General features: G+C 38.9%; 1 protein-coding gene and 2 long non-coding RNA genes across 13 annotated transcripts in view; 2 read left to right on the top strand and 1 right to left on the bottom strand.

Annotated features, from left to right (window-relative positions):
• The window catches only part of SALL1 (spalt like transcription factor 1), a 34,519-nt gene extending 10,768 nt beyond the window's left edge, over positions 1–23,751 (bottom strand). The window contains exons 1-16 of one of the 9 annotated variants that reach the window (XM_085551013.1): positions 23,616–23,751; positions 22,868–22,983; positions 22,666–22,728; positions 22,121–22,245; positions 21,659–21,834; positions 18,637–18,749; positions 16,735–16,816; positions 11,398–11,550; positions 10,303–10,528; positions 9,192–9,323; positions 8,879–9,057; positions 8,019–8,110; positions 6,546–7,018; positions 6,019–6,068; positions 3,482–3,574; positions 2,835–3,203 (exon numbers count right to left, since the gene is read on the bottom strand). In XM_085551013.1, coding sequence (XP_085407139.1) covers positions 2,835–3,203; positions 3,482–3,557 — 445 coding nt within the window. In that variant the 5' untranslated portion in view covers positions 3,558–3,574; positions 6,019–6,068; positions 6,546–7,018; ... (10 more) ...; positions 22,868–22,983; positions 23,616–23,751. Of the gene's footprint in view, positions 2,764–2,834; positions 3,204–3,481; positions 3,575–4,399; positions 4,537–5,012; positions 5,123–6,018; positions 6,069–6,545; positions 9,911–10,302; positions 10,529–11,397; positions 11,551–16,734; positions 16,817–18,636; positions 18,750–21,658; positions 21,835–22,120; positions 22,246–22,665; positions 22,729–22,867; positions 22,984–23,615 lie in introns of those variants that run through there. The other 8 variants (XM_085551017.1, XM_085551012.1, XM_085551011.1 and 5 more) reach the window with 8 other exon arrangements.
• Positions 3,203–25,475, top strand: LOC146760540 (uncharacterized). Of its 2 annotated transcripts, none has more exons than XR_014947483.1 (3): positions 3,203–3,418; positions 22,331–22,469; positions 23,682–25,475. It is a non-coding gene; the product is annotated as an uncharacterized LOC146760540 (long non-coding RNA). The 2 variants fall into 2 exon arrangements; XR_014947482.1 differs by lacking the exon at positions 23,682–25,475 and adding an exon at positions 22,657–23,599.
• A 13,170-nt stretch (positions 25,476–38,645) lies between these two features.
• LOC107319032 (uncharacterized) lies at positions 38,646–102,521 on the top strand. 2 transcript variants are annotated; one of them, XR_001557624.3, is made up of 3 exons: positions 38,646–38,753; positions 93,361–93,451; positions 94,747–102,521. It is a non-coding gene; the product is annotated as an uncharacterized LOC107319032 (long non-coding RNA). The 2 variants fall into 2 exon arrangements; XR_014947481.1 differs by lacking the exon at positions 38,646–38,753 and adding an exon at positions 58,493–67,361.
• Positions 102,522–139,446: the final 36,925 nt, after the last annotated feature.

Here is a 139,446-nt window from a genome sequence, read left to right as displayed (position 1 = left end):
CAATGAGAGCCGGTACAGCTAAATATACAGCAGGGCTTGTCCTCGCAGAGCCAGATGCTACTTAGCATCTAAAAGATAAATAAGGTACAAAGTAAAACGTAAATATTTTGCAGCGAGACAAAGCTGCGGGTTATGTGGGGGAAAGGCACACAGAACGGGTCGGAGCTAACAGCGGGTTCGGGAGACTCCCACCATATGGGTTTTGGTAATTATTTCTGAATCGCATCTGCATAAGTGATATTTCAAAGGGCCCTCTGAGCTCCGGGCTCACCTTTGGAAAGCACATCCGTGCAGTTGCGAGGCGATCCGCTGTGGTTATCTCACCAAAAGGCCTCGTTACGTAACTAACTAAAAGCAGCCCAACTGAGCCATTATTTCTCCTGAGCGCCCTGCCCTTCAGATCGCACTAAAGAAAGCCATCATAATTTCTCTCATTTCATGGGCCCAGTAACAATTACGCGGGTGATCATAAAGCTGTAGCAGGAATTTACCAAAATCCATTACCGACATGAAAAGCCAGCGGTTCTGACAAGGCTTTTTATGGAAGGGAGGCAAAGATTTTCCTACCCCGAAAGCCTGGCTGGCTTCTTTCTCTGACATAACTTGTGCCCTGGGAAACTGTGCTCCAAGAACGCTCTACAATTAGCAGCACAATTCCAAGCAGCTCCGAGACGATTCTGAAAGCTCATGGAAGTAGCCGGGGTTATTAACAAAAGGAAATAATCCCGCAGCCTCCAGCCCACTTCCTACCAGTAATTAGTTACTTGTTGAACACAATTTATGCTGCAAGTAATTTCTACTATTAATCTGATACCCGTTCCACTTAATCCAACGTGAACTTTATTAAAAGTGCACATTTGCGGGGTGAAGGCAAAAGGTAAATTTACTTCTGCACCGATCGCACCAGAAATACATTTTAAGAGCAGATTTCCCTGTAAGGGTGAACTCCGTGAGCTTTGAACTGTAACAAAAGGGACCGGTAGGAAAATAAATACACTCTGCTGCAGCCCGCTGAACTTTTTGCTATCGATCTTTAGCCACGGAGCCGCAACAGAAACTCGAACAAAGCAGAACTCAATCAGGTGCAAGCAGTGCTCGCGGGGCCACCCTGCCCGTTCCCAGCTGTGCTCACTGCGAGCGCCTCAAGGACGCGATCCGCTACGTTTGCCCGATCCCCGCGCTAGATGTAGAAGAATGAGCCAATCTGAAGTCGCGGTACGAAAGGAAAATAAAGGAGCGCTCGGAATCCCGAGTTTTCACTCCGCGACCGCGAGGCACTAAACGCACAGCCGCCCCTCCGCAGCGCGTCCTGCCCTGCCCCGTTCGGATGCGGCTGCCGCGGGGCCGCGCCGTGCCGGGATTACTGCAAATCCCAGTCCAAGGGGAAGCGGCCCGCGGGCAGCCCGCTGAGAGCGCAGCGCCCGGGCACGCCGACAGCCGTAAGGCGAGCCTGCAGCTCCGGCCGGGAGGGGGGAAAAGCTCCAAGAGATGTGAGAGTAAAGCACGTTTCTTGCCAGGCTATCGGCCGCAGGCTTTAAACGGGAGCTTTGTCGTTGACTCGTTTAACTTCCGATAGCCACGCGCACCGCACGCAGCTCCGCTTCCGCGCCACCGCTTCGGGCAAAGCCCAACTTAGCGCACGTACATCGCTCAGCAACAGGCGGAGGGGCCGCTCGGCTGGCACGCCCGTCTCACGCTCGCAAGGTCTCGTTTATGAAAAGGACGCACAAAATCAGATCCGAAGGCTAAAACCAGGGAAAATATGGCTACTTTGTAAAACGATGGGTGGGAGCGATTGGCTCCGCTCCGTCTTGTAGCAACAAAACGGAGAGCGAGCGTCAGGAGGGGCAATTAAACAAAGTGAAGATGTGGAAAAATCCCCCTCCGCTTTACCAAGAAGATGATTCCCATCTCAGTTTTCCCCTTCCCCGCTCACTTTTAAAAGTTCCAAACTCTTTCCCGGGAGGCCAAAGAAAGGCAAACAAAAACTGGACGCTTCCCCAATTCCTGCTCGAAACTTCAAGAGGAAGTAGGAATAACATCGGAAGAAAAATAAATACGTTTGCTGAGATGAGGAAGGGGACGAAGCTGAGTGAATGGCAAAACCCGAACGCACTCGGAGCGCCCAGAAGCCGCCGGCCACGAACCAAATGACTTTCAAGAACCGTTTTGGCAGAGCTGTACGAACCGAACGTCCCCGCGTTCGCTGCTTTCCGAAGCGTCGGGCCCGGGCTTCGGGGCGCTCTTACACGGGCGGGACGGCATCCCACTAACTTTGCGAGCCGACTATTCGCGCCGCGGTGGGACCCTCCCCGCACTCGGCGTGCAGCGCTTTGCTCTGCTCGGCTCCCGCTCCCCGGAGTGCTGCGGGTGCCGGACCAGGCAGCTCCGGGCGGCGGCAGCGCCGGGAGCCCACAGGCGGCCCGGGGAGCGGAGGGCCCGCAACGCCGCTTCCTGGGGAAGTTGCCGGGGGAGCCCGAGGTGTTTCCTCCGACGGGGCCGGGCGGGGAAGCGGCACCGCCGCGCCCCGTTCCTCCCTTACCTGCCCTCCCGGAGCGCTTCTGGCCCCCGGCTCCCTCCGCCCCGCCGCTCGCCCGCCGCATGGCCGATGGGTACCTGCCCCAGCCCCGCGGCCACTTGTCGCCCCGCGGCCCGGCGCAGGTACGGACAGGGCACGGCCCCGCGGCGAAACTCCTCCGAAAGCCCCTCACCGGGAGGGGGAGGAACGAGGGGGGGGAAGGAAAAAAAAAAAAAAGAAAAAAAAAAAAGGATGATTCCACACGCTGCCTCTCCAAAGCCTGCGGACACAAAGCCGCTGTTTATTCCTCACTCACCGACTCGGAGAGGGAAGGCGAAGAAGAAAAATAAAAAACCAACCGGAGGGAGAACGAGCGGATCCCCGCGCTCCCGGAGCTTCAGGCTGGCGGCCCGGGGCAGCTCCAGGCGCGGGGCGATCCCTCCCGGCCCGGCGGCAACTTTTCCGTCTGCGGGAAGTGCTCGGAGCCGGAGCGCGGTGGTCGGGGCGGGGGGGGCGCGAAGCGGGTGCCCGGGGGGAGCTTTCCGCCGGCGGGGCGGTGTGGGTGGCCGGGCCGGGGCATCCGCGGTGCGGGTGCGGGCTCGGGGGCCCCGTCGCAGCCCCGCTTTGTGCCTCCGCTCCGCGGGGCGCGGGTCCGTCCCCTGCGGGCTCGGGAGGGCAGCCCGCCCTGCGGGGGGAGGGCGGAGGGAAAGCGGCGGGGAACGGAAAGAGTTCGGGGGTTCGTTAAGAACAACGAGAAAGCGAACGCCGAGTTGAAAAAAAGAGGGAAAAAAAAAAAAAAAAGAAGAATAAAATCAAAGGCGACAACTCGGGAGCGAAAAGGGAAAAGAAACCACCCCCCCCGGCCGTAACTCCCGGAGAGCGGCGGTCCCGCTCCGCAAGGTAAGCCGCTCTGTTTTGTGCGTTTGTGTGAAAACGCGTGCGAGGGAGAGCAGAGGCACTCACCATTTCGCTGGGATAACGAGGCCAGATCGGGGTCGGATTGGAAATGCTGAGGCTTCGCCTGCTTCCTCCGCGACATGCTGGCTCAAACATCAGCTGGGGCAGAATAAAAAATTACTAAAAAAAAATCTTCTCAAAATTACGGAAATCGAGCCTCCCCCCCCCAGCCTCCCCGGTCCTCCGCGCACCGCGCATGTGTCCTGCTATAATTATGATTATCAATAATGCATTGCGATTAATCATAGAGGGGCTCTTTGAAAGGCGATTGGCACATGGCCAGCTCTATTCAAACCAGCTCGCCTTAATCAATTAGGCGCTGATTTGCTGGAGACCCTTGTCTCTCCGCCGCTCCCACCCAATGAGTCGATCCATGCGGCGGGAGAAGGGGCTGGATTTCCCCAAAGCTGTTTGGATACAGTTTAACCCTCTTAGCAACCAGCTGGGGCCGCGCCGCGCCATCCCGGTTACTATAGGAATGCGGCTCCCCGCGCCTCTCCCCGCAGCCCCGACGGGCGCCCCGCGCTGCCGCCCGCCCTCCGCTCTGCGCCTTTTCTTTTTGGGGGAGAGGAGGGTCCCGGAACCCCCCCAGCCCGGACCGGCGGGGACAGGGCAGGGGGGCGGCAGCGCCCGGGGGAGCCCCGCAGCCGCTGTCCGCAGTGCCGTGCCCCGTACCGCTGCCGCTAAAAGTTTCGGGTTTTTTGTGTTTTGTGGGGTTTTTGGTTTTTTGTCTTTTTTTTCCCTTCCCCCCCCCCCCCTCACTCGGCTTCCCCCGCTTCTGCTTTTCCCCGCATTTGCAAATAAAGCTCCGTTCTCGCCTCCTCCACACCCCCACCTCCCCCACCACCACCCCCCCCCCCCGCTTCCCTTTCCATATATCACGGGCCCGAGGGGTGCTGAAAATAGGAAGGGTTTGGCTTTTACCTCACACATTCCCAGGACAATTAGGGACCGCTGGGAGCAGCGGGCGGACCGGCCGGCCGCCCCGCCCCCGGCCCCGCTCTGCGCCGGTTGGTCGCGCCCGGAGTCACTCCGCCGCCGGCGCCCGGGGAAGGTCGGGGCGGGCGGCGGGGCCCGCGGCGCCGGAGCTGGGGGCGGGCGGCTCGGCTCGGCGGCTCCGCTCCCCCCGGCCTTGCACCGTCACTCCCGGAGCGGGACGAGGGGGCGGTGCCGCGGGCGCCTCTGCTCCCCCTCCCGGCGGCAGCCTCCCGACTTTTGTTTCCTTGTGGGACGCGGGAGCGGTGCGCGGCTGCCTACCCGCGCCGGGCCGCGCGGAGCCTCCGCAGACACGCAGCGGAGCCGCCGAACCGAAGCCGGGTCCCGCGGCCGTGCGCCGCCGGGCTGAGCCGAGCCCGTCCCGCCGCCGGAGGGACCCCGGGCCGCTCTGTGCGGCCGTGCGGCTCCGGGACCGGGCGCCGCGGTGCGCCCGGAGTGAGATGCGTAACGAGCCAAAGTTTGGCTCGCGGGTGTTATTGCCCGAGGAGGAACCTCTGACCAACAAATGTCACGGGCTGGAAAAAAAAAAAAAAAGAAGTACATTTGCAAAGAGGCCGCGGCCGACGCCCGCCGTGTTCCGCGTCTCTCCGTCCCCCAGCGTCCCGGCTGCTCCCGCTCCGCTCTGCCCTGCTGCCTCCTCCGCGCCCCGAAGGAACCGGCCCGGGGGGGCGCGGCTCTCGGCAGCTCCGTCCCGCACCGCCCCGTCCTTCACCGCGCCGCCGGCGCTCCCCCTCCCACCCCCGCCGAATTATTTACTCTGCCGTGGAAACGACTCCTTTTCCCGTATTAATATTAACAAACTCTGTAAAAGCGGGAGGCTGAGCAGCCACAACTCATTTCAATTTCAAATGAGCCGGCAAACCTGGAGAGCGAGCGGGAGGAAAAGGGAGAGAGCGGCGACGTTCCCATTCGAGGAAGCGGCTCGCTCGCGTTTCCTTCTCATTATTAAACGAAAGAGACCGCAAAACGATTGACTCGAAGGGGGAAAAAGCCCACCAGCCGCAAAAGCAAACAAACAAACCCAAACGAACGGACGAAGCCCCCCCGGTGCCGCCCGGTGCTGCCTCGGCGCTGCGGAGCAGCCGCGGCCGCCGCTGCCCGTTTGCGTGCGGGGAGAGCCCCCTCCGCCCGCAGCGTTCGGAACGGCGGAGTTTGAGAAAAAGACAAACGAAGCCATCAGCGGGGGTGATGGTGAAGGATGAAGATAATAACCCCACTATAGGTGCTACTGCACGTGACATTATTTTTCGCTGAATATTTCAAGAGGCGTTTGGGCAGAGATGGATACGCCCGGCGCACGTTGCCCCCTCCTCACCCTCAGCCGGGGCACAACCCCGACCCGGCCGTCTAAGGCCGCCCCGCACCGCACTGCGCACCGTCCGCACTCCGCACCGCGGTTCTTCCTGCGCGGCCGTGGCCGCATCCCGGGCCGCTCCCGTCCCCCGCCACCTCCCGCGGGTCCCCATCGGCCGCTTTCCCCGAATTATTCCCCCTTACGATGCTATTACGCGTTTGTCGATTAAACTTAAGACAAATTCCCCCAGTACCTTCGCTTCGTGGCAGGGAAAAGCCGGCCGGGCTGGTAATTAAAAGGTAACTACAAGGAGAAAAACACAGGTTTAAAGAAAAAGAAGAAGAAATTAACCGGGAGAAATTAAGTTTTGTAACTTTTTTTTTTTTTTTTTTTTTTCTCGTTTCTCTGCTCCCTCGCTAATGCATAAAGCGGCACTTGGCATTTAACGTAGGGCCGCTCGATTATTTATTGTTTGTTTTCCTCTCCTTCGCTGGGGGCCGGGAGGGGTGGGGAGAGGCGGGGGGCAGAGAGCACCGCCGGGGCCGGGGAGAGATCGGTGCTTATTGTTGGTGATAGCGATACATCAATTACGTGTCATTGTCTCCCGCAGAAGTTGTGAGAGTTCACACGCGCAATGCCCGCTCCCTCTCGCAGCCCCGTGACAGTGACGGAGCTTTTCCCTCCCCGCCACACCTTGGGGATTTTTTCTTTCTTTTTTTCTTGTTCTTTCTTTCTTTTTTTTTTTTTTCTTTTTTCTTTTTTTCCTTTTTTTCTTTTTACCTCGGATTATTCTTTTTAATGGAGGTGAGAGGCTTGCTAATGCGCTTCGATGCAAATCAGCCCTGCTGGAAGGCACCCGCGGAGGGGATCGATCTCCAGTTCATTGAGATGAGCACTGAAGGGAGATGGCAAACAGGGGATAATTTGCAGTTCATTCTGCCGAGAGACGCTTTCAATGAGATGCCACGCACCAGCCTGCCTTATTGTTATTAAGGTTTGCGCTCAGCCCCGACACCCTCATCACTCAGGGGTTAAAAGCTCCGCAGTCCGCACCCAGCGGTGACACGCTGTTACCCCGAGCCGGGCGCAGTGCCACCTCCCTTTGCCGCACACCTCCACCCGCAGCCCGGGGCACACAGCAGCCCGGCCCCGCTCCGTGCTGCGATACCTGCTCCTCCGCAGCACCACTTGTCCCTTTCTTCCCTCCTTTGCCTTTTTCTCCTCCTCTCCGTTCTTTCTGCTCTCTTTTTAAACTAAAAGAAAAAAAAAAATAAAAATACACTGCAATAACAGCTTCGAATTTCGCTGCAGTTGACCCCTAAAGCAAACCGCTTTTCAGCTACACCAGGTTACATTTATTTCAACATCGTGTGTAATTAGGGGCTCCCAGATGCTGCCCTCAGCCGGGAACTCCGACGCACCACGAAGTTTGAGGCCGTACCGGGGCGCTGCCCGGGTAACACCGCGGTACCGAGGTTCGGCGCTGCCCGGCGAGGGAACGGCGGCTCGGCCGCTGCCCACCTCTCACCTTGGTTGTTATTGTTATTTCCTAACGATAACTCCTCGGGGAAACAGAAATAGAGGGAGAGGGGAAGAACCAGCGTGGAATCCTTCTCCATTATTAGTGACAACTAATAATTGATTATTGCTCACAAACACGAGCTTTTAGCCGCATAATGGAATCGTAAGCAGTACGGGTTGAACTAAAGGGGAAAAAGGAAAGAAAAAGAAAGACAGGGGGAAAAAAAAGAAAGAGAGAAAGAGCCTCCCCCTCTCTGCCCCAAATCTCACAGAATCGCAGCCACGGGGAACTCCCCCGCCCCCGAGATAAAAGCGGACGTGACTAATGCCATGGGCGGCCAAGGTGGGATTGTTTAATTCCGTTCCCTCTTTGCACGTTCGCTGCCTTTGTCTGACCCGATGGCCGGCACATTTTTACACCTCGCTGTCCCTTCCGAGTTTATTGATGAAGGTGCTTCTGAAATGATTATAGGGAGATTTACGGCCATCACTACCCACCTACGGGAAAAGTAGTAAAATCAATCCCTCAATCAATCGGAGCCCTCTGTGCATATCTTTTTAATCTGCTCTTTGAGCTGTTTTATTACAACAGAAGCATTAAATATGTTTGTTTCAAATTTAACACGAATGCCTCCGAAGGACTCTGTCAATTTAGACATAAATCAGGAGGCAAACGAGCTGGGTGGAAAGTCCTTATACTCGGGCAGGGTGGCTGCAAACCGAGGGCAATACCTGGATGGCCGCATTCCTCTGCCAGCAGCATCCCGCTCCGGCTGTAGGCGACTGCTGTGCTCGTCCAGCCCAGCCCGCGGGGCAGAGAAGACCTACAGAAAGATGAGTACAGCACACTGCTAAAGACTTCCATGCCGTTTAATGTGTCTGCACAGAGAACCTGGAGAGTGCTGGTAATTAGAAATACTATCGCATCCTGAAGCCTGTCATTATTTCCTTATTTATTTATTTATTTACTTACTTACTTTGGTAGCAGAATGTCTTAGTCCCCATGTTAGAAATCGCCTTGGTTTGTTCTGATTATGTAGCATACACTTGACAGAATTCCTTGGTTTCAATAGTGTTATCGATCCCAAGGCATCACACTAACCTTTGTGTACCTTTTCTCAGACTAATGAAAAAATCAGTGGGGATTCCAGGTAGGCTGCTTTGGCCCGAAATTTTCCCTACTGATTTGTTACACAGCGGCCATCAAAGGGCAGACAGAACAAGTCTATTAGTTCTATAAAGGATGAAAAATGAAGAATTTGATTTGATCCCACAGAGGAACTCTTTTTCTTCAAGCCACATTCCTTTACATCCCAGTTGTTTTTTTTTTTTCCCCTACCCCAGCGTGTCACAGATTCATTAAGGCAGAATGTAACCTCTCTGGAAAACCAGAAGTTCAGAAGTGTTAGTTTAGACATGGATTTTTTCAGCCGTAGATAAAAATGTTTTAAAACCCTTCTGAGCTGCAAAGATTTCTTCCAAAGGCACAATGTGGTGTCTCTCATTGCAGAAACATTTCTGGGTAGAACGGTGGGAAAAAATAAAGGCACAGAAATATATCCATGTCAAAAGAAAAGTCATGACAAACCCACACGATATCAGATGATGAGATACACGAGCTATCGGACTGGATTTCCTCCTAACATCTTGCTGTACAAAAAGTGCATTTATATGGTAGGAAAACTTCACAGTCACAGTTGCTCTGCACCTGGGTATATTCACATGGAACTGAAAATCATCACAGCCATCATTTCTTCAATTGGAGCACTATCTGAAACAGTATAAAGTATGGAGGTGGGAACCGTTTACAAGCAAATGAAGAAATAAGACTGAGGGAAGTATCTTGCAGGATATTTAAGGAAAAAAAGTCCCCTCTTGTAAAAAGTTCCCTCAGGATTTACTTACCTTTGAAACACAAATGATGCACAAAGTTCTGTAGTTTCTCTCAATACAAATGCAAGGCCAACATTTCATATGGCAATTGTCTAGTAGCATGCAGACGATTTTCTACGAGGTAATCATCTGATAAAGGAAGACCTGTTGTTGTTGCCACAAACAGATTTCTGCTGTCAAATTAGATTTACCGAGTGTGCATTTTTATTTACATTTTAAAGTTTCATTTTAATTTGGGGAATCTGTGGTGATTACAGGATAAATATGTCTCCGACCTCAGGGGAACTGTTGCCTGCACAGTCCCAAATTTCTCGACAGATGAAATGAGCCTGACAACTCCATTCATTTTCACGGCGTTATATTTGATTCAAATACAGTAGAAGCATTTGTAAGTACATGGATTTTGTTTGCATAATATTGAGGTGCCCTGATTAATGCATAGTGTTTACAACGTGAAAATTGTCATACTCCCTGCATCAACGCAAGGAGCTGGCTTGGCAGCCGCTGGCTGCAATAAAGTAAATGCTTGTGAATAACGTGCTGCTTTCCATGCCTGAACTAAGCAGTGTCCTCACAATCCGCCTTTTGCATCCACTTTGGGCAGTCTGTTAATAGAACTGCTCTGCAATGGCAATGTGTAAAACCTCTCTGAGTGTAAATATGTTCACCCAGACCTGCACGCATTATCTAGAGCTTATGGGGAGCCCATTTCCTCAGGGAGCAATCTGATCTCCCAGCCACATTGTTGCAGTTTTATTTTCTTGCTATTAGTAATCATTTAATGTTCAGGTGGCAACAGCCACCATTGCCTACCTCAAAAAGTAAGCCCAGGACTTTCTCATTAGTGAAATTAAATCTGGAGCTGAAAGAGGGGGGAAGAGTCCAGAACAGAGCAGCTCGTACTGAGCCATCAGCAGTTCAGAGAGAGCCGTAATAAGCACTTCTCCATAAAGCCAAGTTCATAGAGTTACATCTAGAGGATGGAGCCTTCTCCATCCCTAAGCAAAGCTCAAGTCACTAGAATCAGAAGAGCAATCTTCAAGAAGAGATGTCAAAAAGACCCTTCTTCACAAATCCAGAAACCAGATTTGGTTTCAGGAAATTATTTCTGTCCTTCACATACCTTACATGGTGAGCTCGGGCTGTCGGCATGGCTGTACAAACTGTTTCTTGAATCTCACTCCGAGTTACATATTCTGTGTTACAGTCATTCACTGAGCTTCCAATTCCATCTCAGAAGGGGTTTTCTCATCTGTTTGCATGGAGTAATGCAGACTTCTGAGGTCTAGCTGGCTATGCAGTCATGAAGCTACTCTGAGCTTGTTCCTGTCTGCTGGCACCCAGAAGTTCTGTCCAAATAAGAATTTAAAGCTTCAGTCAGTTTTAGATCATCTTAAAAGTAACTGGTGCAAAAGCATATATGCAAAGACAACTAGTCTGTACTGGTTCAGCAATTCAACTGACATTATGTCATACACATACTGCAACAGAGCAAAAAGGGGAGAGTCATGCCTGAGTATGAGGAGATATAATACACTGAAGAATGCCAAATACCAGTGCTTATTCTACATCCATATGTAAAGCTACAGGAGGGATCATAGACTCATTTCTGAGTCCGTGAAAAGCCATTTGTCCTCAGAAATTTGCAAGGCAAGCACCCAGTCCTAAACACATGACAGGTATGATCCAGACTAGTGCAGGAAGCAGAGCATTGACAGGGCAGTACAGGAAGTGTTTTAGTCTAGAATTTGATGATCATGAAGGTCCCTTCCAAGCTAGACAATTCCACCAGCACATTTCTGGCAGGGGCAATCTGGGATGATCAGTTAAGTCATTTCCCACCACCATCTGCCACTGCCCCACACCAGGACAATGCTGTCCCCAAGCTGTCACCAGGCAATCAGTGGGGGAGCACTCCCAGTCTGCACTGCTCTAGAGCTAGCAAAAATGTTTGCATGACATGGACCGCCAGCACGGGATGGAAATCTGCATGGGGCAACAGTGCGTGGTATGGTAAGTTCTTAAGCTGTTCCAGCTGTTTGCAAATAAAATATGCGCCTAAGCCCCCAGTCTATACAAACTGATTTCTGAGAGGAGCTGTATTTGTGTGAGTGTGCCAGATCAGGCCCATTACTAACTTCAGATGAGTGTAAACAACTGCTCCATAGAAAAAAAAGGTCTAGAAAAGTCACCAATTACTAGTGCGTACATAATGTACCTCTTAGTTGGGATGCCTCTTGTTAACAGGTTTAGTTGACAGTTGCATACCTCTGCATTCACCATATATTTTGGGGCTGGAAGTCACTTGCCCTGTCTCTGAAGTTTACTTGCTCTGTCTGCTTTTGCAGTTGAAACAGCTTCCATTTTTATGCTGCATGAGAGCACAAACAAAGCTATCATATTTAAGAATAACAGTTTCAAAGGAAACAGAGCCAAATGCATTATAAATGTACCGAATTAAATGGAATTAAACAAAGGATAAATATGGCTTATTCTCTCCTTCTCCTTCAGCACTGTCCTCTATGACACTGTACATGTAATCTCACAATACAATAACATTACTGCACTCACTCTGTTCAGGCTATGCCATTCACTCTTTGTTTCACTCCTAGAAATTTCTAATAGCAAGTTTCAATTTCACCCAGTGCTGCTCCCTGAGGGCTGCCAGACCCGCTGCTCCTTTGCCCCATTTGTAATGGATCACTCTAAGGTAGGACAGGACCTGACCGTGTTCAGTGATGGGAGTCACACTGAGCAGAACCAATTAGGTAAAATCAGTGCAAAGGTAGAAAAGGAGATGGACATGAGCCTAATGGGTGAGAGATAGGCAAACTGACATGCAGGGCCAGCACTGCTGCCACCAGCCACGCAGAGCAGCAGCTGCCTAGGGCTGCAAAATGTTCTGTAACACTTGCCTGCGCTCATGATGGTGCCTTGTGAGGGGCCTACATTTGATGTTTCGCCTGGAGCAACAAAATCCCGTGGCTGTTGCTGGTTGCTGTATTCAGGAAAGCCTGCAGGAATTTGTTTGCTGGTACTCATATGACTGGGAAAGAACTCCCTGTAAAAGCTCTGGCAATTTAGAAGTAGTTCTTAAACCACCTGTTTAATTGTGTTGTTCACAGGTAACCTTGGGTCTTAAACGGGGTTACTAAAAGAAAACACAAATACTAAATAACCAGAGACAGAAACTGTTCTGGGTAATTTGCATCCATCTTTTGTGATGGCACACTGTTATTTTTGCAGGAGTTGTAAGCAGGAACACACTACAGAAAGTTCTCATGGGATTGAATCTCCTTTCAGAAGTGAACTGGAGAATTTGTTTTGTGTTTCTTATTCTGCTTTCTTATTGTCATTCTCATAAAATCAATCAAAGTGATAACTGGGATGTCTAGAAACAGCTAGAATTTAATCTGGACGAATTATACACAAGTATATCTGGCAGTGTATCTGCTTAAAGGAGCTATGTATCACTACAGAGAATGCACTGTTCTATGCTTGAAGCATTGACATGTATTGCCAGGATTATACTGATTTCAGTGCTTGGAAACATGCCTGCTATAAAATCAAAAATAAACAGAATTTGAAAATAATTTAAATACTTTCACTTTATGACTAACTGTATTCTAGTTGCTCACACGGTTTTCAGTAAATTCTAGTCATGAAACCTCACCTAACCCCAGCTTTTGTTGGGCCTCAGGCTTTGGGAACATCCAGGTGACAGCCCAGGCTCTGTAGCTCAGGCACAACTGCACTGATCTGGCTATTGGTCAGGCAGCACAGAACTGTTAAGTATTTCTACACTTATATTTCACTTTATGACTGGTGTATGAACCCTTTCTATGCGGGATATGTACTCTTTTCTAGGGTAGGAGAGAGAGCAGTTCCCTTCCTTGAAGGATTTTTTTATTCCAAAATGCTAAGAGCATGCTGCAGGAATTGAGATATTGGCTCATCAAGCCAGAAAGGGCACAGGTGAGATCCTGCTTTCTGCAGCACACACAGCAGAGTTACTGACCTCTGAGTGCCAACCCAGCCTCTGTGTAGGCAGGTAAGTCTTTGGCGATGGAGCCACAGCTCTAAGGACTGGGGCCAAACTGCTTGGTGGTACCTCAGTGCTCTGAGCTCCTGTTTGCCCATGGATCCTGCCATTTCAGGTGTCATATGAGAAGAATACAAAGCAAACTGTGTGATGTTTCCTTCAGTGCATTTTTTTCAAGCCATGTGGATGTTACTAGATAAAGATTTAGTCCATCCCAATATAAACAGCTGCACTTTTCAATACATAACACAGAGTAATCAAATGTCTCAACTGCACTGTATTTACAGGTTCCTTGAAAATAACAAGGGAAAACAGTTTTACAGCAGACTTTACTATCTGTATATTTAGTGATTTATGACAAATAATCAGATAATCAGTGTAATTTGGACTCTGCTGTGGAAAGATGGAAGGTGCCTGACTGGTGAATGAACAGCATTAGAATCTTCTCTTTTACTCACAAAATGGAAAAAAAAAAATTGCTTTTTTTTTTTTTTTTTTTCTATACAAAACAGCAGTACTGCAGGCTAAAACTTTTCCTCTTAATGTAAAAACTTTCCTTCTCAATCTCAATTCATTTTAAATTGTTATGCTTTACAAACTTCCAAATGGGATTCTAATTGTTGACAGACATTTTACATTACATGTGTCTATCACTTTGATTTAATATGCATTTTCAATGAAATTTTAAAAAGGCCTCTAAGGTGGCAATTTAACAGCAAGACATGCCGTGAATTTTAGATATAAAAAATATCTTGTCTGCAAAGCTTTTTTTGTACATATGAAAATGGCCTTCAAGGAAAAAAAAAAAAGTTGTCGTCTATGGCTGAATTATCAGAAGCTAAAATCTCTGAGAATCTTACCTACTGCTTTAGTCAATCACAGCCATCAGACGTAAACCAGCTTTTACATTTACACAGCATTTCAGTAGCACACTTCAAAAACTATTAACCATGAAAGAAATAAAATCTGTCTGGAAATTCTACGTCTGGTTTATTACATCTCATGACCTGATTTAATTTTCTTCTACAGAAAACGGGCATTGAAATGTCTCCAAGTAATAGGTACTTCTCATCAAGTTTGGTAGGAGATATTTGAAAGGAATTCCAAGTGTATTCTGAAAGATGAGAGAAAAGCTGGCTTTCCTGTGTCCCTAGGAGTGGAAACCAGACCTGGGACAGCATAGAAGCTAGAGGGGACCTGTTCTGTGTCAAGTCTACTTTTGAAATCGTCAGAATTGTCATTAATTGTAGGCTATGTGCAGTCTTTAGACATCAACAGCTCAGAGGGAGAAGCTCTACAACTTTTACTTCAAGTCTGCAAAACAAAATATTAGCAACTTTAGAATAGTTGCTTTTTTTTTTTTTTTTCATAACTTGAAAACAAACATCTTGGCTTTGGCTTGCTTGATATAAATAGCTTTAGATCTTGTTTTACTGGTCCTGCATGGTGTCCCAAAACTTACATTTGATGGCAAGAATAAACATTAATTAAGCTTCAAAGGCTGCCAAAGACTCTAGTTATTTTGATTTAGGGAAATAATTTAAATTAATCCCTACATTTGTGTAGAAAATATGTAATGTAATCCATTTCTCTGTCCCCAGCTTGAAGTCACTTACTATTGGGAAAAAAAATGTGCTTTACTAATGTTTCCTGTCTTGAAAAAAACAGGAAAAAAAAACACAGTTTATATCCTTTTAAATAATCCTGGCATAGTGACATTGGGAAACAAATATTATAATACACAACTGTGTGCTTATATCTCCACATAACTGCTATTAAAAGTAACACGCAAAACTAAGTTCTCCAGTGGGAGCAGTAAAAGAGATTTTATATAGATACACATACATCCAGATTGTATACACACACACACACACATATATATATTTATATATATATATTAGCAAAAGAGCCAGTTACTTCCTTGAACGGCTTCCTGCCTTAGCACCCCAACTCAGCTGAATGCTGTTGTGGTCCAGAAAACTTACAGTCAGCCTTGTAACACTTTTCTCTTTATGCTGAGCCCCTCTCAAAACTAAGCAGAAATTTTAATAGGATGAAGAGCTTTGATTTTTACTTCAAAATTAATCCACTTCTCAGCTGAAGGAGGTATGTGGAGCACACTGACAGAGCACTGAGGAAAAAAATGAAAGCAGTGAGAACCTCAACGATTGTAAATCACCTTAATGCCACTGAAGCCAATAGGACTACGTCAATTTAGACTAGCTGAGGTTGTGGCCTAATATTTGTGCTGAAATGTTGAGGCTATAGCAATATCCCTGAGCTGTATAAATATTTGTTGAAAGCTGCCTGTTAGTGTGCCTGGGGTGGGTTGCTCGTCAGCAAGCAGTTTGGACTCGTGTCTTTTACCTTTCTTGAGGAAACCCGTTTTGGGGGGGATGGGAATTTAGCCTGAGCAAAGAGTACAGATATGATCCTTCTTACTTTGTACAGTGATTGCACTGTGTACAGTGAAACAGTAAGTTTCATCTGCACTTTTGAAGCTGTACCAGTCTGACCGTCCTACACTGATTCATACAAATTACTGCACATGAATGGCCAGTAATGTTTACAGAATGAATTAGTTTGACTCCAACTCTCTGGCCAGAAAGTAATCAAAATGAAGAGCCAGGCTATTTCTGAAATTCCAGCTTCCTCACAAGAAACTGCATGCTCTGTCTCACTAATCAGCATATTAGTGTAAAATGTACGTGTTTGGTACAGGAGGACAATTAATAACAGCAGTGACTCTGAGCAGTGAGCGCACTAACTGTTCTAAGCCCACACTGCTCTTGTGTGGTGGGCAAATCCAGTTGCAGCGTATGGTATGGAGAAAAAGTGAAAAATGTCTATAAGTAAGTAATTAATCCACAAATTGTGTAGCTGTTTTTTTGTTTTGTTTTGTTTTTCCATATATGAAGTTCCTGGTAACTTTTAATTTCACTTCTTTCAAAACCTATACATCTACTGTGGGCATATAATCAGAAGTCTTACTATGCAAACATTTGTTCTAGGTTTATCTTTCTCATAAAATCTTGAAAGCTCTGGTTTATTTTCTCATCAGCCATCTTAGTGTAGGAATTCAGCAACATCAGCACTACCTGCAGAATTATCCTATAAAACCCACCAGCTTTTGTTAGATCTAACATAAAAATGATTATGAAATAATGTTATTTAACCATTTGAATTAGGATCGTCTGAAACTCAGAAGGGTTCAGTGAACTTTCTCTTAGAAAAGCAGCCTCCTAATCTGAAAAGCAACACTTCATATAAAGCCGGAGATGCCTCAGAGCCAGATTGTTTGCTCCTGTAAATGGTTAGAACTCCACAGAGGGAGAATATGAAATAAAGCTCTGTTGATTTTCCAGCAGAGCATCTGAACCACTTCCCCCGCCCCAGTCAGTTAGAGCAAAATTAAAAGAAAAATAAACCTGGATTTGTATGTGAGCTCTTCATTTGGTGTAGATTAGCACATCTCTACTGGATATCTTACCTAAGTAGAATTACAACACTTACCAACAAGAAGAGCTGGGCCAGGGTATTTTAAAGGTGATTTCATACGTGTGAGTGGAAACCTGATTCTTCCTTCTTATTCAGACTGAAAATGAGAAAGGTACAACAGAGCTATAGATCAGTTGTGACATTGATTTTTTTTTTTCTAATTTGTATTTATTTATTTATTACAAAAGTAGGCTAAAGAGACTCATTTTTTCCAAGATTACCAACCTCTGGTGCAGTAGATCGCTCAGGCCAAATAGCAAGTGACCACAGTGCTACCAAATACCTCTCCATCCACATCAGTGCTGCATCTAGCTCGTCAGCTTTTATTTCCAGGCTAAACATGTGAATCCAGAGGAGCAGTAAAAATGAATAACTCCATCTGAACAGAAGAGCTTGGCAGGATATTTTTAACATTATCTAAATATCAGATGTCAATAAATAGTTAAATTCATATGCAGCTTTTCTTACTAGTTATTATTATTATTATTGTAATTTGTCATCTCAGGTTTTCTACAGGAGCACAGAGAATTTCTTCAATGATCTTTCCACACTCTGTAGCATTATGCCTTTGTGCTATTATCCATCCCTATGGCTATCTAACATGTTATCTATCAGCTGTATGAATATAACTATCAGTCACTTCACCCCAGAGCAAGTATCAATAGGCAGAATGACAGCGGCTAGTTTGCACACTTGAAATGGTTTATTTGTTGCAAACCTGCACAAGATGTTTATCAGTAAGCACCAGACAGCCATGCAGAAGAAGGAGCCTTAATTCTGTCTGAGACAGCCTCTTATTGCTATTGATAGTTAGCATCAGTGTCCAGTCTGAGAAATGGAAGTGCTGCAGGCAACTTCAGTCAAGACACCCTATTGATCTACTGCTTCCTTTGCCTCCCTGAAGCTAGAGAAGAAAAATAAAAAGGGGAGGAAAAGCTTTCTGTACAAGGGGCAATGCAGCACTCTATGGCTTACCATCATTCAAAAGGGGTGTGTACGTGCATGGATATTCCTGATATTCAATGCCTCAGACAACTGTAAATCACACACACTGCCATGATAAATATAAATGTCAATGTGTTGGAAATGTCCTTTATATAAGAGGTGTCACTAGAACTACATTTTTAGCATGAAACATTTTTGCTGCTTTTTATTTTTCATTGACTTATTGTGCTTTTGTTATATCCTGTCTAACACAATCAATCTAAAGCATAATATCTGAGAGTCCTATTCATAAATAATACATATTTGGGTCATTTTCATTTGTATTCTACAATGAAGATTTACAAGCCAGAAACAAAACAAGAAACAATGTGTGGAATGTTCTTATTCAGTGGATAAGAATATATTACCGTGATCAATTAATCTGCTTTTCTCCACATTAAGTGGACATCTTTATGGTACATCCATAAGGGTTTATAACTTAGAAGAGACAGAACCAGCTCTGAGGCTCTAACATAAAATGCCTGTACTCAGAATAGAGAAACTTTTCCGAAGTTTTTTTTTTCCAATGGGAAATGTGTTAATTTTGGCAAACTCAATCATAGCAATACCCCATCTATCAACATACTGTGTCGCTTTGCCCTATATACTTGTCATGCTAAATGAAACAAAAAATGGACTCCATTACACCACAGGTAAAAGTCAAAATAATAATTCCAGCGATTTTTCTAGTGCTGTTCATCCAAGGATATTTACATTCCACTTAGAAACCATGTAAATTCATTCTACAGTAAGGCAAACTGAAACACAGAAAGGTACCAGCTTGTTGTTTTTTTGTTTTTTGTTTTTTTTGTGGGTTTTTGGTGTTTTGTTTTTGGCCTAAAGCTAGCACACCAAAATGAGTTAAAAAAATAATCTGTATGAATATAAATCCCAAGAACAAAGCGCAACAAGAAAGGTGAAAGGAAAACTCACATAAGCATTGTAGTATACCAATCTTTCACATAGGAAGATAGTTGGCGGTAGAGCTGGTATATGATGGGCCATGTTAGAGGAGCAGCAGTAACAGCCCAAGGATTTATAAAATTCTGTTTGTAAAGAAAGAAAAAAAAAGTTAGTTTAAAAAAAAAATCAGTGTTACTTTAAGAAGGAAAGTCGGAGCATGTAAGAATATTTTGGGTAACAGAATGGTGAGGAAAAGGCTGTGTGAGTGGTGGGAGCAAGGACAAAGTAATCCACTGGGGCAGCTCCCCTCTCTACTCCAAGCACTGAGAGATGCAGACTGAGCTGTGTTCATTGCTGTGGACTGTGGGTTACTGTATTCCTTTTTCAGCCCTGGAAATTTACTACAAGTGTATCTCAGATAAAAAAAGTGAAATGAGTTTTGCAACTATGACAAAAAAGCAATTTTACATTTCATAGGCCTTTTAAAACCCCTTTCAATAGAAAATAAAAATAACAGGAAGGGGGAAAAAAAAAAGGTTACATTTCAATTCCCCTTTTTATAGTTTGATGGTGCAGATGTTCCTGGGTCAAAGGTGAATATGTCTTCAGGTGTCAAAAGATGCAATAACCCAAGTCAAAAGTGGTCCAATCCCCAGAACTGTAACTGTGTGCCAGAATCTCCCCACCTTGGAAGCTTGCAATGTGCTCCAGGTGTGTTACGCTGAACAGACCTGGTAGTCATTTTAATATTTTCCATGCTCATGTAAATAGACTTGATGCGTGTTCTTCAAATGTGGGAAAATCCCACAGAATTTTGTACCATCTGTTGATATGTAAAAGGCCTGCTTTGCTGACAATTTAGTGCAAAATCAGAAAATAGAATATAAAAGTAAGCAAGCAGTGGGGTTTGTTCTGCTTTGTTTTTTATAAATTTGAGGCTTAGGGTCATATCAAAAATCTAACAAAGTTCAAAGGTTCATTTTGTTTCGACAGCCCTGTCCTTTACAGATATATGAATATTACCTGAGCCCCATGGAGCTCTTAAATCTGCACCACGTGGCTACCACCTGGCAGCCTTGTGAAACCCTGAGTCTGCACAGGAGTCAGTGACTTCAGCAGGACACAGGAAGGGTGCAAGGACTACATCTGGGAAGTCGGATATCTGCACTGATGCCCTGAACCAGAAGCCTCAGGGAAATATCAGCTGACAGCATGTCAACACTTCTGGTTGGTTGAAGTGCAAAACCCAAACTGAAGCAAAACCTAAGAGAGTCACTGAGAAAAAATATCACATTATTTTATTTAATACCTAATACCAACTTCGGTGTTTTGTTTTGTTTTCCTGTTCTTTTGTTTGTTTGTTTGTTAGAATTACAGCCGTTTAACTCAATTAATACGACAGATGAGAATGTGTCCATCTTAATTGTTTTTGTCTAGTTTGAATAAGACTGTTGTACAAAAGGCAGTTATGTCTGACATCTTGGAAGCAGCTATGAAATTAAAAGAAAGGCTCTGGTCATGCTTTTCAGCATTGGTTGATAGACACCAACCAGTATCATAAGAGGAATTTAAGACCTCTCCTGTCCTTATATTCCATGAGGAACAAGAGCTTACACTTTCATACAGATAACTGATAACCAGATCCAGGAAATTTTTACCTGAATATGATCTAAACACCATCAGAAAATAATATCACAGACTTTTTCAAAAGAATGTTTTCATTATGTTGTATCAGGGCATGAGATCTTGTCTTGGGTGAGAGAAGAGTTAAAAAAAGCTGGCAGAGGAGAAAAACATCAGAAGAAAACAAACTGACAAAGCTAATCAAATCCAGACATATGTAATCTAAAATCTCAAAGGGGATTCAAGGTAAGCTAAAAGGACACTATAGGATCAAATGCTGCTAAAGCATCCAATACAACCCGATGAGAAGACAGAACAAAATCTCTGTAGAGACATGCACCAGATGCTCAGCAGGATAGGCCAGTGTATATCCACTGAGACAGACTCTACTACTTTACACTGGCTTAACCCTGCCCCTAATGGACTAAGAAAAGGTATTTTAACCTTGCCACCAGCATTGTATTGCGTTGTAAAAGTTGAGAAAAAGATTCTGAGTGTGTCTATGGTCAGTTAATTGGGAAAACAACCAGCTTCTTACAGTACAATCTACACCATTTGCCAAAAGAGACAAGTTTTTATATGTTTCAGTCGGAAAAGTGTAACTCCTCCAGTGGTGTGGCTGAGAAATTTACTTTGAAAATCAGGAATCTTATTTCCAAGGTCAATCTGAGGTTTCCTGGGTTCAAACTAAAATATTTTGTGGGGCCAAAGAAATATTTACTGGGTTCTAGGGAGCAGAGAATGGATGTGTAGTCTGAGCATATTTCAAGTCTGCCTGGGAGGTCTCTTTGTTTTTATATCCGTGTCTCCTCAAGCAACCTTTTTTTTTTTTTTTTTTCCCTTTTCTTTCTCTTTTCTTTTTCTTTTTCCTTCCCCGAGAAATCAGAAGTTAAGACAATGATGACTTTTTTGATGAATCAGGGAACCTTAATTATTGGCACCCTTTCCAAAATGCATTTCTTTCCAGCACATCATAAGAAATGATAGAGTCAAATTCTGCCCAAGGGCTGCCATTCTTCCTGTGCTAAACTAGAAGGATTTTTTGTATTAAGCGATGTTTTGTTTTATATGACCTTTGACAGTGGAAGTGTTGGAAGAATGACATTATATGTTGTAGGGATAGTTCTAGGCGGAGGTTGATAGGCAGTTGTAAATTAAGTGGCAACATATTACAAATGAGTTCCAGAATGAGTAGGCGATTGGAAGATGTGCTACTGCATGCTGGAGATTAACATCCAAACAGAGAAACTATCACCTACCCCAGCAATTGCAGTAAAAGGTTAAAAGAAATATTCAATATTATCAATCATATAAAAAAAAGGAGAGAACTTACAGCTGCCAAAGTACCTTGGGGGAATCAATGTGTTTGTGTCAAAAAGACTGAGAACAAGTGAAATAGGACTACACTGATTGCCAGAATCTTACTTGCCTGGAGAGATAACATTGGACATCCAGTTTAACTAGGCAGGTGCCAAGAATCCTCTTATGAATGCTATGGAGCTGTTTTCAAACACAACAATGTCCAACAACTTCCATTCTCCAGTTCTCTCTGTGGTTTCAGAGCTGCTCATTAAAGCAGGGAAGCCTCCAGTGAGGTGTGATGACCTGAAAATAGACAGGAGCTAAAGAATCAATGTTTTAAGTAAAACAGCAATTATTAAAAGATCTACAGCTCTTTCCATGTAATCAGGTAAATTACCAGGAGTAGCATAAAGCACCTAAATTGGAGAAAGAGTGGTGAAAGGGGGAGTGAGGGGAAAAGAAGGTCCCTTGGGTGATACCTGATAGGATGCTTAGTCTGTGTAGAGGTCAAGAGGTTAAGTGAAAATGAGATGAAGGAATGATCAGATATAGTCAGATCAGAGACAGTTAAATAAAGGAACGTGCTAACCTAAGATGAATGTGAGGAAGTACGCCTGTGTGAGGGCGTCGGTGTAGCTGTTCTTCAGCAGTCCAGGAATCAGATAGGAAAGATACCTCGCTCCCAATCCATACCAGTCCTAGCAGAAGCTCTTCCTAGCAAAGAAGAAGGGATAAGGACACAGTTTAAGGCTCCTTTTTGCTGCTCAAGAGGATACTAAAGTTCTAATCACATCTACAGATTTTTCAGGTCTTTTTCAGCTGCTGAAGGGGTGTAAATCATCCTTAGTGAAGAGAAAGAAAATGAGGCCTGTGCCATCTGTGGTTTGGACAATGAGAAAGATGCTGTTTAAACAAGATGAAAACAGAAACATTGAAAAGTAAGTGAAAACTGCAAACTTTGTTGGCTAGCTAACATTTTCATGGGTCACATGGCTCTCGTTACAATGGGTTGCCATAACAACAAACAGCATTTGGTTGAAAGAGGTGCATAATGTAGCAAATAAATGCTTGGGACACAGTCTGTATAAAACTTCATCAAATATTCTCATAAATCTCTGTTCTCAGCCTACTCACCAGAAATGGCCTGTAATGACAGTCGACAGCAGAAAGCTCAGGAAACATTCGTACTGAGAAAATCTGGAAATGACCACAAGAATTCTGTTCAAAAATCTTTGGTAGCTTACAGCCTCCAAATGCTTCTAAGAACAGCCTTACGGGTGTCAACCCCAAGGTGAATGTTCAATTTTTTTTAGACAGATAACTTAGAGGTTAGTACCTTTTGTGTTTCCTCAGAAGCCTGATTAACATGTACAACTGGACCTGGCAATTAGCAGTTGGAGCTTTAACTTGTCTATTACATCTTAATACCTGGGGAATGCCCAAAGTGGTTTTCTGAAAATAAACAAAGAAACAAATTTTGGTGTTCTCAATAATCACAGTCTTACAACTCTAGGGGAGAAATTGTGTGTTTTTCACAAAGAGTTTGATTAGTTGCAGAATTCACTAAATCTAGCTGAGCTTCCTATCTTTAAGACTAACACACATCCCACATATATTTATGTCAACCCTCAAGCTACGGTGAAAGAAGCGTGAGTCTATAAATGAGGAGTTTCAAATGAAAGAGGTAGTTGAAGCATTTTGACCCTATTCAATCAAGGTCAGTTTTCCTCTGAATTATACCTGTTTCCTTGTCTAGCATTTTAGATACCTTCCAAGAGTCTAGTGACAGAGTTTATAAGTGGCATTCAACAATAAAGAAGAAAGAAAGCTGCTCACAAAACTCCCTTTCCCCACATGATAAAAAGCAGCGTTCCAGAGGAAGAGACAAAAGAATGTGTAGATCCCATGTATGTGCCTATGGGAAAGGCGTGGTGAAAAGAGGCCAGCAGCTCCAGGAAAAAGGGACAGGAGGAAAGAGCACAAATCAGCTTTATGAGCCAGCAAATGATAGATGGCTAAATGCCAATTAAATGCAACACATACAATTGGGTTTGCATTGTAGAGATTATTAAAGGTTATCTTACCCTTAATTTTTTGTGGTAGGTGTTCTTACTCCCTCCTCACAGAAACCTTTGATTTTAACTTGCTAGGTACTTCGATGCACTTGTCATACCCAAAAGGGGATTTCAGCTCTTGGATGCCAAAAACCTTTCTGCTGATCAAAACACAGCTGCAAGGGCTTGCCTGATCTATTAATGGCTGCCACAACTCTGGGCTATGTCTGTCTATACCTGTGAAAATAGATGTAATTAATATAACAGATATCATATGTATATGCAAATTCAGATGGTAAAAATGACTTAGAGTAAGATAAGGTTTTCATTTGCCAAATCAAATCAAGATATGTGAATCACTTAAACGTATGCAATCTGCTACTGGAGTGCTGCTTCTGCAGTGACATTAGCACACCCTTGATCTATTTTACTTTATATTAAGCTTGTTTTTTTAATGAAAGATCTTAAAACACAATTTCAAAAACGTACTTTAATTAGCTTTTTTTCCCAAGCTATCACCTCTCTGTGGCCTTTAAAAAGCTCTTTCCATTATTTCCCACAAGATGCTTGGACATATGATGACAGATCACGGGGCCGCATAAATTGCCATTCAGTGGACAAGGATCTAAGGTTTTAAAACAATGAATGAGCAAATTTATATTCATTTTACATAAAATTATTTCTGTTTAAGACAAGAAACAGAATATTTTCTGATAGATAACTTTTTCTAACCATTACAGAAATGCTTCAGCTTTACTAACAAATGACAAAGAAATATCTTCAGTCTGTTTTGTGATACTAATATATTCTGCATTACAGTTTTATCTTAACTTTTACATTTATTTCACCTTTATTGGGTCCAAATCCCTAGCCAAGAGCTCTTGTCTTTAAGAATATACTTAACAGTAGTATATGAAGGCTAATAGGCTTAATTTAGATGCTTAAAGTTACAGATCTGTTTGAGATCTTCATCAAACAAGACCCAAGCCCCTTGATTTTAAAAAATAGACTGAAATGGAAATTTTCACTTTAGTGACACCAGGAAAACATTAATGCTGCTTTATCACCATCACCATACAAACACTGAGATTATGGTTTTGCTCTTAACATTTTTATTTGTGATAAATCCTTTTGCTTGTAATAAAATATACTGCGCAAAAACAGATTTTGAAGTTTTGATTTGCAATAGTTGGTCCTTTTTTTTGAACCTTTTGTTTTATTTCTTTTCCTACTGTGATGGCAAAGAAAACTGTAGCTTTCATCATGAGCTCAGGAAGAACATCTAAGGTTAAGTGCATGCAGATGGGTATAACATTAATTATACTTTAGGATAAAACCAACTGCAAGGAAAGTAAAACAAAAAAAGAAGTTTTTGTTTTGTTTTGTTTCATAATCTTGGGTAATTCCAAGGTTCCTCTTAGGAATCTAGATTGAACAATAGTTTATTTCACTGCTTATGGTATTTCTGACTTCTAGACACTTTTCAAACTAGGAGGCTGTGTTTGCTTTCTTGTTTGCATATGTGAGGAAGGGAGAGAAAAAAAAAAGTAAATTCTTTTAAGAGCGAATGCCACAGGAGATAATTCCATCTGCCTGCCTGATCTAGCATTCTCAACTACATTTCTCAGTTTCTCTTGATTAATAATGCAGCTCTTCTCAGTTATGTGCACAGTTTAAGTGCCAAACAGATGCCACACAAATGACGATTACAATTACTGTAAGGGGGTGAACAAATAATGTTAGTTAGTTGATGTGATGAAGTTTACATGACAGTAATCTTCTGTTTGATGAAGCTGTTCATTTTTAAGCCTCAAAGCTTTTCTGGTATCTTTTTAAGTTTACAATGTCACTTGACCACCTCAATAAAGATCTCAATTGTAATAAAGCAGACATCCTTGTAAGTACTTATGAATTAATTACATTGCTTATTTCCTGAGGAAATTTTAAAAGAATTGTCAACTACACTTTTAAAGTACACTTTAAAACTAAACCATTTTAAAACAATTTAAAACTACTTCTTAAAACTTCCAAATTTCCCGTAAAAGTTTAGCGATAGGACAGGAAATAAACTTGGGGACATTTAAACTAAGAAAAGGTAGACTTAGATTAGATACAAGTAAGAAATTCTTTACTCAGAGGGTAGTGAGGGAAGCTGTAGATGCCCCCCACCCCTGGAGGCATTCAGGCCAGGCTGGATGGGACTTTGGGCAATACAGTCTTGCGAAAGAAAAAAAAAAGGCATTGCCTACAGAATGGGGTTAAAATAGAACGACTTTTAAAGTCCCTCCCAACGCAAAACATTCTATGATTCTATGAATCCAAATGTTGGTGTGCACCTGTACTTTGTTACATATTGTCAAATCAAACTGGTTCAGGACAGTACTTTGGCCTGTTGTTAACTCCAGGCTTATCAAATTTCTGTCTCATCAAATGTCATGCCTAAATAAAAATTAAACAGTGTTCAGAACAGAAATGCTTTACTGAACTGAGAGTTAAACTAAGGCATGCCCTTGTTCCACTACAGATGGCAGAGCTACTTGATGAAGGAATATGTAGATGAAAATAGGTCTCCATTACACTAAAATATTTGGTGTCAGAATAGTACTTCTGAACTTGGATATCTCAGTTCTTAATGTTTCAGTGTTAAGATGTTCTCCTCATGATAGTAGTGGATATTACTGTAATACTGAACAGCAGAAAACTGTTCTGATTTGAAAAAAATAAATTCATGTGTTTAAAATCTAAATCATATTACAAAAGTGATGCTGACAGTTTTAAAGACCTTTCGTGCTTCTTGCTCTTTCCATGCTAACATCAACAGATTAGCCAACTAACCATTGGTTTGGCATTTTATCTGCAATTTTGTTCCCTTTGCACCACATCTTGATGAGAAAGAAAATACATGAATAATGGAACAGATCATCAGAAAATCTTGTAAGTTTCACAGAAGCAAAATCCACGGGTCTATAGAAATAAACACCAGCTCTCAACAAACTTAGGACAATTCACACTTACATGCACAATAGTCTATCAGAATTGGCGGTTGCTCTTCATCCACACCAGTACAAAATTCAGTATAAAATCTTGGTTTACTCCCATTCTTACTGCTCTGCTTTCCACTCTGTCAGCTGGCCTGTGATAACCCCTTGACTGCAGACAAGGAGAGGAAGTTGGAGGCAGGAATGATCCAGAAGTCTTTTTCCAGACCTCATGAGCAGCGCTTCCACAGTCAGACCTTCAGTGAGAGAGATTAGTGCTTTGTTAAATTACAGACATAAAACAGGAAAATGACTTGGGAAGTCACAAGTCAAAAGGATGACAACTGTTTTTTTAAAACTCTTCAGTAGGTCACCAAACATAACTACCAAGTGACCAGAGTTCTTTACTGGATATTAGCTGACCAAGATCTTTCTGCACATGCATTTAATGTTTCTTGTAACCCTTGAATTATTTTCTCAAAGCACACCCTTATCAGCTATTAGCACATTGGTCAGAGTTGGTGGTCTGGCTGTAAAGAAAGTGCTTTCACAATGCTGTAAGGTTGTTCCTCCGGTCTGGTGTTTCTCTAACGGGCAGTTCAGTGCAGCTGCTAAAGCTTACAACTTTCTCATTCTCCTGCATAGCGTCTTTGCTAATTTTTAAGCAGTAAGTATATCACTGCTAATGTCAGTCATTATGAAAACAGGAGGAATGTAAACAGACTTAAAATACCCAGATGAAACAAACAACAGCAATGCAAGCGCTCTGATCAGTCTTTAGAAGAAGGCTACAGTAGAACAGAAATGAAGAGGGTGTTACAGCTCCCTGCAATTTGGTGGCTCAGTGGAGTTACCCAACTATTTGTGCTGTATTGGAGTACTGAAAAAGGAATCAGATTGGTAATTTCTGGTGAAGCAGGGAGCATTAGATTACAGAACAGAATCCTCTTTGCACTTCGGAAAGTCAAAAATGTGCCCAATTGTTACATACTGTATAAAATACTGTTTTGTTCTGTTTTGTTTTCAGACTCAAATTTCAAAATATTGGACAAGTACTGAAATGTGCTTGTAAAAATCCCCAAGTCACAAGCCAGCCAGATAAAAATTTGTTCACCGCAAAAAGGGAAGGGGGCAGGGTGGGGAGGGAAAAGTTTGTTGATAAGTTGGCTACACAATTAAAACAGTTAGCCACAGCCTGGAGCACAAATTGACATTTGTTTTAAGTTTTTATTAGAATATATGAAAAATATTCAGCAAGATCACATCTTGTTTTTTGAAAGATATGCACTTCAGTATTTAAGGTGTAAGGTTTGGCCAATTATTTAGGAATGCAGAAATGTGAGCAGATTGGATAAGTATTGGGCCAAAGTGTCTTGAGGAAACGGTCATATTCTAATGAAGCAAAGAACATAGAAGAAAATGGCCTCGGGAGAAATCACAAAGGCAATTAGCGAGACAAATCTAGGACTGCTTTGTTTTGTCTAAATCTATATAAAGAAAAATGGTCTGCAACTCACTCTGAAAGTGATGGGAACCCATGCTTCAAACGCATGTCTTGAAACAACGTCGGAAATCTTGTTCCTCTTTTGGCTGCGGTTACAGATGCTTTCCCCAGACAGTGGGCTCACTAGTTTCAATTGTCTGGAGTACTCAAAAATACATTTTCCCTGGAAGATCTGCATATATAATAAACATTAACTAAATCAAATGACTCGCACTTTGGGATAAATACTTTCAAGAAGTCAGTTAGAGACTCTTATAGTAAATTGCTATTAATTGGTTTTTCCAATCTACTTAGGTTGTACTAATGAACACAATCACTTCTAACATATTTACATACCGAATAAACCCTGCCTCTCCTTATAAGCATGCAAAGGGTCCAAGATAAAATGTTCTGCTGCAAGAACACATGGGAACCACTTTGGGACAAGTGACTGATCCTACTGGTTTTCTGTCTCTGAACTCTGTTAATTCAGGAAGAACCAGGAGAACCTCTCTGCTCTCACTGCTGGATAGCTGCCCTGAGTGGGGCCAATTTTTACAGAATATGTAAGTTACATAACACAGAAACTCTCAGCTCTGCAAAGCCAATGAAACCACATTTTCCTATAACTGCTACTTCCCCTTTTTGCACTTTACTCACTTGTAAGGGCTTGCTCTAAATTCAATGATAGTATCTCTACAGATGGGAACTTTTTTCTTTTGTGTGTGGACATTACCCAACACTGAAACGTCTCCAGCCCTGATGGTCCTTCTCAGGGCATTATTAGGACAGCAATCACACTCACACTGCCCAGCTCCCCTGTGGTAAGCTCAGATATGGGGCAAAAGTAAGAATTAGAATTCTGTCTTTACCACAGCCTGAAAACAATCACGTAATTTCAGCAGTTCGAAGTCGGTTACTGGAAAAGCCCTAAATACAGCACAGCAAAGCTCCTTGTAATTTCCTTCACCAAGCTCTAAACAGAGCCGAAATATAACCTAATTGTTTCTAGAAAACTTCTGCTTTATTTGGTGTTATTTTTCATATCAGCTCTGTGTACCTAAAGAAGCACAGCAGTAGGCTATAGGACCAAGGTCTATCTGAGAAACCTGCACGCCTCACAGAAAGCACATGATTCCACAACTCATTAAGTCTAATTTATGGCATATGTAATTAGGCACCTTTGAATTGAACCCAGGTCTCTAGAGATAATAACACTTAGAACTTATATAGGGCTTTTCATCTTCAAAGTGCTTTACAAACATTAACTAATTAACAACATAATAAGACATGAAAGGCCAATGTACTTACCCCTAGTACTGCATAGCCTCTGTATAATTCAGATTTTAATGATTTTAAATGCAAGATGCAATCTGGGTGCACTGGGAGGATTTACTTGTTGTCCCCTTTCCAATCAGAAAACATGACTTCCATACCAAATATCTGAATATGCAGTGTTATCTGAATATCTGCTATTTATTGCTGAGTCAGACAAGGCAGCTCCAAGCACTGAAGGAAGATAAGGAAACGAGCACCTTGGAGCAGCCTGTGAGGGTGTTTGAATTTCTTGGGCTTTGGAGACACAGTATGGGGTCCTAATAAGGGAATACATTCCCTGAGAAGTCACTGCTCAAGATTTCTGGTACTACCAAACTCAACATCCTTCCCAGAGTAAATCTAGTAATAGTTACACAAAGACTCTAGGGACTGGCTGTCTAGAGACTATTTAGCTTTATTTATACATATATATATTTTAAGCCTGTGTCAGTGATCATTTTCATAAGCTCAGGATGTTGACCATTGCCTGTGCATGTGCTTTGTTTAAACATCACCCATCCAAGAGCTAAAAATACAATGCATATCATGGCAGAATCTCTCTCCAGACCATGTCTGCCTCTGTTCCCCTTGGGGATTTTTCTGTGACCAAAAATTGAGTATTTGAGGACTAGTGGAAAAATATACCAAGCACATGAGAGAGAACTGTATACATGGCCGTCCCTAGCCCTGCACAGATGAATTCTCAGAAACAAACCCGGATTCTTTGGCAGTAGTAACACAGGTGGAGAAGAAAGAGAAATTAAAGAAAATGAGACATATGATGGAGAAGGAAACAATCTGTATATGGGAAGCAGCAGGCTTTTGCTTTTCCCCACAGACAAGCAGTCCAGAACAGATCCTGAAAGGTAACAGTTTCACAATAATAATGCCTACAAGAGAAACTACCATAAACATAAGGTCTAATTAAAAGCATTACAATTTTTAAATGCAAATGTAGAATAGAACTGTCAAAATGTTTTATCCCTAAAGTGCGAATGCTAACCTTCCCATACTTATTATATAGCACTACATTTCAATTTGCCTGGAGCACGGTTGAATAAAGCAAGCATCACAAACACAATCAAATGGATATCTGAAAGTACTGCTCTTCACAATAGCTGTGTGTCTGAGCAGGGCTTCAATTGTTGATCAATTGATTACCAAAATCTAAGAACACATTTCCCAAATGAGCTTCTGCAAAAGCACTCAATGGCACCAGAGGAAAAAAAAAGCAAAAAGCTGCACAGAACAGCAGTGTTCTCTAAAATATTTACAAATGCAACATTTTACTGCTTTCCTGTTTATAGCTTAGATCTGCACAGATCTAGAGTGAGGAATAAAGCACTTCTGATAAATCAATGGCTTGATTCAGTTTAAGTGTGGCAAACTCAGGTAAACAAAGAAGAAAGGAAAAATGACCTAAAGGTATACATTAAATCTTACAGCAAATCACAGTCTCTCTGTTCAAATGACTTTCGAACCTTTAGTAAAACTACGATACAATTTATGATGCATTCTCGAATGGCAAACCACGTGTGAATATTCTTATTTCATAAGGGACAGTTCCCTATTTGTTTTCCTTAGAAATAAGACAGAATGATTTGTGCTTATCTGTCCTTTTGGAATGTTCTCTCCTCCCAATATGACCAGTACTGGATAGTCCTAGTAAGGATGAATGAAGGTGAGGCACTTGGCTTATTTCTGAGCTAGTCTCAAACAGTTACTATTTGCTCAGCAGAGGCCTCTGTTGAGCTAACTACAGTTCACGAGAGCACTCATGGGTATTCTCTAGCTCCTCCCAACACCGGCGCAGCCGTTTTCTGGACTGACTAAGCACCAACTGTAACCATCAGTGTGCCATCCATCTTCCACCTCCAGTCAGTTGGCTCCTACTGCTGTCCTACGCATTTTTCTTGTTTTAATTCTGATAAATGCTAAGGAACTGCTGAGAATAACTACCCACCAAATACATGTGGTTTTCATTTAGCAAATTTAACCTGAAAAAATAAAATGAAAAAAAAGGAAAACCAATTTTCAAGCTGAAATGAAGCTGCTGTTTTCATGAGCTTCCATATATATTTCCTAAGAGAATCCCAGCTCACTTAGTATTTGGAGACACCAAGAGAATTTCTGCCCCAGGAACTTTTTAGGTCTGATAATCAAACAATGATCCACAAGAATCTCACAACAGGTGGTTATGGTATTGTTAATTTCACTTATGGAAAACTGAGGCACAGAGATATTGCTCAGACATCAAACTCTCTTTTCCTGTTCAACTTTTCAATGTTTATTCATTTTCTGATACTTTGCTTTTTGCTATGAAGTATTTGCATAATAAGTAGAACAAATGCTTTAAACAAGTCACTGAAAGCAATTAAATGAAAGTACTGGTACAGAAAATTGCATTTCTACTCCAAGATGATCATCTTTCAGTACAGTGAAGCAAGATGAGGTTCTTCCTGTGCTAGCAGATAGCTGTAACTGTATGCTTAGTGAAGTGCTAATATTGATCATACAAGATGGAACAGGTTACACAGGCAATTGGTCAGGCAAAGCAGTGATGGCAGCACATGGGATATTATGGATGGTCGATGTAGCTGAGGATATCTATCTTTCTGTCTATCTATCTATTTTTCAGGATGTCTATCATCATTGAACTTAGCTATTAAGGAACAATGGCAGCACTTAATCATCGATAGATTAATACTGCATATGCCATTAACTGGGGATTGGGTCAGATTTCTCTTGTTCATACCTTTGCTGCTCTTTTTTTTTCTTCCACAGTTGTGAGACAGTAGCATTTTCTCACAGACTGTATGTGTTGTTTTGGGACTCGTGTCAGTGGCAACAGCACAGCTCTGTGTGTCTGCCAGAGCTTGTTCAATTGAGCTCCTTTCCAGGAAAATAAAACAGCCAACTGATGAGACTTGTTATAAAATTTCAGACCCAGCGTTTTTTCATAATGTCTGGAACACTGTTTGGAAGCAGCAGCAGTGTGACCAGTCTGTGCACCTGACTCTTCTGTTCCAGTCAGAAATAGGTGAAGAACAGTGAGAGATTTTCCCAAGCAATACCTGCTGGAAAAGACACAACTTCTATTGCTGTATTTTCTCAATACTTAGTATTCAGCAAAGTGCCTGCAACAGTGCAGAGCTGTGTGTTTGCTGGTATTTTTCTTGTTCAAAGCTTTTGAGAACCCTTTACTGAAGCATATAATGCTGCCTTGAAATTGGTCTCTAAATCACATTTTGAGAAGAAGAAACACAGACAGTTGGCTGGGTATTTCTGTGCTGTGCTGTGGCTTGCTCAAACAAGAAGAGCACCCTATCTGCTACTTGAAGCTTGATTATTCTGTTTGTGATCATTAGAGTCCTCACCAACATAAAAGCATCTCTCCCCTTTTATTTCTAATTTCTTTATTTCTTTATTTATTTTTACATCACTAGTTACAAACTCTTCAATAGATGTCCTCCTTTCATTTCTGCATTTTAGGCTCTTCCATGGTTTTATACACTTAGGAGAATTAATTTATCGTTATAAAGTCTTACATTAAAACCAGCCTACCAAGGGCAATGTTGGGAGTGATCACTGTGCCTCTTGTTTCTATCTAAAGTATTCGAAAAAAAAAGCTAGATAGTTTAACCTAAGCTATCGAGTTTCTGCCTTGACATTTGGAGGTAAAATTTTGCCTATGTCTCTCAGAAGAGGAGATGGCATTTGGAATAACCCAAAACTCCTGCAGAGTTACATTACTGTGGCAGCCAGACCAGAGTAAATCTAGTCTGAAGATCTATTGGTTCAATTACTGCTTGGGGTCAGGACATGCCATAAATTATTAGATATGCAAATGCAAAAGTGACTGTTGATGAAAGGAAGATGGATGGATTTTTTAAATACTCATAATCACTGCTAAGACTGACTGCAGATTGAGGTATAGTCACTTGCTTGTAAAAGGTTTCTATTTCAATCTTAGGTTTTATTTGTGTGCGCAAAGCAGTGGTGTTTTGTTTTATTTGTATGATATTTTAAAAAATAAGCTTAGGAAGTCAGAAGAAGGTCTGTTTTGAACTGATTCTGCAATATTCCACAGTTTTTAGAAAAAGCTTAAGAGAAAAGTTTGGAAAATGCTAATTCTCATTCTGCTCTCACCACAGCGTAAATCTGAAATACTACACTGTATTGCTTGGAGATACAATGATAATGTTTTTGGGAGAAGAATCAATTCCTTTGTTCTATGGTCGCAATGTGGATGAAAAAAGCCACAAAACAAACTCAGGTTTGCACATTTCTGCAGGGTGGATGAGAACTGGTACACGATAAATATCACCTTACTACAACATGAACTCTGTGGTGTTCAAGAGCAAGCCAGGAGATTTTGTGTGGGTAGAAAAATGAAAAGAAAATTTAATTTAAAAAATAATGTAATACATTTACTTTTCCTGCCCCTTAAATACATTATTTATGGTCTTATTTCTCAGTGGGATTAAAGATAGAAGAATTTGATCCCTACCTCTGTCATGTAAAGTGTCTGCTACATCTATAAAAACTTGCTGAATTTCTCTTGTGGGTTATCTCTTTGGGGAGAGGTTTTACTGCATATAAGACAAAATGATTGTAAGTGTGAGACTAACGTGTGCTATTCAACGCCACCTGCTGCTGCAAGGGGAAATATATTCCCAGATGCACCTTGACTGAGCAGAAACAGATGAGAAACCACAGGAAAGAAAACCTGTTCTAGTTGTAGGTAAGCTTGCTTTGCAGAAATATATCACAACGCATGAAGGGATATGTTTTCCCAATACTGACGCCAACGTATTCCAAACAGTCTACGAAAGCCAACAGTGTCTCTAAAAGATACATAATATTCTTCAACTGCATGGTTGAAGAATCAACTCTAAAGAGTTTTCTAATCGGTTTTCTAAACATGTTTGAAAACTACTACAGGATTTCTCAAATCTTCCATTCACTTCCTAAATATAAATCTCTTGCCAAACGGTGTTGCTATTATCACTGTGACACACACACACGCACAAAGTTTACTTGGTTGGGGATGTCAACTAGATAGTAAACTGAGGGTTACTTGAGAATTCCCTAACTAGAGTTCAGGGATTTGTTCATATATTGCATTTTCTATAAGAGAAAACATACTAGGAAATATATTATTTTACCCAAGCTGTGGCTTATACAAGGGTTAAGTTGAGATGGAAAATAGTACAGAATTAGGTCATGATTACTGAGCAACCAGTTCAACTAGAGATGAGTTAGTACATTTTAAGGTTCCTTACTTTTCTAACATCATCTGTTTGCTCTTCTGCCTAAGCAATTGCTCTATGTGCTTGATATAAAATAAACAAATACAATGCACTCTCTAAACACAGACACCAAAAGATCCTATAAAGGACAGGTACTTTTTGGCAACAACAGAAAGTCTTAGGATTGGTGTACCTTTAGGCACTGAAAAAATCAAAAGCCTGAATCAAATGGAAGCATGAAGAATCCACAAGACCAGAAGGAGGCCTGGTCAGTGCTCCTAGGACAGATTTCCAGTCATATCTCCAAAGTGACATTCCTACCTAAGGATCAATGTACCTGCAAATCCTTGCTGTAGGTTATTGTACTTGCAAGATTCCTATGGAAAAATAACACATTTATAGAGTACTTACAATAATTTGTAGCAAAATGAGCTCTCTGATAAGCCTCCCAGAGCTGCATAAAAATATGGCTTATTGATCTACTGGTTAATATTTTAAAGTTAATTAATCCTGAATGTTTCTTACTCATTTGTATGCAATGGCACAATGGGATCAACCTCTCAACTTTTGTCTCCTTATAGTACAGAGATTTTTTTTTTAGATTACATTCAGAAATGGGAATCTTTTACAGCTTATTCTAAGTACGATTTGTCACCTGCCGCCTCTTAACTCAGTTTGCTTATAGCCAATGACAAAATAGTTATAATATATTGAATGTACTATCACTTATTTTCTTGCTTGTTCTTTTACTGTCCTCTTAGAAAGTTTGTAGTTAAACCATTTTTACAGCTGTAAGGAACTGAAACGAATTCATATTTCTAGAACTTAAGCCACAAGTAACAATATTTGCAGCAGTTGAATTTTCATTGAAATTTATAAAAGATCTCTGCCTTCACTGATTTATTGTTGCATCAGGTAAAACTACACACAGTGTATAAAATACTGTGTTAGTCCACTTGTAGTTTGATCAAACACGTTATCAGTGATTGCAAGTACATTTTATAACCCTAGCAGCTGAATCGAAAAAAAGGTGATACAAGCATCAATCTCCAGGATAAAATCAGAGCACTTTCCACCACAGTTTGACCTTAGTGATGTCTTTGGATAGTCTTACTTGTCTAAGTCCTTGCAACAATTACCAAGGGACAGTTAGAAAATGCAGGTTTAATGGTGAGGGCTGGAATTACCAGCAGCACTGAAGTCTTAAACACTAACCCCAGAGATTTCCAAGCAGAGGAAGAATTTGAGGAAACTCTGCTGGTACTGTTGGAATGAAGTGGAAGAGGGCTGCAGGCACCAGCCACAGATTTTATTTGTGTTCTTTATTGTCTGCATCCCTGAACTCTGCAGTGTTATTAGCAAATACAAAAAGCTATAAAGAAAAAAACAGCCACAGATAACTAGACCTGAAGATACAGTTGACTCCAGCAATAGCTGCCAAATCTTATTTATAGCATGAGACAACACAGTTAATTACAGGCCACAAAAATGTTAATTTCTGTCATAACGCAAGTCACAGCCTAAGAAAGAAAAAGCTTATTTTGGGGCTATGATGGCTTCTCCTAATAGTACCTCTGGTAATTTGAAATCCTGTCTCATGTTAGTAGGCTACAGAATAGGCAAAGAAGAGGGGGGTACACGTGCCTGACTGACTTATGTTTTGGATTGTAATATAATAATATTTAAATAACTTTAAAAAATAAAACCATTTTTTTGAAAGTATAGAAGGTAAAAAAAAAAAAGTAGATGAGAGGATCATAGAGAACTATTTTGAGCAATGCCAGCAGTATCTTCTTATAACTAACATTAAGTAACTTTCTAATTAGTACAGCATTTTAAAAGTGCTCAGTCCTGGTGACCCAGCAAATGAATACAAAACATATCACGTGAACAAACCTCCCCACAGTGAAAGAATCACCAATCATTAAGCCTGTTCCAAAGTACACTGGGTAATAATTAAGATAAACATTAGGCAAAGGATGGAGTTAATTATATTATGTATAATCAGACACTGGTCACTCTACAAATTGTAATTTGTTTTCTCCTAATTTTCACTTATTATCAAAGGTATTCCAAGGACTGCAAAATAACACAAACTGAGCAGTTACAAAGATGATATGCATTTAAGTTCAAAACTATGTTTCAGGCTTTCTGAAATAAATTACATACAATTTCAGGAAATAACACACCATTCTCACACAACCTGTAATTGCTGCTGCAAAAACGGTAAACTCATTTTTGGAAGGGAAACAGCATTCATTTAGCAGATCTCATAGTGACACATGAAGCAGGAAGGTAATTTGCATGGATATTGTAATCTCAGTTTATATAGGGAGGCTACTTGGTTAAAGAGAACATACAACTGCGACTTTATAAGGACAAACGGTCAGACTGGTTTCAATTAATATCCAGCTCCTACTGCAGATCAGAAAATCTCTTCAGTAACACAGGGAGGGTTGCAGCCTTCTACAGCTTGCATTCATCATCACAACCACTATTTTTATTTGATTTTTTAATTATTATTATTATTTTTGCTAGAGGGAGCTGCTTGTGTATTTGAGACTCCTCAGTACAAGCTGTAAATGTATATGCATATGAACATTTCTAAAATTCCAGCATGTAGGTCAGTGCGGAGCTTTCTAAATCCCTAACAAACATCTTTTTGTGTCCCTTCATGTCAGATTTAATTGTCCATGGTGAAAGGAAACCCTAATCAGGATTCAACAGGAGTACTCTACGACATGTATCTTTCCAACCTGGAGTATCCTGTGATCCTGTGAAAGCCTATCAGGAAAAAAGCAAGTTTTCATCCTGTTTGAAACCCCAAACAAATAAAATAATTTAAAATTCTTGCTCTTGACTATTGTTTGGCATTTACACAACAGCTGTACGACAGTGAGGTGCAACGAGACACATTGAGGAAGTGCTCAGGTCACAAAGATCTCATTCCTTTCAGAATCTGACCCTGCAGGACAGCGTCTGAGACACAAAGTTAAAACAGCTTTTAGAGATTGTTTTACAGTATATCAGAAAGAACTGATTTCTGGTCTTGCTTCTACGATTTCCATAGTCACCTGTCAGGAATGATCCTGGGGGCTAAGAAAAAAATAAATCAGGAATACAGAGTTGCTGTACAGTGACTTGCACTGCTTTTTCTAAGTAGGAACCCAACAAGTATAACTCTAGTCTTCCTAGCGTGCTGCACTCCAAGCTCAGATATGTACCCAGCTGAAAGAAGCCTAAAGCAAAGACTAAGACTTGCAGCTGAAAGCTACCTGGCATTACTGAGCCCTACTGGGTAGCTGACACCAGTACAAACCACAGTGGAATCACAGCCCTTACTTGTTTGGAAGCTGACATCTACCCTGGGACAGCTTCCTTCTGGAAACCGTGGTCCATTAGCATCAGTTACCATTAGGTCCAAGCTGTGAACAAGCATCCCTGAATACCTTGTCCTTCACTGATTATTAAAAACCTGGACCCATTAAAGTCAATGAAAGTTTTCCCTGTATTCTTTTTCTCAAAGATGCTCCAACATCACCCATAGGGATAAGCTCTGTGCATGCATCCCTGGTCCACATTTGACCTGCAGAAAACAGACTGTGCAACTTTCGTCACTTTTAATTTGTTTCTGTGTGATCCTATCTAAACAATGCTAACACTAGTCAGACTGAACTATTTGTTAGAAAGCCTTTATCTGTCATAGAAAAAAATGCTAAAAGAAATTTTATTTTGATAGGTGAAACACATTTTCATCTAGAACTACAGATATTTAAGAACATTTCTAGGTTTCAACACAAAATGCATTAGAGTCTTTGAATGAAAAGCTTTATAAAAATGTAAATGCACTCCACAATAATTACAGTGACAATAGATTTTGTTTTCAGCAGCCTTACAAGCACACGGGCTTACAGCACTGCGTTTGGAGCAGGGCTGGTTACACAGCCACGTTGGTTTGAACAGCAGTTTAAAGACAAACAGGAAAGGAAGGTCTTTGACCGGAGAGGCTGACAATTTAAATAAGGCTGACAATCTAACACACAGAGGCAAAAGTGCTGTTCAGTGGGTAGAAAGGGCAACAACACACACGAAGCAATGGGAAGCGATCTTGCGAGAGCATTATTTTGAAGGAATCCAGGTGAGCACACCATTGGTTTGTTTACTTTTTAATTTGAGGAGTGCCAAACTAGGGTGCGACTCCCCAGAGACAGCAGTGAAGCAAAACTTTTGGAACAGAAGACAGCACAGAGAAGGACAGGAGGAGTATCTGATAAAAAATGTATGGAGAGGAAGGTTCTGAAACAACAGCTTTTTCTCCAAGGGTTGGGTGCATTTGCAAAACATCAAAGCATCCTACATAGAAAGTGGTGTTGGGCATATGTTTGCATGAGGGTCAGATATAGTCAGGAATTGGAGCAGTACAAGTGAACTCCTAGCATAATAAAGTCCCATACAATTATTACAACAGCCTTTTTGAGAACTCATAGCTCTTGGACAGCCAGCTTGAGGTGGCTGCTGCTCATGTAGGGAGTCACTGCTATGATTTCCTGTGGGTCTAGGAGTGAAATTATCTACTGCAGTAAATTCACAAGCTTAGCATTTGTTGCCCCTGTGACTAAAGGTTAATGTTTCCTTGCCTGACTGAATCAAGATCACCAGTTGCCCATTACCTATTTTTATGGCCTTACTCATGTTTGATTTCAGCAGATTTTGAGCAATCTCATCCTCTGAATGTTAAATTAAATCCATGTATGTAAAAGGTTAAGTTTTGTTACTGCAGAACAAAGCAATTTCATGACTGTTTTTTTCTTTTCGTGGCATAGTGGGTCAGTGAGGGCTCATTCAGGTGGCACAGGCTGCAAGCACAGCCATCCTTCTCAGCAAGGCCCAGTAAGGAGGGCCTTGTAGCACAGAGACAGTCCCTGGGGTACAGCTCCTTGTGGGGAAGGTGGCTGTGTGCAGTTCAAGGGTGCTCCTGATGTGCGAACACACAGCAAGAGCCTGAAGGCTTTAAGGGAGAGTGGAGAAAGGCTTTTTTAGATGACTTGCTTGTCTGAACCCACCTCCAAAAGTTAGAGTCTTTTGGTAAGTTTTTTTTTTTTAAAGCATTTTCTAATTCAGATGCTCAATAAAGCCCCACAAAGCTTTTCTTTCCCCTAAATACTCCATAGCATTCGAATGAAGGTATATTTTATGCACTTGCCTGAAAACAAGAGTAAAATCCTGAAATTCTTTAAATTGATATGCTATTGTGTGGCTGTGCTCCCACTCAGAGCAACTAATTGCATAATTTAGCCATAAATCTGACATGAACAATGTCCTTCTATTGAAAGTTCACCTTTCTCCCAAGTTGGCAGTGAGTTAACCCTAATGACTCGAACCTGCGTTTGCAAAGTTGTGCCTGAGCCTGGTCATGGAGAGCAGCTGCACAGGACACAGCTGGAAGCATTAACCATGGATGTTCCATTAGAGAGCACAGCTCTGTGTCTTCTATGCTGAACTATCAACTTGCTACACAGATCCCAAAAAGAGAAGCCCTAAACTTTTCTCATGAAAAGACCATGAGGCCACACCAGTTCCAAGCAGGCAAAGACTGAATCAGTGAGGATGAGGAGGTGCAGAGCAGGAGGCAGAAAGAAGCCTGAGAGGCAGAGGCAGCAGGCGATTTCTCTTTGTTATCAAGTGAAATGACTCCACAAATATGACAATAAATCACTGCAGGAATCAATCTGAGTGGAGGCAACTGCTCCATGCTGATAATGCATCAATCAATATTTAATGTTTACACTTTAATTAATCTGCACGTAGGAAGCATTCTTTCAGTGACAAAAAAGTGATGAGAAATAAAACACCTTTTATATCAAACAGCGACGAATGGCTGCCTATCTGTTAGGCTTTGATTGGGCCCTCAATTGATCATTGCAGCCTTTTTCGATTGCGCTGGTGTACAATGTCGCATTTGGGTATAACACAAACACTGGGGCTGTGAAGGAAGGAGGGGGAGCTTCTGAGTCTGCTTTTGAGTGATTACAACTTTATCAGAACAAAGAAGGACTGATAGCAAAGTACAAATTCTTTGAAAACACCGGACAGAAGGCAAACAAAATAAAGGATTCTCAACATCTGCATTGATGACACCTATCTGGACAGATTTTTACCGTGTATTGCAATTATTCATACCTACTAAGGCTTTGGCATAGAAAAACAATTCAGATGTTGACTGGCAAAACTGGCTTCTCTTATCAGAGCTCACAGTGGGAATTAACCATTTTGGTGTTATTCTGTACAGAAACAGAGTGCTAGGTGTGCTATGGACATAGGAGAAGGCACTGCTCCAGCTGCACAGTACTCACCCAGGGCTCTGTTTAACCCTTGTAAACTCTAGTTTCTTCTTTTTAAAGGGCCTGATTCATTGTTCATGGATGTCAATGGAATGACTTCTATTGACTTCAGTGGGCATTGCATTAGTCCATAGATGAACGGTATTGAAAGGCACAGTGACGAAAGACGACTGAAAAGACAGTCAAGTGAGACCAGTAATGCTCAGTGATTTCTTTAAAAAAGGAACCTACAGCAATATATGCTCCATACATAACCAAAAGTTTCCTATGCTTACATTTAAATTCATTGCTTGAAATGTACTGGATATTTGTAGGATAAATACAACATTATCACTTTCAAACATGCACAGAGTCTAGCTTTATAGAGCTAAGCTCAATTTCAATGATTAGAGGTATGAACAAGGATACAGAAAGCAGGGTGGAACCCAGGGAATTCTTGCTGTATTTTATATGCTATTTTTAACTTATTTTGCATGGCCTGTCTTAAAGTTAGGATTGTGTAAAGGACAATAGCAAAGGTAAATCACTTGAAGCTTTTTCAATGAAAAGCATTTTCTGTTTTACTAGTCAATAAATAGGAGGATTCTATATATGAAATAATGATAATAATTTGCCAAAATGCCTACCCAAATTTGCAGCTCCCAGCTTAGAACACTGTGATTGCTGGCTTATCCAGTGTGTGAACAAAAATGGAAATAACACTAAGCTATAAAATCATGTACTAGAAGAAATATGAAAACATCAATCCTCAATACAACATAGTGTTTTTCTGTGGTTCACAGTTTCACAGGCCATTCCAAAAGTCTAAGGCACACAGAAATGCACTCTTAGGACTGGTGACAGTTGAGCTACCAAGACTCTGAGCCAGCAAAGTATTCAAAGCATGAATGACTTTAAAAGCTTTAAAACACAACAGCACCCAAAATTGGGGAAGTGTTCACAGAGGAAATGAAAGAAGATTAATATGATATTTAAAATGCAATAATAGAACAACTCCCCTAAACTAAAGCAAACCCTTTCACTTCTGATGTTTACTTATCATTCCTACTTCGTTGTTTTTTTCCCCACAGAACTTTGTATTTAAAGAAAGAAAAAGCTAAGATTTCATTAACTCCATAAAAATGGAACGAATGCATTCTCCCCCAAATCCATAAATAGCTTTTCAGCAGATTTTAACATGCACACACACATCCACACAAAGAGTTGAGTCTGCAGTTTATCCTTGCCATAAAGACTTCTTCCCCCTTCTGTGCAAATGAGATGAACAAGCTAGAAAAAAGGGCAAAGTCAAAGGAGAGGAATGCCCCATTGTAATGCATGATCAACTGCAAATATTTATAGAAAAGATGCACATCAGGATCACCCTAGGACAGCTTTAACATGCAGAGTTAATGTTTATGGAGCAAAATCAACTTACTGAATGTGAAGTCCTGATTTCCCTCATATGCACCCAAAGTAAATTCACACACATACAAATATAACTTGTTTGATAGAATCTTTAAAGAGCAATGCAATGCTCTCTAAATGTATTTACATTTTCTTAATGCTGTCACTGATAGGAAGAAAAGCTCACAGTTGTATTTTCAGATGATTTTTTTTTTTTTTTTTTTCCAGTCATATACAGTATTTTACTGCACACAAAAGGACTGGTAGTACAACCTGGAAAACCTGTGAGCTCTACTTGCTTTGGAGCTCCAGTGAGCTGCAAGGTTTGGTCTTGAGCAGCAGTCCTAACACAGAGGGAGGTAAGCCCCCCTGCTGTGATCTTAAAGCCTCTTAGTTGACCTGAGTGCAGGACTTCAGAACACTCAGACATTTCAGCTAGCTTAGACCAAGTCACCCAGTCTTTGACACAGTTGGCAGGGCTGCAGTGAGCACCCAGGTCTATCAGCAGCTTGGGCTGCAAAGTCCAAGCCTTAGTGCCCTCTCCCAACACCTCCTGTGGCTGCAGTTGATAACATCAGCCTACAAACTTCCACTCCAGCTGTACAAGGAGCACCAAGTAGGGTCTAGAAGTACTGCTCCCTGCTTGGCACTAGGGCTTAGGCTACTTTTCCACCTCAGCCTCATCACAGCTGTCTTTTGGATTTAAAAAAAAAAAGAAAAAGAAAAGAAAAAAAAGTAGGAGACTGATGTGTACTAAAAAAAACCTGGAAGACTAATAATTCATTAACCTGACAAATGAAATGTAAGTCTTATCGATCAAGAGTAAAACTTCTTGGTTATAAAGGAAGCATATATTATTCTGACAGTGTTTTCACAAGACAAACTGAAGCTACAGGGAAGGCAACCAATTTGATTCAAATAAGTGTCTCTCCTCAGAAACATTCACGATTACAGTCATCAGGTACAGGCTGGTGGGGTAGTGCTTCTACCCCCATCTTTACAGATGGAGAACTACACAACAGCAAGGAAGGGAGACTGAGACACACTTATTTTCTGTGACTGCTGCTTCTATGGAAAATGCTAAGCAAAAATCTGACTCCCGGTTACTGCATCATGCCTCTGCTAAATGCCAACATGGGAAGATGCATGTCACTACACACACAAAAGGCAATCTCCTCTCTCTCCTTCATCGCTATCACTGAAAAGCCAAGGGCTTATTCTGCAGCTAATGAGAATGAATACACTTGCAGCTGGCCTTCTACCACCTGTAGAAAGTAAAAGTCAGCCAAAAACCTGTGAGACTTTCCAGTTGTGATGAATGGATGGAAACCAAGAGTGTGGCTCCAATTCAAGTCCCAGCCTAATAGCAGTACAGCGCCAATAGACCCACTTAAAAGCAGAGGGTTCGGAGGCAGTGTCTGGCATTTCATGATGGTAAAATATACAAGGGCAGGCATCAATTTACCTTGGTTAGTTATGTTTTAGTTATGTTGTATTCTGGTGCCCAAAGGCATGATTTATAATTCTAATAATAAAATGTATTATAAAGTATAAGCCAAGCACATGCAGGTCCTAATTCTATTTCCTCTCAGAGGAAAGAGCTAAGCTGTTAAGCTCCAGGTTCTTTCAACATTTCCTATTTGCAACAAGCACAAAAATCTGAAAGCAATGGCTGCATTACTTTAACGTAGTTCATGGAGGGCAAGTTAAATGACTTACTGTGTACATATATACATATACATGAGGGTTGATCCAAAAGTAATGCCTCCTCTTTCGTTATTTTGGCCCACAAAGTCAGAAGTGCATGTTAGTGGTATAGCAGAAGAGGTTAAACCTTCCCACCAATATTCCATCACATTTTGTTGCTGTGCGTCAGATGGCAGCAGAGAGGCACTCTGACAGAATGGCATCTGACATGGAAGTGTGGGTGAAGCAAAGGTGTGTCAGTGAATTTCTTCATGCAGGAAAAATGGTAACCATTGGCATTCATTAGTGCTTGCTGAATATTAGTGGAAACCAGTCAGCGGATGTCAGAACAGGGAGGTGGTGGGTGGTGCATTTCAGCAGTGGCAGCAGCAACCTAAAAGACAAACCATGTTCTTAATGGCCATGCAGATTTTTATGAGTGCAGCTCACAGTTCATTGCTGGTAAAAATACATAGCTAATGGTAGTGACTGTGTTGAAAAATAGTGTTCTGCAGCTAACAAGTTGCTCTATCAAACAGTGATACTGCACGCTCTGTATCTGTTGTAGTTTCTATGGAAATAATTAGGAGGCATTACTTTCAAAGTGACCCATGTATATACTTAACCCCAGAAAATGTTCCTGGCACCTTCGCATCACAGCTATCACAATACCTGGTGTTCAGGGAAGATGAAGTTGGAGAGAAGCAAACTAACCTAGTTCAGACATCCTTCTCACTTCGGGAAAATTATCAAGCTTAAGCCTGCAGGGCAGCACTTCTGCCTGTCCCTACAGAGAGAGCATCTGGGTCAGCTGAGGGACATCTCCAGTCCGTAGGGATGGAGAAAATCCTGCTGCACTTGGGGGACACACAGCGATGTGAGAAGCACAGCGCTGCCTGATGCTGGAGGGGAGGGCAAGGACTATCACCTCGAGCAAATCCACTGCCATTCTCACCAGATTGCCAAGTCCTTCTCATGCAGAAGGAATTTAAGGTCTCCAGGTATTTACCGTATGTATTTTTAATGACAATAGCTATGCAACAGAGAATTCTTTCAACTGTTTTTGTAAATTCAGTAAAGAACATCCACCCTTAGTCTCTCTTAGACTAGACAAGATGTGCCTGATGTTGCATTTGCTTTGTTTCCCAGACATCTTTTGTTTTCTGGCCTTCGCATTCTTTATTAATTTTAATTGGGTAAATACTAAGCCTTCACAAAGGCACTGGAGACTGGGTGCGGTTTATGTCTTGCCAATTGCCCATCTGCTTTTCGAAAGGTCCTGCAGGCTGGTGACATGAGTAATAATGCCTGTACATGGGAAGGTCTGGGAGGTGGGGAGGATGCTAACCAGAGCAGGAGGAAGTCAGATGGAAAGAATAAAACCAGATAAGACAGGAGGTTTGGATGGCCTCAGTACCCTGTCAGTCTATTTGTTTTTGCTGTGACATACGTCTCATGTAACATGGGAACCTTGTGAGAACAGCAGCACCTAGCTTACATGGACTGACACAAGAAATGGACACTAAGGATGAAAAGAAAGTTAGAGGCAGAGTTTTGCCAGAATAATTAGACACTTACTGTTGCACTGAATTAGACAAACCAGCACAGCTCAGGAATCTAATCTGGCATATTGTGCAAGTCAGATGCAACTCCCTCCATATATAGTTGGATTAGCTAAACTAATGTAATCAGAAGCACAAATAACTCCCTGTAAATCTGCAACTTCTAAGTGTCATACTAAAACTCTAAAGCCAGCTATGTTAATGCCACACTGATAAACAAATATGGTTATAAGTAAGAATTGTATGAGTCATAAGAAGTTTTTCTATTAAATTTTCTTGCAACATTTTTAAGAAACTCAAATAGCAAGGTCTGGACCCATCTCTAATTTAAAATTAAAACAAATAACCAACAATATCAAGGCAATAAACTAGAGCATTTGAGAGGCTCCTGCTCTGCTTTCTGGTTGTAAAACTGAGCAGCCACACTTCTATGTTGCATTACACCCACTCTTGTTTGCAAATAAGAACTGGGGGGAATGCTCTGACTTCCTTCCTTTGCCATTGGAGGATATGGCACTCTGTGCCACCCTGCAAGCTCTCTGGCCCTGCTGCTGAAGACACTTACTGGGACACACTGGGCACAACAAGGAAATTGTCAGTAACTTATTTTTTTTAAATGCAGCATCTAATAGCCTGACCAGCAACTGCATTGTTAATAGACTTCACAACACAATACATAGATACTTACATACATAAGTTAAAATAATAATAATTTAAAAAAGCCTGCAGGCATTGTCACTCTACAATTGACATTGGTAATAACAACGAAGAGATACTGTCCATCTTTTTTGAACTGAATGTTTAATGAAGAAGAGTTAATGAAAATACAGCTACCAAACACACTAATGGTCCTTAATCTTATGAAATTGTTCCTTACTCACATGAGCAGCCAGTGTCACTGATGTCAGTGGCCCAAATTCTGCACTGGTTAATCACATACTGTTACCTCCAGTAGGAGTTGTTCTCAATTTAGGATCAAAGACCGTAGTTCGCTGGGGCCACTCTTTCAAGGGAGGATTGGGCCCAGACTTTTAATAAGGGGTTTGGTGGTTTACAAAGAGGTGATTAAGATCTTCCTTTGAAAATACTCACAAATGTGGAGTTCTTCTTTTGGATTATAACAGCACAGATAGCTATAGCTGGTGGATTTCAGAGCATTAACTGCTAATCCACAAGTGAACTGAAAGAGTTTTGTTTGTTTGTTTTGCTATTACAGTATTTAAACTTGTCAACCTTCAGTTCTCAGCCAGTCATATTTAAGTTTTTTAGCAAAATCTTTATTTAAGGAACCCAATATTTTCTGCAAGTTCTTCTGTTTTTATGTTCTCCTCACTGTCCTGAAAGCCTTTGTGAATACATCCGAGAGTCTGAGATGCCGTGGCTGTATACAAGACCGAGGGTGTTTGTTTCTTTCTTTAGTAATTTTTTGGGGGTGGTGTTGTTTGGCCTTATCTATGGAAAGCTGGGAGGTTTTTTTCTGCAAAGTCAAACCACAAAGTTTTGGAAACTAACCCACAATATAAAAGTTTCTAGTTTCCTTAAGTGACATTCAAGGATTGCTGTTTGTCAGTGACAAAAAGAAAGTACTTAGTGTAATTATTATAGCACCTCAGTAAAAATCAGATTCTAGCCGTAGGTGATTGCAGCTATAAAGTTTCCAGAATAGGAACAATGAGCCCAATGAAACTAATGAAAAAAAATCGCCAACTTCCTCACTCCAAAGTCTGATTTTTACAAGGACTCCATTTCTTCCTGGTTGCCAAGAACGAACAGTTTATTTGAATCTAGCTTAGGTCTCCAGGAAAACAATTTTAATGTAAAATTGAATAATGTTGAACCAATGACAGGATAATTAAGTGGTTTCGGAATGCAACAATATTTAGGTGCATTTACTGTAGCGCGATCCAGCAACGAAAATAAAGAAATCATATTCTAATGATAGCATAGCTAAAGATAATAAATATCCAGACATATCCCTTGCTGTATCACTGAACTGTAATCAAATGAATTAGAAATCTAATGACTACTTTGACACAAACAGGTATTTAATATGCTTCAAATGTACCAGATTTTCCCCCTCAAGCATTAGTAAAATCCCCAAGAAAATTAAAATCTAGGTCATAGCTGAATTCCTTTGAAACTGGGACTTAAATAAAAAAGACTTTAGTCACTGTAAGAATTCTTTGTGCTCTTACATTTTTATAAGGTTAAAGCTAAAAATAAGATCAAAATCGTTTTGGAGTTGCGTTAGAAAATAAACCAGGTGTGTACAGAAAGCCATCACACCACATACGCCTGTTAAACAGATGCTGAACAATAAATTAATTTTAGCTACTCTTCTTCAAATCACAGAAAAGTAAAGAACTGTTAGGGACATTTATGGGATGATATTCTTTTAACTGATGAGTTTTTCATACATACTCTCCATCGTATAAGCGACTGATACTACTGAATCGTTTTCTGAGAGGAAAAAGGAACCACCGTCAGGAAAGCAGAGGAGTTTGTCACCTCTTTCTAGTTTGTCAGATAGGTCCAGAGAGAGGTGGAATGACTATTTATCAGTCATCAGAAGTGACTAAGGAAACAAGGTTTGGACACTGACCTGATGTGATAAATTTCCAGTAATTCCAGGCATAACAACTCAAAAATTCAGAGTTTAGGTGTCAAATATCTTGCTCCCCTTAGTTGGCTATTCTGCACAGTGAGAATTAGCATTTCAACTGATCAAATGAAAATGTACCCTGTGCTGATCCAAAATGTGACTACATGTACAGGATTTCTTAAAAATGAATAGATAAGACTCCAAGGAACAGTCCTTGAAAGGTCTGAGTGACTCCTTGAAACATAAGCTTCTCTAGTCTTTAAGGACAGTCATTTCCATGTTTCTACATTTCATTTCTTTCAATTGCATAAACTTCATTTGCTCATTTGCTCTTTCTGTTGTTTTGTTTTGGTTTTTTTTTTTGAAACCACACAATTGCTGGAAAAAGGATTTAGGTGCGTGGGGTTATTAAACACTGCATTCACCCACTGCTTCCACACAGAAAATGCAGCACTGAAAAAAACTACCAAAGCTGATTAATATGAAAGGCAGCTAACCTAAAAACTGAAACTTGAACTGAGCGGTGTGCGCTAATCTTTCTCAAATACACTTATGAAAGCCCATTGTCATTGCTATGCTGTGAGTGTTCACGTGAAGGATAGCTCCTCAATTCTGAGCACACCAGTAATAAACAAAGAACGTTGTCCCCACTGTTAATTTTCAGATTCTCCTGTCCATCTTCAGCTACTTGAATGGCAAACACTTCACAATCTGGGGTCATTTGTGATAAACTTTGATAAAAGCCGCCATTCATTGCTGGCGATTTCCTTAATCCTCAAGTTGCTTGAAAGGGAAAGATTGAGATTTTGTGTTATTTGCTCTACTTGGTCTACAATCTAAATAATACATTACCCACATTAATAAAATACTTGCCAGATCAAAATCTTAATAGCCAGTTTTAGTCTTGCCATTGTTTATTGATGTGTTTGCCAGCCTATCTAGAGACAAGGGAAATCTTAATAGCTGTGGCCTCTCATTAGCAAAGTACCACGGAGTCTTAATCCCATAAAGATATTAAACTATTTTTCCTTACAAAAGCAACAAATGGATGGAATTCTCATTACTTATTAAGATGTGGTACATTCTTTGCATATTGAGTTTCTTCTTATACTTTGAACTCTTATCCCTCATCATTCTATTTCTGAGGCTAAGATCAAAGTAGATCAGCCTCATAGAGCTACAGATGAGTGGCCGCCTTTCAGAGAATATTAATGCCCTCTTGAAGAGCAAAGCTGGGAAGTAGGTGTAATCCCCTAAAGAGTGAGCCCTGGGAGCCTGGTAATGCTGAACAACTGTAGCATACTCGATGGATCAGCTGTTAGGGAGCGCAGACTCACCGAGGTGGAGCTGCTTCTCCTAGTTTAACAACGCAGCTCCAGCCTTCAAAGAATAGTGAGAGAAAGCCTTTTTGGGAACCAGAGAATTGTGTAAATGTAGATTCTGGCAGACTGGCACAGGCAGGAAAATGTGTGAGCAATTTTGTATTTTGTATTGCAAAATGTTCTGGGTTCTGTGCTTCAGACTTGTGATTTGTCCAGTTCTAGTTTTTGCACTTTGCTCCTTCACCTACTTGGGACAGGTTGCTGTTGATGAGCAGGGCAGGTGGGCACAGGGCAGGACAGTATTCCCTTCAACCTCCCACCTCCAGCAGTGATCCCGCCACACCAGGTTTCCTTTTTGCCTTCAGACTACTTGCAAGCCTTTTAAAGAGGAGTTACTTTAGACCCTCATTAAAGCTAAAGGTAAACATACTAAGTACTAAGACATTCAGTGGGTATCATTATATGAAAAGAAGAAATGTTATATTCATTAAAGAGGAAAATCTAGTAATAAAAAGCATTACCTGTATTTACAGCCTTTGTAACCTAATTTTTGTGACAAAGCAAAGAAGTAAAAACATTCCTTTCTGCCTTTCAGTGACCCCTATAAGAAACCCCCCATGGAGTCATTTAGGATGGTAATTTCACTGAAAAAATACATACAGCATTACTTTTCTTGCTCTTCTTAAATTAATATTCCCTACCAAAGGTAAGTCCAAAAGTTGTTAAAGACATTGGAAAAGCACCCTCAAATTAGTCAGCAATTAAAAGAAATAATAACTTAAAAGACATTTTCTACAACATGAAAACGTGACAGAACATGGAGCTGTGTTGTTCAGATGTTAAAACTGTACATAAAATACCCCTTCAATATATGCTGCCAATAAAAACCACGGCAAAGCAGGTCATTAAAATGTCAGACTTGGGGCAGAGTGGAAAAAATGCTGTGTTTAAAAGTAAACATGTAGACCTCCTATAATTATTTCCCCTTAAAGTTAAATGTTCAAAAAATAAAAAATAAAAAGCAAGGAACACTTGCTCCCAAAGTCTGCATCGTCAGGATGAAAAGTCTAAATCCAGTCCTAACCTTTTCCAAAGTGAACCTGGGGAGACTTCTGGGGTCTTTATGCAGTCTCTGGTTGCAAGCTCCAAGAATTAAATGTCATTTGCCTTTTTCCAGTTTTTCTAAGGTAGGAACAGAGTGGTGTGATCAAGCCATTAGTTTATGTGTCATTTCTGCTTAGGCTGAATATGGACAACAGCATCATTAGAAAAAATTGGGAGCCCTGTGTTCAACAGGGGCAGGTTTGGAAAGATACTGAAAGGCTTGCACTGACCAGCAGAAAGACTTCACAATGCTGGCCTGTTGATATTTGTGTCCAAACGTAGGACTTTATCACTGCTGTCAAGAGCTCAGGCTAGAAAACTGTGCTCAATCCCTTCTCCTCATATGAACTAAAAATGCCCACTGAATCTGGTAGATTATTTGGTTAGCATAAAAGGAGACCCAGTGCTAGTAATGAGAAAGCTAGAAGCCATGCTTAGCTGATTTTATTTGTGCAGATAAATCCAAAGAATAAAAGGGAAATCTGTCTGTATCTTTAGATATGAAGTATACTGCTGTACTGAAAATAAAAAGGTTGTATTCTGTTGTCACTTTTCCTATTTCCAGAGCTTTTAGGGTGACTAACAAAGACTGATGAGTCAGAAGGTTATCAATCTCATTCCAGTTTTGTTTCCCTCCTACTGGAAAAAATGCATCATGGCGCTGAAGAAAAAATGTTCCATTCCATTAATTTTGTGTATTTTAAGCAAAGTGCATGCGTAAGAAGTCGGTATGATATCTGCACTGTGTCTTTTACTGAGCTGAATTCCTAAACTGTGTCTGGAAAGTGGCAGTGCCCTAATAACAATCCTGTCCAGCAGGCACAACTCCACATTAATTGGACAAGAGTATAATTGAACAATACTGTTGATGCACACAATGTTATTCCACATTAACTGTTTTAACAACAACAACAAAAAAGTAGAGAACTCATAAAACTAAGATAAATTTAATGATTAGAAAATAACAAGCTTATAACTTGAATTTCTATGCTAAAATCCATCGCCAGGCAGTTTCTAAGACTCCCACTGAAGTCCATGCAAGCATACAGGTATCTGATTTTGTCCTGTAACATCTCCATATCTCCACTGCCTAAAACTAACAAATACCACCACTGAAAGAACAGGCTGTCAGCTTTACAGTCAGTGATTAAAACCAACATTCCTGTGCTTTCCATCTGATAAGAACAGAGCTTAAACAGGCAGAGACAATGGGGAAACACAAAGGAGCACAGAGAGATTCGACATTTATTTAACTATTCATTTTTGTTTAAACTAGTTTCTGCAATGCAAATATTTTGAAGATAGAAAAGGAGCCTGTAATCACTGCTTAGAATGTATTATAATCAGATCAGGAAAGAATATTCATCTTCATACTTTTGTTTTGTTTGTTTGTTTGATTTTTTCCCCTAGATTTCAGCATAGGATAATCAAATGTGTCAGAAGAAAACAGAACTGGACTAAGTTTTAGTTTCACTGAGCTCCCTCAGCAGAAAAACAAAGACTTGCATCTTTTAGACAGCCGTGGTTCGACAACTGTTAATGTCAGATGTGTTATGATCAATATTTCCTCATTATAGATGGTCTGTATTTTTCAGTCATCAGCCTACAATTGCAACTCCATTATAAAAACAAGAGCAGACAGTACATATATTATTTGCCAAATCTATGGGTTTCATTCTGTGATAAAAAAGAATAATACTTAATAATAAAAAGATGATACCTGATCAGGCATGAATCCTGCAAGTAAAAAGACACTTTTTTTCTTGGAACAAATTCTGAGCCAAGAAGGTGGCCTTTTCTGATTCAGGAACCTAAAGCCAGACTTAATGTGTCAGCAAACCATGGCTTGTGATCTATGGCTTTAATGAGGCCAGCACACCATGCACCTGGAAAGCTGCTACTTAATTGAAATTGGAAGTTTGAACCCCATTTATTTTCCTGTTATCTACAAATATCCAGGATGATGGTTTTGATTCAGTAAGATTTAGCAGTCTTATGGTACCTCTTGTAGTTCCCTTAAAAATATTCAAAAGTGTTATTTGTACCTTTGTTCTTTATACACAGTTATCTGCCAGCAATAATGACAATATCAGAAGCTGGGAAACAGGTTTCATTTTGGGTTCTTCGACATAGATAAAAACAAATGGAATAACTTTCTAAAGTGCTAGTCTACTTGCAGTTTACTGTGAGAATGTCAAAAGCTGGTTCCTCACTGACTTATAATATGACTTCCGTTACTCTCTTCCTTGCTATAACCAGCAGCCAATTCTCCGTGGCCAAACTAAGGAAATAAAGATGTAGCATGAAAATACATTCATTCATATATTATTTCTTAGATTTCAAGATCTTCAAAGACTTATCCTAGATAGTCTGAATTCCTGTGCCATATTCCAAGGAAATCCTTTAGAAAGATGCTACTCATTTGATTGTAAAGGAGTCTATGGAAACATATTTTCAGACCTGAAATAATCTGCAACAACTTAAGATAACAGAGCATCTAAGTGACTGAGTTTCTTTCAATTTTCTTCACTTTGAATTCCCTTGTCTGTTCTATTTGTCCTCTGCTCTCTCTTACCACTATGCAAACACACCAGTACTCCCCTCACCTTCCCCCATTCCCCATTCTCAGTCTCATCTTCTGGAACGTTACACACCCATTCAAGGCCCAAGAAAACCCTGGCATGAACTGTTCTCACTGACCTGCCTGCCATTGGCTCTTAGAACTCACTCTGGTCAACTGGGAAGACATTGGGACTACTTGTTTAATTGATATACATGCAAACTACACTGATACTGGATTAAGGAATCCTATCTAACTTGCCAGCAATTATTTATTCTCCCGGTGTTATCCCCCTACTGTAGAAGAGCAGAGATTTCTACTGCCATGTCATGCAACACTGCATCACATTAATACAATGTTTAAATAAAATAAATTTAAAATTAAAAAAAGTTGTTGCATAGGAAGGCAATGGAAGACACCTGTGCTCCGTAGCCTTTTAATGCAGCACAATAACTCTGGAGTAGTTTGCCCACCCACAGCCACAAGTACTCTGGTTGATTTACCCCAATTACAGAAAGGGAAAGATAAGGGACAATTCAACTGAGCTGATCAGCCAGCAGAAACAGGGGAGTTTCGAGCTTCTATCGATGGATGGTGATAAACCTTCCAGTCAAAAGAGCCGCTTACAGATGTAATGCCCGGCATTACAAAAGGTGGCTTGAAAACAAAAACGCAGATTGCCTGAAGCGTTTTAGAAAACGTGCACATGATCACTTTTGCCAGAGGACACACGGCGTTCTATCTCTACCATCAGTGATATGAACTGTTCGTAGAAACACCTTTAGTTGGCACGGCTGTATCTGGAAAAGTGGGCTACCCACACCTTTCCTTTCCCTTCTGTGTTAACCCAGTCATTGTCTTTCTATGCTGAAACCACAGATGTTGCCACACAGTCCTTTGTCCTGCAAACTGCTCAACAACTTTAAGTGCTGTGCTGAGGTTTAGTCCTATAAATACCTTCCTCTTGTTTCTTGCCCTCAGAAAGATAGCACACTTTATAAGAAACAGAACAACCTGATTTACCTTCTTTTATATTATCATAGTGACACCGAAGCTTGTCAGCATTTTGAGGCAATCGTTAGAAATTCAGCAGCTTTTCTGCATGAGCTATCATCACAATCTGATCGCCAAAGTGATCCAGTTAAAAAATAACTCAGAAGAACAGGAAAAAAAAAAAAAAACAAACACAAAAACAAAACATCTTTCTGTCAGATTAGTTTGAGTCCAGTGCTCTGTGCCTGTGCAAATGCTTCTGTTGGAACAAGGCGAGAGGAGCAGCAGGGGCCGAAGCTGCTGCAGATATGTAAGAGTAGCCACATTCCTTGATATTTGAGCAGATGGACAGCCTGACTTTAAGTAAAATGATTTTAGCTGGATTCAATCCCTTATTTTTATAATCAATTTTTAAATTTATTTTTATTTTTTTTTAATTTTTTTTCATATTCAGAATAGAACTGACCCATGGAAATGGTGTTTTTTCCAGCAGATCTGTTCACACAATACTTTATGTTGGAAGTTCATTTCTCTCTTAGCCATGTTTTTTGGTTTTTCTTTAGCAGATGTTTACAATTACTCCTTCAAATGTTTCCATTTTCTGCGATCATTGAATGGGAATGAGGTGACATTTTTAAAAATAATTGTAGCTTTTTCTGGCCAGGACCCATGTTGTTAGAGTCAAATAGTCTTTGTCTTCTAAACTGTGGTAAAGGTCTCGTATCTATGTAACAGCAGCATCGGCACCAGTCTGCCTATCTATTTTTTTTTTTTTTTTTATTTTTTTATTTTTTTTTGCCTAAGTCAGAGTGCTATTTGTCATTATCTGAATATATCTCGTATCTGGGAATCAGATGTGCAGGTCTTTTTGTTTAACCTTAAATACATCCACTTGAGAATCGCTTGGAGGACTGTGGAACAAATGGTACGAGAGGAGCTCTTTTCTGAAAAGTGAAACAAAGTTTCTTTGCTTTTCTTTCAATCACTTTTTTTCATTTGTTTTTATTGACCACAATGTAGATCAAAGTTCTCACAAATGATGGCCATGTTGCCAACACCTGCAATTACGGTGCAATGTTTCTAATGCTTCAGACTTGCTTCAAGTCCCATCCTAGGAGCCACGTAAATTTTTGAGAGCTCATCTGTTCCTTCCTTTTCGTCTGTTCTGAGAAGTATAGCTCCAGTTGCAGAAGGAAATACTAAAATGCCCTGCTTTAGGCATGAAGGCTCAACTAAAGGGTCACATCTATATTTTAAAAGATTGTTTTTTAAATAAAAGTCTCGTGACTTCTGGAGTGCTGACTCATGAGTTCTGCGTGCTTGACATCAGCAATACCACAACTGAGAGAAAATCTTTGTGACAGATTCCTTGCTAGTTCTCTAGAGACAAAGGAATCCTCCAGGAAAAAAAACAAAACAGAGAAACAACTGTTTCTTATTCATGATAGTTCTCAGTTAAAAACAAGCTGAAAAAACTACTTTAAAGTGAACAATATCTGCCAAACCATTCATGCCTGCTTTCTGCACCATTAAGACTTAAAAAAAAATAAAGGTAAAAACACTCTTTACTCTTCTTTGTTAGGATGCTGTTCAATTCTGTAAGTATGAAAAGTAAAACTCTCTTATAATTCCATATTTTTCAACAAACAGATACAGCAGATCCACCCATCCCTCCTTCTTGCCAAGCGAGAAGTCTGGCACTACAGACACACAATGACTTTTTCATTAATGATTATAAGTTATTTGTAATTATACTGTGACTTTTTTTAAGCTTTCGTAGAAGAAATGGAACAATTTTATTATTATGTTCCTTCTGCTTAATTAAAATATACTTCCTTTAATAGGAATAAAGTGCTCGGTGAGAAACAGGAAAAACTCACTGAAAAAAAGCCAAATAAGCCAGAGCCTTTACTACTGAATGAGAACTTTTCCCCATAAGTTAATGCACTTTTGTTGGAGCACACTTGAAGTTGATCCATGCCCTCAAGCTTGTGCTTGAAAATAGAAATAATAGTAGAAATATTCACAATTCCTGATGATTCATGAGATAATCAATAGCTATCCCTGACACTGCTGACAGCACCAATAGGGGGAATATAGCAGTATATCATACAACATGCATACAACATCACACAACAAGCAAAAATTTGATTCAGGAACTAGCTGGTTTAGTAATCAAAACTAGAATCCTTTATCAGGCAAAGCTTCCAATTAATTTCAAATATGTGGGTTTTTTATTTTGTATTAAAACTCCAGGATAAATTGCTTGTGGGAGGGATAAAAATGATCGGTATGTGCCTGTATTAGAATAAACACTTTTGGCAGAAAGACTTTTAGAGGCAAATCAGGTCAAAGGATGATTTACAAAACTGTCATTGTCATATGGCATTAATTTGATATCTCGTTTCAATTGACATCTGTGAGAAACAGTTGGACGTGCCGCTTTCCTTCCATTAACCAGACTTTCTAATTAATTATACAAAGCTGAAAACAAACAAAATTAGACTGAAAAGTAAAACTATACTCAAGTGAAGGCACACCTTATCCTGAAAAACTCACACTATAGATACATCCAAATCTGTATTTTATTATGACTCACCTTTGAATAGCTGTTTTATATTAACGTGGGACAAATCATTAAATAAACCCCCAAAAACATTAGAATCATCATTCATCAAGTACTGCTCAGCATAAAAAATGAAACCTTCCTCTGCACACACCATGGATCACTCCCTTTTTGCCATCCATTCATTTTACAAACATAAACAAAACTACTACTCATAAATACTCCTAATAGTTCTAATATCATTAGTACCCCAAAAGTTCTATTACTTCACCACCATTAGCCTTTCAGAAGAGGAACTGATATCAGAGAAAATTACAGTAACTTGCTCACAAAATTGGATCTCCTTTTATTTTAGACTACAGAATATGTTATTTGAACTACGCTGTACCAACCCTGTAACATCACATAATTCATGCTGTGTCTCTGAACATCAGTAAACATAAAACCCATTTAAGAATCCCAGAACACTGCACTGTAACAGTTTCTTAATAATATTATCTTGTATTTGTAGTAACTTTTTATTGCCTCATATTTACCAGGAAATTATTATTATTATTTAAACTTGATATCATATTTTCATTCTCAGTAGAAATGTAGAAATATATCTGAATAGAAAATATTCCTTTTTTTTTTTTTGTCTCATCACTTTGCAGGGCATTAGTACAAAACAAGCTTCAAATATGTTATGAAATAAATAAATTGGTGTTTTATAAGAGATATAAATATAATATAAATGAGATGATGCTGTGTGACTTGATCAAGACGAAGAAAATAAATTCCTTATGACACAATGTCTAGATGTGACTTGCTTGTGTGACATCTTTTGGGGCTATTCTGCCCCCAAATCAAAATCCTATTATTCTTCCTAACACAAAAAGAGCCTTCAAAGCTGCTGCTTTGATTGTACAGCGCATCACTCGATTAATGTACAGCTTTTCAGAGAGCAGAGAAATTATTTCTTCTTATATATTGCTTATATATTATAGAAAATTACTCACATGTTTAGTATTGTTTCTGGAAAGGACTCTGTGCCTGAAATCAGGATAATCCTGGAACTCAAGTAACTCAAAGAAAAAAAGAAAGTAATGCGAGTTCTTGGCTATATAGATTGTTGTTGTAGATACGGGGTGGTGTAGACTGAAAGGACTATTTGTTGACTGTTTCCTTCTGACATAGTATATGAATCTCATTCTGAGGTGGTCTGCTGGTTGCCTGCAGTGCAAGAGAAGAAATCGTTTCCCTTTTGATGTATAATTTGGCTTCTGGTTTTTGTTTTGCTTTCCTTAGATCATTGAAGACTGACTATGACTGGAGCTGGTAAAGGATGTCAGACTTTATGTAGTTGCTCGCAGAGTCTACCTAGGGTGTCTTCCTCATGTTAAACCAGCCTTCAGATGCTAAGTTAATTAGCATGTCCCCATCTCAGATCAGTATGAAATACTAGAATATTATTATTATTATTTTATTTATCTCAGGAGGCTTGAATTAGCTAAAATAGTTTGAGAATTTTTGCTCTCCAATGGTAAGTGAATGAGTCTGAGAGCAAAAAGGCTATGAGCCCATCTACAAAGATGAACTAAAAAAGAACTTCTCTCCTCATAAGTACCACATGCAGAGCTAGGTCATGTCATGCCTTTAAGTACAATCAGTGCAAAGTTCCAAAGACTCAATCATGCTCAAATATTGCATATTATCAGAGCTGTCAAAAAAAAACAAAAACAAACAAACAAAAAAAAAAGAACCAAAGGAAATTGTCCGGTATTTGTAATACTAAGATGCTGACCAAGTATCCTCTAAATAAAAGGTCTCTGTAACAGTGCATACATATTGAATTATAATGACCTATAAGAGGAGCAGCTCCAGTACTCCATGGCTGAAATAAATATTTCTCAACTTTTTCCACAGACAAACCTATTTATCTAATGCCCAACCAAAACTCTAAATGTTATGCTTGCTGTTCTTTGCGTCAGACATGGCTTCTGGAGCAACGAGGGGATGGAGAGGAAAGAGTATTGTGTTAAGCAGTTGAACCAGCCTATTCCTGGCTGTCACATGTCAGAGCAAGGAGCTTCTGTATTGCCCAATGATCTGCAAACTGGCCAGTAAGCACGATGACTTCTGCAGTTCCTACATTAAAGTCTGAAGACAAGAAATGCACGTGGTTGTATTTGAACACACTTTGTATTCAATTCTCTCTTGCTTAGACAAGCCCATGACATTCCCTCCTTGGACAGATATCCCAAAGAACCAGATTTTGGACTCAAATCTACATCTCTCTTTCACAATACAGATTACCTTTATCTGTGAAAGATCCAGTTTAAATTAAAAAATTAATTGGATTAGATAACAAAAGGAACCTGAATGTGTTTTTGGTAGGAACACATTATCCATACACATCTGAGAAGGATACAATGGCTGTACAAGGAGCAGGTACCCTTTCACAATCTATTTTTCATTATTAACAACATATGTTGAAATACAGCCCCTCAGAAAAGAAGTGGGAAAATTTCAAATGTGTGCAGGTATCTGTGCTAATAGTAGAAAACACAAATGTATGGGATTTCCTTGGTACATACTGCACCACACTGCAACAGCTTAATTATGTTAGCTGGCAACTAATGTAACTACATAGATTCTCTATCATATGACTTACATTACAATCTAGTCTGGCAAACAGATTTAGACATGTTTATCTTGCAACTTATACAGTGGCTTGTTTTCTGTAATACAATAAACACCCATTTACAGATAAAGACAGCAAACCATGTCAAACCTCTAGTTTTGATTCAATCCAAGTCGTATATCACTGAAATTACTGGGACTCAAAATAAGATTATATTGACAAATCCCTGCCCATCTACTTTATTAGCATTCTTTTACTAGGGATTTAGTAACCAGCTACTATCAACAGACCTTTGCATTGAATTCAGCTACAAGGCGTTTTGGTCTCACAGGATAAACAAACAGCTTGCTGACAAACTGGTATTTCACAGATGATTCTCCCACGTTCTCAAGAAACATTTGTGTTAAATCTCAACAGAAATATTGGCAGATCAGAGCAAAGTGAGTGAATGAGAAGAAACTGTTAACATGTTAGTCAGCACTCGTGCTTTGGAAGTCCAGATATTGCTTTCATCTACCATTAGGAGGACTAAAAGAAAGATCCTATTAATTGAGTAATAACATGTTATTACAGAGGTTTATCAAGAAACTATTTCATATATCTAAAAATACTGATTGAAAAGCTTGAGCAAAGAAGCATCTACATAAGAATGATGTAAATTAATCTCTACTTTCTTTACAGCTCTTTCCATATATTTGACAGATTAGAAAGAAAAAAAGGTCAGGATAAGCACTAAGTACATTTGACAGCTCTGAGACACTCCAAAAGCTTATCTTCTGTAAACTGATGGCAATCTCTTGTGCAAATTCAGGTTTCCTGTTTTGTTCAAATGTTAGCATATCCGCAGAAGGCCCTGTGGCCCAGACTCTGTCACTGCAGAACGCACCCCTTCAGTATCTTCTTAAGAGTTATTTTGTGCTTGCAAGTTATGCCCCTTATTCACTATGCAGGCAGCTCAGCCCTTCAGGACAAAAGTCCACAAAAGTGGAAAAGACATGACACTACTTCTGCTCAAAGAGCTTGTGATGTGCTTTTCAATACTACCTTTGGGGGAGAGGGAGGTCTACAAAAGCCACCATGGTTAAAAGCGTGCTACAGCCTCCAGTGTGGTACAGTTTGCCTCTGGTCAGCTGGATTGGAACATGTGAAAACAACGTGAAGACATTATATCTCCTATTTCCTTCTTCCTCCCTTTCAGCATTGAACTGCAATGTCAAATTAGTGCAGCTTCTGAACTCCCTGAAACTGGAGTCACTACTGTCTTTCTGTATAAGCTCAGAAGAAAACTCATAACTTCTTTTCCACCACATGCAGTCACACAGGAAGGCTAATTCTCATCCAACACGCTTTATTTTATGCTCATCTCTCTTCCTATACCAGGACGCAAACAAAAAATGTATTTGAACTAGACAGAATTGAACACATCTGTGAGAGTTCATCTAGGACTTTGGTTTTTTTCTCTTCATTTTCTTAGCACAAATGTGCTGATTAACAAGGCTGTCTTATGTCTTGGTAAGACCCTACAATCAGGATTCCTGTTTGGCAATTATTTTGACAGTCTGTTTCAACAGACTAGGTGAAAATCCTCTTAAAATTGCTAAAGATTCTCATCTGAGAGGACTTGATTTTGTCAGGGACCTGTGTGTTCCCTTGTAAGGCCATCAATTAATATGAAATAAACTATATACATATATATATTTTTTTTGTTTACTTCAGGTGGCCAACAGCCATATGAAGTCTGCAAGACTCTGCCAGACACTACTTCATGTAACTTTCATGACTGCATTTACTTCTAATTGATTCTGCAGTACTGTGCCCCTTATGGAGTGCTTTAAATCAATGTCAACCATAAAGCGATACTAAACTGTACAAGATCCCTTTTTGGTTGCAGTTACAAATAACTTATTTACAGGGATATGAGTAAAACTAAGTATATGAATGTAAATGTGGCCAAAACTCTCATAACTCTTATTTCATAGCTTGGAGAACACCAGGCATCAAAGCGTGGATCTTACCCATTTTTTATCATGAACAGTACAACAAACCCTTTCTCCTTCACTTACTTTCCCCCCATTCCTTATTAGCTGGATACTGCACTGATTTGTTTATTACATAACAGAACTTCAGCAGACAGTTGGAAGAGAGGCTCTTCCAAAACCTGCAGTTCAGGCTTTCACCCACCATTTCCATGCTACCAAACAAGCTCACTGATAGCAAAGACATGCATGATTCTCACCACAATATACAGGCCTTCTCGGCCCACAAGTCCCAGCATACACATTACTAGCAGCTTCTGAAAGCAACTACTTCAGAAGAGTTATTAGTCAGTATAATTCAGAACCTCATGGAAATTAGACAAGGGTATAGGTCAGTGGGGTAGACATGAGGAATCATAAAGGTCAATATGAAATGAAGATTATGATTCAAACATAAATACAATTAATACTCATGAGCTGTGCTGTAAATGAATGTAAAAGATTACACTGAAACAGAAATTAAAGGAATACAGAGAGAGCCAATCATTTTTCTCATTTATGGATTACACTTTACACTTTCAGATGATTTTTTTCCCTTTTTATTTTTTTCTTCCCAGTCAGAGGGTTAGTGTTATAATTCACCTAAATCTGGAATTTTTCTTCTATCGAAACATTCAGAGTTCCCCACATTAAGCACATGACACATGATTCCACTGGCATAAAACAGTTTGCCTCAGAACAAGGCATACAATCAAGAGCTCAGAGCTAACCTATTCATCACACCAGAGTTTAACGTGAACCTTGTGGGAGATACTGTGTTCACCTGAATCCAATGTCAATTATAGCATCTTTAAAAATCTCCATCCTGTATTTAGCAGTACATCTCCAAGTGCTTGGAGCTTTTGCCACAACTCTTCTCGGGAGGAGAAATGCCACTTATCAGGCAACCTATGAAGAAAAGTTAATGCAAGCACAGTATTTGGCTCTGCAAGGGATGATGCACAGGGAGCCTGCAGTGTATACAGCCAGAAAATCACACTGTGTTTGCAAAAATAACCAGCTACATTTTGAACCAAAGCTGGTTCTTTTTTATCCTGACTTAAAACACAACATAACTTTATAACTTAAAAAAATAAAAAAATAAAAAATTCCACTCAATAGCAAAAGGTTTTGTAAACTACTCAAAAGAATGATACCAGGTTTGGCCCTAACCCAGCAAAGCACATGTTTAACCTTCTGCATGTCACTAGTTTCTGAAATCAATGGGACTCCTAGCAGCCTGAGAGTAAATCATGTGCTTCAGTGCTCCCCCACAATAGGACCTTTACAATTGTTTTCTTCTGTACAGATAATTCTAGGAACTCTCACTGAGTCTCAATGGCTTTCACATATGATGAAGAATCTCTGCTCTAGGTAGGAGGAAACCTTACTAAACACCTCTTTTTACATCTTTATAGCCTTGTGTCCCATTTCTTTGTTAACTTGATACTAGAATTTAAATCGTGTTAGATGCATAGATTAGTTATAAACAGAGGGAGCTAAATGCAAGTACAAAAGGGAGGCCTTCCCTAGCAAAGAGGAGAGACTATGTCACAGGTACATAAATTATAAGTGTAACAAATACAGAGGCTGACTTAGCCCTAATGCTAAAAAAAAAGAGCATTTCTTTTCCTAAAGAAAGACTGGCATATTTGCAAGACTACCTCTGAAAAGAATGTTTGGTGTACAGAACTGCACTCATGAAAACTATACTAAACAGGTTTTCTGCTCTGCAAAACATAAAGCCACAATAAAAATAAGCCCAGAGACCTGGCACTGCTGCCAGCTGGGAGCAGGGTATGGCCTGCCTGCAGAACTGGTTAGTACACTGTGACTAGGAGTTACCATAAGTACCCCCAGATTCCTACAAATTTTACAAAAGAAATATGCATATTATCTCCAGGAGAGTAAGGTGACTGAAACTTAGACAAACTCAGTCTAAAATGTACAAATTTGTAAGGACTTTTTAAACAGGAAAGAAAAATAACATGGGTGATTTTTTCTATCATCCTGACAAAGTTAAGAAAAACAAAAATTATTCCATACCTTATAGCAGACTTGACAGAGCCTCGCAGGAAGAAAACATAAGCAAATTTCTGAACAGCATCGCCTGAATTTATACTTATGCTCTTGTTTTTCAGTCACACCTGCACTCACATATTTGTTACCACATTGCTCTATCATGCTGTGCTTAACACCTATCCCAGTTGGAAGCTCTGACTCCTCATTGCCTACAGTATCATAGCACAGGTGGCAAAATGGAAATTGTTAACAACGATTAACTTAATTAATTTACCTGAATCTGGGTTCAGGGCTGCCACTTCTTTAGCAAGACATAAATACCTCCTGTACCCTTACATTGGCAGCTGGGAAGTAGGTTGCTTTGCTACCAGGCTGGGGAAGGATTTGTGAACAGAATATTGCCTGATGCTGACAAAAAAGAAACCAGTGTTTGGTCTCCTTTTCCTGGCCAATGTTTGATTTGTCAGCCTTGCTCGGCATTCTTTCTCAGACACCAGCATCAGACATTTGTACACATGAACTTCTCTATCTACATATTAAAAAAAAAAAAAAAAAAAAGGCAGAAAGAGGTTGTGAGTTCATATTGAGAGGTAAAAGCTGATTCCGAGGACCCAGACGTACCTCTGAGTTCAGTGATGTATTTCAGCCTCCTGCATCTGACATGCAGTAAAATATCAGCATCTACAGTACCAGATACTAATTAGAAAAAGAAATGTGTTAGATGTCAGGCCTCAAGAAAGCAAACTTAACATTCTGACAGCAGCTGGAGAGTGATAGCCATAATCAAGCATTGTCCCTGCTTAGATCTGTGCCAAACAACCTCACTTACTTCCAGCTAATTCTCCATCAGAGCCGATCTTTCTTTACGATTCCAAAGAAACATGTTGTCAGTTCCCACCTGCTGGCATTGCTAGAAATAAAACCACAGTTGATCGGATGCAATAGGTCAGCAGAATCGCGCATTGAGCTGTTGTTTGTGCTTCCAAGCTGTGTTATGGGGGATTCACTAACGTTTATTAACCCTTTCTCAAGTAATGGGTTTTGTTATGCTTTTATAAAGCAGTAAGATTTCAAGGATGAAAACACAGGAATTCAGGGATTTCAAAGGAAGCAAAATTTGGGCTTGCTGCCAGGCTAAAAGTTCGATATCATTTGAAAAACAGAATACATGAGAGAAGAAAGAAAATGCAGATGTCAGCCTAGTGACACAGAGTAATCTATTTGCTCAGTGCTTGTATTTTCCTACCAATTTTGTATTTTTCAAAAAGGACAATAAAAGAATTGTGCTCACTGCTAATTAATGACAAGCTGGTAAAAGCATCTATCCATTGTTCCATTTATTTCTTCATTTCCAGCAGTTAACAGCCCCATTCTGAAATGAATCAATGTCGTTTACACAATGCTGTCACCCCTATTGTTTCTTTATCATCCTTGCATTTTCATAAATCGGAGGTGTTAATCCCTTAATGGCTTCTCTCAGAGCTCTAAAATGTATGCAAAATGGTAATCCATCCCCTAAACAATTCGCATTTGCACAGGCACCCTCTTAAATATGTTTACTATCAAAATGAATCCTTTGTTTGGATCTAACCCTATCTGTTTGTTTTCTAAACACTGAATCATAGCAGGTATGCAGAATCTCATTTTAATTTGTGACTATCAAGTAACCATGTCCTTTTAGAGATGTGGTTATTTGTCTTCAGAGGTGAACGATTTTTTTCCCTTTCTCATTACAGTCACATTATGTACATATGAAATTGAGTACATGTCTGTCAGGTTTTGAAAGAAAATCAAGAGCTTGATCCAAAGACTGCTAATGTAAGGGAAAGCCATACACTGACTGCCCTTTGTGGTCTGCGGTTTTGCCTAAGCTAAAAGCACGATAACCTCTCTCACAGAGAATGGAAAGGAAAACTGTGAAATTTATCCACAATATGTTAAAACGAGCAGACCAAGCTTGCTAATAAATTCAATACCTTGCTACTCAGAAGTTCAGTTCCATCTCTGCTTAAATCTTTGCAAGACCAAGACAGGAAAGTTTCTGGGACAAACCACACCTTACTGCTAGCGCAGGAATCTGCTTGAAGCCTGGAGCACTGATCTTCTGTAGTCAGACCAACAGAAAACTTCTCGTTTTCTTACTGCGTTTCATAAGTTTTAAAAGTGAACCCTACACAGCTCAGTGTCTTCATCTCTCCTAAATAATGTACTTTCTTCTTTCATTACGGTCTTTAAAAGGTTGTGATAGATTCTAGTGCTTCACATTCACTTCCCCAAGCCTGATTTGAAGTTTGACTTCATTGATATTATATGGTTTTGGGCCAGAATGGATTGCATTGGAACAACTTTCTAGGAATTACAGGAGATAAATATAAGATAATTTTGCTTTTCCAGAATCAAAATGCTTTTTCTTAAGATTTCAAACATTCTATTCTGTTCCACGGAAGGTGCATCTTGATGAGATATTATGCTGGCATTACAATCAGCATAAAAATGAAAAAAAAAGCTGTGAAACTGAAATGTCTGACAAATAGGCAGACAGACATTTCAATAACTTAGAAAATGAATAAGAGCATTGCTGGTAATAAAAGCAGCAGTATGAATAAAAAGCAAAAGCAAAACAATACTTAAACATCACTTGTGTAGTTCTGTTTAATTCACTTTTGTTTCAAGTTGCAGAATGTGTATTGCTTAGAAGTGACACTGAAGTTCTCCAACAATGTATAATTGTGTGATCTATGCTGCTTAAAGGATGGATCCTTGGAGTACTGACACACAGGGAGAAGATCAAGGCTTGGCAGTGACCGTAACATGCTGTTACGCAGCAGGCAAACATTGGAGTTGAGCAGCTGCACCAAGGCGGGTTGTGCTGCCTTTTCCCTTTATGCTCTTGTTTTGACTTGTGTTAATCACCCATTGTTCTAGGTGAGAGAGCCAAATAAAAGGACAGAGTGATAGCACCAAGCTCCCATGCATCTACAAGAAGCAGGTTACTTCAAATTCCACTGCTCTAGGAGGTGATAAGACTAGAAGTACACCTATGCACAACAGCCAGCAGTTAAATTTAACTAAGGCAAAACAAAAATACTTAACAGTCTTCCCATAGGTTCAGCATCTGCCAGCACCAAACACTAGAGAACACCATAATTCTCCCTTTGCCATGAACTTACAGTGCCAGTTTTCAGGGGCAGAAGTATGGCACAACGGGACGAGGTACAGAGATGAATGGGAACAAAACAATTATCTCCTCAAACACTCCTCCAAATGCTGTCTTGGGATAATCTTCAGCACATTCATAACTTACTGCCAAATCTGATGGCTGTTTCATAATTGTGTATAAGGATGTAGTCTGGCCCTATAAAACTTTCAGCCTATCACATATGCTGGGATCTTTCACTTGGTTATACAAGCAAGTGAATTGCCTATCAAATCAAAAGTAGCAAGTTTTGCGAATTTTATGAGAATGACCATTCTTACCATATTTCAAGTCAAATTTCCTTCAGCATTGAGGTCTGACAAGCTTTGCTTGTGAACTGAAAGCATCACGTACTGTGCTTGAGGGTTTGCCAGGCATTCCTCATTATTTGTGAACCTTCCCTAAGCTCTGTGAGATCTGGGGACAGAAGCACGTCTGTCTTCCAGGCAGGCAGTGGGGTTGGAGGACTCGCTTTGGCCCATGAACCCCAAATCATGTGTGCTCCTGAGTTAAATTAGTGGTTATACTTTTCACTGATGCTTATAGACCTTGAATAGAATAGTATGGATTTGAATCCTACCAGGTACCAAGTAATCCCTCTGCTTTGTGTGGAGTGCACCTTTCCTTGATACATATGGAAGAATAAAGAGTTGATATCATATCAGTGCCTGGGTGACTTTCTGTTGATGGGAGGACATCTGACTACATCACTGGGACATTCAACAGGATGTGATCTGAAAACAGAAACCAGGAGTTCTTCGAAGGCAGGTAATGCGATTATTTCAAAGATAAAAGTCTTACTGGTAAATTGGAAGTGTCTCTCTCCAATTATAGGTGGAAATGATGTAGTTATTTGGGCATAACATTGCTCTTGCATACTGCAGTTTTTGAGTCTTTCAGGTTCCCATACTGACTTACCATATTTGTGATACACTGTCCTGGGATGGATAGATGTGTGTGATAGATAGGTGTGAGGACTGAACATTTTTGATTAAAGTAAGATCAGACAAATTATAAGTGCATTAATAAGAAAGGAGAAAAAGCACTTGCAATATTTTCACTTTACAGAAAATATGGCTTTATGTGTCTGCTCTCCTCATTTGCCTTAAGAATCGTTAAGCATCCCATGATAAATATTTTTCAAATGTAGCACCAAGAATTTCATCCTTGAATAAACTTCAACTGTGAGGCCCAGCAAGGTATTCCAAGTCTGGATTTTTAAAATCTAATTCTGTTGCAAACTCAACTACTCTGATTGTTTTGATTTAATCAAAACTGGCTGTTAAATCTCTAATTCTAATGTCTTTTCAATCTTTGCTCAAAGTGACACATATGTACTGTGACTGTGCATTATGAAGTTAACAACTTGTTATTCGGCCTATCAGTTGTTGAATATTCAGCCCGCTGTTGGAATTGTTCAAAATGTAAAACTAGTTCTGCCTTTATTACTCCTGTCTCTCAATTCATTCTTAGAGATCACAGTTTTTCCAGAAATCAATTAAGAAAAATACAGAGATGTTGTATTTTTAACTTCTAAGGCTGAAGGCTTCCAGACTCTCCTTGTAGATAAAGAATGGAAAATAAAATGTACACCTTATTTTCTAGTACTAACCCAATACAGAAATATACCTATTTTTAAAGACTCAGTCAACAACTTAATGTAGAATAAAATGATGCATAATTTATTTTAAAGTAACTACAGGAGATAATCTTTTTTTTTTTTTAATTTTATTTTTATTTTTTTTTCTCATAATTATATGCTTTTCTATGCAAATTGGAAGACCAGGTCCCACATATAATAGTTTATATTTCGGTTGATTATTTTTTTTAGTAGTGATGAAACTCATGGTATGTTTAGGCCTCAGTTTAATCAGCTGAAATGATTTTAGTTGGTTAACATGACTGAGCCCTTAGAAAATACTTATACAATAAGCCAGTTGTGGCTTATAGTCAAAGGAATCTACAATAAATGAATATATACAGATCATAAAAAACACTAGAATTTTCAAGTAAAGCTATCAAATATGAAATCACACCGTTGTAATTACAGCCATCTTAACAGTTTTGTAGAAATTTAAATAAAACCTCACCAGTGCCATCTATGTGCTCAGCCTGAGTTGGGACTTTGTCAGCTGATTATTTCTGTAATCAAACACCTCTTTGATTAAACAAAACAGCACTTGAATATCACTGAATGGAATTAAAGACAGACTATTTATTCAATTGTTCTTAGCTACCAGCACTGTTAGAAACTTTTAAAATCACTCTTGTTCATATTTGTATTTCTTTTTGTTTATCACTGAGAGCAGCTGTTGCACATGGAGAAGAATCAGCACTTCTATATTGCCTGTGTAACGCTCCTGTTGTTTAACAAATCCTTAACCTCTCATGGATGAGTTATCTACAGAACGTAGCCACAGTTTGTTCATGCTAAATCTCATACTCTATCAAGCAAACTGGAAAAATACTCTAAGCCAAGTGATGTGGGTTGTTATGAGCTCAACCTAAATCTTAATGACATTAGGAGAACCTCTTACAGGCTTCAGTAGGCTTTGGATTGAGCTCTAGGTGTACATTAGTTTGAGCGAATCATTTTGCTGTTATTTTTGTTATCTCATACCTATAGGCTTGTTTGCTCCATTGGTGTTAGCAATTTCTGGCTGCTGCTGGTCTATGCCTTCAATGAAAGGATCATGTCTACTCTTATTTAGCTTTGATTAACATCATTAACCTATCATACACTGAAGCAACTTACAGAGCAAATTGGGAAGCCAATTTCAGCAAGCAACATAAAGCAAAGAACAGCTTGGATTGTCAGATAAACATACCCAGAGGTGCAGTTACGATGCTGAAATTATTAGGTGAATGATAGGAAGCCAAAAAATCAGTGAGCCACTTGAGCAGAGAGTATAAACATAAATATCCAAAAGCATGCCACAGTGCATGTGTATTTTATGTTGATGTGCTAATACATTATCTGCTAAGGGTTTAAATAAACCATTTTTGTATTCCCTGCAATTCATTTATCTGCATAAAGAAGAGCCACTAACAGGACAGTCCCTTATGAACAAGCAACCCTGTATGTTTTCCACTGCTGTTTATAATTCTTCATGCTCATATCTATAATTCATGAGCAAACTGGTTCGTGAATGTTTCCATAAAGGTTGAACAAAGTATGGTGCTGTTAACACTCGCACTGTCATGCACAGAATCGAAATGTGCCCACTCTCATTCTATTCATCAAAGCTCAAAGACATTTTGGCAATGATATTATCCAAATATTATTAAAACTTTGAACCCTGTCCCCATAAATTATAGCAAAATGGCTTCAGAGCCATTAGGCAAGGAGGATGTATGGGCTCCAGTTGCTTTGGAGTAATTATGTGCTTAAAAGGAAGCGTGGCTAAGCATTCTACCAGTAAAAAGAGAAAAGCTATGATCATTTGTTACTGCTCCAGTGCTGTACACAGTATTGCTCACACAGGTCAAGCCAACCTTACAGCAGGACAATTATCTGCCTAGAGAGACCAAACATCTGTTATTAAGTACGCAGAGGCACCACTGCAACATGCTAGAAATCTTGTCCACTTCATTGGTTTGGCTTACGGTAATGTACTTCAAACACTTGGCTAACTCTGCACAACATCCCCCCTTTCTTATTGTTACTGCAACAGTTCAGCTTTGAAATATGCAGTACCTTCACTCCCCCATTACTTCCTTTAATATGCGCACAGCTGTTAAAGATGCTGGTGTAACTTTAGATGAGTCGCTCTTTCTCTTCTCTTTTTTCCAACCTCCCCTCCCTGCTTTTTTTCCTTCAAAACGTGTTTTGAGACTCTCTTGTACATTTATAAGTTACCAACTGAGAGTCACTGTGGAGACAAGGACTGGTGCAAAAACACAGGGGCACGATTTTTACATTGCAAAACAAAGGTTAAACAATTTCAAACATACACTGCCAGGATACTGGAGAGAGTCTTTACATGTCTTTACACTGTAAAGTTATGAAATATGTGCTTAAAGCATACAACAGCAATAGAACAGACCACACTCTTCTTTCTCTTTGTTTTCTGAAAATAACTTTATAGCAGAAAGCTGATGGGAGAAAAAATACTAGGAGAGCTGACGTGATTAGTGCCTAAGGACATGGTTAAGTGTATATGTGACTGTAACTGAGACACCATGAGCAGATGCAGCCAGAATCTATTCCAACTGGATATTGTAAATCCATTCTGGAGTTTATTGATCCAAGGCTGATTGTTTTTCTGTGGTGAAAAACGTTACTTAACATAGCCTGCACTCCCTGAAAAACAGGTGGACTGACTCTCCTCTCAGATGGATTATTCACCTGAAGTGCACAGATTCTGTGCTGTACACAATTTGCTCCACTTTTTAATAGCTCTAATGTTAATAGACAACAGTTCTCCCCCTCACCCCCCCAGCCCCAATAGAAGCTGCAGATGTAATGGGAACATTTGCTTTCACAGGGTATAGCAAGAACTCTAAAGAAGAGTAATGAAGGGGTGGCAGAGATGTCAGGGTTAGAAATTAGATCTATCTTATCTGTCTTGGATTTTTCTGAGGCGTCTATCTCAGTGCAGAAATCAAACATCTGAAGGAGATACCAGGTGGGAGAACTACAGAAATTAAAGATTCTAAAAATATTTTTTCCACAAGCTCAGATGAAAAATGCTCAACTTCTGTGTTTGCTTTATACACGTAGTCTGTACAACTGTAAGAGGAACTGATACAACTGAACGAGATTTACACCATCCTAAGATTCTGTCAGTGCCAGCTTTGCTTTAAAGAAAACCAGACTTCCCCATCTAAAAAGCAAATTAAAATAACACTCTGCACTGAAAAATGCCGGACTACTGTGCTTCGTGAGTAGGTAGAAATGAAAAAGAAAAAAAAAAAAAAAAAAAAAAGATTAACAGGACTGCAACAGGAAAAACAATCTACGTTAAAGACAACACTGTTGTGTAATCAGCAGATTTTTCCACCCAGCAGAAAAAAGGCTTCAGAGGAAAAGATATACCTCAGTGCTGTGACGTGTAGCTCACTTCAGCCATCTCCATCTGCATCATGCTCTATTTTCAAGACATATGAGCAGAAGAGCAATTAGGCAGAAACTGGATCAGTGAGGAGGAGCATGTCTTCCTTCTGAACCTCATATTCATTCATGCCTAGTCTTGCAGGAATTACAGCACCAGTTCAAAACGTATCTATAAAGACAGGATATTAGTTAACTTTTCTCAGTTTCAAATTTGCTCTGAAGTCAAGCTCATAAACTCCTCTGCTATGCTCTTCCTCTCACAGCAGAAGCTGTACTTATAATGGTTACATTTGTCAAACAATAGGCAAAGTATATAATACCTAATTCAAGAGGAGGTATTCAGGGCAAGTCTGAAATCAGGTACACTAATTGAGAGATTTGTTTTACTGTTCTAAGATGACACTCTTGGAACAAATTGCAACTAAATGCATACCTTCATTTGAATTGTTGCTGATTTTGACCAGTGATAAGCATTATAACATGTTCTGTACACCCAAAACGATCACCTGAATGGAAGGAAGGGACCGATGTTTTTGAATAAGCCCTGGAACAGGGCTGTTCCATAAAGTTCCTCTATCATTTCCAGAATTCTTTGAGTAAAAAAATATATTGCACAATATATCCAGAAGTGGGGTAGTTAAACAACCATGCTTGATTTAACCAGGTCACACTCCACAAATATCTGGGAATCGTGAAAGTTATCATCTCAAAAGAATCCTGTAATATTAAAGGGTATTCTGCTTCAGTAAAAATAACTTTAACCATGAGAAGGGTAAAGAGGAAGTCACCTGCTGCTCTTCAAAGCATGTAGGACCTCTACCGTGAAGACTGTTGCCTGCATGGAGAAATGACTGCAATTCAGTGCAGTCCCCAGGCCTCCTGGCAGTGGCAGCTGCAGTGTGTTACAAGCCAGAAGGAAGTTTTGGATAAAAGACAAAGATGCCAGAGCATCACAGACAGCCAAAGTAATTTCAGAAACGACCCAGAAGTTGCATTCAGTTGATACTCAATAAGCAAATGCAAGAACACAGCACAGGTGAAGCAAAACGGCACTTCTAAAGATCACAGATAAAGAGGTAGACTGTACTGGGAAAATACAATAAAGTGGAAGTAGATTCCTTCGTGTACAAACATCATCCTAAACGTAGTCAGAACTGATCCAGCTATTCTTATTAAACCATGTTATTGGCAGCAAGAACTTAACATGGTTTTCCTTCCCAATGTACTTATAATAATGTACTTATAACTTTAATATAAGTATATTAAAGATGTATTTTTTTTAAATGCCAAATATCTTTGCCTAGCTAGCAATAGGCAGCTTCAAAATATACATATAAGTTAAAACTACAGGAATCTGTAACAGGATTATGATTTAATATTATATTTAGTATTTTGAAAGTCACGCAGGCAGGGTAAATTTTAAGATGAATTAAGAATAGAAGCATTTTCTATGGAGTATTTATCTGCTTTTCCTATGATCACTTGGTTTCATCACTCAAGTTCCTAAGGACAATTAACAGCCATGATCAGATACAAAACGACAATTTAAAATCTGTGGAAACTCCAAAAAAATCCACGTGGGTTCTGTTTAAAACTCCAGCAGCCTCTGGTTACAAAATAGTTTTCTGTCTCAAGCAGCTGCAGCTGTTAAGAAGTACTGATGATGAAACAGGTGTTTATTTTTAAAATGAGGCCACAAATTCATTGATAAGACTTTTCCAAAAGAACACATTTTTACATGTAGTATATATATTTACCTTTTTACAAAATGGACACTAATATAGCGCAGATGTGTATGTTACAGTTGTACCATGCTCAGGTTTATGGAATACATAGCACCCAGTTAGAGCTCAGAAAACAAGTGTTTTCTAATATCTTTAAGTATCATTATCAACAAAGCAAGACAAAACTATTTTGCTGAATGATACTATATATATGTCTGCAACAAATAGGGGTGCATCAATTTTTGTGTCAGCATAAGAGAATAGGGAATAGATGAACCAGAGCTTGAGGCTGGAAGAAGAGAATGAAATGAGAAAAGAGAAACCAATGTCCTTCAAATGCCAGCACCCTGTGGAAGTCTTCCCTTCAGGTGAACATGTCAAGCAATTGTTTGTTGCCTCAGTTTCTTTATCAGTGAAATCAGATCGATTACACTTACATTACAGGTAATTTTGAACATAATCCTATGGGTTAGCCAGAAGCCATCAACCTAGCAATGCCTCAATTATTAACTGGGAAATGCACAATGTGGAAAGGTAAGGAACTACTCAGCAGGGTTAAGGCATCAAAATATGCCTTATGATGGCAAGATGTGATGAAGGCTATTTCTTTAGAAGGGAAAAGTTCTTTAACTCTAGACAAAACAATATATCTTTTGGGTCTGCACATGTAGGTAGTGAAATTCTGCTTAACTGAAAAAGCCTATCTGTTCAAATGCTATACTCATATATTATTTTTTTCAATTGTTTGAGTCACATTACAACTTTTCATATAGTGACCAAAGATTTTTACCAAAAAATACCTCATTCTTTGTAATGTGAAAGGTCCTGAAGCATAAGAGAAGTCACCGATAGTATTACTGTGTGAAACTCAGATTACACAGAAATAGTGCATCCAGGAACATCCCCATCTTGAGTGCTTTAGCCAAAGCCAATGTCAACAATACACCATGCTCCCGAACATAGCTGGCAGCGTAATGGAACTTATTACATTCCTTATTTTTTTACCTCCATTTCCATATTTCATTTAAATACTGTTTGCCCAAGAGTTATATAACTTCTGAAACAGATTTCAAGCACAGATTTCTTTAACTGAACAAGCCTCTAGGAAAAGACGAAAAACACAATAAAAGAAAGCAGGTTAAAAAGCAGAAGCGTGGGAATGAGCTTGTCAAAGAGGGTTTTTGATCTGTCTCACAAAATATTTGACTGTGTGAGGAGACAAGAACAAGTAGATGAAATTTTCTGTATAAGAAAACTCCTCCACAGTCTAGAGTCAAAACAAAGCAGTACACACATTAATGTCAACCATTCTGCACCATCTGATCAATTTTTGTAATCCTGTTTTAGGTTTCCTCTTTAATTGTCAGTTGTAGTTTCTTAAGAAATCTGCATGTGGCTGCATTTTTAAATGTTCTCTCTACCCAAATGAGCTAATTTCTTGCATTGTATTTGTCAAAAAAGCTCTTCCAATATGTTTTTCCTTCACAAATGCATAATTTTACATTAAAACTCATTTTGTCATGACCTCCTTTTATTGACAGGACATGTTTTGAAATGCAGGCATAATTTTGGACTACTTTTCGCCTACTTGATAACAGTCTTGCCTGTGTTGTTAACCACTTCTTTATGCTGCTGCACTGCAAAACAAATGTTCAATCTGAAGGGGAAAAAAATATTTCCTGTAGGAATGATTACGTTTCCAAACAGATGAGAATGGCACTTTCTACAGACTTATTTTGAAGCTTTCTTATGTTGATACTTTAAAGTTACTGCTCCTGAAGGCAGATGTACTGTACTGATTATAATATACATCCAGGTCCAAACCTCAAGCTGCAACAGTTCCTCCAAATGAGTATGCAAACAAACAAACAACCACTCAACACCAGGCATGAAGTAAACATCAAATGTTCATAACAAATCAGCATATTCTTTCATAAATTCAGTTTTCATAGTAACTACTTTCTCTCACTACTGGATTGTGGAGGAGTTGGAAAATAACCAGTTAACATGCAATGAAAATTCAGTAGCCTATAGGGAAAAATGTTTCAGTCCATTTTCGAAAAGACAAACATCCAACCAAAACATTAACAGCTTCAGTCAGCAATAATCACCCTGGTTAGCAATCTAAGCAGGGATTGTATACACATAGCAGCTAAGATAAAATTTGAATATTGGTATGCTCTCTCCAAGTTTAGTTGGTAGACCGAATAAGGAAAAGTGCCCTGTCTAGACAGTCTCAGCTTTGTAAATATAGGAAAGACCCCATTCCTTGTTTATCCGCTCCTTTTATGTGCTCACCTGAAGACATACACATACACACACATTCACTTCAAGGTTTAAGCAAAGTGAAATATTCCTTCTAGGAAATATATTGTGCACTCGGATTTAAAATTCTAGGGAGCTTTTTCTGGGCCTTCCAGTAATTCTTGCAGTGTTTATATGAGGGTGATTCTGCCACTAAATTATTTGCAAATAATTCCTCTTCTGGGGGGACCTGGAGCCAAATTATAATAAGCAAGAGCAGGTTGACCCAGATTAAAAGATATAATTAATCTGTCTGATTGGTAAACCTAAAAAGTACTACTTACACCGAGTTATTGTTTTTATGACAAAAGAGGACATCCTGGCAGAACAATAAAGCCAGTGCCATGGATAAGAACCTTGCAATTTACTTCAAACAGTACAAAATACTTAGTTTAGAGATACAGCAAATTGAAATGAATAGAACTGAAACATTATCATACTAAAGGTAAATCTTACCATACAACTGCACATGTATATTAGTGTATATGATTGATTCTGGTTCACATTAAAGCTATTTTATGTTACAGTAAGGGTGAAATTTCAATCCTATTAAAATCATGATGAAAATCCCATTGAATTGACAAGACCAGTCTTTTACATAAAACTGCTCTATTCCAGTAAGCATTCAGGCCCAAGCTTACCCCACTTTACAGATCCAGTGAGACCAGATTTAGTATAAATTAAGATGAAAATTAGATCTCCAAGCGTGTACACACATCTACATACGCATACACATCTATATATTTATTTGCTCACATATTAAGTTACAAACAGCTTCCCTTAGGGACCATACCTTAAAGCATTTTTTATTCAGCAAATTTAGCATTCATGACAAGCAACGCACCAATCACTACTTCCTGGAATAGGGGAAGGACTGAACCACAAGCATTTTCTATTCTGCAAACAGCTGTTCTTGATAAACAAATAATACTGTAAAGGTATTTGTAGAGGAGATGTTTTTTTGAATCCAAAGCTTATTTAAAAAATAAATACATAAAGTGTATTATATGCTCTAAAAGACTTTATTGTGATCTGTACCACTTCCATTCAAGTATGTCAAAGCTGGTTGTATACCTCCACCACTCTCATCTCTCCTTAAGGCCTGAAACTTATACTTCTGTGTAAGCTAGTTGTGCTGCATTGGTTGGACACAGCACTGTGAGTAAAGTGAACTGTGCTCATGAAACACAGGCATCCATGATGGACAAGCAAAGGAACCCCAGCAGAAAATCTTCACAATCTGGAAAAGTGTGTGGTTGTTGTGGTCTGAAAAGGTTCTACCCTAATTCAAAGTTGGCAGTTCTATCATTTGATGCTTCTGAGAAGTCAGATGAAGCACATGTAGGCCATTATCACTGGTCCTAACCACTGGATTCTCAAATTGCTTAAGGGCGATTATTAGCAGCCACGTAGCATTTTCCCTCACAACAGGTCTCTGAGTACATCAAGCAAAGGTAGAATATTTTTTTCTGGTATATACTACAAGATCTTTTGATATAAACCATCACTGAGTTTTGAAAGGACGGCAGGTTAGCTTACAGCTCTCTCAAATTGGAAATGAAAATTTTATTCCCATGTTTTTCCCATATAGAAAATCTGCTATTTTTTCCCTTCATTCTGGGAAACAGTTTCCCATCTGCTGACAAGAGCTATGATGCTATAAGTGTGAACATACCCTAAGCAGTTTCAAGATGACAATGAGATGTGCATTTTTAAGACTAAAGGGAGAAGGAAAAGCCTGTTGTCGGGACAGGAAGCTGATGAGTCTTGTAATAGCTGAGTCTGCTGTACACAGACTGTGAGAACAAGAGGGAAACAAAAAGTGCCTTGCAAGAGATAGGAAGAAACCTGGGAAAATATTTGGAGTAGCCAAAGAGGAGAGGTATACAAAAATCTTTTTTGAGCTAATATATTCTTCATTGATTCTGGGATTATTTATGAAGAACACATATGCTGAATAGACACATTCACACATATCTTCATGTATATAGGTAGCTGTGCAAAGAATTGATCCTGCTTCATGTGGCCATCAGATCATACTTCATTTGGGCATGTTACTATTGGGTACATTTAGATTTACAAGGTGCATATATGGATTTTATAGCAAGTGATGTCAGCAGTTACAATGACATGCAAAGTTAACCTCAATATGTTTAAAATAAGTAGTAATAGGTACACTAAATTGGACACTGGTAGCAGAAGAAGTTTTCACTGAGCACAGAGAAGTGACCTTGAAGTTTACAGAAAGGATGAAAATAACAGCTGCTCAAAAATGGGTAAATTCAAGTTCTGCAGCTCTGGTTCTCTCCAGCGTTTTACCCTAATAGCTTCTTTATGAGTGACAGGAAATCTTACTAGAGTTTTCCTTAGAAACATAAGACAAAAAATAGTATTTTGGCAAGATTTTCTTCCCTTAAGCATGCCTACAGATAATAAAAAAACAACAACAACAAAACTTGCATTACAAAATGAATAGAAATCTTTTTTTTTTTTTCTCCCCTTTAAATCCTTAAAATGATCTGGAGTAACTTTCCTTTTGGAGAACTGCAGCGAATACCAGTTCAAAGCTGACATCCTCAATAATAACAGTAGGCAGAAAAGTTGTTCTAATGCTTTTCCTTCTCTGCATCTGTTTCACGTTAATGCACTTGATGTAGCAGTCAGAAGAGTACCAGTGAAGGCTTGTGGGAGTGTAGAAGACCTAGCACTTTGAAACAGGCACCATGTTTATCCATTTGAAGAGAAAATGAAGTGGAAAGAATTGGCTTATCTGCTAAGAGATCATAATTTTGAGCAGTGGAGGTGGAAAACTTTATCACTACAAAGACAAATTCATAGCATATAGAGTCCTCACTGTGCTTGCACTGCATTATAGAAAAATAATTACATAAAAGAATTATCCTGCAGTTCAGATCTCTACTGATCACTGTTTAATGCACTGGCTATAACTTAAGAAGATCCTTCATTGCTGCTGAGATTAAATGCACTAAGTAGCATTTGGGATTCAAGGAGATACAGGTCATCAGTGTGTGGAAAGTGGGAACTTTGCAGTTATTTAAGAGTTGCTTTAGACAAAGTGCAGTGTTGTCTACTATTCTACAGGTACAGATGCTTTCCAAAAATCATATACTAAAATACCAATTGATAAACAAATATATCGTATAAGCTCTCCAAATAACTGAAGGAATCCTACAAGGCTTATTGCACAGACATGATCGAGTTAAAATTACTCTTGAGGACCAAACTCTACTTTGTTTCATACTTAGCAATTTATGCACAGCTACCTACCCCTGCACAACATCCTGGACTGACAACGCACAGCTATTTCCTATTCATAAAGCCTATATGTGGGAATGTTTTCATAAAAAAAGCAAGGATGACAGAAAGATACTGGGACAAATATCACAGCACACAGGTCTTTCTGCTTCTGTCTACTTTCTTGGTACTGACACCGTGATTGAACTCTGTAACCATTCCTGATACACATTTGGAACAGCTACAGAAGATGTCTGAAAATCTGGGCAACGGTCTTGTGGTTGGCTGGGACTGATTTCTGTTCCAAGTCAAATCCTCAGTAATGGAACACAAATACAAGATATCTTTATGGTACTTCTTGAGCTTTAGAACTTTGGCCTTCACTCTCCACAATTCCCTTCACTTTCAGGGCAGTACTCTCAAGGCAGCTGAACAAGTATAACAGTTAACAGTTCAGAAAAGAGTGCTCTCATTTCTTATTTCTCTTCCATCCCAGAAACTGATGCTACCAGCCTGTGGCATAAGCTCAGATACTTAATCAAGCCTCTCAGTGAGATGGTTTGCTTTTCTGCAAGCTGTTAATTTCTGTAATTGGTCCACAAGGCAGAAACAACACCCCTTAGACAGGAACTGGATGTATCAGACTAAATATATGTTTCTCTTTTCAGCAAGTCCACTGAGCACAGTCACAAGTCATCTTTGCAGACTGCATCTAGTAACATACAGAGATCACAAAACCTTCTAAAACAAAAGCATTCTTTATCAAAATTAGTCAGATGCTTTCTGTCATTTAAGGGCAGTCACTGCTGGCAGCCTGAGCAGGACTGCTTCTTCCAGCTCTTTGCAGACAGCAACTCTACCTCAGCCAGATTCTCCTGAACCACAAAACACCATCTTCTCAGCAGATTAGCTCTCAAAATCTACACTCTTCATTTTTTTCTCCCGTATCCGTGGGATTCTTCCCATCCTTGTTCAAACAGCCAAAGGTGAAACAACACCTTCAGAGTAGGTGGAGTTTTCCTAAATGGTACTCAACTGTGTACAGACAAGTTTCTACATAGTTAATTCGTTCTATATTTTTCCCTGCAGTGCCTTTGTTAAGTGAAAGCAATGCATTTTTACAATAAATGTTCCACTAAACACATTCATATATATAATTATTTGATTATTACTGCAGAGCAACTCTGTTTTTCCAAAGCAACTTATCTTAGCCCTCACCCACTATAGAGCACAGAATAAAGCAATCGGTTTGTAAAATGCAAAATGAAAAGAGAAACTCAAACCCTTATCTTCAGCATTCCCTACTGCCTTATTCTTTATGTATTCTACTTTGTTATTGGTGTTTCTCTAATTCCTCGCTAACTTTCTGTACTTTGCCCACCACTGAAACTGAGAAATGGCACAAGCGCTTAACGTGGCACATTTTTCATGAAATACTCTGCAGCAGGAGGAGAAAACCTCCTGTGAAGTGAAACTACAAAGCTCTGGGAGACATGAGAGGAGGCTGGGAAGGTGGAATCAGAATACGCTCAAAACACAGACTGAATAATTGTACAGCAAAATTACTATAGCATATATAATTACAAGTACTTGGGAACTCAGTGTTTTATCTCATCCCCTTTAAAAGCTGCATTGTGACACAAGAGTCAGCATCAACACTAATTGTGTCACCAGTAACAATGACAGTTATTATTACTCTTTATTATATGTAAATTCTCCATTTGTTCCTGCAGATAGTATCTCCCTTAATCTGGTAACAGTGTGGCATAGGTGATTTCTGTTTTCATTGGCAACAACATATTCCACGCTGGGAAAATATGACTAGTCATGCAAAAGGCTTAATCTTGAAATTCAACTATGTTTTGTTTCTTGGTGGCCTCTAATTGCAAGCTTGAGGCAGTGCACAATAATTATCAGTCTGCAAGCATGAAAAGGAGTAAATGCCAGTCAGGCTACATACTTGCTTTGTGCATACGACATCTAAAGCACTCTGCCATGTCAGAGTAGGGCTGGCAGCTTGCTTCTTCAGTGTAATGGCAGCGATTCAGCTGGTAACTAGATGAAAAATTGCAGCAGGTTTCCCTGTTATGATTCTTTCATGCATCTCTGTCAATGGCAGTTTACATTCTGGGATTGAGATCATTTGTTTCCTGTTTGCTTACAGCTTCAGGCTTTTCTTGTTTGCCACCATGGATTTACAGCCCTCCCCCCGCAGCAAACCACATCTAAAGGGTTGAAGAATTATAGGCCTTAATACTTTGCAGCTCAGCACATGTAGCAGAAAGTTAAAACTACTGTAAAAGGAATGATGACTAGATACTCCTGTGAAATAATTACATGTATGTGTGCAGATATGTATATGCCCACAGGGCACTCCATATGGAGATGAGATGCGAGATTGAAAGCTTTATTAGTGGTCTTTCTCTAATAAACTAACAGACAAAATAAAAATAAATACAAATAACCTGTTTTAATGGGTTCCTGTCCCTAACACTACTTGCAAAACAATTGCAGAGTGAAATGTTCACTTCAAAAGCCTTCCAATAGTCAGACTTTTTTTACAGTTTGTTGAAACAAAACATCACTGAACTCGTGCAATTGTTAAACACAAACAAGAGCACAAACACAAGCATAAATGGCCTGATCCAGTTGTTATTTATCATACACACTGAGCAGGAGAGCTGCTAATACCCCATGACATTGGCCTATCTAGCCCAATTGCTTACATATTTTATATACACACTTCACTGCCTTCAACACACGTACAGTCTCAGTGCCCGTCTGAAGGAGAGAATTGCCACTACATACAATAACAAATGTGTGTGTAAAAGCAGACACAGGAATGCTAAGGCCTGCTTTTAACTCCTGCTAAAATTAACTGAAGTTGTTTTCAGCCTTGAAAAATGTGACCCTAAGTACCGAGAATAAAACATGAGGGTAAAGCAGAGAGACTAGAACAAAATGGTGAGTGTGTGATTAAACGGAGACCTGAATAGAAGTTGCCCAATCTACCATCTTACTCAGCTATCCTTTTTCTTTATCTATGAAAGGAAGCACTGTTTGCCTTTATCACTCCTGTCATGGTCAGCAAAACTGGGTGAAAGATAATTTATTTGGTAAATGCCACCTGTTTTTTGTTTTTCTATTCACTAACTGCTCAGAAGCAGTTTTGCTGTTCCTTGAATGTATATTTGTATTCAGAGAATTGTTTGCGGTTGCCAGCTTATTCACAAGCAGCTCATTACAAGCATTCACTCTTTAAGCACTTGGTTAATTTTGATTAGATAAATGGCCATAGGGTATGTTTCTCTCCCTGACTGGATCTCTGAGTGTTCAGTTGCTTGATCAAATACTCATGTTTACAAATTTCCAATTCTCTTTTAAAGACTGCTCTTCAATATTTATTTAATATACACTATTTCAAACATTCCTGCCATAAGAAAATAAGCAGTGTGGCAGCAGTTCAAACACAGACTCTGATGGCTTAAGTTTTAGAATGTACACTACCTGTTTGAATGAGTACAACTGAGGCAGTCTTATTCAAAAATGCAAATATGATGTTGTATTATATTGTTTAGCTGTGAGAAAACTATTCCTTAAAGGACTTCAGGCACATTATATGAGTGTCTCTTGATGTATTAGGCGGCACCTTGCACAAGGCAACAGTTTCTGATCTCACTATAGCATTCAAAAATATACTGACATTATCACGTTGTTGGAAACATTTCAGGATGAAGACTGACCACTAAATCAGATTCACTGGCCTGCCTAGATTCTTTAGCACGATGATGCACTTTTGCATGCACTGGAATATTCAGTGACACAATGCCACTGTAAAATTATCTTCATCAGCCAGTTTATTGCTGCTCATGTCACAAGAATGGCCAAATAAGTCATTCAAAGCTGATCTCAGACATCTAACATGAGGCAAAACGTTGCCATAATAGCCCCTTGTTTCTGTCACATTCACTCACATTGGTTGTAAGAATGGCAGAGATGCCCTTTTGGGGAAACACTATTAAATGATCTCTGGACCAAGTCCTGAATTAGGTTGGACTTCAAATATCTGCTCTTCATGTCAGATGAAGTCAAGGGGAAGGACCTAGAAGAGGCAAAGGTCAACAAAGGGGCTAGCGAAGGTAGCCAAGGAAAACAAATGTCAAGAAAAGAAGCTAACCTCCTTGCAGCTACTGTGTTAAAGCCACTGTTTAAAATCATCACGATGAGCAGATTCTCCTGAAAAGAAAGGCAGGAAAAGGATAACCCACTTCTGCCAACTGAGTCAAGCCACAGTCTCCATGCAAAACTGACACTAAGTATTTTACTCTTTACAAATAGTCTTTATAATTGGGATTTTTAAATAATCCTTCTTAAAAGGGATTGCAGCTGTAATCAATTTGTGGAGGGCTGTTTTAATAAGAAGCTGCTCGAATAGGATTAACTATGAGACCCTAGACCTCTTTCCTCTAGTCCTTAAACTCTTATTTGAAACATTTAGATACCCCATAAATTATTTATTGGTCTTACAAGGTGTCATCAAGCTAAGAAAATGATGCTTGACAAGTTGAAAACCGTAACCATTTCCACCAATTTGTTAACAGCCTCTCCCACATGGCATGTAATGTCTCACTTCAGCCTTGACTTACAGGAACAGTGGTTATATTCACCCGTTGCACCAAAGTGACACGTATAGAGCTAGCAGACCCCTTGTGCATTCTGTTTATTTCAGGAAATGTGTCCCAAAGTAATTTATAGATAGCTTGAAAATAGACCGTCAGAATGGATTTCATTTTCCTTGCAAGGTTCTTAAATAACACAGCAACAGAAAAAAAAAAAAGAAAAACCAACAGTTTTCCACTCCCCCTGCCCGCCACCCTTAAGTACCCTACAACATCTTTATTTCTGAGCTGTACAGATAAATACCTGCATAACCATACTATAAAAAGCAACACAAGGCAAATCTGTGTGAGCTTTTGCCAAGAACTACATCTTACAAATGCTGTGTACATCAGTTCAGGTTGGAAGCAGTCCTATTGAAGTTTTGTTTGTTTGTTTGTTTGCTTTTTGCAAGGCTACTCTGGCCATGCTGGTTAGTTTGTGCATTAAGATCAATAAAAAAAATGGTGGGACAAGCAACAGAACTTTTCTATGATGAATCTAGCTAAAGGATGACTTCAATCATGAGACAATTTGTATTTAGCAATTATTATTTGATGTCAGTATTCATCTCTCTGATTATCTGAGAAGAGTAGGAACTCACTGCACCTGAAAACTGAGTACTGCTCAGTGCTGCTCCTTGCTAGAATATAAGACAAGGTTTCCTGCTTTCTTCTGTGGAGTCTTAACACACTGATTAACAATGCTCCACTGTAAATTGCAGCAGGTCTGGGGGGATTCTTGGCCATATGGACTTTGTCAAAGAGATCTTTTTAAATTATTCTTATTTTTTTCCACAATGAGTATGTGATTATGTATTTGATCCGTGGTGCAACCAATCTTTCTACCATCAAGCAGTCTGTGTTAGTGTATCACATAAAGCAATTAAAGAACCACTTAAACAAAGACTTCAAAGTCCGTGGCCCTAATTTACGACCTGCCGTTTGTTTACTGTATTATCCTACTAATACCAGATCAGTCAGCCTTCACCAGCAATATAATAAAACTGTCCATGGGACCAGAGTTGATGGGGGAGTGAGCTCTGGCTTTATCAAGTGTACAGTTTCCACATAGAGAATATCTGAAACCAAATCCATGTAAAAACTTAGAAGTGGGGAAACCATAGATGCACCCGATGCAGGCTTTGTCTGATCTACTTCCTGATATCATTTCAAGCTCACTGAACTTCTTTGAAGTTTGGACATCTTAAGAGTCAGTGACTGCTGCAAATTTCTCTTCCATTCAATCATGGTGCAGGTGACACAGAGGAGATCAACAACTACCACTGTATATATGAGCTATCATGTTCATCTGAGTTTATCAGACATTTTAAAGCATTTAGGACCAGGTGTGGTCATTTAATAGAAAATTCATCTTTTTCATCAAATGAGAAAAAGTGGCTATGAAGTGACAAAAATGAAGGAGTATTATTACTAGAAATCTATTATTATTTTCCAAAATGTTGAAGCTGCTTGTTTCTGTCTCCTTCTAGACACCACAAGATTATGGATTTGATCCCTTGTACAACCCATCTGTTTACTATGAAGCAGCCCACATTAGTGTATTACGTAAAGCAATTAGAGAAACTGGTTAAACAGACTGCAAAGCATGAAGTCTCTGGTAGTCCTGGCTAAAATACTGAAAACACAATACAGCACACTGGGCCTCTTCCACACAAAGTACTCTAAAAAAAAAATAGATAACCCCCAGTAGATCAGGAACATTAGCGAAGATTTCACTGAAAACATAAGCTTAGATTTAACGTAATAACATTATAATTCTCTATTATCTGTTTTAAATATGATTAAGTTTTAAGCCACTTGAGCACTTGAAAAACAAGTGCTTACACTTCAGATCTGAGAGCACAAACATGATGATTTCCATAAGGTATATGGTGAAAGCAAATAGAGCTTTCCAATTTTTCTTTGAAAAACTTGATCTTGACTGTTAAAGTATAGGAATAGTCAGTGGTGAAGTTAGTGAATCACTAAAGGAAAACACACCTCTTAAAAAGCTGCAGATTACAGGCAAGAAACAATAAGTAAGAAATGTCCAACTATTCAAAAACATCTGTATATCCCTTTTTCATTGTTCCATGTAAATTGGAAAGCTTATATGACAGTACAGCTCTGGTCATTCATGAACAAAGCAATTTTGTGTTTTCAGTTATACACAGGGAAGTAACTGAGTTTAAAAGATGTAGAAAGCAATAAGTTAGCAGGGGAAAAAATGAAGAAATTATTGCCCTGCTATTAGAAAAGCAGCATGTTCGCCTAGGAACCCTTTTTTGTTTATAATTTCATAAATGGAGTCAGTAGCCTGAGACAAGCCTGTCACATCTTTGGCTTTGAACAAGGGTCAGTGATGGATAACTGACCTCCTTTCTCACTTTTATCAACAAATGTCAAAAAAGGCAAACAACAGCAATGACATCCTGCCCAAACAGCCAAGAGTGTTTCATTTTCTTTGCACTTCTGTTTCCTCTGTGCCTTTAATCAGGGCCGGAGGATGTAATTGCTCTGTCTGGGCACAGCTTAAGGCATGCTGTGCAACTAACAATTAGTTTAGAGACTGAGATCTATAAATTTTGAGAAAAGAGTAAGAGGATTTGGTGTGCTTGAGCTATCCTTTCTAATGAAGAAAAATATCACACCGGAAGGGACCCAGAGTGTTATCAAAGCAACTTAATATCATCTGGTAGTGATTTGTAGGCCCTGATAATCTATTGTGATCATGTTGAAGGGGGAGGAAAAAGTCCACGTGTTCCCCTATTTATGAGATTTCCAAAATGATGGCCACCATCTGTGCAAACGCCACTAATTTCAGCCACCGTCTTCGTGGCAAATGGCTCCATGAGATTGTCCGAGGGAAGGGAAGCACTGCAGGAATGCAAGGCTATTTATTGTTTGTAAAAATAAACTAACTGGACTAAGACATATGCAAGGAATTTATATCAAACAGCTGCAAAAGCAAGTTGCCTCAATAGGGAGGGTGCACTGATGATGCAATCAGACCACACTGACAGATTCTCCTATTATTCTTAGGATAGACATGGCATGTTCGAGATACTGACTTGTCCCTATCTCCATCCAAACTCACCTTACACAGATATTCTTAGAATCATTTTTTGAGGGCATTTTACACTGACAAATTTATTGCGTGAATTTATTTACTATGTAAATAAAAGCAAAGTTTAAGACCAGTCTGTCCCCATAAAAGCTTACCTCTCTTAAAAAACATTTCCTCCTTGCTGCTTTAGCTACACAAGCACAATGCAGATGCTAGTATCTGCATCAGCCAACCTCCATTTCACATACATCAGGTTTCTAGAATTTGACAATTCCTCATTTTATGGTCGGCAGTGTAATCCCATTAAAATCCTTTCCTAATTTCTTAAGGAAGGTGACCAAATACATCACAATAAGCAACAACACTCACTGAGAACAAACTGTCAATGAATAACGTGATAACATCAAAGTGATAAATGGTAACACTACAAAACCACAAAGTATAATATTTTAGCATTGGGCCTGCATCACAGCACCAGACAAAGGGGAAAAAAGATCTAAGAAGAGAGACAAGCCTCTTTCCTTCGCAAAGCTGGTTTACCAGCCGTGTCTGACACTGGAGAGAATCTTACTTATTTAACTGTTAATGGGTAGGTATATCTACAGCAACCACTGGGAAATTCTCTTTCTAGGTCTACATACTTGAGAACAGCTATCTTCACTTTTCATTAAAACAACATGCACTTGGAAACACCTGCCTTCAGGAAAACTCTCAAGCTGATTGACTCTAACACGAGAATTAATTCAGGCTGCTAAAGTGTGTGAACAAGGCTCCACAGAACAGTGTGTAGGTATTAGGCTTTTCCATAATACGAACTGGCAACAATTGCTCTTTTGGGAATCTGGCTCTGCTGGAATTCAAGCACTTTGTTTGACAACTGACTTTCAAGGTGCATGTCCTTTCCCTTTAAACAAACAGAAGATGCTTGAAAACCAAGGTACAACAGTGCACACATATATGCACTGTTTAATGAAAAAAAGAACAATTCATAAGAAATCAGTTGTTACAGTCTGTAAGTTAAATAACATTATATACAGGTTGATGCCAAAACACTTGAACTGGAGAAGAAGAAAAACGTTTTGTTTACTTCATTTCATTAAAAAAGCATGATCATAAGAGCCACTAACAGCTACAAATGTGTTTTCTGACTTCTAGGGGACTCTAGGATTTGGGTCTCTTATTTTAGAGGAAAATTGAACAGTCACAACATATTTTTATCTCATATGCATTAACAGTGAGAAATACATGTGAACTGGAACCTTGTTAGCAGTATCCTCCTCTCCAACTTGTAACCCCAAAAGCAAAACCCTCAAACTACTCCAAGTAAAGCTTCCGCAGTACAGGCACAATTGTGTACTGGTCACACTGTGTCTGAGGGTGTCTTCACTGAAGCTGACTCTTAAATGCTTTTGAAGCTCAGAGCTTCAACATTCCCCTGGAGACCTAACAACTGTATCTCTTCCTTATCTCTCTCACACAAATATACATATTTTTTAAGTTCCCTGTTCACACACTCATGATCCACAAAAGCCACATACTTGGACGCGGGATCAGGTCATAGCTTCCCTGTAGTTACAGCTAACCTACAGAACAGCAGAAAGGTTGTTTAAATTTATTAGTAAATTTGCCAATAAACTCGCCCTTTTGAAGAAAAAGATGGTTGAGAAACAACCTCAAAAGTACCCACTATCTTAACAATCAGTTAAATGCAATCTTGGTGTTGCTCAAGGAGTAATTACCTGACATTTTTCTCTAGCAGTAAAGCATAGACATTCTTGTATTTCCATCTAGGCTCTGACTGGTCATTTCTGTTCCTGTGCTGCAGATAATCCTCTTTGCTGTGCTGAAACCCACAGAAGTAGCTTCACAAATAGCTGTAGCTGTACAGCAAATGGGGGTCCAGGAGCCAGTGAGCCACCAGAGTTGACTAAACCACTGAATAAAATAGACTCTACATTTTCATCAGCAATACATTTCATTTCTAATCAAATTTCAAACTGGTTTTAATTTGAAGACATACAAAGTCCTAAACGTTCTTACAGTAAAACTCATTTCAAAGCATGCTGTCTACTTTATCAAGTAAAACACTTTAAGAAGTTAAGCCAGGAGCATCAATTGATATGTATTTTTCTGTCTACTACAAAACACCTAAATGTTCAGAACACATTTAGTATTGGTACTCAAGAGGACTTATAAAAGTTACTCAACTAGAGATCAGTGTGCATAAGGTAAAGCATGTGGCATCTATAGGTGGATGCTCCATTCATCAGCCAAAGGTCAGACGCTGTCTGCAGAAACAACTCTGACACCCCTATTTATTTCTGCTCTCAGTGGAAACTAACTAAAGAGATCAGTGTGAGCACACCTTAGCTCAGGTTCACAAAGGAAACCGGCCACAATTGATTTCATTTCAAGTTACGCCACTCCCATTAGTTACGAAATCATGCTAGAAAGTAGGTCAGTGAAATGATCCAGGTTCAAAAGCTGTTGTGAAGTGCTGGTGGGGGGAGATGTGAAACTGGCAACAGCCTCTTAAAGCAGCTGTAGTACATGAGGAAGAATGGAATTGTATCTAAGTTTATTCTCTTCCTGACAACTTTTTACTGTGCTTTGGGATATTTTACATCAATAAATTTGCAAACAGGTCATAGAACCAGATGGGACAAGAAATGCAAAGCTTGAGCCTCATCGGTGAGAAACCTTTCCAAGAAGAAACCCTATACTGGCTTTTGTTTGCAATAATATATGCAAAATGACCCCCAGTATTCAACCACAGAAACAAAATAGATTGTGTCCTGTTCAAGCATATATAAAAAAATACAATCATGCCAGGGGGCTGGAAATGATGTGTATTTTTGCTTCCATTATCTCAAGCACTAAATGGCGACAAACTGAATTTCTCTAGCTGATTCCTTTGCAGGTATCATTGTAAAAGAGATCTTTATAACTCCCGTGTACTTCCTACTCCTACTTATTCCTGCATCACCACTCTTTCAGCACACTGCAAAATACCACATTTGTCATTCCACCGGAATGTAAAGGTATATGCTACGTGTTGTTTCAAGATTGCTGTGTGATTCATACTATGATGGGGGAGAAAAGACTTCAGAGAGTATGCCAGTTACTGCATTTTTCACAAAGTTATTTATCAGTATTTCAACAGATCACTGTATTTTTTTCAATTAAAACACATTGAGCTACCATTTAGGAGACAGCAGAAGTATTTTGCTGTTCACAAAACTCAGTATTGCTAACATTGAAATTTATATTACTTTTTATCGCATAAAGTGAGCACAAAGAGTTGCAGATTGCAAGACGTACAATTATGTTATTAAAAATGAATAGTAAAACTCAGTTTTTGCACAGCATGTATATTATTTGCATGACATGCAATGAGGGATTTTTATATAACTTCCTTCTAATTAACATGTGTGCATGTCCAAGACAACTGATAAATAAAACTTAGTAAGATTTAAAAATATGTTTTTTTCTATACTATTCCTCCTCTCAGTATTTTGAACACGAAAAGCTTAAAATCACAAAGACAGATACATAAATTAGATCTTACCTTTTACATGAATGCATCTTTCCAGTAGTAATTTGTTCTTTAAAACAACAGTAAAATATCTGTTACTTTTATGACAATAATGCATCTCTGACCCTAGAGGTCCCCTTTTTCTTGTTATCATAATGCTTTTCAAAAGGGCAAACATTAAAATCCCACTCTGATCAGCTGAATAGGAACTGGCCCACTGCAGTGTAAGTATTTTAACTGAATGGGCAGAGGCAGAAGTGCCCAGATTCACAACTGCTGTAAGGTGTTTTGAAGGAGATATGATTATTTGCACCAACTAAATTTATCAGTGCAAACAGCTCACAGATAGCTATATCTGTTATCTACTCATTTTCTAAATAAAAAGGAGTCCTACATCCCCAAACTCTGTTGTATCACAAACTGATCTTCAAAGAGTACCCTCCTTAAGTATTGGCACCGTTGCACAGTGTAGTTTTGTGAAACAAAGACGGCCATTTTTTTATAGCAGAAATGCTCACAAGAAAGGAACTTATTTTAATACATAAAAACACTTAGTTTAGCATCTTTTCTTATGTTCTACAGTTACTTTTTAATCACACAATTTAATACTAGCCAATAAAAGCCATCTACAGCAAAAAGTGACCTGAACTAGGCCAGATAAAATTTACAACTGTCTTATATCAAAGCCAGCTTAATCCACTGGAAACTTGAAGAATAAACACAAAGTCTTAGCCTAAACATTAGGGAGACTGAAATTTTAATTCTGTGATAACAATTCATTTTACCTGTAAAAATTCTGGAATGGATAACAAAAATAATCATATGTGCTCATCATTATTAGTTTTTGCTTTGATCCTTTAGACAAGTCCTCCAATATTCTCCCAGTTAGCATAGCTGAAACCTTCCAAAATGATAAACTATGTATAAAACTTCAGACGCAAAAAAAGAAAATTAAACAAAATCATTTTAAGACTCCAATCTCATGTGGCATCATGAGAATGAGATAATTTTTATCATTATGTAGAATCACAGAAATATTTAGGTAGGAAAAGTCCTTTAAGATGATAAAGTCCAGCCATCAACACAACAGTGCAACTCTACCACTAATCCACATCCCTAAGCACCACACCTACACACCTTTATGCAGGGATGTGATATAACTGCTTGCCTGGGGAGTACGTTCCAATGCTTCACAATCCTTTGTGAATATTTTTTTTCCTAATGTCCAATCTGAATCTTCTCTGGCACAGGTTGAGGACATTTCCTTCTGTTCTATCACATCTTTCTTTGGTAAGAGACTGACTTTCGCTGCACCACATCTTCCTTTGAGTTAGGATAGTGTCTGTTCTGAGCTTCCTTTTCTCTGGGCTATATAACCCTAGTTCCCTCAACTGCCCCTCATAAGACTTCTATTCTCCAGACCCTTTACCAGCTTTGTTGCCCTTCTTTGTTCATTCTCCAATGCTTCAATGCCTTTCTTGTAGTGAGAAGCCTAAAACTGTACACAGTACTCAAGGTGTGGCATCACAGGGGAACAATCTGGACCTATGACTGCTGGATATTTCTGATACAGGCCACAGTGCTGTTTGGCCTTCTCGGTTACCTTAGCATATTGCTGGCTCATATTCAAGTCAGCTATAGACCAATACCTTCAAGTATGACTCCATCAGGCAGTTTTCCAGCTCCTATTCCCTCAGCCTCTGGTGCTTCACAGAACATTGTGACCCTACTCAGGAGCCGGAACTTCTCCCACCGAGCCCCACACAGAGGCCTTGGCCCCACAGCTGGGCCCACACAGGCCCCCCTGGCAGTCCTGCCTAACTGGGTGCTGTGTACAAACTTACTGTGGGGCACTCCATCACCTCTTCCAGATTGCTTATAAAGATATTTAAGAGAACTGGCCACAGTACTGAGCATTGCAGGACATGCCCGGTCAGCTGGATTTAACTCCATTTGCCACACAGCTCTTTGGGCTTGACCACTCAGCTTTTTACCCAGTGCAGCATACACCTACCCATGCCACAAACAGCCAGTTTCTTCAGAAGAATGATATAGGAAACAGTATCAAAAGTTTACTGAATTCTAGCTAGAGAGCATCCACAGCCTTTCTCTCATCCACTAAGCAGGTCCCCTCACCGTAGATTCAGGCAGGACCTGCTTCTAATAAGCCCAAACTGACAGGTCTGTACACCTGGTTGTCCCACACCTGCCACAGGATGGCACTCAAGATGATCTGCTTCTGCAACCCTCCCCAGCACTCCCCCTTTTATGGGCAATGTATTCCCAAGAAACGTTTCTTATTGTCTTTAACACAATAGTCAGATTAAGCTCCAGCTGGGCTTTAGTCCTACTTCTCTCACAACACCTCTGCAGTAGCCTGTCCCTTCTCACAAGGGTCAGAAAGTCTCTTTCCCCCCCTGAATTCTAGCCAAATCTCTCCATTCAGCCACTCCTGCCTTCTTCCCCACCAGCTCATCTTTAGGCCTGCTCCTGTACTTCACTATGTCATTCCTTAGGAGTGTCCTGCCTTCTGGCATTCCTCTGCCCTGCAGGACTGCCTCCTAAGGGACTCTGTCATCCAGTCTCCTAAACATGCCAAACTCTGCCCTAAGAAGTGCAAGATGGCAGTTCTGCCAATCCCTCTTCTTTCTGGTATGACCATCAGAGTACAAAAGAGAGAGTTGATTGTGCCACAGCTAGAAGCAGAGAGGAGAATAATTAACTATGCTCAAATTGCCATCTGCATTAAAGCAGAGAGTTAGCATGACTTCCTTAGGGTCCAGAATGCTACTGACATTTACTCCAGGCATGTTGAAATGTGGTCGGAAATTGAAGCTTCTTAAATTTTTTACTTCTAATAACACTATTTCCCCCTCCCCCCCCCCCCCAAACACACACTCATCGTGGAAAGAATTTGCCTCACAAAATTGCCCTTTTCCTCACATTGCCTGTATAGTTGCTTTGTCTTCCTCAGGGTTTTTGGAATAGCAAGGTACATGCAGCACTGGCTTTACAGTCATCAAGACCTGAAAAAACACTGTGTGACGTTAGGAGGCAGAATACGAGCTGATTTTTAGATTGTGCAGTCAGATAAGAAACAGTAGATGAGCCTAATAGTGTCTTTTTGTTCATATTTTCCTATTCTTAAAAAATAAAATTGTTTTTCAGGTTTCAGAAGTGAAGGAATAGAAATCGAAGTAAGAAATGTTCTCAATATTCTTGGAACAAGCAATTCTTCATATTACTACTTTTTATGGGAGTAAGTGTCAATCATCAATCTTCAAAAATGTCATAAACACCCACACATGCTATTTCAAAGATACCTAATGTGGGATATATAATACCATATTTCAAACTGGATTCAAAGCTTTTCATCTATCTAATAGTTAAGAACCAGGAAAAACACAAACATCAAATGAAATGAAATGTATTTGTTGATGCTAACTGCAAATATTCATTTTATAAAATTTAATAGTCTATTACACATCCATTCTAAAATATATTTTTACGTCTGAATGATGGTAGAGATCCCAGAAATGCCTTCATCCACACAGATGCACTGATTCCAGGAGGTGACCTCCTAAGCAGTACTAATCTTAAAATGCACGCTATGCATGGCTTACTGATTTCTTCATTCCTAAAAGAAACAACTAGTCTTTCACAGTTATCATCCTATGCTGATCTGATCTCAGTATTGATCAAGACTTTATAATCCACATATTTTACCAATGCATACTTGTGGGAGGTATTCCTTTTCCAAAACAGCACAAATATTCACAGGGATCACACCACATCTCTGATCATCACTGATGTCGGTGTAGTAAAGGTTTAAAATACCCAGACTGATGTTTCAGAATATTAAGACCTTTGGCAGCTCATTTCATAACAACATCAGGTATCATAAATAATCTTGAGGGATCGGAACCCCCTCATGCTTCCTCCCATCCCTGCGTAACCTCTAAGCACTGTCTTTTCCTGGCCTTCACAGTTTCTTTTTAATCAAATGAAAATAAGTGCATTGTTCCCATTGCTGCTTTGGAAGCAAACTTTCTAGATATGAAATGAAGAAAACAGGAATTTTGCTGTATGTTTTCAATTCCAGAAAGAAAATACTAGAAAGCAACAAATGACAACACAACTATTCAGGCTTCTGTCTGCCACCTCCCACTGCTTTACCTTCTTGCTTAACCTCACAGATATCTGGCCACTGAAACAGTAGCCATTGTAAAGACCAGGCAGTATTTTGTCTAAGTTAGAACGTTTATAGTACCGCATTGCTGGTTGACAACGATATAGGTGATAAATATCTGCGCGAAGATCATCAGACAGGCCAAGGATATGATGACAGAGCTTTGAAAGAAGTGGTTAGGGCTTCCACAAAGGGACTGGCAATTCCTCACTGTACTCAGCTGGCCAAGGACCTCTCAGAGTGCAGCCATGTCCAAGTCAGAGGGCACACAGTGAATAGATGCTAAATAAGAGGAATTACAGATTCAAACAACGTTAAACTAACACTCTCTTTTTTTTTTTTTTTTCCATCTCTCTTATTTGCAGAATGCTTAGCATTACATGAGAAGCCTAGGTTCACAGCACAGACATGGAAGAAATGCCCTTGCCTCCCTGTTGGCTTGGGCAGGCAGCAGTGCCACACCAGCTCCACATGTGCCTCCACATGGCTCCTCTCACTGACCCTGTACATTAAAGGAGCTACAGGGCCCTCTAAAAAGTACTGGATATATTTCTCCCTCTCCGACATCAGCTTTCAATGAGTGCATTATTTATTCATTAGTACTACATTCAAAGTGCTGTTTCCCTTGTTACTTGGTGAAATAAATGAAAGAACAGCAATATCATTCTAAATCCCAATTTACAGCTCTTAGAAACCCCAGATGACTAAAACATAAAATTCTTCTTACCCTTTCCCCCAACGCTTTTCTGCCTTGCATCTGATTGAGAGAATAACTGCATACTGCAAAGAGCTAAAGACAGATCTGGCAGCCTTAACTTGACCCGGGTGATCTATTATAACCATCAGCAGTCACCAAGCAGGAGGAAGATCCCTCCTCCACTTAGCATCCTGAACTTAGATCAGAGGATGTGTGTACCTACAAATAAATTTCTCCTGTACTGAAAGGCTGAATTCAGAAAGTAAGGGACATTGAATTGTCAGAAAGCAAGCCACAGAGCCAAACACAGCTCACAGACTTGGGGAATTTTTCACTTCCTTGTTTGGTCACTTATAATATACAAAACAAAATATTTTCCTATAAAATGCAGACTCGATCACTTCCTAAATCTTGATTTATTTTGGGAGACGCTGTAAAATGCCACTGTTTCTCACGTGTAGCTAAGTTTCTCACGACTGTAACAAATAGTTCAGTGTTTTCAGCACTGGCTGAATGCTCAGTTGCAGACTTTGTCCCTGTGTCTGTGCTGCTGTACTGAAAAACAGCAAAATACAGGCAATTAAAATAGTAGGTAGTTTTCAAACCTGATAGAATCAGAACAAACTCAGGTGCTGTTCATATTGGGAGAACTACAGGCTTTATTAGCAAAAAGATTTGACTCAAACTGTATTTGAGGTCCTAATCCCTGCTACTCTTGATACATCATACTTATAAGGACAGTGCCAAGTCCAAGTACGCATGCATTAGAACAAAAGGATTTCAAATGGTTTGTAGTTTAAAAAACTCCTGTGATTTTAAGCCCCACCTGCCAATTTCCAGCATCCTGTCTCCTGAACACTGGCAGCATAGCAGAGTGGCTGTCAGAACCAGCCCCTCAATTAGATACTGCAGGGGAAACTTCACTTTGGGCTGCCCTACTGTTAGCACTGGAGAGCTTTTGCGAGCTATTCCACCACACTTTAACATGTTTCAAGGGCCTTCATCAGGGTGGCAAGGTGGGTAATTTTCAAAGTTGTTGTTAAGCACCCACTTCTGACTTCGGTACTGATTTAGATCCCAAGAAGCTCTATTTGCCATTGAAGAGCAATTGTTAAAGGCAATATTATCCATCACCTCTCACCTTTCAATTCCCTACAAACAGCTTTTGACTATTAAAATAGTCAGGTTACTCCAGTACCAGGAAACATGAATATGTCTCTCCAGAATATTCAGGTTTGCAAGAAAATAGCAGATGCTTGACCTGCACAGATGTGTGCATGTGAGAATGCATGGGAAAGAATACACTTATGTGTAAGAGGGTGACAGTCTACTAGGATGGAGCCCCTGCTGCTCACTTAATTGTTTAAAGACACTGAGCTACTTTCAAACAGGCAGTAAAATATTAGCTGTTTAGGAGATGCACACATGTCAACTATAACTCTAGAGGAAAATCTAGTATAAATCAACTGTTTGAGTAGGATGCTCAATGAGGCTAAAGTAGGCAGAGTTAAATTAAACTAAGGTCATAACGTAAGCATTGCTAAGACAGATTTAGGCAGCAAAACCCTAAACTGCTTTAGGGCACAAAAAGTGGTAGTTTGTCTTGTGATTTAACATGAACTATCTGGCAACAGCATTGTTTCAATTATGAAACAATTCACATTTCAGCTGACACATGATGAAGCTTGCTACTTGCCTAGTTCATAATACAGGGTAAAAGAAAAGAGGTTGTTTTATCATGATCTATCATATCTCCATCTATTGTTCTGCAATCCATTTGCATACCTAAAGGGAAATGGCCTCTTTAATTTCTTTCCCTTCTCCTAATCATCAGAGGCCTATTAAGAAGTGTTCTATATCCTGTAAGCGGACAATTTATACAGTGTGCACCCTTAGGCTACAGCCATTACAAACAAGCTAAAAAACTCCTTTACAATAAATTATTAGCATGGGAAGACACCATTCATAATTAACTTTTTCTTAATGTTAGTGTTGGCAGATGGTCTCCGACACCGAAGCACGGCCTAAAGCCTGCACCTTTCCTCCAGACTGAAAATGGCAGCCTTAGAGGAAAAAGTGCCATATTTTCAAGACTGGAATAAACACACTTCTCAACTTTTCATGAATTTGCCCAAGTTTAAGATTAGATTCAAAGACATCAGAAGTTAAAGGAAAATAAATCCCATTAGCTTCTGACCTGGACCTAATTTAAAAACACAAAAAAATATTGGCTAGAAGATGTGCTCTTTTCATCATTTTCCATAATGGTAATCCTTGAGGCATCTTAAAGCAGGCATATTGTGCAGGTGGATTTGGAAATCATTAGCTTCTCTAATGTAGTAAATAAATGAGAATTCTACTTATAGCTGCATTTTATCACAAGCTTCCCTGCTTCCACAGAAAGACAGCCAACAACAACTTCATTCTCCATTTACTCATGTATTTACTTACTGTTTACATGTTACTTTTCAGTACTTTATCTGCTACAATTTCAGATGTGATTGAGTTGCTGGCATCCCTACAAACTCCTCCAGACTGAGATCAAGCCAAGCAGGCTGTCATTTCTGTGGCCTGTGCCAGCATTTTCTTGATTGTGACAGAATAATCCTAAATACTACATAACAAATTCCTAAGTTAAGAGTAAATAGAGCTTTCCATGTCATGACTCAGAACAATCTGACCCTCCTTTCTGCTCTGCAAAAAATAGCAGGCTGCATTTTCACACATGATCTCTAGAATGAGACCTATTCCAGTCTCAGAAGACTACACTGTGTTTTGAATGCTGGTACTAATTCCCAAAATCATAGATTGCCCATTCAAGACCATCCATTCAGATTTAAGCACACAAAAACATTAAATCTTCAGATGAACAGGAAAGGCAAAGTCTTATTAAAGACTCAGCTCTAGCCAGAGCTTATACCTGCAGCTTATAGTCATTCCTACACTTGAAAGAATGACACATCTACCATAGCATCCTAGAGCCAACATCTAAGGCAGCTGGACTTACTTCAAGGCAGACATGACGATGCATACACAACTTACACATACACAATGTGTGGTTGCCACAGATTGCTGCAAAAAATTGGAGGTCATTGTAAATTTTAACCTGCTCTTGGCTCTATCTGAGTGGACAGACTGCCTACAGGCTTTATGAAGTTCTTGCTGTTGACTTCAGGTGGTTTTCTCCTGTTGGCTTGTACTGAAGTATCAAAAGCATTACGTGCTACATTAGAACCTCCAAAAGGAAAAGGGAACATTCAGTCTCCAAACTCTTTCCTGTCCACTGATGATAATATATGATTTAAGTGGTGGAATTAGGAGTTGCCACTTCCAAGCAATGTGTAGGTAAAAGGAACTTCCTAGTGTGATAAATTTTATTTACATGTGTGTAAGTGTCAGAAAGATCAATGCAACGGAATGGTGTTAGAGGAGATGCAATGACAAGGGAACCAGTGCAATCAACAGAAAGGTGTTACAAAGAAAAAGGAAAGTCCTCACCTGTCTCTGAAGATCTAGGTTCACGAAGGAAACTCCATGAAGAAGAGATCTCCAGACAGAAACCCTTCCTCAGTGCCAAACAGCCTTAAATGAGGTCTAAGAGAGGTGCAGCCAGGCTCCATCCCTTCCAGACACAAAGCTGTATTGCCTTCACCTGTACTCCCAGGGCTGACTGGATCCTTTCCCCAGGTGCTCAGGCATTGGTGGTTCAGGCTGCAATTTAACAGTTACCATACACATCTGCTTCAATAAGGTTTTGGAAATCTCTAGAGCTCCTTAGCATTGTTTTGGTATTCTTTTCCTATTGTGCCAGAGCCTCCCTGCCTGAGAAGTTTTGAAACATCAGTGGAAAAGCTGATTTCACTCAAATTTCAACCTATTTTAAACCATCAGTTTAACCACTATTCCACATGGATTCCTTTATCAAGCCAAAGAGTTTTATCTAACTTGGAAAAAACATAGCTTTTAAATTTTCAAGTTTTGTCCTTCATCACATATTTCTTAACCCTACTAGTCCTCTACCAAAAGCGACTACTGAAAGTAAGCTTTTCTGGCCAGTTGCTCTGTATTCAGTGGTTGCCTCTTCTTGTTCTTTTCCCTTTCTTTCAGCCATGGAATAGCAGCTTTCTCTCTTCCCTCACAGACAGACACTTAAAATTCACACTACAATTATAGTAGACCATAACAACAAACAGGTAAGGCAGATGTTGGGAGTGAGCTACTTGACAGAGCCTCTTTATCTGTTTGGAAGACTTAATAAACTGCAGAAGCTGAGGTCATCAAAACCTCTCAATCATGTTGCTGGCTGGTGCCAACAGCTGTAACAGAAACTGATGTTGTAAAACATGCTAAACATGCCAAGCCCAAGTTTCAGACAAGGCAGTCTGTTACAAGATTATTTTGTACTTGAACATTACACAGCAGTGTGCTCAGAGTTATTTATGCTGTTCTTAATGCTAATAACCAGAAACTCTATTTCATTTTTTCAAGGATGAATGTAAAGCCTGTTTTTTCCTGATCACTATTGCTCTCAGTTCCAGTTAGACAGAACACAGGTACTGAAACTGGATTTTACAGTTTGGGTTTTTGTAGGGGAAAAAAAAAATCTCACTTGAAAAATACTAATTATTACAAGACTGTGGGAGAGAGAGAAAATAAATTTACGACCTTCCTCAGCCTCTTACTTAATTCTTTGTACCTCTAGTGCAGAGTTAGTCTAGAATTCCATTAAAAAAAAAAAAAGATATGGATGGTTTCCAAGATAAATACAGTATAAAACTGATTGATCAGATAAAAGGCAGGATTTCAGATCCTGACAAACAGATAGAACACATGTAGATTGCTTTATAGGTAAACAGTTTTGTGGTATATCCAAGGAAAGAAAGTAAACAGAAAAGAGAGAGAGGCAACTCGACATGGTTTTCCTGGGACACCACTGCGGCAGAGCCGAAGGGTCAGATTCCAACATCTACTACACAGCACGTATTGCCACACAAGACTAAAAAAATCTGCTGACACTCGTAAAGTGCCACATGTTTGGATTTCCAACAAGATCTCACAACAAGCTGTGTTACTGAAAGTCATTATTTCCTTTGGGGGAAAAAATGTCTTTAGTGATGTTAAAACTCAAGGCAGGATGTACTACAGTGTCAGGATAACTCACCGGGGTAGCATTACTGCCTCAGGGCCAGGAGGCTGTATACAAATTCTGCACCTGGATAGGAGGGCAAGGGGAAGCAAGGATGAAGTTTATTCAAAGACTGTACAGAATGAGTGGCTGTGGATAATGAAATACTGACAAATCCTGAGAGAGAAGGTAGACAGGACCGTGCAATTCTCCTGTTGCATACACATCTCAGAACTCTCCTGTGTAAAAAGTAGATCTGTGAGATGCTCGTGCATCTCAGATACACGTCTTTCCAAAGGTGTACCATGAGCTACAATGAGCTCTTGAGATTCTTCTGCCAGAGACCCACACATCAGCAAGTCTGCATTTCTCTACAGTCGCAGGCTGAAGAGCCTCATCTAATATTTTTCTGCATGTGTGGTATGTACCAGTTTATTTTTTCTGGAATATGGAAGAGCAGAAGCACTGAATCAGCTTGCTGATTGTTCATCGTGTTTTCAAATTGATCCACAAGATTCCAGAAGTTCTTTGATGTCTTATACTTTATGTCACAGAACAATATTTCTTCCTATATGTAGAAAAATCAATAGAAGCACTGTCCCAGAGATGGCTCAAAGGCTGGTGAGAACAACCAGGGGCAGGTGTTTTGCACTAGTCTGGCTACATTCAAGTTTTATGAAGCACCTGGAAATGGTCAGTAGCAGATAGTTCACAAAGGCCTATGAAAAACACACTTAAAAAGCCCCAAGCATCCATACATTTGTATGTCTCAAGGATAGAGCTATATTAGAACTGAAACTGAGTGCTTTTTCAGCCTTTTCAGGTAATATCTACCTCATATCAAGAAAGGAATACAACATTATCTTTGCATTGGTCCCATGCATGGCTGCTTTAGCCAACTTAAGGCTTGGGTTGAAGTGAACAGATCTTCCCACTGTTATTAGTGGGCTTTTTACCATGAAGGGCCAACATACCAACAACACCTAGTTGGTGTTGAATATATTGAATAAACATCACTTTGATGCAATTAAGGTTGGAAAATTCAGACCTTATTCAGTAAAGTGCAAGAATTTATATTCAAAATTGCATGTTCATTGTTTGAAGCAAGGAAACCCCACATACATTTCTGACTTGTGTTCAGTTTAGTACACTAAAATATAACAGTAACATGCCTTTATTCTACCACAAGAAACCCGCAAAATATCTCATGCACTGACTTCCAGCTTCAAGTGGAAGAAGAAATACTATGAACACACTTCACTAAATGTATCCAATTTTCAGCAGTACTGTTGATTTCAATCATGTGGTATTGCTGAAATGCATAAAAGACTTACCAGAAATTCACTTAAAACAACACAAACTCGTTAACAACAACAACAAAAAAAGAGAGATAAATTTAAATTAAAATTATCACTAGGAATCGTATTTTCTCTCATAAAAGGCTGATAATTGGCTTATATATTTCTTCATATCTGCAATTAATAAAACTCTTGGATGAACAAATTTCTACTAGAAGTATATACTTAATGTCTTAAAGAGACATTTTATTTTGTATCTTAAAAATATTTCCATACTTGCTGATTTCTTAGGGACATAAATTAACTTTTCATGCATGTGCTTAATCAAACGGGCAAAAGCTGTGAAATCATTTACTGTATAAATCTCTCAATTTCTATTAAAACACCTGGATATTATAAATAAACCAGCAAAGGATTTTGAACTGGCATCAAATGGAGTTCCTGATCTGTTTTTATTAGACTGATTACGCATTAATCTTATATATAGATGCTGCTAGGACACTATTACTGTAAATGTAAGAAAAATGTAGCGTCCCTGATGTATACATACATATTCTACTAAGTAATTTAATGTATTCATTAGTGTTATAGAGATTGAGACACAAAATTACAAGGCAATCTAGGTTTAAAAGCCCCATCTAGAGATTTTTGCAAATGTCTTAATTCCTGTGACCAGCCTACATCCTTGTGCTCTTAAATCTGATTTCCTGTTTGTACTGCAGAAAGAGCTCAGAGCCTGTGCTTTGTTTATTCTTTTAATGGGACATAATTTAGCAGGACTACCTCAGTACAGAAGGATCTCATTTTACACATTTCAGGTTGACTAAAGGAACAGTTTTCCATGGAAATGTATCTAAATCCTTACTCAAAGCAGAAGGAAAGCAATCCAAAATATTACACATTTACTGGGCTTTGGAAGCTTCAAAAAAGCCTGCTTTTAGCTTCACCCAAACCATTTAAACTTCAAACAGGCATGTGTACAGTGCTATCACCAACAGGGATGAAAACAGGAGGTTTAGGACTCAGAACACTATTGAATTGGATAGTATTTTTCCTCTTGGCCTTACGTACAACCAGAATTGAGCTTTCATTGTATTTTACACTTTTTTTTTTCAACAAATAGAAATTATGAGAAGTAAAGGGAAAGGGCACAGTCCAACATGCTACGAAGTAAGCCCTTATGAAGCTCTTGAAGGACAGTTTTGGAAAAATAAATATGCTCCTTTTGTTTTCATAAACGTGTCATGATAACGAGCTTCGCACTGGGGAGTTTAAGACAGAGTGGGAGGACTGACATCATGAAATCATCAGTTACATATGCATACTCCCCCTTTTTAATAAAGTACATCTAATATTGTTCTGTGCAGTTTGGGCTCGATTTCTTCAGTTATGCAGTTGTAAATAAGAATAACAAAACTCTGACAAAAGGTAAATAAGGATCTTATCACTGTTCCCTTATGTCCATGGAGACCAAAGACAAGAAAGCTGTATACAACTGTTTGGACAGACACTAATATAATTTCTTTAAACTAAATTTGCTTTTTTGTGTCTTTTTCAGTGGTGAGGTGGAAAGAAAAGAAATATTAGATTAAAAAGATACACATGTGCATGCACAGAAATACATATAACACATGCAAATATAAATAGCATGGGTATTACTGCTTCTCAGTGTATCACATTTGCAATCCTAGATCTCAGACTTTCAGCTCCTTATGGCAGGAATTACTTTATGGCGCTGTCATTTAAGTCAGTGAAATTAGTTTTGAATCTTTGGATAAACAGATGTGTAGCAGCATGTAAGGATGTAAAATTAGGGATGAAAAAGTGAAGCCATTAGCATACGTATTTGTAATTTACTCAATAAAGGCAAAAATCCATAGAGTCAATCCACTGCTTGGTACAAAACAGCACATCTTAGAATACAACCGAATGGTTGTAAATGATACTTAACTTGAGAAAAATATATAAAAGGGTAAAAAATAAATGAGATACCCCAGGATTATTACCCAAAGATACTCCAAATACACCTTATGATGAATTCAATTCTCTCCAGCAAACATTGAAATATTCCTTACAGAAGAGAAGACTAAAGATGTTTCACCTCAAAGTAACTGATGCCCAGCTGCCAGCACACTTCCTTAAGGCAGGAAAGTCTTTGGTTAAAGCTCAGTTAGCCTAATTCAGTGCATGGCAGAAATGCAGTCTTCCTAACTCACTCTAACTACTGTGAGATGAGAATGATCCCTTTTCTATGCAATGATACACAAGGTGATCATGCATGGTGGGTTATCACCAGCTGGAGGAGAACTGGAACACACACAATCCTGTGGAAGAGTGACTGCTTCCTTGAGGGTAGGCAGACTGGGACACGCCCGAACCACAGCATCTCACAGCATTGATTTGGTAAAGGAGGACACAACCCTCCAGTAGCTCTGTGAACTTAGCCTTTTATTTCCTTGGCTCCCATTGCAATGCACAAAACCAAAACATTTAGAAACGTCAAAACAGTTCATTTTGACATTTTCAAAACGAAGCATTTCAACATTGTGTTGAAACGTTTTTGTCAGTTTTGTTTCTACTCAGAGAATTTGTCAAATTGTTTCAGCCACTCTGAAACTTCTTTGTTCAGAAATAAATGTTACATTGATTTTTTGTTCTGCTTTGATTTTCAAGTAGTTTAGCCACCACCCTACTTATGCCTGGTAAATTTTTTTGTTCTCTTTCACTTCAAACGGCAATTTAAAGTAAAAGTCTTATTGCAATATGCAATGCTAAAGACTGTTTAGTCAACACATGCCCTATAAATGTTTAGGAGATCTTATGGCATTTAGAAGAAGGTGTGTAACATTTTGCTAATTAAATAAGAGAGGTTTTATTAGAAAGCAGCATCCTTCCATTTCCCACTAAAGTCAATATATTTACATATAGGCAATGCTTCAATTTACAGGCTATAAACAGTCAAATTATTGCAATGAAATTAATAATTGCTAGTGTATTTATGTGGAAATTATTCAGCAATTAATATTTTACAGGAAAGTGTAACAGCTAGGTTTGGTCTCACAAGGCAATCTTCTCAACAGCTTAATTCCTAGAGCTCAGAAGCAACAGACTTCAAAACAGAGCTTCACATTGGTATAAGGTTACAATCCACAATTTTGAAAAGATTATCTCTATACCTGTTGATGTGTTTTTCACTTAGCCTTGTTAAGCCACAGACTGTAGCTTTGAGTCAACAGGAGAAAAACATGCTGAAATGAAATGCTTGTAACATTCAGATTAGCTGAAATGATCCATACAGTTTGCAAATAAATGCCATGATCTTATAGTCACTGTGGTTTGTCTAGAGAACAGAGCAGAAATGCCAGTGTCATACATTCCCATAGCAGGAAAAGAGCTTTAAAATGTGTTCAACTGAACTTCATGTTCAGTTCCTAAACTGAACTATCAGAAGCAATTTTCCTATGATCCACTCAAGCCTCAGTGCTTCACAGAGGTGTACATATATGTATATAATATACTTATAAAATCTAATTGCATTTATCGTGTTAGCAGTTATGCATATTATCAACTTTTATTTTATTTTCATCCTCAGTGCAATCTTGCAGTCTAACAAACAAGGAAATTTTGCAAATATGAACCGTACCTGGAATTCACTGCAGAACATTTGAGAAAGGCTGGAGATCATAAAACACAAAGGCTCAGTCTCAGCTTGCAGGGTTTGAGGCTTGGAGACATCACCACAGTCTGCAATGGGAAGGAAGATATTTGTGTGACTGAATCATAAAGATATTTTGTATTTCTCAAAACTATGCAATTATTCAGGAACTTCAGTGTTGAGCACATTCTCAGCTGTGTTTGGGATCAGCATCCTATGTCGCCACTGATATTTTCTCTGTAATGTACACTACTATAGTCCTCTATAATCAATAATCAGAAGAGGCTTCTGCAATAAAACTAAATGCGCTAACTGAAATTCACAAGCCTAACTGTGTGAGATTCTTGTAAAACATCTATCTTCAAAGAACGTGGTAAGAAAGTTCAAAGATTATAAAGAAGGGAAATAAGCTGTTTCAACATTTCTGAAAAAATTTTGCTGCTTTTAAGCTTTCCTTTTCATCATTCATTAATTTATTTCCTCGCTCAGCCCCTCAAGAGAGGTAAATTAAGACCTTTTGCCCCAAATCCCAAGACAGTCAATGTCCAGAACATTAATTTTAGGATATGCCTAGCCTGAGAGCCAAGCATGGGGCAGTTCCTTGCATTGGCTGGTAACTGTTAGCAATATGAGCAAAAGACATTGCACGGCTGGTGCCAAAGCTTTGAACAAAATTACTTCCTTTAACACACCGCCACCTTAATTATGTGCTGGGGAACATAAAGCAGGTCAGACAATTTGTACTGGGACATCATAATTCCATCAGTATAATGCTGACATTGCTGAAGATTTATGAATGGAATGTCGTAATTATTTTTTTGGTAAACATATCAAGTTTCAGTAATGGGGGGGCTGGAAGTACTAATTAGTACTTCTTTTTTTTCTTCTTTGCATTGTATCATATAAGATGTGGGGAGAAGAGGGTGGAGGGGAAGGATCTGTGACAAAAACAAGCACACACACAATTTATGTATGGCCTGTAATTCAAGCAGATGTTCCATAAGGGCTGCAGGGATTAAAGCCTTTCTGCATGTAATTCCATTTGCTAACTGCCTTCTGTTTGCTCAGACCTTCCAGGCTGTGATGGACTTTTGCTAAGCTAGGTTTATTTAAAAGCAGAAATGAACAGAAGAAAAAGAATCTTAAAAATTTCTGCTAAGTACCAGGGTTTGGCAGCTTGACTGTGGTTCTTTAGCCTTTAACCAGCTGGGGGATTCCACTGGAAGTTCTGGTGGAATTCCTACAACTGTGTCTAACAAGCTATGGCTCTGGCAGAGTGCCTGTTAGAAATCCAGTCAAAACACCACTTGGCCATAGTAGGTACTTACATGCTGTAACAGAGAAAAAAAAAGAAAAAAAAAAAAAAAGAGAAAAATAAAAGGAAAAAAAATAAAGGAAAATAAAAAAAAAGAAAGAAAGAAAAAAAGGTGCCTCTACTAGGCCTGAATGGTTCATATTAATCGTGTCTTCCCATGGTGTCCTTGCTCAAAGACATGTTGAGATGAACAAGGAGTGATAGACTTCTGCTCTCAGAATAAAGATTAACATTAAATCTTTATCCAGAGATGGGCTTTCAATTATCCTCATATTTGAGCACTTCCAAAGAAATCTGGATAGGATCCAGATAGCTTGGGATCACTTAATTTCTTTGGAAAGGCTTTTAATATATTGTTAATCACAGACATTCCCATTCTCCAGTACTTCAGATATGTGACAGAAATTAATTTTCTTTCCTACATGAATCAACCAGCTGCAGCACCTACTCTTATGTTCACTTTTCATATTCTACTATTGACTTGAAGCTTTGTGTAACAGCTTATGGTAACTGTAGCCTTGTTGCTCATGCTTTCATCTTCACTTACTATAAAGTGAAAATCAGTACAGGATAATTGCATGCTTCAGTAGTATCGAGATGAATACCTCACAGAAAGGATAGCTTTTGTTCTATATATTCTCTTTTCTTGTTTTATTTATTTATTTATTTGGTCCCAATGATCTAGAATGGGTAAGGCTTATTTTTCATTACTGAGGAACTCAAATTGTAGTTACTGGCAGAAACATCCCTGCAAAACAGGCCTTTGCCATCTCAAGCTGAGGTATCAGAAATCTTTGCTCTACAGAAGAAGCTTTTGCAAAGTTTTGGATTGAATAGCTGTATCTTAAGAAGCTTAAGCACAGGAGTGAGAAGGGCATTCCAGCTGACAAGCCTTCTACATTTTGCCTACGACAAATGAAAAAAAACTCACAAGGTTTTTCTTGTCTCTAAACAAACAAACCCCAAACATATGTTGTCTCTTAATTTTTGTATATTTTTGCATTGGATACTGGCAAGATTTTTGTGGTGTGAAAGTTAAAATTAAAAGGAGATTAACACGAAAACATTAGCCCATGCAATAGCTTTCTTTTAATACTTAAATATTCATTGAAAAAATAAAGGATCTGAGGAAGCTTTTCTTTTTTCTTTTTTATAACACAGACATCCTAACACCTTCCTCATACTACTTTTAAACACTTTAGCAGTGAAGAATGCATCATGAGGCATTAAAAGAACCAACACAAAAGCAAATTGATATCTTCACTTACAAGAGAGAGTGGAAATGGAGAAATACTGGTAATAATGTGAAATTCAAAAGTGGCAGGGGAAGGCAAAGTACAGTACGCAGCAACAGAACCAAATGAAGCTTTGCTTCTGTACAGCTTTAAAGACTGTTACTTGCCTGGATCAAGGACTTGTGCCACCAGTGGTCTTGACAAGAAACACATGGATGCACTTTACCTTGGTGTGAGGATGCGATTCTGGTATTATTAGACCAGTCGACAGCATTCCCCCCAGGCAATGGGCATATTGTGAGCATAATGATATTAATTCTACTTCATTACAGTTCTTGTAATGAGAAGTTAGAAGTCAGAAAATATTCCAGTATGCTCTGGTTCTGCTGTAAGCCATTTGGAGGCATATTCCTAAGTCACTCTGTTACAAGCTGCTTGAAAAATAACAGACAGTTTTACTTTATCATTGCAAGGACTTAGTTATGCACCTCAGTGCTGTAACCTCTCACCACATCCATTGCCTGGTACCACAATATTTTATGAATGCTGGGTTGAATAAGAATGGAAGGTGAGTAGGAAGAATCCACTCACACATATGGAGTGTTCTTAGGCGTTGGTTTGGCAACAAAATTAGTTTACATTCCAGCTATCACACCATTAAAACATGGATATTTCACCCAGCTAGAGGCGTCAGGCAAAGACATTTTGAGGTGTCTTCAATCTACCCTTTTCATCTACAGATATCACTTAAACTATAACTTAATCATTCTTGCACTCAAAAAGACCTATAATGCTTTCTGTGTACAGAGTTTGTAAAAATTTCTAATGAGAGCAAACTCTTAAAACCCCTCTTCTTTTTTTAGATAAACATATTTGATCTTTCCAGTCATTATCATTTTAACTTGCAAAGTGACATTATGCCAAAAAGAAGGAATTCATAAATTAGTTCCAATTTAGAAAGTTTTCTTGTCATTGTATAAATGACAGATCTTTAAAAAGACGACTTAAAATGAAATGCAATAAAAAAAAAATCCACTTTTGTGTCAGGTTTTTCTTTTCTGTTCTTTTTTTTTTTTTAAAGACTGAAAGGATAAAACAATGTGCCATCAAAAAAAGAAATGAGGAGTGCAAAAACCCCCAATGTGCGTGGACAGGAGACTCATTTATATTCTCAGATTGTTTTAGGAAAGCCATATTTAGTTGGGACGGTAGCTAGGAGAAATGTAAGCAGAAAGCTCTTTGTAAAGTTAAAATGACTTGTCAACAGAAACTAATAAAGCAGGATTCACATCCAGATCCTGTTAGGGGCTGCAGCTATTGACAGTTAGGAAGAGTATTTGTCCTGTTCCTTTCAACTAGAAATTTGCTAATCATTTAATTGAGCCAAAGCCTCATACGTGTATCTTGTTTCTATTGTATTAAAGACTGTAAAATTTAGATGCAGAGTTGGATTTGGCTTTGAAATACCTTTAACATTTGTAAATGCTTAGCTTGAATTCATTTACAGAAATGCACTCTGCTTATGAGAAACGACATGAGATGTATGATAAAAGATCACGATTACAAATGATTTCAAGGTGAAAAACTGAGTGGAAACTAATGCAAGACTTCCATTAGAAAGGAGAAAATAAATGTTGTAATATGTTCTTTTAAACTAAGAAAGAACTCTTAATTTTGAAACAAATGAGAGAACACTACAGGCGATGACTACAGACAGATGATAAGGATTCTAAGACTGCAAAGATCCCTCACTGGATACTTAGCTTTAGTGAGATCTCTGCTTAAAGCCTTGCTTCTTAGAAGTCCCACATGGCTGTTCTGGGTTCATGGATGGTAAACACATTAAAATGCTAACCAGTGTATCGAAACTGAGCATTTTAACCACAGCTATTAACCCATGGGAAATAATTTCCTGTCATCTTCTTGTTTCCTGATAAATACAAAGGGTTAAAAACAACCCTTTAAACCCAGGATCTACCTGGTATGATAACTTCATTTTCACATTTGCTAAGCACATTTGGTTCTGTAATACCAAGATTTTACCATCCTGCTTTTGTATTTCTAGGTGTCTTTTCAGAAAGTTTTGAACTACCAAACCAACAAGTGAATATAAGTTAATCTGGGCTGTTCAGTACCTCTGACAGGAGATGTGGATTTAAAGCAAGCCATCAGTTCTATCAGTAAGAACAGTGCTTGTAGGACACGGTGTCCAAGCTTTCATTTTGAGTGTCTCTCTTATGGTACAACTTTGTTTCTCAGTATTTATTTTTGTAAGAGAAAATTAAGCATACTAAAAACATTCTATGGTATCTTTGCATCTCTTATACTCAATAAATGGGTGACCTCATTGCAGCGGGTGACCTCATTGCAGCCTTTCAGTACCTGAAGGGAACTTACTCCCAGGAGGGGAGTAAACTCTTCGAAAGGGCTGATAATAGCAGGACTAGGGGAAATGGTTTTAAGTTGAAGGAGGGAAGATTTAGGTTGGATGTTAGGGGAAAGTTCTTTACTAGAAGAGTGGTTAGGTCCTGGAACAGGCTGCCCAGTGAGGTTGTGGATGCCCCGTCCTTGGAGGTGTTCAAGGCCAGGTTGGACGGGGCCCTGGGCAACCTGATCTAGTAAAGGTGTATGTTTGGTGGCCCTGCTAGGCAGGGGGGTTGGAACTATATGATCCTTGAGGTCCCTTCCAACCTGGGTAATTCTGTGATTCTGTGATTCTGTGATAAAGATGATTTAAGAACTTAGGATTAATTCCTCCCTTTAATTAAGGCAATTCCCTTGACTATGTTGAAGCTCACATTTCATCTTCAATACTGGATATTGGGGAGAAGAACATTAGAACTGGCTAGGAATAGAAAGACATCATTGGTGTAGCTTCCAGGAAAAAATCTACTTAATTTTTATTTATTTATTTATTTATTTTCAGTATTAACAGCTGCAAAAGTATAAGAAATTTAGAGCCATTCCTAGATCCTAACTTCATCTTTGTTCTGCAAAAGTAATACTCAGCAAACACCTACCTTTCTAAGCAGCAAATCTTATGTCAGAGGGAAGTGCAGCATCTGGGTATAGCTAGTGCAATTTCAAGATACTGAAACTGCAACTGATAGAAACTTCAACATGATTACAATGATCTGTTACTTCCACATTCAAACTTCTGTGTCTCAATTTTTCCTTGTGTAGATCTCTTTTTATTACTTTAATGGCAACATTTAAGGAAGAAAGTGAAATGATTTTTAGGATAATGTTTTAGTGTCTGTTTCATGATGGTTTTTATTGAGCTGTAAAGCACTTGCATGCACAGAGAGAAGGTGCATTTTAGAAATAAAACTATTAAGCAACATTATCTTGCCATGGATCATTCCCACTGGGATAGATGAACCATTTGAAAAGCATAACTGAATTCTGTTAAAATATGATACAATTTGATCTCCATCTTACCCACCTTTTCAGCACTGCATATTGCTCAAGTAACAATAGTAAAGGTACAAATGTGTTTAGAAGTCTTTGTCTGACCATATGTTGCACTATGCCTTTATATTTTCCCCCAACTACCTGTAGTAGGGAATAACTTGAGTATACCAGCCTCCATCCAGAGAAGTGGACAGACATGTAAGTTCCTAAATTTAATTATCCATATATGGTCCATCACTAGGAATCAATGTGACATGTAAGCCCTCTGAAAATATGCCTTTCCATTTAATGGCATGAATGGACTGAAGATAAAAGACTACTTATATTTGAGACAAAGTTACACAAATGAATTTCCAAAGTAGAAACGATTTCATCATAGATTTTCTGGGGCCTGAACAAGAAGTACTGTATTTACCTTCTTGCTTGTGAGTAGACATTCACAGAGGCCATGGAGATATGCCTGTTAGTTATTATGATATGACTGTTTACTGAATCTCCCTAAAGAAGTTAGAAAATGTCTCCCTTACTTCAATATTAAATTAGTATGTATTTTTCTGAACTGTAGCCTCATATCCATTTCGTAAGTCACTGGATCCTTTGAGTGATCTGCACACAGGAGATTAACAATGCCTTTTGAAGTATATTGGTTCTCCTGTCACACTTGTGAACACTGCCTAATATAGAAAAGTAATATTACTACTCAAGTACACAGTAGGGAAACATCATTTCTGCTTTACAGATGGCCAGGTGAGATATGAAGAAATTAGGTGACTTTTCCAATGTCAAACAAGAAACCTGTTTCAGAATGGAGAAAATCTAGGCCTTCTGAGTCTTTGGCTGATTTCCTGAACAATCAAACTGTTCCTTTCTTCTGGCATGAATAAACCTCTGGTTGCAGACTGGGATGCTGAAAGCATCAGTTTATTGGATGAAAAAAAAAGCAAAAGGAATCATCTGACACAGTATAAAGTAACCTGTACAGCCCCTTCAACAACATTATGTCCCAGAATCTCATATGAAGTTAAATAGCACAGGGATTAAAAAAATAAAAGGAGAAGAAGAAAAATTAAGTATCTTAGACAAAGAGAAAAAGATGTTTCAACTGAGGCATGAAAATAAATGTAGATAATAATTACCACTTATGCAATGCTTTTCATCTTCAAAATGCTGTATAAATATTACTTTAAAAATCCTCACAACATCTCATGAGGTGGGTAAATATTAAGCATAATGTAATAAGCTATACCCTCATATGATTCAAGCCAATTTTCATACTGGAAAACCAAGAAAAAAAGGTTGAAAGGCTAAAGAAGTTGGTTTAAAGCACCTGAGCTGGCTGCTACCTGAAGAGAAAAAAAAACACACTGCCATCTAAGAGGGCTATAATTCTCACAGGTGTAGCAGAGCCAGCTGTAATTAATCTAGCATGGACTCAGCACAACACTGCAACTAAAGTGCAGCCTGCAGAGTCTGTCCCAGACTCAGACAAGTATCCTAGGACTGTCAGCAGAGGCTGCATTCAGTACTATGTGGTTCCTAGCAGGATATGAGTTAAATAATTAAATCTGACCCGAGTACCACATAAAAAAGACTGTCATTCATCTAGAAGGTAGCATGGGCAGATCCAAAGCTGGGACTGGAACTGCAGGGCTGGCTCCAAAGTTTTGTCCCACAGCTCTGAGGCAGCCATGGAAGCACACACAACAAGGCTACTTCACTCATGACTGGGCTACAGTGGAGATGGAGCTTTTACACCTGCAGAGCCTGCCAAAATAATGTAAAAGGGCAAAAGGAAAGGTGCTAAGTCTAATCAAAGACAATGTTTTGAGCTGAATAAAACACTTAACTGCATGGAAAATTCCATTAGGTTGATTAGATGCTTGCCTTAGGGCCCTCTTAAAACAACTGTTAAAAAAAAAAAAAAAAGATAGCTATTGCAATGCGGCTTAAAAATATTGGAAAAGCAGGAAATGGAGCTTATTAGAGCTCAAATTAGATCCAAGATTTATGTGAAGAACATTTGGCCTCTTTAAAAGGCCTTCTTAATCCCTAGATGGTTTTTATTGTTTTTATTATTATTATTTATTTATACAGTGCCAAAGGTATACATGGCACTTTACAGACAAATAAAAAAAAACATGGGTCCTCCCCCAGTGAGTTCACAGTACCTAATTCAGCAAAGAGTTAAATACACAGGGAACTTCATCTGCAGGAATAACCTCCCTGAAACCAAGGAGATTAAAAAAAAAGTCACCTTATTCACTTGGCCGTCTTTTCCAGATCAGACCTTCTGGTCTCACTCAGACACTCAGTCTTAAATCTCAGATGGAAACGTGGCTCATAGGAGTAACTACCTGAGTTCTGGTAACTTCTATTGAGCAAATCTTCCAGCAATGTTTTCTCCTGAGTTATATATGACAAGGATAAGTTCAGGCAATGGTAAAGTGAAACTAACTTGGTTTTGTCCTGCTAGCTTGGCTTCAATAAAAGCCTTTTGCTAGTAGTTGTAATACTTTCTTAATATTTAGGCTGCGATTGAGAAACAGCTATGAGATATGGTTCACAGCAGGACAGGGAACTGCATTCAGAGCATGTTCCTACCTCTGCTCAACGCTGTCAGCCAGCTGTTTCTTCAGGGATGAGCGGCCTGTTCTCTACCTACACTCTAAGACTACTAATAGGTTGGACATGCATTACAGTGCATGTATTTTTATAACCAAAGTATTACTGCATGGAAGCGTTGTTATCCTCCTTTGCAAACTAAGAACTTTTGCTTCCCTTTCGTAAACCCAAATTATTATAGGTTTTATGTTTGGAAGAGTCTCCTTGGTGTCCTGATGCCCCTATTTCCACAAGCAGAAAACCGGAGCTACCTCAAGATACTCCTGTTTTGGAGGGCAGTAACGACCACTCCAAATGTGCGACCCTATTTTCTTGCATATAAACTTTTAATAATGTTCATTAAACTTTATTAGAATTGTACGTGCAGCCAGATCAGGGTTGCAAATTAAAACCTTGATCCTGCAAACCCTTCAGAAGCTTTACTCAATGAGAGCAAGGAAAAATGTCTTTCTCAACTCATATCCTTAAACTGAATCTGTATCCTAAAGATAAGATAATCCCTTTTAATCCTTTTTTTTAATTTTTTTATTTTTTTGAATAAAGATTAAAAAGTTAGGGAAGAAGTCATGTAAAAAACAAAACAAAAACAAAAGTAACTGACTTTTTAAACATTACACCTTTATACAAATCATTCTTATATATATATAAAAAAAATCAGATGGAACAGACTAGGAAGACAATGAAGAAATGAAGTGTGACTGCACGTAATGATGTCCAAACATCCTGGTAAGGCAAGACTCTGGAGCCTGTTAAGTTTTGAAGCAAACTTCACTGTTGAAAGGATCAAGCCTACGGAGGCTGGCACAAAAGCCCAGTGACACCAGCTGGAATTTCCTCATTGATAAGCTCTGCATCAGAAGCAGATTGATCAACAGTAAGTGTAAAAGTCATTGCAGGCAAAGAAGAAACCATAAATGTTTTTAAAGAAAACCAACATCAGCATCATAAAGCCAAGGTCAAACTCCATCACCAAGACAACTACTCACTAAATAGTTATGCCTGTATTTATTATTCTTAAAACAAAAAATAAATTCTTTTTTTTTTCTCCTAAGCATGTATTTATTAAATTGAGTAATTTTCTTTGAAAAAGAGAAATGTTTCCTAAAACCATTAGCAATAAAACTACTTTTTTGTTGTTGTCTTTATCTGAGATTAGATGGTGTATCATTATTCATGCTTAACCTGATCCCAAATGATTCCCTTTTTACAATTTGTTTGGTGTGTTTCCTTATGTAAGAAAGAATTAATATGCCCAGGCATGGAAAAAATATGCTATATTATCATTTACTGCATTTCTTTAGAACATGCCATGCATCTTCTTCAGCTCCCCAGTAACATTCAAAATAGCCTGAGGAAATCATAAATAAATACACATATAAACAAGGACAAAAGCACTAACAGGAAAATGATATAAGCTACAGACTCACATATAGCTGCATTCAGCATATGGAATGTAAGCAACGAATATCCTGACTCGGGATTTTTCAATTAAGTTCAAAAATTACAAAACATTTGTCTTGTTTGGCCAATAAACAAAGTCAGAATACAGACAGAGTCACAGTTTGCTCTCCTACCACAAAACCCCTAGATGACAAACCCCCAGATCTTCCATTTTGATTTCTGGGTGTTGGGAAGACCCCCATTACCATTAGCACACTCTTCTCCAATAGCTAGCACCCTCCAGTGTGCACACTCAGGAACACACACTCATCTTTGCTGATCAGGGAGCTTCCAGCCACAAGGGAGGAACCCCCTGAACATGAATGCAGATTACATGGGAAGTAAGAGAGATTTTGTAATAAAAACAGAACTGCATGATTTCAAATGGTGGTATTCAAGGAGTGATACAAGTATGTAAAGATCCAGCAGTTCTGATATCCAGAATAGTTCAGATGAGGAATTACTGTGTACATTTGGAGATTTACCTTCAGATCCACCCCTTTGAACCTCATTATGCTTCTTGGTCTCTCTTCAGTTTCTTCCACCTGCTATTTCTCTTACACATTTTCAATCAGTACTACAAGAGCGAAAGGTCCCATGCTACCTTATCTCAATGCTTTTGCTTTCTGATTTTGTAATACTTTTTTTTACCATGGTGAGTCAGAGAGCCTTAAGCTTTTCATATCGCGTAGGCAGGCATCTCCCCTGAACTGCTTTTTGCTACCTGTGAGGGAAAAAGGAAAGAAAAAAAAAGCTTTTCTTTTTCTTTTCTTTCCTTTTTTTTTTTTTTTTTTTTTTTTAAGGTACAAAAATATGTTCATTATGGTAGATGAATTTGGAGTATGATAAAACTCAGAAGGTTATATTGATGTAACAAATTCAGTTTAATTCCTAATTGCAATAGAATTGCAGTATTGTTAGTTTGGGTTGTAAGTGCACAAAATACCAGAAGAAGTCTTCAGAATACTAAGGGATGAGCTCACCTTGAGTAGTTAATCAACGGGGCCATTCTTTGCATTAACTTTCTCTATAGTTAGTTTGTTTTTTATTTATTTTTACTCTTTTAGAGATTATTTTGTTTCACAATAAAATTATAGAATGTATTTTTCCAAGTTTAGTAACAGAAATTTTAGTAGAAGAATAAAACATTTGTGCCAATTAAAATCATATTTTAATATATTTTCTGCTTTTTAAAAAATGTTTTAAGTTGTTGTGTAGGTGCTTATGGTAGTCAGTGCATCCAGAATAAAGTAAATGAACACAGAACCTATTCAGTTCCAAAAGTTCCCAGTGAACTTTTAGTCTATGCGTAGAAAAATGACCCCTATGCATTTCTTGGGAGTGGACCTATTTCATGAGAGAATGAAGGCAAAGAGTTGGATTCAGTCTTTCAAAACTACATCCTCATTTCAGGTACTAACTTAAGGGAGGTGGGTACAAAACTTTGCAGTTACCACTGACTTCTGCTTACATGCAACAATATATTTTTGTGTCATTTTAAGAAATTAAGTTGGATGTGGATTGAATTGCTTTCCAAACTGTAACTCTGCAAAAGCAGTTCTCAAATTAAGATATAGGAAAGATGAAATAGATAAAATATCTCTGAATGAATTATCTATGGTAGTAACTGGGTTGTAAATACTGACCTTATGAAACAATTAATTTGATGACTATTGGCAACTAGAGATCTATGGTATTTCAGGGCCAGCTACAATGTTCTTCTGAACATTTTTTGCAGTCATAAAAGCCCACTAGCCTGTCTTGCAACTAAAATTAAAGTTTATTCTTACTAATCTCTTCACAGCAACAGATTCCAAAGGCAGCTGCTAATCAAGAAAATCCAGGCAAGGAGATCTGAATGCCTTCAGAATTTCTCCCCCTGAAAATCCTTCCCCTTCTTTGGGCTTGGTGAGCTCCACTGCCTGAGACTCTCCCAACAGTGAAGTGCTCCAGCACTGCTCACTGTGATGATTCTCTACCACTGTTGTCTTCTGATTCAAAATATAGTTGTTCTTTGTGTTGTGTTTTTTTTTTTTTTTTACCATATTTTAGTATGGCCATGATATTTCTGTCTTATGTTTGTTATCAGCACACTGTGCTCCTGCGCTTACTCACTCTTACCTTTGATGTTTGTAGTGTGTCCCCCTTTTCCAGACACTTAATGACTTACTTGATCATAACTCCCTTGAGGAAAAAAAGTTGGTGTAGAAACAGTTTTGTACTACAAATTAATGGAAACAATGGAGAGATTATTAAAATATGATCACTGACTAGAGCCATACATACAGGACATAGTTACAAAAGAAATTAATTCATATTCTCTGAGAAATAAATCTGTATATTCACTTTTGTTTTCATTCAAAATCACAGAAATGTTCAGCTGGAAATTGCACCTAGCTTCCATCACAGGACTCTGCTGTGCTCCTGACTGCTCTTTTCCAGTGATTTAACTTAACTACAGCACAGAGAGGCTGGGTGAGAGCAGTGAGAGATGACATCACATCTGTCTGAATTAACAGGGTGACAAATAAATACAGTAAGCCCAGATGAATGGGTCAACAACTAGGTAGAACTATTTTTTTCCCACAGGAGCTTAACATAAATCACAAGAACTCCAGTCTTTGGAAAAGTCTCCTTTAAAGGAAGACTAATTAATTTCACATTCTTGTATTTTTGAACATGTTAATACTTTTTATAGGTGCTTAACCTGAACAGTCTTTTCACTTTTTAAGTCTTACCGTTTCATATGTCATTAATAACTGCTAGGGGGTGTTTCTTACACCTTATTTTTCTCATATTCACACTGTATGTGCTTGTACATATTTATACTTATTACAAATGCTATGCCTACTTTGTCTGTTGATCCATAAATTACTAACAAATGTCTACATTAAATATGGTTTACCATTTTTTAATTTCTCTGATAAATACTCTTCTGTCATTTGCATGAAATGCTTTAATCTCACTAAAAAAATCAGTTAATTAATGATGGAGTATCTCTGTGACTATTTCTATAGTCTCAGGCCAAGAATGATGGGAAAGGTTGATAGCTGTAAGATATTATCTACACAAAGAACTTGAAAAGTGTCAATATTTGTTTGCTGCAAGAGAGCTGAAATGGGAGCTTGTAAACTCACTCTTAGTGATATATACGCTCTGAGAGGCAGGAAGCATAAATCTCATTCTGCAAAACTATGAGAATTTCTCCTGAACTTTTATTGTCCAGGTTTTTACAAAATAAGTTAATAGACATTTAAGCAGACTCCTTTCAATTTGAATATATAATTACTTAAAATAACTGTGACATTAATGTGATGAGAAAATATTCATAATAGGAATGCAGGACTAAGAGATATGAACTATGACAGACAAAATGGAACTCAGGTCTATTTCTAATATACAAAAAAAGCCTACCATCTTCCTATCCATATAGTGATTAAGCTTTATCAGACATACAACAATTGCTGCCCTTCCTTGTCTATTTTTTGCATTGTCAAAAATGGAAGCTGCCTTTCAAATGCACTATGTGTATCACCATAATTAAAGGAAACATTTCCATGAAGTTAATCAGAAAATTAGATACATAATACTATATATATATGTGTGTGTGTGCACATACGTATATATAAAAGGAAGGAAGGACGGAAGGAAGAAAAGAAGGAAGGAAGGAAGGAGTTTAAAGCCTAGATGTTTAGACAGCCCTGCAAGCCCCCTCGTGACCTTACTCTGATATTTAACAAAACATTAATCTTCTTGCCAGCAATTATAAAGAATACAGTGATGTAGCTGGGACTCAGTGAGTGAGTAATAGTAATTCCATTGTTCTCTTTTATTTATGCCTTGGCTGTACCAGGCAGATGAGGTAAGTTGGGGCTTTTTATATGTTATTATTCTGAACTGGCAATACATAAAGGCTGATTACACAAATATCTGTCTGTTTCTGAAGCACTGTTTCACACCTCCTTCCAGCTCATGATCAAAGCGTTTCAACATTTTATTATGAAATCATGAATCCCCCCTTAGTTTGCATATGAATTATAGTCTTTTTTTTTTTTTTTTAAACACTGGTGTACAACAGTGACAGTGCCTTTTGAACCAAGGAACAAAACAAGGTGTTACACATTACTTCTTGAAGGCAATGGCTGGCTGAATAATTCTGTTTGTTGGAGCACAGTCCAACCTCCGCGTTGAATACAAAAGCTTGGAGACCAAGCTTTTATTTTATTTATTTATTTTTTGTGAACAGGCCACTGATTTTGTCTCATTTATAAGGAGAAAAAGAAAAAAAAGCCGTATTAACAAGTTGAGAAAATGATGCCATGTAGGCGTAGCTGTAACAAATCTAAAAGAGCTCTGCCCTGCTTTTCTGAAATTCAGTAATACCGAATACTTGAAATAGTGCAATTATCCAGACAATATCCCACTGTGCAAACTTTGCATTCCAGAAAGTTCTAAGTGAGTTTCACATTTGGACCACGAAGCAAACTAAGCAATCAGCCAAGAAGGTGGAAAAGCATAAGCCTGGTGGGCTATAAGCAGGTATCCTGCTCCTACCTCTTAGGAAACTGTTCATGTACCTTTAAGATTCACATTTAACTAAATTATAAACACTAATTCCAAGGATCCACTTCATAATGAAACTTACATTCCTCAATTCTTCTGCTCCAAACAGGGAGTGGTTAACTCACCCACACCAAATTTTGAACCCCTAACAAACTTGTACTTGAAAGTCTTAAAACTGCAGAGTTGAGATTTCTGCTGACTTCTACAGGAATAACATCCAGTTGTTCCAGCAGGACATGTACAGCTAATCAAATGCCAACAGTTGTTCTTATACACTGTTTTGGTTATATACCGTACTGTCCTCAGACACCTCAGACAGAACCCTGAGAAATAGCCCATCTGTATAAAATGTATTCACAATTTAAGGATTTTTCAAGTTTGCTTTACAGAATAGAAAGAACATTTTATTTGGCATTACTATCAGTGATTTGCAACAACTCATTTTGTTAAGTCATGCCAATAGAGCCACTTGAGTCAAAACAAGATTAAGTCCATAATTCTTGACCTCTTTTATTTGTAATGTCATCTTCTACCTCAGTTCACTTTTCTGTATTGGCAGAGACAGATTCAGTTCATCTCTATAAATCTGATAATGTCTCCAAATCAAAATTTAAGGTGGGAGGGTAAAGTGAAATTGCTTCCATGTTTCATTACTGGTCTAAAGAACAAGGGACTTAAACACCAATTGCAGCACTTCGTAAGACTATACAATGACAGAGCACATACACAAGGTATCGGCCTGGGTAAGCATTCCTGGTTTGTTAAAAGACCTTTTCAGAACATCACTAAATGGCTGAAGTAATTAAAGTTAACATAGCATTTGTTTTCTGAACAGCTAAAGGCCCCACTTGTTACAGTGAATTGTAATTTCCTCCTGTAGTAAATGGAGGAGATCATCCAATAGCAGATGGAACACAACAGCTAAAGTAACCTGGCTGCATTATTAGTGGTACTGCAGCTAGCTTATGTGCTGGGGCTGCGAAAACTCATACATCTTTTGCCATATAATATATACAAATATATACATATATATATATATATTTGCCAGCCAGTTCTGAAGAGTTGAAAAACTTTGCAAAACTGGCTATCGCTTCAGACGTTTTTCAGGTAACTTTGAATGTGTGACTTTCACCTTATGATCATCTCACTTCAGCCTGAAACCATGGCAAGTTTAGATTCTGCCCACTAAGATAATTACATTTCCTATTATATAGCATTATGTTGTGTGAGATTAACAATTATGTTATTATCAGTATAAATATATTATTATTGAAATGAATTAATTAATATATAAAAACAACTAGTGTTGCTCTAGCTCCTAAAGGTAATAAAAGGATCAGACCAGAATAGGAAACATTCCCTGACTAATGCCTAGCTTCAGAAAGCAACCCAACTGGTCTTACTCACAGGCAAGCTGCAGCTCTTAGTGCCATTCAAATATCAATGCTCTCCATGTATTAGACACAAACTTACAAAGACAAGAATTCAAACTTGAGGCTCAAGACCTGCTCATAATTTGCTGCTCTGCATTGCAGATTTGAAGCTTGTGTTCCATTCCTCCAAGATAGGGTCAAGTTAAGGATTTTATTGTACTCATAACCCCTCTACTCTGTAGCCTGTGTTAGCTTTAAAGAAGATATCTAATGTTATCAGAATGAGTTTTTAAGATGATGTTTGATAAACAAAACAATACTGAGAAAAGCAGTCTAGTCCTCCCACATACTAAGATACATTAAAAGTGCTTTGATATACAGACACAGAAATATTTAATTCAGGTACTCATAACATGAGCTACAAATTCACATAGTACTGGAAATCATAAGAGACAGGAAAAGGCACCTGTAGCCAATTCTGTAAAAAAGACTTTTTTTTTTTTTTTTTTTTTTTTTTTTAAAGAAAATGCACTTTTGCGGGACAGGTACTTATCTGACCAACCCTGTACATTTCTATTTCAAAATCTAATCATATGGAACAAAAATTAATCAAAGAAAACATGACTTTAGTAATAGACATTACATTAGCTGTTCTTAATTGGACCACAATGACCACTTCTTCTAGAACCACTTCTGTATTACTCACACAGAAATAATCACCAAGGAGCATTGAAATAATATAGATTTCACGTAGAAGAGGACCATCATTAGATATATAATTATCAGTGCAAACTTCAATGGAAAGACTTTGATAATCTTCATTCTTTATCTCTTTTCCACTTAACAGGACCAAAGTATAGAGAACATGTCAATTGCTATGTAAAATATATAATGCAATCTTCAATATTATTAATTCAGAATTATACTGTAAATTGCATAAAAATTTGGAGAACATCTTGAGGCACTCAGAATGAAAAAGTTATGCAAGAGCAAAATGGCATTACACTGTGCTAATGTAATTAATGTATTAAACCATGCATCCGGCTGCTGTAGCCATGTATTATCTACCTAGAAATACCTGGTGCTCTTGCAGGCTGACTTGAGACAAGAGTGTTCAAAGTCCTAGAGTTCCATGTCAAAATGACCTCCAAAAACTGGAGTAATTAAGCTAAGTATTGTTGACTTGAAGACATCTTTAAGAATAAGAGAAAGCAACACAAACTCAGAACAATTGGGAGAAACCCCGTGGTCTAAATTATTTTGATTTCAGATTTGTGAATCAGAGTGGAAAAGGTGCTGTAATCAGCTCTTGTTAACGAAAAGAAAGTAGCAAGTTGTTATGGTTTAAGGAACAGACTAAAGAACAAGTTATCCTTATGAGAGTAAAAGAGCTTCCAGCTTCCAAGGGTAGGCCTTTCTGTGAGAGCTCAGGCTGCAGTAAAGTTTGCTGAACTTCTAAAGGAACAGCTAAACTGCTGCTGCCAGACTCCTGATGAGGAATTAGGAATGAGCTGGGCACACTTCCGAATTAGGAAAGATGCTGAATTAGGAAGGAGGAGCATATAAATACTGGGCTATCAACATACATATCTTTAAATTTTCTCACTTAGAAGGGAGTTTACATCACTGTTAATAGAAGACCCTGTGCTAAATGCAGAGTAGCCTAGACTATTTATGATGCTTAAGGCTAGGTCAAGGTCTGCCAACATGCTAAGGGATTGAATCCAGAGAGATTTTGGTTTTTCCTAAAATCTGCACATCAGAAATATTTGCATAAGTGAAAGGAGATGAAAATTGCTTTTCCATGTCTCTTTGTGTCACCTCAGGTGCAGAAACGACTCAATAAGCATGCAGGAAAAGGTAACAGACTGGCATAAGCAGGTAAATATCAGATATACAGCTCTGACATCAGCCACATGTTGCACGGCTGAGCAGAACAATTGTAAAATAGCTTTCAAAGTTAGACTCTGAGCACATAAAGAAAATGGCCATGGGATTAAGTCATGGAGGGTTTTTGAAGATATCTTTTGTCCTTGTAGCATCTGTTCTCATTATGAACTCATTTTCCTTATCTATAATTGCATCCGTTTCTTAAATCTGAATATTTGACAAATATTTCAACTAGCCAAAGTCTGAAAGTAATACTTTCAATATGGTTAATTCATTAAGAAAATTAAAAGAAAACAGAACATTTACACTACTTTAATGTTTCTGCTTCCAATGTCGTTTTATATTTGTAAATTACACTAAGATTTATCTATAAAATCTCAGCACATTTAACAAATTGAATTAAGATGCTATTTATGTCTGATCACATTCTTTCCAGTCATGAGACTGATGTAAGACCATCACTTCAAGCAGATATTACTCTCAGACATTTCCTTGCTCTTTATTGCCAAGGTCTATTGTTAACTCTTCATAAAAAGTCTTTCTAGGGACTGATATGTTACATGGGCTCCCTAAAATGTCTCTCTTTATTCATACTGAGATCATATCTACTGATTTTGTAGCTATTCTCCTCCAGGTTCTGTACTGCAGTCTCTTCCTTTTTGAAGTTTCTATTTTCATAGATGACCATTACTTTCTCATATTTAATTCCTCCTAAGTGCTATAATTTCCCAAATGTTTTTAATTCCATAAGCTGTTTCCTGTGATCTTCTCCAGACTACTTTCTCAGCATGGTTTTCAGTTTTCTCCGGGGCTGTATTTTTTTTATCCACCTCTTCCTCCTTTCTCTTCCCTTAGCATACAACAGCACTGGCCTCCTTCAGCCATAGCTCATTTGTCTGTTTAGCATCTGTTTGTCATTCAAACCCCTTGATGTTATAACACTCATCTTTTTCATATTCTCATCTATAGCCCACTGTGAATACTTTCGCAATACTTTAGAATTACCATAGAGCATGTAGTTCCATTTCTCCTAATAGGATATTTTCCTCCTAATCTTCTATAATCTCCTTCATTCTCAAGAAGTTTTAATATTGTCATCACTATTTTAAATATAGTGTTTCCCACAGCTGATTTTTAATTAGAAAGCTGCAATGGGACAATGTTTGCAAAAAAACCATTTTTCTGGCCAACAAATATAAAGAATCCACTCTCAAATGCAGAGTTTGTCTGATGCCAAAATGCAAGCCTTCCATTACTTTTATTACAGATAAGAAAGCCCACTAAAAATGTCCAGCTTTGTCCAAATACTCAGAACTTATGACTGTCAAAAATAAACCACCATAATTCCATGGTGGGTGGGAAAAATAATTAACATTGCAGAATAACTTTAAGTAGAGAAATTGCTAAAACTAATACATAGCTGGTACTCTTCTTAGTTTTACACCCCCCTGCTTCTCTGTGATCAAACGATGGCTATGCAGAGTCAGACTTTGGTCAGCATACTGTCCTGAGGCTAAACGTACTTAAACCTGAAATTATTATAATCACTATTTATTTTTGACAAAGCTTGAAGGAGAGAATCATATATCAAGGCCTAGTTGTGACAGGTAAATATTCACTTTTTTATTTGATCACATATATAAGGAAACTTACAAACTTTGTATGTGAGAGATAAAGCAAACACAAAACAGAGGTAATGAGATGATAAGGGCTAGTGCAATAAGCAGTGCTACTGCACCTCAACTGCTTGACTGTGATTAAACTAATTCAATAACCACTAATATGCTAAGAAAAGGAATTGATAGCAAAATGGTAATTTATTATCTCCTCTCATCTGTAATTTACTCAGCACCAAAGTATTTATTAGAAACATACTTAATGTGTGCTCAGTTTTGGACATTCCACATGTTCTACTTATGATGTCATACTTTGTGTTTGGACTTACCACTATATAAAAAGACCAAAGCTGAAACTGGAAGAAGTCACTAGATATCAGTGCTGAATGTGAGATCAATTTCATAGGAAGAAATTCATGTCTCTAATGAGAAGTTTACTTTAATGAAATGAAGGAGATCAAAGCTGATAGAACGCAAAGCCATGTAATAAAACAGTGATTTAAGAAGCCTGGGACATTCATTTTATTTTCATTGTAAGATAGGTTACTTGTCTTACTGTTTGGTATTGTTTATTCTGGTGTCTGTACATGGATTTGATTACATTAATTAGATTATCGGTCAAATTCTAAACTGTTGTAAATCCGAATTGCTCTCCTGACTGCAGTGACTGACAGTGACTTATACCAGCCAATGATTTAGCCTTCAGTGTCTTACAAATACAGTATAAAGATTTTGCAAAACTTCTAAAAAGTTTGCTCGCTTGTGAAAACGGCCCAATTAATTGCAGTTTTGCAAATGGGTAGAATTTCTTGCTGTAAATACTTTAACTAGTATTATAAAATGAATTGAAATTTAATTAAAGATGAAAAAAGCACAGTGGAAATTTTTAAAAGGACAAAACCAGCAAGAAACACTCCCAGATTTGAATGACATTTCAACAGTAATCTGAACCGACATCTGAAACGTGTTATTTAATTTTAAACATATACTAAAAATTATTTTCTTTCAGCTTAGAGCAAGTGTAGACTCGATAGTTGTTCCAGACCTTTTAGTTATTTTTCCCTGAATGTTTAGATGTAAACAAACAAGGACGTTAATTAAAAATGTTACTTCGGGCATGAATTTTGTCAAAGAACTTAAATAGGGTTGGACTCAACCAGCAGAAGGTTGGGCAGTCTCTGGAGAAAGACTTCATGCTGTAAACATATTTACACAAACAGGGATTTTCTGTCAGAGTGTTTTAAAGAAATACCTTAGTAAATAATTGAAAAATATTTCATGAAAAGACAATTGAATGTGCGTTCATCTCTTTTGAGAGATTATACATACCTAAAACAAACATGGTATTCTCCCAAAAATTATTTATGATCCTAAGAAGCTGGCCATCTTTAATTGGGGATTGTTGCATCCTGAATTCCATAAATTCTCCTTGTTTTTCAGAGCATTTCCGAAAGCACTCCTCATGGTTTCACAGCTAGAACTTCTGTTTCACTAGTGTTTATGAACTGTTTCACTACAAAAGGGAAAAGGTAAACTTGCTTTCTACAAAGAAGAAATCAAAAGCCTTTCTCAGGTTCTGAATCCAGCTGCACACACTTCTAAGTGCTGCCCATAGAGTGTGACTTAGGCATCTGAGAGGAGAAGGATCTATGAGAGCCTGGCCAGGCTACAGGCCAAGACCTCGAGGCACAACAAATGAGCTCTTGCTCTCCAGTTCAGATGTAGATAATGAGACCTGTTAGACTTCAAGCTAGAAAGTATTTATGTATGCCAGTGGTCAAAACCTACAAGAACTGATGTTTCTTGAATGCAAGGAAACTCCACTGGAGAAGGAAAACCACATTCTGCAAGATCACTGTATACACAAATTCAGATGGACAAATGAAGACGCATTCCTCTGCAGTACATTTGGATTCATGCAGTTATTTTTAAGACAATACATCCTTGTGGTTTTTTGTTTTTGTTTTTCCCCCAAGAACAGATGCACAACTTATTCTTTTGGGAACTGATCCATTTTACAGATTTTACAGTCACTCTCATTATCTGCCTTTGTGTTACTGGGAAACTGATTCAAGCATGAAAGCTCAGTTTGTGCAGGAAAGAAAATCAATTTAATTTAACATAGATGACTGATGCACTAACACACGTATACTGTGTTACACACAACTGCTGATACTTATCAGTATCATTTAAAGGACAACCAAATAATCTTCTGGTGGACCAAGTTTCTAATGGGTATATTTACATAGCATCCATGCTGAACTCAGAACATCCTGTGTTCCGTATAATGTTTCAAATAGTACTTCTAAAATGGTGCATTTCTTTCACATTGAACTAAGATTTTATGTTTCTGGCAAAGGATTTGGAAGATAATGTACTCTTTAGCCAAAAAAATGCAGAAAATAACCTTACTCCTACTTTGATGTACAAATCTAACAACAGACTTCTTTAGGAAGGGATACAAAACCTCTTAGATTTACATATTATATTCTTCTTTTTATTATGTCAAAGATGCTTATCTTAGTGAAAGGCTCTCGGTGGATTACATTTTTCTTCTTTCTAGGCTACTCTCAAGATGAATGAAGTGTATCTTTTCAGGAAGCTTTTTGTGTTGTTTTTTTAATGTGAAATCTTGTTGAGTTCTGGGGGTGAGTGCACGGTTTCAAAGCTGATATGCCTCGAACATATGGCTCTCTTATTTCTAGCTATATTTAACATTCTTTTATCTTGAAACATTTTGCTCAGTTTCTCAGAAATGCCATTTGTTTAAGAAAACCTTTTTGAGAATCAAGTCTCCAGCAGGACCATCTCTTTTCCATATTTATATACAGGACACAATCCTGGCAACAACTTGATTCCAGCAAGCTGGAGAAATTCCACCTGGACTACGTGTCCCACAATCAAACTGGCTCTGTATTCTAGAAGATGGCTCGCTATCAGATGGCAATTGAGACTAGGCTGAATTTCTATTCACATCAAGGAAAATCAGTTATGAAAAAGTTTTACGTTGGGGAGGTGGCCTATATTAATTCACCCCAATCCTCACTTTGCTCTCAGAGTGTTTTACAGTGTGATTTTTTTGTTAAAGCACAAATGTTCAGAATGGGAGGCCTACTGAATAGTCTACTTCATTGTAGAGTATATATTTTTCATTAACATTTGTTGCATTAACAATTGTAAATTTGTTTAAAAAAGTACTGCTCCCAGATTTCTGCCTTTTAAATGTTTTCATTGAGGGATCAGGACACAGGAGGCACAACATCTAAAGAAACTCAGCAAAACATTTTGTTATTTTACGGTTACTCAGTGAAAAAATGCTGAAACGTGCTTTCAAGAACCACACTACTTCCAGCATCATTAGGGAGGAAGTGATCCTGATAAAACACAGTGCATTTTAAGAGCTGCAATACCAAAAGCACATGTACAAACTAGGCTTTAGGTATGACTAACACCATTTCCATCAACAAAAGTAGTAAGAGATGGGAAGAGGGAAAGTGGAAAGGAAAAGGAAGGGAAAGAAAGGGGAAAAAGGCAAGAGAAGAAGACAGGAGAGGAGAGGAGCTTAAGGTTTCTGAGAACAAGCAGACTTAGTGCAGGCTAAAGAGATATATGAATAGGTTGTATTTCCCCCAATGCAGATGCCAGGTGAATATTCTAACCATCTTCTGACAACTCTGCATCAAATTTCCACACGTTTAATTTGTAATTTCTACCATTATATACAATTACTGGAGAAATACTGTAAATATTGCAAACGGAAACACTGTGGAAATATTTACAGGAACAAAGATTCAAAGCTTGCTTCCACTAAGGAAGTGATAATACTAACATCTGGTATTCTAGCACAGTGACAGCCCTCTGATTAAAACCAACCAGTGTAACATGGACAAAAATCTATTTGCAGAACAAATATATATATATATATTTAAGGTAACTATGAACATTGTATGAACTTTTCTGTTTTAATAAATGATATTTGCTGATGTAAGACTTTTTTTTCCCCTCAAATGTTTCTAAATATTGCTCCACAAAACACAGATCTGTCAAGAGAAAAGGATGGCTAGGACAAATGTATGTGTTTAAGTGCCTTGCACAGGCAAGACCCTTCCTGGAATGTTCCACTGAATTTAACAGAAATACTTAATAAGAAATGTACTACTGAGCGTGAGTAATTGTGAGATATTGTTTACCATATATTTGTCATCATCATCTAAAATCAGTGATCTTAGAGACAACCTATTCTATTACAGGCCCCTTGCAGAAGATACAAACCGTGTAAAGCAGAACAAAACCTTACGATGGCTAACAATAAACAAGTAAGATCAGCTCTGTAAAATCATTAGGCCTATTGCATTCAAACTTAAATCTGAATAACAGTGTTTTTTTATTTTTTATTCTTAAACTACAAATAAAACCTAATGAAGGCTTCAGCGGCAACAGACTAATGGTAACAGATGACTGTGGTGACAGTTCAGAGGGATATAATTTATCAGTGAGATGCAAGTCTGTGTTGCTAATGCTTGTGTTAAATAGCAAACTCATACTTTGGAAATCTCTGATATACAAAGAATTTGGGAATTTACATTAAGGACAGTTGACTATTCTTAGACATGCATACTGATTAATTATACCTCTTATGTAATGTATATGCTATCAGAATTATTTAGAGGAACGATGATATTGAGAAAGGATTATTGATTAAAAGAAAGCAAAAACAGAAAATAAAGCTTTGAAATCAGTCTAAAAACTAAAATAAAAGAATGAATAGTATTACTAACTTGGCGTATTCCTTTATCAGACAGGAACATGTACAGTAGCACAGGGTTTTTTAATTGCATATGGGACTTTGCCTGGATTATGCCTAGGCACATGACAGGCCACTACCAAGTCCCCTGTGGGGAGTAAAGGACAAAAAGGGGTTTTGCTTGGCTTGTTGCCACCTTTCTCAGCATCAAGAAATAAATGACTGGTGACAAAGCAACCATCCCCTACCCCAAGGACATACGCTACAGGGAGGCCCTGGCTAGTCACAGCCCCAGGTCTGGCTGCCCAGAGCTGCCAGCAGCCCTTCCTGGGCTCTGTGAAACATGGCTCATTCTGTTGCTCCGGGTTGGCTTCCATGTAAATGCTACCAAATAGCAAAGAGGCCCTCCTGTAAGACTCCAGGTCATGAAATATTCTCCTGATCATGGATTAATTTTGTTCCCTGTTTCAGAGTGGTACAAGATGTCATTGCCTCTGGCAAGAGCAGTACAGACAGCCTATTGCATCATGAGTAGGCAGAGTAACCAATGTTAGCCAACTGAATACAGGGCCAAAACAACCACTGGGGGCCCAAGTGAGGGTTTTTTTAAAGAATATGGATTATTTCTACTTCCTTAAGAGCCTATAAGGCTTAGAGCTGCTAGGAGAAACGAGTTGCATAAATCTCATATACACTCAACCAGCATATTCTGAACATTTGACTATCAATACTCCCCCAGACGTCAGCAAAGGCTCATCATAAAAACAGGAGATTTTGTCAGTCCGGGGTTGAGAGGAAATGATTTTATGTAACCAGAAACTCCATTTTAACAACAAATGGAGGAACAAACTATAAAGAGATGTTTTCCAGTGCACATTTTCTATTATAAATTTTTATATATTTTTAAAGTCAAGAGAAGTTAAACAATTCAGTGTCACTTGCCTTCATGATAAGGACTTAGCCTGCTCCTACCTTTGAATTCCTAAATTGATCACACTGTTGTTCAAAATGACATTTTATCAGCCTCCCCAAGAATAACACTAATGTTGAACTAGTGCCTAATAAGGAGGAAGTTCTCTGAGGCATTATTCACCATTTAGTATACTTGTACTAGAGCCTGTCCTGTTTCCCACTGCAAATCTAAATCACGTCTTGGCTGAAATGGTGAATCTTATCTCTGCCTTGGTACCATATAAGAATATCCTTTCATTATTAGTTTTTTGTTTTTGTAAGTTTTTCAAGTGATTTCAACACAGCTGTATTTGTGTTTTTGCTCTGATCTTTTAACATTAGTGGGAGATTTTTTAACAGGTTCAAATGTAACAACATCATCTTTACAGACAAAAAATAAAACAGAACAATTACTACGCAACTTCTTGTTATACAATAAAAAAGACATTAAGACCATTATAAAATTCTCAGATACTTTCAGTGTATTTTTGTAGCAATCTAGCATTTTTCCTGCATTTTTATTATTACTGTTTTCAAAGAGAAAACAGCTGAATTGAACTACCTGCAATTTCTACTACAGTTGCATATAAAATATTTACAAATAGTTGACTCTCTCTCTTTTTATTTTTTCCCCCAAAGAAGAGAGCCCTGCAAATAGAATGCACGCTTGTGTAAGAGAAATGTTAACTAGTTAGCATGACAAACGCTATTTGATATTTGTGATCCTAATTAGATCATCACTATCTTGGCTCTGGACAGGAAAAGCCATTACATGAAATATTTCCATAGCTATAAGAGAAAGGTAATAGAAAAGCTGTGGGTTGGATTTGCCCGCTGTAACTAATAACATGTACAGCAGAATAAGTTCACATTAACTCCTTTAAGTGGTCTTGATCCCAGCTCCCTATTTTATGCCTTTGTTTTAAAGTGTCAAGAACAATTTCAAAATCATTAATAAAATAAAAGTAAGATGTAAGAATGAAAACAGACATCCCAGGAGCTAAGTCTTTTAAATGGAAAGAAGGCTGAGGAATCAAAGAAAAGAGCCAATGCTTGCACAAACACTGTTACCTATGTGTGGTTAAACTGCTTTTCAAAAAGAAATAGCCCAGAACTTCAGGGTAAGTGTTCTTTGAAAATGAAATTAGTTCCAGGTTCTATGCATAAATATTAATGTAACATATCCTACATACATGCATTTTATTATTTTTGTAACAACATGTCCTGACTCCAAAAACAACAGTATTCCCAAGGGACTTTAAATATGTATCATTTCTGTTTTTGGAGAACCTCTTTAAAGTTTTCTTTCGTCAGTGTCTCTCATTTTTTCTTTAAATGATTCCCTACCCCTGAGATAACCTTAATAAAGTCAATGAAATTATACAGGTGGAAAGGACAAAAATACGTGGTCTCAGGATTTCAAATAAGGGCGATATTGGTCACACCATTAAGCCTGACACAAGAACCTTTTAATTTAAATGTAATCTCCAAAAGACCAAATTACCAGCAACATGTTCTCATTAATTCCTGTAAGGGATGCTCAAGCTTTGACCCCTTATTGTTCTCCTTATCGAGAAGTGGCTGAGTCATAGTATTAATAAGCCATCACTCATTTAAGTGGTCATTCACTGCTGGGTGGGGAAAAGATAGGCTCATCCTTTTGAAGTGGGACTGGGCAAGCAAGGCCGCTGTAATAGGCTGTGATTATTTTCACTATGAATGCTCCCCTGGCTTTCAAAAATTAAAAGGAGCACTCATTTTCCTGCTCGAGTATTTCTCACACTGCCAAAAAAATGAACACTTTGAAATGTAAATGATTTAATCTTTACAAACCCCTGCTTCAGAGGGAGGTACAGCTTCATTTACAAAATGAAGACATTTTAGGAAATGATTATCATTGTAAAATTGAGGCCAGCGGGGAGTCTGAGTTCAAACTCTTAGAATATCAGCAGTGTAACAAGTTTGATCTTCCTTACTGCATTGCTTGCATTTGCTTCTCTGGGTTCCAGCAGAGAGCCATTGTCAGTAAGAACTTGTTCCCACTCGTTTCCCTTGGTTAAATAAAACAGTTATGCTTGTGATTTAGAGTTAGTCAGTCCAAGAAAATTCAGGGCAAGTTTAAAAATAAAAAAGGAAGTTCAAACTTGCTTTGATTAATGTACACTCTATGTGCATATTCAACTTAGAACATTAAAAGGTTGCCAGCAAAGACAGCTTTTTTTGTGGTTTTTTTTTTTTTTTTTTTGAATGAATGAATAGTTCATGCAATTGCATTGGGCAGTGCAACTACTATACTGTCCTAGCGATGCCCAGGAAGGAGACCACCCATAACGATCAGAGAATATTTCATTTAAAATTTGAACATTAAGTCCTTAATCTCTCTTCTGCAGCTTCCAAACAGAATGACAACTGTTGCTGATGGCAGGACAGGGTATTACTGTGTTAGACAGGCTCACTATGAACAGGTAGAGGTGGTAAATTTGTATCACAAAGACAGATGCCATACGACCATAGCTACTGCTGTAAACTATAGTCTGACCAGTATGGTCAGCTTCCCTGAACAGGTAGGCATTTTAGATGAAAATAATAGAAATCTACCAGAAACCATGATCAGGTTAACATGTCTGAGAAGTGAGGATTCGCAATATGTTACTTGGAATCTAGAAATACAAGCTAATTACCTTTTACTCAGCATTACATACCAATTTCAGTGGAGTTACTTGCCTTGCTGCCATACCTGAAGAACCATCTGTGCTAAAAAGTATGACTTAAAATTAAACAGCCAGTATACCAGTTTTCTTATAGACAACCTTGTTACACTCTTGCCATTGTGCTAAAAAATCCTTCAGTAGCATGGATGAAACTCTACAGTTGCCCCATGCAAGAATTACATCCATGCCCCTACAGCAGGAGAAATATTTAGTTAGCTGCACTTTGCATCTGTTTGCAGTTTGCATAGAGTATGAATTAGACCTGAAATTTGGGTAGTAAAACTCGCTAGTCCAATTCAAACTTTTGGATGTTTATCATTAATGATAGATGGCAAAGTGCTGGTGGTGGCTTTGCAAGTTCAACAAAAAGAGAAGGGAAATATCAAAAATGCAAAATATGTGTTAAAACATTTCAAAAAGGATAAAAGAGAAATAGTAAACAACATCCAACATATAGTTGGCCTCATTGCTTACAGTTTTTTTCTGGGTGTAAGCAGGTGTTTTGTTTGTGTGCACCGAAGTGTGAGGCAGCTGCTCCCTGTGAGCTCTGAAGGGCTCCATTATGAGCCCCGCTCAGCTCCCTCTGCGCTGCCAGCACATGCGGCAGGACGAGAAAGTTCTGAACCCCATCACTGGGCAGGACTTCCTTTGTGGTGGGACTGTACGTACCTGACCAGCCCTGAACATGCAAAATGTAGGAGCGGGACCGGAAAGAAACAGGAGGAAAAGTCACACAGAGTAAACTGGGGTTTTAATGCAGTGAAGTGTATCTCACTGTCTGTGTTAAGAAGTTCCTACCTGGAGACTTTATACAAGTTCTCAATGACACTGACCTGAAAGACAATTGTACAGCAAAAGACTTCTACTGTTGATGTCACTCCTTAAACTATTTAAGAAATTTAAAGACTAACAGCAGAAGGCAGCCTGTGAGAAGACCTAGAGCTGGATGAACACAAAGTAGGGATACATATATTCTGTTGAACTGCTACCATAATGCATAACAAAACTATTCCAGACTGAGAACTCTCTGGGGCAAAGACTGTTCACTCCCACAAAACACTGTTGCACAGTAAATGAGATGTCCCTGAGCCTTTCCCTGCCTCACACCTGGCAGCAGTGGCCACAGCACAGCACAAGAAGGACTCAATGCAGTGAAGTGCTATTAACCAGAGGGGAAATCCATGACATTCACAAATACTCTGAGATCTTAAGTTTAAAGTGAGCTGTGGCTTTAACTCTCATAGACTTTACATTATGATTATTACAAAATCTAAGCAGTACTTAATATTGTAGTGCATGATTTTTATTTTCAGTTTAAAAAGCAACTCTAAAGCATCTCAGTTAATTTTCTTAGACTGAAGCTTGGATCAAAAGTAGGAGCAGGAGCAGTGCAAATGCCATTAAACTCCGTACAATGGATGTTGTTTGGTATATGCTTCCTCTGCTCCACAGTTTGAGCAGCTAACAGTATTTTTCACAACAGTTTTGGGTAAGTTGAAATCAGTTCAGTATGACAATCAAAAGTCACGAAGGGAGCTTAGCTACTCGCCTAGACCTCTTCAGGAATGATGTGCTTTGAACTACTTAACAAATGCTGTGCTTTGTCATTAACTCATTATCTTCGAAGTTCCCACAAACCGCTTCCAAGTAATTTTCTTAATATTCTCTTAAGCGACAGATATTTTACACATTAAATGTATTTTTCATGTTAGCCTAATGAACAAGAAGGCTGATGTAATCCACTGGGGGAACATATATTCTAGTTTTCATTCATGCTTTAGAGTATTGTCACAGTTCAGCACAAAGGAATAATCTGATTGTTTCTCATAAAGCAAGAACAAATCATGATTGAAGGATTTCTTCTATTTAAAGCTATGCTTTGCAAAGCCTATTGAACTTGTTAGAAGAGTCATCTCTGATGCGTACACTAACTACACAAAGCTGCTGCACAGTTGCCATTCAAGAGCTAATTTAGTACCAAATGGTCAATACTGCTGAGTTGCAGATTACAAATATCACGAGATATTAATTTATTTATATTTAAATCAGCCTAAAAGATTAAGCGAACTTTCAGTGGCTCCATTTACAATTAAAATGCATGCAAGTCTGGATTCCTGTTTTAGGATTCAGTACAGCTGGGATTTGAAAGAGGCACTGCCAGAACGATGCGAGGCATTTGCTTTTGACAAAGTAACACAACATTTGTACAAGCGGATGAAAGAATGGTAGGGTTTATCGCCTTGCAGGTTAGCTGGAAAATAGAGTACGAGTTCTTCTGACAAGAAAAATGGAAGGAGAGGCCAAAAGTGGGTGCAGGGAGCCACGGGCTGCGGAGGGCCAGTGGTGGAGGCTGTGCTCCCTCCACAACCTCCCGGCGGTCGGGCTGGAAAACGGGCAGGGGCGGTTCTCATGGGTTTGACCTCTGGGCAGAGATAACTCTTTCATACCCCCTGTTCCACTTTTCCACTTTGTATCCAAGTCCTCTGCTATAAAATGTAAAACCAGCACATAGAACATACTGCTTTGGAGGTCTGCCACTTGCATTCAGGCAACCATTTGTACTTTTGCAGGCGTAATCAATCTCCTGTTGCTATCAGCAGGGGAGTGGAGCTTTGCTGCTTTATGGCTTAAAAGTAGTTTTGTGCAAATTTTGCTTCCCTCCCCCCACCCTTTAGCTCCACTACTCACAGGATTTCCAGGGACATGGGCTAGGGCTGAGAAAAGAAGCTTGTTTGATTTAAGCACAGAGGGGTTTTTTGTGTGTGTGTTTATATTTTCTCTGCATCTATTAAGGGGTGAGGGGGAGAGACTTCATTTATATGTTAATATTAGCTGGCACCCTGACTAAACTGACAGAACTATTTCATGGGAAGCTGACAAATTTTGTCAGCTAGGCTATCTTTCCACATCTCAATAGTGGCAATAATCTTGATTAGCAAAACAATTGGGGGCCAAAGAAGTCCTGCTGCTCCAAAGACCCTCTTCTCAGGTTACAGTTTGCTAATGTGATGAATCCAGAGAGTCCTTCAAGCCTGAAAAAATTCCCCAAAGCAGTTGAATTTAGGCAAATGAAGGGAACCATTTTGGAGGCTGGATAAAAGGGGTTAATTTGATCGACCATGTCTCCATAGTCTTATAACAATCATTTACTTAACAAGCATATAGAGAGTCATTCCATGGAAACTGGTGGAGTTAATAGAGGAAGTTTGCATAGAGTATCTGTTTATCCCAGATGTGTGGGAATTTTAGCCAAAAAACAACAACGCATAATTGCTGCCTGTGGTATTGATTCTTACACAGAAACAACAGCAAGGCTAGAGGGCTCTAAGCATGTTATGAGGGCCTTGTCTATGAAGCGGTATGGGCTCCCATTTTCATCAGCCTGTTGCATCGCTAATTAAATTATTAGAAATTAACTGTTTCGAGGAACTGAAATAACTCAAAAAGCTTTTTGCAGCCATAAGTTCAGTGTAATTTATGTCACCTTTTTCAGTTTGTAAAGAAAATTATTTTTTTTTTTAACATTTTTGTTTCAGCTTCACACAGTTTATTTCTATATTATGTGAAAAAACACACACTGAACTACATGCAGCTCAAGGCTGGCGTATTTTTCTCATGGGATTATTCTGCATTAGCACTGAACAAAAAGAAGAAAATGTTTGCTAGGGTTGTAAGTGGCTGGGAAGTTACTTATATATATAACACAGCCATCTGGGTGTAGTGCCCTATCCCATATCTGTTTGCACATGTAATTAATCTAGCATCTAAAATAGTTATTTGTGAGACAGATTCTGTTTGATTATTAATACATTTTGCAGACTTGCACTGAACAGAACTTGACAATAAAAAGCTGCCATCAAGACATTTTCTCTCCTCACACGGTTCACCTTAATTTCCAGGTAATATCCTTATTATATCACAGAAATGCCACTTACCACTTATATCACTGTTAACACTAAGGAATTTGACCCAGTTCACACACTGGCGTCTATTAACATAAGTTTACATTTTGCCAGCCATCAAATACAGGGTTCTCAGCAAAATGAAGGACTGCTCTGGCTTCAACAGGTTTCAGTACTAACCCTTCCTTCCACATTCTGCCAGTATGAAAGCACTGTCACTTATATTTCCCATTCTGCTTGTATGTGTGTGGTGCTATAAATACAGTTTAATAAGGTGTCAGTTTTGATCATGAGGATTTTGATTCATTCATCTTGCCACCTTTACACTCTATTTTCTTTATAATTTAAAATCTATGATGCAAGTTTCTAACTTAATTAGCAGTAAGATGAACAAAAATTATTTCTTCAACATGACTCAAATTTACAATAGGATGAACATGAGTGCACGATTTTTAAATTTACTACTTGCACATTTAAGTATGAATTCATGATTAAATAGATTTATAACCAAAGAGATGGTCAATATTTGGCATAGTCTTTCACCACTGTAGCACTTGAGAAAAGCAGCATAAGTATCTTCACTTTTAAGGAATCACTGTTTCCACTAGCATAGACTAGTGTTCACTCATATCTAATTTGGAAGATGGATATCTGAATCATAGCATTAGGAGTTCCGTTCCCATGAAATCAATGGAGTGCCTTTAGAGTTTAAATAATTCAGATTAGTCAGAAAAGCTCTCTTTGCTGGCAGTTGAAATTTTGCCTGAGTAAAAAAGTTTCCCAATAATGTGGCACATGCAATCAAACGAAGCAAAATTAGAAGAGTTTTCTTCCCCTGCCACCTTCCCAGTATTCTTTGAAACACAGCCTGTTTTTCAGCATTCTATGTTTCTGGATGTTCATAACTGGATTCATTTTTTATTTTTTTTTTTATTTTCTGATTTTTTAAAAAGCTGAGCTGCTCTGTTTTATGCCATCTGTTACACAATACGGTAGCGGGAAAGAAAAGAATCCTACGTCATGCAGCTAACTCAAATGGTTACATGCTTATTAAGAAGCACATATTTTTAATCATATAGATGTTCATACAAATATCCCTCCTGTTACTCTCTCATTCAATATTGCTTTGAGGAATGGCCCAGGAGAGGCATAGGGGCTCTGCAGCCTGAGAAGGAACTGGTTCTCATGCTCAGCCATCTCTGATGAGCAAGGAATTTTTTTTTACTCTCATTTGCTCTCCCTTTCAGAACTGAAGACAAGATTCCTTCTGGAATGACACAAGATTTTTCTTTTTAGATCTGTATGGCACCAAAACAACAACTAGGCACTAAATCTTTCAAGAAACTTGAGTGCTCCAAAACTCTGATTGTAGATATGTACAATGTGTGCCCCAGTGGCGCAGTGGTTAAAAGACGCCGCCTTGCAACACTGGGGCCCGGAGTTCGAATCCCCCCTGTGGCGCAAGTGGTAGAAGTGCCGCTCTGCTACACAGAGGCTCGAATCCCGGGGGCTGGACTCGATGATCTCTAAGGTCCTTTCCAACCCGCATGAAACTATGAAACTATGAAACTTTGGTTCTAGCACTGACCCTGTGTAAGGCTGAAAAGGGCATTTCCCTCTGCTCCACTGCAAGGTAATGCACTCCAGCCTATGTGGCCAAACTGAGATACAGTCTTGGATGATCCTGAGGGGAGCAAAGACAGAGGTAGACTGCAGGGGCACAGTGCCTTGGTGGTCATTTCCTTACCAGAGCCCTACAACATAGGATATTTCTTTGACAATTTTTGTCAAGAATTATACTGTGAGTTCAGTTACTGCCCATAGATCCTTTCCAACCATAACTGTTAATTGACAGTACTTAATCTCTGCCTGATCCACTACAATTGAGAGAAAAACAGACAAAATGCCATTTAAGGTTTTGTTTATGCAAGACATTCAAGACCTCTATCTATAAAAACACAGAGCTAGTATAGCTACCAATATGGCTCATGGTATTTTTATCCTCTTCTGATACATTTCCAATGAGATTGAAAATGAAGAAGAAACTCTGACGGAGAAGACACTGACATAATTGCTTTCCACAATTTTAAAGAAGAGATAATAGCTTTGGTCTGCTTCCAAATGCCATCAGCTCGATGAACACAGAGGACAACACTTAGTTACAGATTAATAATCCAAAGTACAAACAGTTCTCAACAAATTAGAAAAACATAAACCCACAATATTGAGCAAACCAAAGGCCAAAGATCACCCTAAATTCTCAGAGCTATGTTATTTCTTAAGTAGTGACCCAAACCATGCACACATCCATGATGTCAATACCAGGGCGGATTAGCCTGAATCATATGTGCCACAAAGAGTTATGAGATGTAAAATGGAAATTAAATACATACATTTTAAATGAACAGCAGTGAAATTAGAGCCAGAAAGTGGAGGAAATTTCAGAAATCCCAGCTAAACTTGGATAATCTTTAAATTGGAGATGATAGTGCCAAATTACAAAAGAATAAACAA

The sequence above is a fragment of the Coturnix japonica genome, chromosome 6 (genome assembly GCF_054131305.1).
Source record: "Coturnix japonica strain WE chromosome 6, WE-NBRP24, whole genome shotgun sequence".
NCBI lineage: Eukaryota > Metazoa > Chordata > Aves > Galliformes > Phasianidae > Coturnix > Coturnix japonica.
Note: the sequence above shows the minus strand (reverse complement) of the source record. Positions and strands in the feature narration are given on the sequence as shown.